This window comes from Corvus kubaryi, unplaced genomic scaffold (genome assembly GCF_017639235.1).
Source record: "Corvus kubaryi isolate FWS band 111438036 unplaced genomic scaffold, C.kubaryi_AGA036_p1.0 37398, whole genome shotgun sequence".
Taxonomy (NCBI): Eukaryota; Metazoa; Chordata; class Aves; order Passeriformes; family Corvidae; genus Corvus; species Corvus kubaryi.
In genome coordinates, this window is record NW_024581137.1 from 34,994,425 (window position 1) to 35,137,524 (window position 143,100).

A 143,100-nucleotide genomic window follows, 5' to 3' on the forward strand; every position below is an offset into this window, starting at 1 on the left:
GTAAAAGGGGACTTCTACATCCTGAGGATTTCTTCAGTATGACTAAGATTTCACCCTTCCAGCAACTCACTTTTTCATAACTGAAATCTGCTGTCTTCATAATGATCACTCACTATTTTTTATTATGACTTATTAAGTCATAATACCAAAAATGATACCTATACTCCATGAGCAAAAACTTTGTCAATATCAACAAGAATTGCTAAGAAAAAATGGGGAAGAAGGAATCTTTTTGTGAGCCTAAATATTAGCTAAAATTTTCAAACTACTGAAGAAGCAATGATATTTTACTAAAAAAATCACACTTATTGGGAAACATCTCCAGAAATCACTCCAAGGATAAAAACACACAAAGGAGGGGAAAAAAAGTAATTAAATTAGATTCACTTTAAAAAGTATGAGTGGTAATATGAGATTAAGTATTCCATACAGCAATCAAAAGAAATAGCCACGTCAGGGTATTGGCTGCTAGTCACCAAAACTCTTACATATCTGATATCTAAATTGAAAAATCCTGAGGAGGTCATCCTTGTCCAAGCAGAAATGTGTCTGGGTCTGAGTAGAAGGACTTTAGAGTCTAGAGGACTGAGGGGATTAGGAGTTTAAGTGTGTGTATTATGAGGCAGAAAATGTGGAGAGGTTCTTCAAATTCCAGTTTGGGATTTGAAGCTAAATGCTGCCTAAAGCCCTCTTTCAGAGACCCATATACTTAATTTTTTAATATCCCAAATTAAACTTTCAGGTTTTTACTTTCCACCACAATGCAGAAATACCAGGGTTTCTTGCATTATTCACGCACTGTGAATGCAAATATTAGGACTGCAAGATGATCCAGACACAGCTGCAACCTGCCCTGTGTAAGAACTGAAGATGAACCAATTCACCCTGTAGCAACTCCAGCCTTCCAAGCATCTGAAGACTTAGACACTCACTTTTATGTGTGATAATGCAAAAGCAATCCTGTGTGCAGTAAACTTGATGGTCACTCTGAGCAGACATTTAACACTCTACAAAATATTTGAAATAGGCTCCAAGAGTGGTGAACCCTAGAGAAATGAGGCATAATTTACATTTACAGTTGAGAAAAGCAGTGGTCTTTCTGCCAAAATAATTCCTAAACACTTACCTAGATACTCATATATGAAATACGTATGTTCTTCTACATCCTTCATATGTTCTGAGGTTGTTTCAGTACAGATTAATTGAATGTGGAAGCCTGACACCAAGAAGCATCCTGCAGCAGTTCTGTAAACCACAGGAGAGAGATTTACAGCCTGGGCCCTAAGCAGATACAAATAATAAATCAGCTACAATTCCTGAATTTACTGGACACTGAACAGACGCTGAAAAGGCACACAATGTAAATGAACATAAACCCCCAATATTTAGTGGACTCTAACAACACATCTATGCATATCTCTGACATGTAAAATAGCGAGATATTAAATATGAACAGAGGAAACAATATATTTCCTTTTTGGCCTTTCCATTTTTATTCAGTATAGATGAAAAGATTACCTTTTTCACTCCTCTCCCTAGGGTACTACCGTCTAGGTTTATAATTACTTCTGTCTTAGTTTTTTAGGACTCTGTAGTACACTTGTAGTTCCTCATCTTTCAGCTGTCCATAGTCCAATATATCACCTTTGAGTTGCTCATTTATGTAAACAAAATTATTGTCACCTTTTCCTTATGGAATACTAACCAGAGAGAGATTTTTCATGGTTTTTGTTAGTTCTCTCTTAATCATTCAGAAAATGACTTCAGAATATTATTAATAAAATCCAATTATTACTTACGCGAGTACCAGTTTGGGGGTTTTTCCTTAATTTTAAATGTATTTGCCAAACTAAATTGTATCCAATGGTTTGTTTGGAAGTGACGTGGCAACAGCCCCAGAAATACTTTTCATTTGTTGGACATACAGCCATGCATATGTTGGTTTGCAGACTGCTTGAATATATAGGTCACAGCTCTGGGAATACAAGCAAACCTTTCTTTCTGAGCACAGAAATTGCTCCCAGAGCCTTCTTTGTGGTTCCTGTGCAGTCATTGTTGCACCCTCACTGCTGCTGCTGGGTCCAGTATTGCCATCTCCTACTTTGTGTGAGCCGTTCTGCAGCACTTAGCTATCACTTTCTAATTGTGTGTGGTAGCTCAAGAGATCACACTTGTGCAAATTCAAAGACCAGTATACTCATAACTAACTGAGAACATCACCCTTAATGAGTGTAATTAGATGGTCAGTGCTGACACAAACACAGGATACTTCACCTCATCCCTAGATTTTTGGACTGGGGTACCGCACCAGGTCTGTCAGCTTATTTCATAGGAGGCATGTGAAAAAATGTGATTGTAAGTTTACAGGAAGTTTTTCACTTCTAACACTTCCAGTGACCATGTAGATCTTTGTGGTCCATGGATTTTTGTGAGTTAGCAGATGGAAATTAAACAATTGTTTGTGGGAAATGTAACAGACGTGTCAGGGACTGAAATGATTCATGCCTTAAACATTGTTATGAAGTTTTGTCCATTATAGCAAAAACCGTATAAAGAAGCTTCAACCAGAGAAACCTCCTTAAAAAACTGGATGGTAAGTAAAACTGCTGAGATCAGATAAAGACAAAGCCATTCTTCAGTCACCTCAAACAAACAAAGCTGAGGGAAAAGAATGCATCCACAAGGAAGCCAAATGCAGCAGAAACTCTTCCCTATCTAGGTTTGGGGTGGGGGAGACCACAGTCCACAGAAGCCAGGCTTACACAGTCTCTCCCCTAAGTGAGGGGGGCAGGAGGTTTCGGGTGTAACCTCTGGTTAAAATAGTGAGCACTCATCCTCTCCTATACACAAACTGGCCCAGCTGTGGAACCCCCAACCCCACAGGCCACATCCACGGGGCATTCACATGAGAGGCAACTGAGGGGAAGTCACAATCCATCAAAGACCACCCCCCCCCCGAAGTGCCCCCCAGAGTCATTCCTGAAGCCTTGCACCACAGGACTGCCTGTGATACAACAAACCTGGAGTCTGTTGTAAGAGACAATGCCAAACTTTCCCCCCACCCCTCCCAGGGAAGTGCCTGGATTTTCCTACCTAGCCTGAGCAAACCCATCAGATTCTATGCTTTTTGGGGGGGACCACCAAGAAGACCAGCTGGAGAGAATTAACAGAACATTGCTGGGATCCACAGAGTGGTGATATTTTCTTTATTTTGTCTCTGTCACTCTCTTTCTGTCCCTCCCCACTTATTTTCCATTTCTTTCTCTTCTTTCTCCTTTTTTTCCCCCCTCTTTCTTTCTATTTACTATCAAATAAAAATTATACTATTGTCACTGGCATATGGTCTTGTTTGCGCATTAATTTGGGCAAAGGCATTTCTAAGAACTTCAATAACCAGATCATGTTATTTAATTGGCACTGTGAGCAGGATAATGTTCTCTGACCCAAAGTGTCTTTGGCAATAGTATGGTCTCCTCCAAGGGGATTATTTCCTGTGGTTTCCTTCTGTAGGGACCCAGCAACTCCTAGGAATTCTGACATGGCCTTCTCTGAGGGGGTTGTGGAAGTTGAGGTCTCTTCTGCTGTGGGGGCCCAAAGTCTTGCAAATTCTGATGCAACTTCCTCTGAGGAAATTGTGGAGATTATGGTCAACTCCTAGGAATTTCGATCCAGCCTTTTCTGAAGGGGTTGTAGAGGTTGAGGTCTCTTCTGTAAGGAACCCAAACTCCTGGAAATTCTGGTGCAACTTTCTCTGAGAAAGTTGGGGAGATGGGTTAAACTGATTTGGAGGTTGATTTGGGAGTTTATTTAGGGGTTAAAGAGCCAGAATTGGCAGGTTCAAGTCCTGGAGCCTATTCTGCTGCTCGTATCTTGTGAAGATTCCCCTCCCCCCACCCCCCCACCAGTCTGTGGTTTGTTGTGGAGAACTAAAATTGGCAGGTTCTAATCCTGAGGCCAATTCTGCAGCTGCTGCCTTGTGGGGATGGTTTTGTCACTATGAAGGTTTAACTTTAGGGGGAAATGCCTGTCCTGGGGGGCCAGTACAAAGAAAATGTTTTGTTGTCCTTCCTTGGCTAATTTGTTAATCGCCTCTCTACCCCTGGGGTGGACTTGGTATAAAAAATTGGGATAGAAAGCAATTGCTTACTAAAAAGATGATTGATTACTGAAAGCCTTTTTTGATGAAAAAAGGCTTTAGACAGTGACATTGCTTGCTGCCAAACTTGATCATATCCAAATGGAAAATCACTCGAAGAAAAGGAGCAAACTGATAAGGTGATATCTATTTTTTCTAAAAAATAGATAAAGCATCCAGCAGAAACCAGGTGATAAGTGGAGCATTTGACATGAAGCAGTGAATGCTATCAGCAAACTGTTGTGTGTTTGATAAAATGTCTGGACTAGAAGTATAATTGAAAACGCAAATAAAAAAATATAACTGCTCATGAAAATCCTCAGCAGATTTGTCCCAATGAAACATATGAAACAGTAGGAAGCGAATATAAAAATTAAGACATAACTGAACCATTCCAGTGTGCTGTGGAATCTCAACCCAGACTCTCAGGTAAGGCCTCTGTACAGAGAACAATGTAACCACTGTGTATTTCACAGCTCTGAAGTAGTCAGAAGTGTCCTTGAAGCTTTCTCAAAAATGCTAAGCCTGCTTCAGTGTTTGTAAGAGTCATTAAGAGACACAAGGTAATCGATACATAATCCCCATCCTTGGAGATATTCAAAAGCCTTCTGGACATTGTCCTGGCAGCCTCTGGCTGTGACTCTGCTTGAGCACAGGGTTGGACCAGTTGATCTCCAGAGGTCCCTTCCAATTTTTGATACTTAGGGAAATTTAGCATCACAAATAATTTGTACTACTTGATGCAATATCTCAGCTTATCTGAGAACTTTTCATATTGAAGGTAAGGAATGCATCAACATGACATATTTTAACAGTGAGCTGACAACTTCTTTAAAATGTTAACAAAAAAGTTAGAAGACAAACATATTTTATGAAATAATAATTATTAAGCAGCAGTAGCCTAATGTGACCACTGTAATTGTCAACTTCTAAAATAGCTGTGGTTTGCTATTTTTCTGTATCTTGAAAGAAACTATAATTCATTTAACAAAAATTATCAGCTTTTATGAATCAATAGTTTAAAAGAATGAGTAAATCTCTCAAGAAAGCATCTAGGACAGAGTCACTATTCCTCACAGAAGAAAAACGTGTCTGTTAGAATTGAGGAAGGTGTATCTTTTTATCTATACTACTACATTTGTACAAACTAAAACCTAACACCTGAATATGCTTCACATCAGACATCTTTCTGGTCCTCTTTTGGATCTTCTTTCATCAATCAGTTTTCATTTCAGGATCAAAATTCTATGCTCTTTAAGGTGAATAATACATCTCAATACCTTTTGGGTCAGAAATTCCACCCAAGTTGTATGAAATAAAAATAAAAAGGAGCAGCAATTGCATATTTTACTGAGTTAAACCTACTGAAAGACATTGAGTAATAATGTCTCACATGACAGTATGTGAGACATTAATAATCAATGACTAAAGCAAATTCACAGCAGACACTCACAATAAGTCTTTAATATAACAGATAAAATTGCAAATATTAGCAATTATTCAGGACTTTCGAAGGAAGGAAAAAGATTTATATTTCTTTTTGTCAGTCTATGAGCTTTCAAATAATTCAAAGTGAAAGGTTTAAAAGATTTTTATATTTCTTTCCAAATCTTTGTAAGAGTCAGGTACCACCAAGGAGCATGAAATATTAATGTCTAAATTTTAAATCTATTTCCATTTGTAGTATGTTTATATAATATACCCAGCTGGTGAGGATATATTTAAAATTACAGTTCTTTTTACATGAGCGGAAACACTCTGAGAATGAAAAAAATACAAGGAAAGAGGGTGAGCATGAGAGATGTCCTTCTCCAACACTGGCACTCCTGAAAATGTTAGCAAGGTCTCCTTTCCTGCCTCTGGTGGAACTCAGCTGATTCTCTAAGTCATGATTTTCAATGCTTCCCAACATCACCGAGTTATTTCCTATACTTCCAATCTTGCATGCTGTGGTTCAGGTTAATTTGCATAAACCATTTCCATTTTTAGGACATATTTATAAAGTCATTTACATAGCTGACAACTGCATTTCAGTGAAAGATTCAGAGCGTGGCTTCTGATCTCCTGCTAATTGAGGTTAGAAAGGCATTACTGACGTAAAAATAATAATGATACCCTGCAACTCAGTACAAACTTACTATTAATTCAGCTGTGGAAAGAAAACAATCTTTTCAAACTCATTAAGTGTCATTTAAAATCCTTGTTAGCATTCCATTAAATAAAATCTTAACTGTCAGTGCACTGTGGTCTCCCAGAAAGAGGTTTAATTGTTTTGCTGATCGTTCAGAGTACGTGTAAACAGTTTTATTTGACTTCAAGGTAATATTCTCCAGAGTTTTAGAAAAAATAAGCTCTTAAATGATTGAAGGCAGAGAGTTGAATTATTTTAAGAGCTTTGGCTAAATTGATTACTATCAAAGTTCATATAAGAGATTCCTGAAAACCAGTTTTGTACAACATAGTTCACCTATAAACATCAAAGTTAAGATGTAACAACTTATCTAATTAACCTCTCAGCAAAAGTCACCCACAAAGGAACATACTCTCATTTTCAGCTGCTTACAATATTCACATCCCTTATGTCCAGCAAGGATTCAACATCTTTTGAGAATTCTACTGGGTAGGGATGGTTGAATATCTCAGCTCCCTTAAGACATCTCCTACACAGCATAACCTCCTTGCTTTTGTAATTGCACTGACCACGCACAAGGCTTTAAGCAATTTCTACCCCTCCACATATTTTCTTCCAGTCTAAGGAGGTCTCTCTCCCTTCTTCTCCATTGCTTCTCCAGCAGAGGAGTTTTATCCCAGGAGGATAGCCAGCTCCCAGTGACACTGCATTCAGTCCCTGAATCCATTTGAACACAAGCCCTAGCTAATTGCTGTCGAATTTGAAAAAGCTTCTGCCCTTATTGGTGTTAAATTCCCACAAGTGTCCTGAAAACACTCAACTAGTGAAAAAACCCTAATAAAACACCAGTAGAAGGAAAGGTGTTTTGCAAGTTCTTAAGCTTTTTAGGCTACACAGAAAAACCAGAATAGAAAGATTTTATTGCCTTCATTGCTCACAGGGAAGCTTGGAGTTGACTACATGTCAGGATGGTCCCTCTCTTGCCCCTTCCTTCTCCCTCTGCTCCTTGTTTCTCTTGGGATCAGCACCAGGGCTGCTGCCTGACTTGGCCAAAAGCAGAGACAACAGGTGTGCTCATCCCAGCACCCTCACCATGGGCACCTGAGCAGCTGCAACACCCAGGTACCAATCCTCCGGGCTGATGCTAGAGAAGTTCGACCTGAGACAGCAGAGAAGCACGCAGCTCTTCTGTCTTCAGTTCTCCACCTGTAGAAACCCCTGCACCTGTGAGCACATCATGGTGCAGGGATCCTTCTGAATGCTGCTGGCTGCTTCCCTCCCTGCTGGCAGTGCCATAAGGGAGAGATGAATTTCCTCTTTGTGACAATCACTGGGTGGGGGATGCAGGGAAGGTCAGGAGAAAGCTTTGAAAAAATCCGTTCATAGTATACAATAGAAAAAATCTGCTTATTTTTACCTGTCTTCCTCTAAATTTTCAAAAATTCTTATGAATCTGTTAAAAGGTGATTGATATCAAATATTTCTTTATAATTCCTAAAATGAGCCTTTGCTCCACAAATGATGCAATTCCTCTATTAGATTCTCATTACCACTAAGTGCACACACAGAATTTGTATCTATTCCATAATAAAACATGACCATGAACAGCCTCTCATGAAAGCTCTTTGTATATAGCTGTTTGGTGATATGTGTGAACAGGATATTGCTAACTTGTCTGCACATTCTCTACTTTTTTCATCAAACTGGAAATTCCAGTGCAGCAGCATCAAAACAAAGCATATAGCTTCTTTTATCAAATTTATATTATTTCTAGCAAGAAGAAATTTCTACTTTATTATAAAGACTTACACATAAAAATATATTTTATATATTAGGTTATATTAATGTATTTTTATTAAGTTTGCACTTCTATATATTTTTCCTTCAAATGGCTTCCTTGTAGCTAAAATGTGGCATAAATGTAATGCTCACAGTAACATAACACACTACAGGAGTCATAAGAGTTATAAGGCATCTAGGAGAGCTGTTGTGCCTTTCTATAAAGCATACAAGATGAACCATATCATCTGACTCTATTGTAATGCAAAGAAGGATCATTCCTCTCCCACTGACTCTGAGGAAGGAATCATATCTCCCTATATAATCTACATGATAGATCAGGTCATTTGTTCCTACTGTAACAAATAGTGGACATTATCCTTTCACTGGCTATGAATAATACTTTTCTTTCCTAAGCCACATTTCAAGGCATTAGAGCATATTAGTAAAAATTATTAAATAAACCTCTTAACACCCTTGGCAAGAAATTAACATTTTAGTGATAGGTAAAAAAAGGAACAAGGATGTTTTTGGCTCCATCCCAGAATCTATTTTCCAAATTTAGAATCCAATCATCCTCCCACTCCATCCTGCATATCACTTTCTAGGAATACTTTCTGTGCCGTCATTTGCACTTTGTGCTGCAGAGAAATGAGGAAATACTACCCCTTCTCCAGGGAGCAGCATGTGAGCACACACTGAGTCTCACTTCTCATCTACCACCACGGTAGGAGGCACAAATCCAGAATTACAGCCAGACCTCCTCTCCTGGCAGGTCACCAAGGTTTTCTCTGAGGCTTGGCCCAGGATATTTTGTGTTTCCTATGGTTAAAAAAGACCATGAGTCATATCCGAGAGTGGCGTACTCAGTGCCACGTGCACACGCATGTTGCACTTGCACACACATGGCACATGTTGGATATGTTACACTTAGATCAAATCAACAGCACGCCAGCAGTGGCTCCAGTGCCTCCAGTCCAGTCTGACACTTGGCACAGGATGAGCTGACCTGTATGTGCCAAGCAAATGCCACGCACAAGAGCCAGGTGCCTCAGACCTGCCTTTTTTGCTATATGGTTTTGCTGCTTTTTCTAGGCTTCTTTCTGTTACTAATTTCTTAAGAGCTGTAGTCTCTGGAAAAAGCCTGAAGCAATTTGGAGAATGCATTTGAACAACGCATTTCTCAGGAAAATGGTGTAATTCTTGGAGCTGTCTTGTGCAAGAATGAGAATTGGAATTGATCCTTGTGGGACCCTTGTAACTTGGGTTACCTTGTGGTCTATGATCTATGCTGACCTATGAAGGAGGAATCTGGTCTAAAGTTTATACTGCTGACACCACTGAGCAGGAAGTCATCAGAGGAACTTTTGAAGCCAGATCCATGACCATATATCCTGTCAGGAAATAGGGATTCTGATTGGGGCACTAGTACACTTCATTTAGTAATTCCTAAAGCATAGCTTTTATGTATATATGGAATACATAACTTAAAAGACAGTCATATGGAATAACAACTTTTATTTTTAATGAATGAGGTTATCCTAGCAATCTCGTTTAAAGAAAAATTATCTTTATAAATGAAGATTTGTGAATATGAACTTCAGATATGCTGATTTTCTTTTACATCAGTGGAGTATATGGGCGTTCAGCATTACTCTAGTAAACTAACATTTGTATTTTAACTCTGTGAATTTCCAACAGGATTACAAGTAATTACCATATGGATTCAAGTCAGAAACATCACTCTGAGTAGAGTTTGTTGTGTTTAGTGCTCTCTCCATCCTTCCTGACCCCTTCCAGGAAAAGATATTCTCTAGAAACCACCAGGCTGATCCTTTTCCCTCATTCAGGATTTCAGGGAAGAGATTTGGATAAGAGGGTTCAATTAAGCAGTTGGATTCTAGATAAAGGGATTCAAAAACACCAGCCCATATTTACTCAGCTATGTACAACTACAGATTATTCAAGGATAATCTGAGCAGCAGGTATATAAAATGGTGTTGACTAGGATGGACAAACTGAATAAGGTCTCCTTAGCAAAGCATAAAAGGGAAGGAAAAAATGTCCAAGAGACCTGCTTAATTTGTCACAAGTCAAACAGCAGGGAATGGAGCTCCAGCAGGCCAAGGCCAGCACAGAGTGTAAAAGAAGAGCAGTCCAGCAGACTTTGCACTGTAAGCCAGGACCCAACAAAGCACCAGCTGGTGGACCTTGAACCAAGGAGCAACCCACTGCTGGATATGGGCTGGTGGACCTCAAGCCATCCACAACAGGACGCAGGTTTGGTGCACTACAACTGGGGTTAAATGGGGTAGAAACCTTTAATCCTGTATCCGGACCTTTTGCCTAACATGATCCCTAAAGTGACAGAGGATTGTAGTATTGTCCAAGTATGGCTTTCCAAGTGCAGTTTGTGTCCATGAAGTAGATGGTTTGTGTGTGGTGGCATAGATGTGTAGAATATAATTTAATTCTAACTCATAAATCATGTTCTTTTTGACTATAAAACTGCAATGATTTTTCATGTTATTTTCAAGAAATGATTACTTCTGTTGATGAATGGGCTGCAGGAGATGGAATCTTTCTTCATAGCATAGCATAAAATATAACCTAAGTTTGATTTTAGCTATATTTACAGAAAACCATGAAGAGAACCTATGACTTTTAATTCTGAAACATGATTCTATCTACATTTTAATTACTTCAGTCTTTGATCCCATGCCATAAAAATGGATGTAATTTGGTTATTGATTTCATTCAAAGTTAGATAATGCACTCAGATTTTCAGTAGGTTAAAATAGCTTTTTCTTAGAAGTGCATTGAGGCATCTTTGTGGTGAACAATGTTACACTTTCTTCCCGTTTGCTACACTGCATCAAGCAAACAATACAAATACAGAAATTAAGTAAGTATCCTTGTGGCCCAGTGTAGTGCTATGCAGAAACACACAAGTAAGCTCTGAATGAACCACCACAGAACAGGAAGTCACACTGTCCCATTAGCACTGTGCTCTGTCCAGCACAGGTAATTAACCCCACTGCTGCAGTCCGTGCAGCAGCCTAAGAAAATGATCTTTATAAAGGTGCTTTGGATGGACAATTTGCTTGTAATGGTCTTTCTGGAAAACAGGTGGCTTGCAAGAGCTTTTGCAGATTTATGTTCAGGCATTAGCTTCTCTAACTAGTCATCAAATAAACTGGTTTGCACATGATCTGTTGATTCGTGAGAAAACTGAAGAGAGTTCTCTTAGGAAGGAAGTACGTGATGGCTTGTTTTTTTCCTTTTAAGTAATTCTTCAGTGGCCAAGCACAAAGGTAGAACAAAGGTACCTCCAACATCCAGGAATCTTGATTCACATTCTCAGTTCTGCCTTGCTGGACAAAGAAAGCACCATGATGTCTGCTCCATTTGTCTTGAAAATGTCCTGTAGGAAAATGCTCTGCAAGTCTTCAAAATAGCACTACCTTCACTGAAAGTCATTGTGCTCAAAGTCTCTGTTTTTATTGAATTCTCTGCTTGACTGGTGAAAGCCTTTCCCACATATCTGAAAGGTCAAAATAAACACAACACAAATCATGAAGTTACTATTTAATTGCATCTTATGAAGCATTGGGACTGTGTGCTCCATTCATCCCATACATTTGTTCTACTGAAATGAAAAATTACTTTGACTTCCACTTTTTATTTTAAATGTATTATTCCTCCTCTTTAGACATTACAGTTATTAATGCTCAGGCTGCTACCATGGATCTGAATTCTTATCACTCACTCAGCTGATATTATTACCCAGTCAAAGCTGACATCAGAAATGGTACCTTAATATTAGAAAAAGAAATCATGACTGGAATTATTCATAAATTACACAGCATACACTACTTGGGAGACAAAGAATCAGCAGAGGCAGTTTTTTAATAAAAATTTATGGCCTGATCCAAAGACAATACAAAAATTCTCCATGGCTTCAGTAAATTTTGATTCTAGCCCCTATGTAATGAAATTTAGGAGGGAGACCAGCAGTTGTGTCCATAACCTCTCTTCTCTCTTTTGATGTAATTTAACAGCACTGACAAGAAATTTATAAAAATACAGCAGAGATTTCTGGGTGTGTTCCCTGCAGAATTAAACAGGAGCCAAAGCAGTTTATGATACTAAAAAGCAACTGAAGGAGGCAATACAAATAATCACAGTATTTAGCAATTAGGCATATAATAATTATAATTCAATTACATTGTGCATGAGCTAATAATAAAGCTCAATACTTCCCTAATGTAACTTATGTCAAAGTGAGAAGAAAGATGCCTTCACTGTTAACAGTGTTGTAAAGAGTGAAAAGTGTTTACAGTTTAAAAAGTGTTGTAAAGGTGAAAAAGACCATACTTTCTTACTAGATACTTTCTGCTGATGCAACTACAGATATTCTTTCTCTTTCACCCAGGTGGTTCTTCACTGCTGATGTGTGTCTGACAATCCAAGCTTCCTGAGGGACCTCTCCTGTGACTGTAAAATGGAGATGATACTGAAATCAGGAACAAGAAAATAGTGTGGAATGTGTTACGCCACAACTTTTTACAAACACACACTGTAAATTTTGCTCTAAGCATATTTACTGAGTTGAAAAATCTGAAGATAGGTTTATGTGGTTTTTCAACCTGTAATAATACACATATGCAAAGCTATGAGATAGGAAGTCTTTATAGCTACAAAGTGTTAATTGTTGGGGTCTCCTCCCCTGCCATGGAGCCCTGGGAGAGGGGCCCTGGGGGGGAGACACGGGGTTTCCCTGCCCCTGCTCAGATTCATTCCCCATTGGTTGGTTTGGGTTCCCCGGGGTGGCCAAGGACCCTCGGGTCCCGTGACTGCGGAGTTCCTGAGCAGAGCCCCGGCCATGCGGCTGGAGAAATAAACATCTCTGAAACATCTACCACGAATCTGTCCATATATACTTCGTTTCCACGGGACTCCTGGTTTGAAATATGCTTGTTGCAGTAATCCCCTCTGCAACAGTTAATGATCCTTTGAAACTGTGTATGGAAAGGCTTAGGATGACCAGGCAGGGATAAATACGATTACATACATTCAAAGAAGCTCCTCTGATTCCCAGCAACATGGTTTTATAAAAGATTACAGGAGTTCTCAGAATCTTGTCCAGGTAGATATCTTCTTGGTTATCTTCTAAAAACACTAAAAGGCTACTTTGGCAGATATTTTATAACTGTCCTATTAAAATAACACCATTTAAAAAAGAAGTATTTGGAATACAAAATGAGATGAAATGAGTCGAAACTTTATTCCAGAAGGAAGGTGCCATCTATGATGGAAATGCTTTAAGACCAGAAACAGCCATGGTTCTCTTTGGCAGTATTTAATAAAGTTTTGAATCATCATGATGGGTGACACCAACAAGTTTGTTGGTACTTGCAGTGATCTACATATGGTCTCATAACTAAAGAATTTGAATGATGACTGCACATACTATTCCTCTGGTGACTTGGATGGTTAATTCTTTGCTTGACAAACTGGGTGGCAACGAGCAGCAGCCTCCTTCAGCCATTTAAAGTCTTACAGAAGGTGTGGTTTTACACAGCATCTGGTTTTCTTGAGGGCATTATTTGGAGAACACAACCAGGAAGAACAAGGCTGGTGACATCCCAAGCCCACTATCAGTTTTTTCAGCTTAACAACATGGGAGAAAATTCCTAGATGATCTTACTGGATTTGTTGGAACAGAAGCATTTTGAGAGCTCTCATTCACTAAATAGTCTTAGAACAAACCAAGATATTAAGTGACAAGGATACTGATGAAAGATGCTGACATTTCTCCTTTTTGAAGGCTGATTTTGAGGCTAATTAGAATAGTTTGTTGTCTAGTGCTGTTTCTATGTCATTAATGTTTTAGTTTTATTTAGAAATGCCAGCTGTTACTGAATTGTACAAATGGATGAAGACTTAATTAGCAAGTGGTATTTTATAATAATTGAAGTCTAATGCTTAACAAAACATTGATTGAAATATTTGATACTAAACACTATACCATGCTATATCAGCTTTTCAACTTGCTAATGATGCCTGTGACTAAGTCAGGCTGTTTTCACAGTCTATTATTGTTGAAAGTAGCAAGTTAATAATGAAGACTGTAAACCCCTTTTTTTTAAACATGCAAAAACACTGAAATTGTTTTTACTTATTTAATAATTTGATGAAAATCATGTCGTTATTATATCATGTTAGTAAGAGTCATGGATTTTCAGTTGTGTGTTGGAAGATTGATTTTACAGGATTCTTTGAATCATCTTCCCTGTGAGTTGTTTTTTTTTACCTTTTTATTGCTTTTGCAGTGGAGTCATGGAGTAATCCACTAATGAAATCTATGGACTGTTTGTTATGTAAATGTGTTCATCAAGTTTAATTTGAGTCAGTAATGAGAACCAAAAAAATGGTAGCAATGATAGGACAGTTGGTAGGGCATGTGGAATGCTCCTCTTTTATAAAAGACATCTTTCGTGTTTTTTTAAACAGTAGTAATTGTTCATTAATATTTTGGGGAAAGGAGTCTGACATGCACATTGTCTCAGCAGGGTCCCTGACAATGACACACCTGTAGCAGGCTACTATTAAAAGACTGTAAAAGCATTGACAAGACAGGTAAGCTTGCTGGCTTTTTTTTTTTTTTTAACATGCTTTTTCTTCCTGTATGTTGTCACTGATAAACAAAACATTGATGAGTCAGTCACTTGCTGACTACTCATTTAGGCTTCCTGGCAGGAAGAACTGCAGATGCTATGGAACAGCTGCAGCCACGCCTGCTAGCCAACCATGCACAGCCGGTTTGCAAGGCAGAGGAGTTCAGGGCTCCGTGTAGGGAGCTGCCAGGGAATGGGCCAGGAAGCCAACAGGAGTGCAGTTAATCACCTCAACAGAAAAAACTGTATTTATTTCACAGACCTGTTCTGAGAAATCATCAGCATGAATACAAGCTGTTCCATGGAAATGTAATGTAAATATAGTGAATATTAATGACACCCAGTTGACCTCTGTGTCCAGCCTCTGCTGTGAGATGTAATCACAATTGCCTTATTGTAATGCCAGGAGATCTATAGAATTAAATCTCCTATGAGGTACTTCCAGTGTATTAAAAAAACATAAATTCAGTACGACTGAAATGGATTTGAAACATTATTCACGTCAGTACCATTTTCATGCTTTGCTGTAAGAAACTATAGAATTAAATGTGCTATTTATAAATTGCACAGAGACTCAAGATGTTATTTCACATCATCATAAGGAGATTATATATCTGAGCACTATGAGTTGTGAACACCTTACATGCGGTTAAATGGGATTTTATTTTACAGAAAATGTAAGCAAAAATGAAAAATGAGCCCCTTAACATGAATCATAACTACAATCCTTGTAGAGAGATATACATTTTACCTAGTTATGTATAAATCCATATTTACTGAAAAATGGAATGTGAGTCATGTGGGAAATAAAAAGATGACATATAATATGCAAATACCATAAAGACAAGTATTTTCATATAGCAATGCCACCAAATGCGATAATTTACTCGAATGGTGTATGAAGACAAAAACGTAAATAAAATTGCACCTAACAGTGAGAGAGAGTCAGGCCAGCTGTTAGGAAAAGACATTTCCTACTGCATCCCAAAACTTCAGTTTTAACTCTCTGATTACTTAGTTGTTGTATAGACTGTCACACTAGCCCCTCTTCAAAAATTGTGATGATGAGGACATTGCTCCTAACAGAGCCCTAGTTCAAATCTGAAGCACTCAGGAAGAAGGTTTTCTCAGAATCCATTCATTTCCTGTGAATTTTGCAACATCTAAATTTTGGTGCTTTAAGCATGTAATCCTTTAAGAGACATCTTTGCCCTGGCAAGGTAAGAAATGGGCACCTGTGAACTTCAGATGGTTTTACCTCAAAGGGCTAAATCTTTGAGCTTTAATCTGGTGATAGCACTTTTCCCTTCTTTGAAACAACTGATGCATTTCCCTGAACTGCTGTAAATCAAGTGTCAGGTTATCAATAATGGCAGCTTGCAAATTCCTGCAAGAATTGCTGAGTTCCAGACAGAATCCTGTGGAGATTACCTCTGCAGTGAGCACTAAAGGGCACAGCTCTGCAGCTCATTTCATCTCCTTGGCTTTCTCTTCTGTTTTGGATGTGCAAATAATGCTGTACTTGAAATTTTGGATGAACTCCTTAAATTATCAAAAATTAAATAAAGAGCCATTTTCTACACTAAGTTACTTTACTCTTTGTAATGTTGTTTGAGACAGAGGCATCCAGAGGCGACAGAGAAGTAAATAAATGAGCAGCTTCTCAGTGTCTGTCCTGAAGTTGGACAGATACAAGACTAAGGTCTCAAATGCACTTTGACAAATGGAGAGAAAAGAAATGCTGCAATTATTTGTGGGTTTATGCACTGCAAAAAAGAGACTTGGGGTGTCATACAGCAGTTACACAGCAGGTCAGCAGGATGCCAGCAGGATGCCAGCAGGATCCCATGGGCCTTCTTATTGACCAGAACTATTTTATTCTTCCTTCTACAGCTCTGCCTGCCTAGGTGAAGATTCCTGCTGTACCGCAAGCTCACTGAAGAAGGAGGTGTGGTCTGTGTTTCTATACCTTGTACAGTGCAAGTGGGTGCTGGCCCAATACTGAAGGTCCTGGTTCCTACAAGAACATACATACCAAAGCAATTCATGATAAGGCAGTTTGTTGGAATTGGAAAAAACAGTGAAGTTTCTTTAGTCCAGTGGACTAAACCACACCTGAAATAGCAAACTCTGTATGGACTCCATGGTGATTCCTCTTCAGTGGAGTGCTGATAAATCCTTCTGGCATCATCCTGGCAAATAAATTCAATTCAGTGGTATAGAATGAGTCACATCTTTCATATAAGCAGACAAAACTAATTTGTGCTAAAGCATTGCAAGGGGTTAAAGAATGAAGGAGAAACTATCATTGCAAACAAAATTTAAATCATTCAATAAGAATGTAATCTTCAAGTTTCCAATCCAAGTTGCTGTATGCTGAAGTGGCATGCCTGTTATTTCTAAATAAACGGTGGAGGAAAAAAGAAGTGAAAATCTCCACTCGGCACTGAATTTTAATTTTTTTGGTAGTCCGTTACGGCTCTCGGCCAGGACTACAGCCCCCAGCAGCCCCCGCGCGGTCCCGTCGCGCCCCAGGCGCGCACCCAGCGGGCCGCGCGCGCAGCGCTGTCGTGGCGCTCGCGGGTGAAGGGTCCGCGGCCGCCGCGCCGAGCCCCGCCGTGTTCCTGCGGCGCTCCCGGCCTCCTCCTCATCCTCCTCGTCTTCTTCCTCCTTCTCCTTGTCCCGCTCCTCCCGCGGCAGCTCAGGGCAGAGCCATGAGGCGCGCGGGGCTGGGTAAGCGCGGCGGCGGGGCCGGGCCGGGCCGCGACACGGGCAGACCCGGCCGCAGTCAGGGCTCGGGGCGGGGAGGCGTGAGAGGGGCTGTGCCCGTGGGTGCAGGGTTGCGGCAGAGCTCGGGAGCTTTGGCGGGGAAGGGCCATCACCTCTGCCTCTCCTTCTGGCCCAGCTGGATTTACGGAGCAGCACTAGGGTTTGTGGTTTATCATAGAATCATACGATTTGGTTTGGAAGTGACTTCAAAGACCATCTAGGTCCACCCCCCATGCCGTGATACCTTTCTCTAGACCAGGTTGCTCACAGCCCCATCCAACCTGGCCTTGAACACTTCCGGGGATGAGGCACCCACAGCTTCTGTGGGTGTTCCAGCGCCTCACCACCCTCGCAGTAAAGCATTCTTTCCTAATACTGCATTTAAACCTATTGTCTTTCAATTTGAACACATTTCCCTTGTCCTGTCACTACATGCTCTTGTAAATAGTTTTGCCCTATTTAGTTGTGCTGTTGTTTAGTTGTTCTAACACCATGTTAGTTTTAGATGTGTTCCCATGGATGGGCAGATTTGTTGCTCTTCAGTCAAGTCCTCTCCAAATTCAGAAATTGTTGGGTTTTTTTTGTTTTTCGGTTTTTCTTTTTTTTAGTACTTCTGTATGTTTTCCTGCCATGTTTGGGGAGTAAAAAGCCAATAATCCCAACTATTATAAATTTATTACAGATATAATCTGGTGCAAATTGAGAAATCCTTGCAGAGTTCCTGCTGAGTGTCTTGAGCAGCTCAGGCTGCATTTTTCAGCCAGCAGTCATGCTGATGACTATAAGGAAACTTTGAACTCCCACATCATGTTCTACAACCATGTGGGTGCTGTGACGGCACTGTATAGCTTAGGAGATGTGTGCGCTTCGGAAGTGTATGACTGAGTTCTGGGGCTTCCTCCTACAAAATATTTAGGGCTAAACCAGGTGTGTCTGACACTACCCTAGACTTACTCCTACACTTCAGATTTGTATTGTGCAGTAGTATTTTCATGAAATCAAACAAGTCTTGGGAAAGCTTCTTAGTTGATCAAGAGAGGTTGTAGGATGTTTATCATTAAAAAGTGGGCATTTGATAGTGCTTAGGTCTTCAGTCCTTTCCTTTGTCAGACTGACAGCTTGCTCTTGGGTGTGAGCTGAGAGAGGCTGGAGTGGAGGCCACCCAGCTCAGTGTGGTGTTTCTGAAGAGGTAATGGATGTTTATGCAGGAGTTCTGAAGAAAGAGCATGCTTGCTTCTAGGCTGTCTCTGGCAAACAATGCCTTAAGGATCATCCTGAAACTGCTTTTTAAAAAAATTTTCTGGAAGGCTAAGCAGAAAGCTCAAACGTCTGTTACCAGCTGCAGTAAAATATTCTGCTTTACCTTCGCATTTCAGCCGTCACTTCAGAACTATTTTTTATTTGGTAAGTTGGAAATAGAAACTGGGTACCAGCACCTCTGCAGTTGTCACCAGCTACCTGGTACCTCTCTCTTAGCCTGCAATTATGTTTGGTCATGTCCCTGTTACATGGCAATGAGCAGTGTTGCAGGAGAGCCCGTAGAACTGCCACACTGAAGTTTCTGTGTTTCCCATGAATAGTTGTAGCCAGGCTTCTTCCTTGTGCTTCCTATGACGTGAAAAGAAGCAGCTGTGCTGTTGAAAAGCTTTGGGGCACTTGTTCATGTCTGCATTGTCACAGTCCATTTAAGAGACCCAGTTTCAGTGTTTTGGCATGAAGCTGTATGGTATATTAACTTACAAACATAATCAAAATCATGGGTCACTTGGTAGGAAGCACTGTAGTTAGATGCACTTGTAAAATCAGACACAGTGAGAACAACCCTGACTCTCTAAATTACAACATTTTAGTCACATTTCTGTGTTAGGCATTGGTACTTTTAATTTAGGTCAGGGTAGAAAAGGCTTCTTGACTCACTGGGATGAAATAAAAACATACATTTCATTGCAGTCTACAACTTCCTTGTGAGGGGAAGAGGAGGGGCAGGCACTGATCTCTTCTCTGTGGTGACCAGTGACAGAACCCAAGGGAGTGGCCTGAAGTTGTAGCAGGGGAGGTTTAGGTTGGATATCAGTAAAAGGTTCATCACCCACAGGGTGGTTGGGCTCTGGAACAGGCTCCCCAGGGAGGTGGTCACAGCACCAAGCCTGGCAGAGTTCAAGAAGCAAACACTGTCAGCCACATGGTGTGACTCTTGGAAATGGTCCTGTGCAGAGCCAGGAACTGGACTTGGATGATCCTTGTGGGTCCCTTCTAACTCAGAAGATTCTGTAATTCGGTCTTGTTGAAGATCTGTCATTAGCTTAACATACAAATGAAAAAATCTTCATTATTAGATCTAAAGAATGGTTTAATGGGTAAATACAAAATTATATCATCAAAATAGCATTGTAATGCTCTATTTTAAAATATTAATATTATGTATGCCAAGCACACAATGAAGCTTTCTGAGATGGAGCTCCCAACGTGAATATGGTTGGTGTCTCTTCTCTCCTTTTACCTCAAAAAGAAAAAATTTACCTAAACACAAAAATCCTTAAAGTGTATTTAAAAGGCATTCAATTTAAGTGTGCCATTGTGACTAGGCAAAAAAATATTTATATATATTTGAAAAATATTTTTTAATGTTATAACTGCATTATTAGTTGAATTAATCTAGTGGGGTCTTTATCATAAAGCTTATAGTAGTTCTTTTCTGGTTGCCTTTCTAAGTCTTGATCTCTGCATTGTTTTCAGTTCTCAGATTTGAGGTCTATGACTGATTTTTGTCTCAACTGGACATGACTTTAATTCTCCTCTACCCATGCTGCTGTCCAGCTGCTGTCTGTAGGAGATGTTTATTAGAAGTTGGAGGAAGTGAAGGTGTGGGGCTGAGCAGCTTTCATTCGCTTCTGCCTTGCATACTGTGCTGACTCAGTTGTCTGGATGACAGTCCTGAAGCTCCATCACCCAAAAAACACAGGCAGGAGTGAGAACTGTGGAATGGTGACTGAAACAGCAGTGCTCTGCTCAGAGGCCTGACTTCTGCTCTAAGGTCTTGTTTGTAAAGAAACTCATGGGAGGATCATGGTATAGTTTCTCCTTTAAATGTGTGATCGAGTGATATTTGTCTTTGTTAGAGAATGGTCTTTCCTATTTTCAGTTTGGTTTACCATGTGTAATGGCCTCAGTGCTTCATTCCCATCTCCATGTAATGCCTGGATTGATTTCCATAGCACTCATCTGAAAACATTATCAAGGGAAAAAAATTACAGCCATTCCTCAGTTTCTCTTCTTTTATTTGCATATTGAAGGGTAACTTCTGCATTTGGAAAAAGATTGAGTCCCTGTTCCAGGAACATGCAGAACACTTGCTCCAGTGTGTTTTCTGTCTCTGACTACTGATTGTTGTGTTTACAGGTGATGCAGCAGCTGCAGGGAGCTATGGCTATACCAACAGTGGTTACAGTGTTTATGAAGAAGAGAATGACAGGTTAACAGAGAGTCTGCGTACGAAAGTCAGTGCCATTAAATCGGTACGTATTTAACTACAGTGGTATCGTCACATTCATTGAATCCAATTACCTGAATAAGGGAAGCAGTAGAATAGTTTAAAACAGAAATTTAGAACTGCGATGTGTTAACCTGTTTGGATGCCAAGTGACCACCAAAACTGCTTTATCACTCCTCAGGTGGAAGGATGAGGGAGGAACAAGTATGATTAAAGGTTCATGTATCAAGGGCAGGGAGAGATCGCTCACCAATTACCATTGTGGGCAAAACAGACTTGACTTATGGAAATTAATTTATTGACAGTCAAATCCGTGGGGTAATGAGAAATAAAGTCTTAAAACACCTTGCCACTACCCTTCCCTTTCTACTGGGCTCAACTTCACTCCCAATTTTCTCTACTTCCTACCCCTCAGTGGTGCACAGGAACAGGAAATGGGAATTGCGGTCAAAAAAAAAAATGTAATGTGAAAACAGCTCTTAGAAATAGCATGCTAATGTCCTCTGAAGGAGAAGTTTGGTGTTCTGATGATACCAATTCCTTTCAGAGATTTAGGACTTCTTTCAAACAAGTCTGACTGAAAGACAGCTCTGAGATTAAAGTTGTGTGTGTTTCTTGTTCTTAAAAGCTTAAAGTTTTATAAAGTACATTCCAGTGAATTTTTAGGCCTGAACTGACTTGAAGTCTTACTGCTAATACTGTTGATTAAAATTGGTTTAGTCTCAAAGAGGAATTAAACAAGTTTAGAATAAGAATATAAAACAAGGGAGTAAAAAAAAAGCTTTGACCTTTGTTATCAAATTTCATTTCTTGTCTCCTCCAGTGGTATGTTATGTTTCAAAATCTGTATATGTCAACAGTGCAGTTCATGGTGCCCCAAAGGAGCTCTTTCTGTAGTTGCATCTTTTAGTGCAATGTGATAATCTTTGTATATGGAATAGCCTTCCCCTAACCTTCCAAGAAGCCTCATGTAAAATCAGTTTCGCTCTTGATTGAAATGCACCAGTATGAGATAATGAGATTCAAGTTGTGACGTGTAAACAAATGGGTTTTGGCTAATCCAAAGTATGGGGGCATGGAGTGCATTTCCCTCCATCCTAGGAGTTGAGCAGGTTGTTCAAGGCCAGTGTGCTGATGTCAGAGGAAAAGCTGCTAAGAGTCAGGCTCAGTGCCAGTTCTCCCGTTTACCTCCAGAGCTGCTTTAAGCCAAGGCTCTTCTGGCTGGCTCCCACCTTTGCGGTGCTGCAGCTGTGTTGCAGCTCCAGCTGTGTCTGGTCTCATACCTCCCTGGTTCCAACCCTAACCTGACTTCACTTTCTGGCTTCACCTGAGACCTGTCTCAGGCTGCTGCCCGGGCTGTTGCTGGCCCTGGTCACTGTCTCAGGACTGCCTGTCCCTGGCCTGTGCAGCTTTCCTCCTTGTCCTGCAGCACCCTTCTGTTCTGGGACACAAAGTAGAGAAGGGCTACACAAGTTCGCTGAAGAAAGTCCCATTTATAGCACAGCAGCAGCTTGTCAAAAGAGACGTGTTTGCTGGTTACAAGTGTCAACTCCAGCAACACTGAGTCAAACCAATGCTTGTGGTTCTTTCTGCTGTGTGCCAGCAATTTTCACAGTTGTTCCAGGAAATGGGTAATTGATACTCCAGACTTGACTAGATCTTGAGTTTTTAAAAGTCCATGCAATAATTCAAGTAAGAGATTATCTGGAAAAGGGGAAGAGGAGCACTGAGTACTTTCTCTGACTCTTGAGATTCATCTAGTCAGATGAAAAATCTTTATTTCCTTAAGGGTTATTGATAGAACACTGTGCATGTTATTTTGTTTCTTGAAAATATCAGGTATTGCTTTCACTGGGGAAATGCTAGTCATGTCATGTATTTTCAGCTGGGTTCTCTAATCTATGTATAACTGATTACTCATATTTAATACTTCTTGTTTTATTTTGTTTGGGGTTTTTTTTCATAGCTTTCCATTGAAATTGGAACAGAAGTTAAAAACCAGAATAAAATGTTATCAGAAATGGTAAGTGTTGAATATCTAGCTTCCTTTAAATATGAGTCAGAATTAAGAAGTTAATAATGTAAAGCATCCTGTCTTTTAGTGTGAACATTTGTATTAAAATGTTGACAGCTTATTGTTGACTGTAATATGTGACTAATTTGTCAACAGTATCAGTATTTCTGTTCAAAAAGATAAGGTGTGCAAATACATTACTTTTAAGACACAACCAAGATCTTCATGCTTCAGATATGAGTATTGGTTTTCAATTAGCAAATGTATAGTATCATTAAAAAGGCAAATGCCTTTTTTGCTTACACTTTGCTTTGGCTTGGGGTAAAAATAGCACTGGATAAACTGTGAAAAAAACTGTGGAAAAAAAATATGGAAAAAAAACTGTGAAAGTTTTTCTTGGATAATTTTTGCCTCTAAAATAATTTTAGTTTTGGAAATTTTGAAAAAACAGGGAAAACTACACTTAGTAAGCTGTAAGGGTATTTCTTTTCTCAGAGTGACATTTTTTTGTTGTTTTGTTTGCTTGTTTGTTTTTTTTAAAATGTAGGAGAATGATTTTGACTCTACGGGTGGACTTCTAGGTGCAACTATGGGCAGACTAAGAACACTCTCCAGAGGAAGCCAGACAAAGCTATTATGCTACATGATGCTCTTTTCATTATTTGTTTTTTTTGTAATATACTGGATTATTAAACTGAGGTGATGCATGTTACCTCTGGTTTACATTGTGTAATTTCAGCTGTAGCCTTAGTTGATGAAGACATTGATCTAAAGTGGCACATTCTGTTGGTAAAACACAGTGAAATTGTTGTAAATTGCATTAACAATTAATGCGAAATTATATATCGTTTTCTTAATGTATCAGAATTTTTCCATCATCCCCTGTTTTGGGGGGATAATTTATAAATATGCAGAAACTGCTAGCATAGCATGATAGATTTTTTTTTAGGGGGAAAATAGTTTTTAGAATTGATTGAAAAAATTCAAAGAACAATGGTTATTTGAATATAAAGTAATTGCAAAATTTCGAGGCTTTATTTTTCATTCTGCTTTTCATTCTGGACCATGCTCTAAATTAGAGCTCCAGTTTCAGGCATATAGTAATTTCCTAGGTTGCAAAGACATGAAGAATATGTGGATCTTTCTAACTAGGTCTTGCCTGTGGATTTTTAAAAGGCTGGCCTGAAGCTAACAAGTGTAATAGTGGTACCCCCAAAAATTACTTTTGTGGTTAGATCTGATACTGTTTAAGTAGCTTAAACTACATGTTCTGGGGAGAAGTTACTTAAAACTGATTTTTATTTTTTAATTTAAATGTGACAGATCATGTTTACACATCTGCTCTTTTAAGCAAATGCCTTTCATCATTGGGACCAACCAATATGGACACAGTACAAATGTTTTCTTTATATTTAAAGTATTTAAAACTTAATGATTCCATTGAATCACTTGGACTTTTACCATTAGTATGTTTGCTTTTCAGTTAGTGATAGTCTCTAAATCTACAGTGCATGATGTCTGAAATACAATGGCAGATATTTTGAATTTTATATTAAAGTATATTATGATGCATTTGTTGGAAGTGCAGTCACAGTAAGGTACTTTATTTTGAAGACTTAGTTTTGGCTCACCAAGTAGTTTCTAATCATTGAGGCTATTACGTTGCTGAGTTTAACATTCAAAAAAAATTAAGTTTCCTAGATATTGAAATTGTATCTACAATTTTGGAAAACTTTTCTAGAAATACTGTATAATGTGTTGCCATTAATAACCAATTATGCACTTACAAATAAAGTGTCCTGTAGTATTATCCTAGTTAGTGTTGTTTATATACATTTTTTTCTACTGTAGAATAGCAGCGTATTTGTTTGGAAACGGTGCTGTATTTAAGGGGCAATTTTTATTTTTATAGTCAATAATACAGGCTGCCTCTTCCAGCTTAAATGGCTGTTTTAGGAAGAGTTTACCACACAGTTTTCATATTAACATGTTTATTTTTAATATTTTTCTTTAACAGTTATGCACAAAACATGGTACACTGCTGTTGAAGTTCAGGCCTCTGAAAGCTTCAGATACATTTAAACAGCTGTTTGTAGAATTCTGCAAATAAAAATCTAACACCACTACAATCACCAAAAATCCATGACAGAGTGTAGTACAAATTGATATGGATTTGGCAAAGATGACAGAGCTTATTTTGATGATTGCTTGCTAAGAGGGAAAGATAGGGAAGGTACCTGTAATTGAGAGGAAAGGTACTGTTCTAGGGTTTGATTCTGGCAGAGAATCATTTGTGCCATAATTGTTGATCTTGAAAGCAAAGCTATACTGAAATTAGATTAAGCTACATAGCTTTGTTCATATGGAAGTTCTGTTTCTTAATTGTCAGTTTAGATGCTCTAAAGTGTAGATAAAGCTTGATAAAGAACACATTTTTTTTCTGTGTGCTTAGCATGGGTCATTAGAAAACTTAAGTAACCTACTGAAAAAATGGGATGCAGGAGGCTGCAAGGTTTCAGAGTGCTTCATATCAACAAAAATTTGACACTGGAGAACACAGAATGTTAATGGTGAAAGACCTTGATGTGCATTTTGATGGCAAAATTACTGATCGATTTTCCACTTGAAGCGTACTGGCTGCTTGTCACCTTCAGTGTGCAGCACCAGTCATGCTCTTGCTTTCTTAATTTTCAAGGAAGAGTGGAGATGCATCACTATCTTGGAAGTATTTCCATGTATTTGCATATGATGGAAAGCATGGTTTCGTCTGTGCCACCTCCTATTGACACCAATCTTAAGTCTCTGCAGAAATATAAAGGATAGATTTAAACATTTGCATGTTGTTCTGATGGTGGACAGCTTGCTCAGAATTGCTTACACATTGCATGCAAATGCCAGATGCCTGCAGAACACCTCATCCACTGGTTCCTGGGCAGGTGCTCTGTGATGCTTCCCACAACACCCCCGCTGGTCCTGTTCCAAACCTGTAGGTGCCTAAGCCTGCAGCTGACCTGTAAGAGGGGAGGGAGCTTTTCCAGGGCCAGCAGCAAAAAGCGTTGCGGCACTTAAATTTGCTTAACTGTGGTAGAAGAGTCAACCAGCACGTGAATTACTGGAGAATTGTACAGAAAGGGTACAATTTCCATTCAGGTTTTCTAACCAATCCTGGTTTCCCTAATGGCTATGTAAGATCTGGTAAAAGCCTTATTAGTATTAGATAGTAGTGTTGTATAGTATTCTGGTATAGTTTTATATAGTCTATAAAGCTTCTGTGCTTTAAAAATGAATGGCTGCTTCAAGAATATTTACTCTTGATTTGATATTTCTGATCACACTCGTTTAAAACCTGCCATTACCATCACTAAGTCATCCCAAACATACTGCCTAAGTTCCCTGTGCTAGCCAGAGTGCAAACTACTGCAGCCTTGAGCAGTTTTACTCACAAATTTCTTCCCTCCTTTGGGGAGAAGAAAAAGCCACCACCAATAAAACTACCAGAACAATTCTTCTAAACTATCTCTACTTAGTAGCTGAAGATTCCCCACCTTCCTATGGGCCTTGCTGAAGGCAGCAGACCTGGAACAGTGGTAGGTTGCTTCTTACTGCTGCAGTGCTGTCTGCTTTATCAAGCTGCAGAAAGTCCCTGCCAATGCTCAGCATTTGGCATCTTCACTGTAGCAACAGCAAGTAACTAATCCTCAGAACTCCTCTGTGATGTCAATAGAAATCCTCTGCAGCAGGAATCCTGGACACGTGGGGCTTGTTTATATGAAGTTTTAAATAGGCAGTGGGGAGATCTGGCTTTGGTGGTGTGTGTGACAGACAAGTCAGGCTGTCACATACAAAGACACATCTCAAAAAACCAGAACACCTTTCATATGTTTTGTGCTTGTGTGTATCTTTATGAATTTGCTGACAATTATATTTTGGTCTCTATGGGTGAGATAAGGAATATTTCTTACAGAATCTACAGCCAGGTGACTAATGCTGATCTCTCCTCTGGGGACACAGGACAGAAGGTTTCCCCTAATTTAAGCGGATTAAGATGACAAAAGACTCAAATGATTTTAATCTAGCCAGCCCTATTCTGGGAAAGAAACTTGCTTTCATCCTAAGAAAACAGAACCATGGGATTAACTATCCTGCCAGAAACTCTGTAAGGAAGCTGGGGAAGAGGACATAGTAAAGTAAACTTGCATATCAGTTTTTTAATGTATGCGTATGGTTTGATAATTTATATCATTTTATTATGATAATTGATAAATTATTATTTATTTGATGATTTATTATCCAGAATGCATTATTAATACAGCACATAAATGTTTCTATGTATATAAATACTGTAATTTAATTGCTTTTGTAAGGGACATTGTTAGGCTACTGCTGTAAAGGCTTTTGATCTGGCATAGTAACATTTTGCTTTTAATCTCTGCATCACCTTTTTCCTGCCTCATGACAGAGCAGCACATTCTGAACTACCTGCAGCCTTGCTGAGGTGAGCACCAACCAGTGGTGGTTTCACCATGACCAAAGACCATGAGGAACTAGCCTGCAACACACCAGGCAGTTTGTAAAGGTGTCATTTTGAGGGACCAAACCTTTAGCTACTTGTTGAGTGTTGTTGAATGCTGTTTTCTGTAGAGAGGGGGAGTTAAACTGAGGAAGGAGAGAAATCCAACTATTGTGTTCTGTCCTTCTAAAACCCTCCTTGCAAAGAGTTCCCTTACATTTGGGAAATTCCATGTGTCTGAAATATTGACTGTAAATTATAAGACTACTCAACCAAATCAAAAGGTGTAAAGGGTAAAAATTAATCCACTTTTTGATGAATAAAAGCAAAAATTCCTTCAATAGCAAGTTAAAAAACTTCACGTAGGAGGGAGGGTGAGGAGCCAATTCCCACCAACCAAACTCAACCCAGGTTATCAATAACTTCTAGTTACATAGCAACAGGAACAAAAAAAGTCCATGTTGTCAAATCATGTTTCCCATCTCCATAGGAACCATGTCATACAGCTTTCAGAAATGTGTCAAGCACTGCTTGAAGGAGAAAAAACAAGCTCCCTTTAATCTTGGACTACCCTAATTTGAAGGCTATCAGACAACAAAGTTGTTCTAATGATTAAGAGACCTCTAATTTACAGCCTGAATGTGTTTCTGAGTAGTGTAATCCAAAATAGTCTGCATCTTAGCATTCCTCTCTTGGCTGGTGTTGACACCTCTGCACCCTGAGCACCATTTGGACCTTGTTTTGCACAAGCTAAGCCATGTCTCTTACCCTGCCCCTAAAACTTTTGGTGCTAGTTTTCCTGAAAATCAGGGCTGGTCCTTATTGCTGCCTGAGCTCTCCCATGTGTGCAATTTCCCTAGCCATAAAGCAGGGACAGGTACCTGTTCACAGCACAAGGAAACTTTCAGATCTTGTAGTGTGCTATGTAGGTGTTGAGGTTGCAGCTCATGGCACACTAAATCTGTCTGTAGCTTCAAGCTGGTAAAATGTGATTGTGTTTGCAGTTGTGCCTTCCAGTACCATTTATTACGTGCAGCTGAGAAGCTGGGCCTGCTCTGGGAGCTGCTCTACAGTACATTTTCCTCTGGAAAACCATATGGCATTGAACTGAACAAGCCCTTTCTGTTCCCAAACACCCTGAGTGGAGCCTGCTACACGATCTTTGATGCAGGTGTCATCACCAAACTTCAAACTCCTGCAAAAATAAGTAATTTTCTTTCCCTTTTCTAGCAGTGATCAGTGCTGGTCAGACATGGGGAAGAAAGTGAGTTTTGGTGACTTAAGCCCTGGTTTCCCCTAACAGCCTGGCTTCATGGCAGTGGTCCCTCAGAGATGCTGCTCTCTGCTTCCCTGGTTAGAAGGCCATTGGTAAATTCTTACCAAAGTTTGTGTGGCTCAGAGTAGCACTGCTTCCCAAGCCAGAACTGCTTCTTTTCAGCAAAAATTGCACTTGATTACAAAACCTTTGCCCTTTTTTCCTTGACTAATGATTTTTAGATTTTAACTATTTTAAGGTTTCATTCCTGGCAGGAATTTTCTCCAAAAAATGTACTGATGAACACTCAAGCCTAATATTTTGTGACTTCTTCCATCTTCAGACTCAGCTAGATTGCCTATAGGCTGCCCAAATTAAGCAGAATCTGAAGGAGGCTTTGTTCTAGGAGAGGAGTTTGAGCTGGTGCCACTCAGTGCAGCAGGCCTCTGACCAGGCTGGCACAGCCCACAGCTGTGCCTGCCAGTTCCCATGACCCTGTCCCTTTCTCCTCAGGGACATTCTGAAGGTCGAGGTGAGGCCGTGGACATCACCTCTGCTGCTCTGGGGCATAGCTCTACATTAAAATCGCCACTATACAGTTACCTGCTTTGATTTGCTGTCTTAAAGGTAGATGTCATGTGCTTCACCTCCTAAACTCCTTCTCAAGATACTCATGAAAGTCAAACAAACTGGTAGACAGGCATCTGTCTCAAAGCCTCTGCAGAAAAATGAGGAAACTGCAGATTTCGTTTCACAGATGACAGGAATTAATATTAAGTGTTGTCTCAGCAGTTAGCTACAGACCTCAAAACAAATTGTTTTTTGTCAGCAGAAATGGATAGGTTTCATTTTGTTTGGTACAACCATAAATTTCTATAATAGAAAAAACTGATTAAAATCCCCCAATTGTCTAGACTCACTCAAGTTTAGACATGCTTTGTAAAGAATGAAAGACTATAAACAATGAAATAAAGAATGAAACAGAATAAAGTATTTGAACTGACTTTTAAAATACGTGAAGGAAAAAAATCTAGATGGGAATACATTACTTGTAAAAATAATCCACTTAAAACTATACAGAAGTTTGCTCTTTAACTATCTTAAATTACAGATAGACCTTCATATTGCAATAACTACACAACGGTTGAGGAGAAAAATGAAAATGTGTTTCTTCTGCAGCTGTGCATTTGCAATGCTACTTACACTTCTATTTCACATGAGTAGTCAGTATTATTCACTACTGCTTTCTGGAGTCTTTCACAATGCAGTGAGTAAAGAAGTGATAGCATTCTCCCCATCACAGCCCACAAGAGTAAAATTTGTAAGAACTGGAAGCAGTTAGATGTGGTGTTTAGCAGTTAGTAACAATCAATTAAAAAACCCAAACTCTTTTAAGAAGACCACGTAAGTTCTTCCTATAACAATTGAAGTGTACATAATTACTATTAAAATATATGGACCACTACCTGAAATTTTTTAGAACTCATGAAATCTGAAAAATTGCAGTAAACTTGATACTAAAAGGTTTCTTTCCCCTGATCTCTTATAAACAGGGTTTTTCATATAGCTTATGGGTTTGTTCAATAATTCATTTTTGCCAACTCATGATGTCTTTAAAACCTTTCAGACAGAGAAAAATAAACAAGCATGACTCCAGGTTAGTGCTCTCCTTCTCCAGAATGCTGCTTTTAGGGTACAGACTGGAAAGTCCATTCTTTATGGGTTTTATATTGGCTTGTATTTTTCTATGAAACCTTTTGATATTTGGGCTCTAAACTTTTTTTTTAAAACCTATTTTCCTTATTAGAATCTGTACAACTGAAAATGAGACATTTACATATATAAAATCAACCCAGTCTAGGCACCTACATGGTGAAGCAGCTCTCTTCATGCCTTCTAGAGATTAGGCACTTAAGAAATGCCAGTTGTTCTACAAAGTTTAAAATGTTAATGATTCAGTGACAGATATGAATAAAGTAACTTGGCAAACAGTTTTGTGCTGTTTCTGTTTACTTCTGACACTAATAACTAAAATTCAGAGACTTCATGCACTAAGCATACATTGTGCTGCATGTTCTTTGAGGAGTAAGTAACAGCCTGATCTGTCGAAGACTAAGCAACATTTCTTTGGGAACTTCGTAAAGATTATGCTACAAAAATGTTTGTACACTAGGACTAGATGTCCTGCTGTGCAATTACACTGCTGCTACTGGACAAACATCACAGTGACGTGAATGGTTACTCAGACTGCTGTACTAAAAAGAACGGCTTTAGGGAAGTTACTGCTTTGCTTGTTACAGATTAACAAGATTCTGACTTGAACGTGTAGGTGTTTTACTAGGTAAAACTCTCCTTGTCCCTTCCTGGACCTTTGGTTACTCAATGATGGAATTTTACTGATTCATAGAAAATTTCCGAGTATAAATATCACACTGCCTTTAGCCTCATTTAGAACGATGTTTGTTTTAGAGATGGAAAGATACATTTCTTTAGCCAGCTGACTTTGTACGCCAAGAGGAAACACTCTGGATGTCTTCTCAGGAAAAATGTCACTGTGCTGGTATACTTGGAAACTGCTCTGGAATCCACACAGAAAAGCCCTGCTCACAGTTAACATCACTATACTGGGCTAGGAAATCTTAAAGCTATGTAAAAGCAGGTACACATTAATCTGTACAGACTACGACATTTACAGTAAGTGCTTCAAGACAGGGATTGATTTTATTCAGATTGCCTACTGTGCTCTTAATGTCTCCATCATCCGTGACCATTAGTTGTTAAAATAAGGCTGTGAAAAAAGTAACTAAGAAAAACCATCATATTGACAGCTGGCTTAAAACCACCATCATAAAGCAGTCTGTACCTTTGTAAGAAAATTTAGAAATCCACTTGTCAGAAAACACTGAGGATCTCTCTGACTTACCACAACAGCATTCTTGTTCATAAAATGCTATTAAAAACAGAAAAAGTAACCTACCTAAGAAGAAACAAGCTTTTTGCAGATTTTCTCAAGTGTTCTGCTCTCAGTTTATACAGACACATTTACCAAAACCTTCAACTAACTGAACCACTTATTTGGCTAACTTTGGATTAGGTATTGTCTATGTAAGGGCTGAACAGAAAGCTGTTACTGGCAAGAGAATGCAAGGTCAATTTTGGTCCTTTTACAGAATATAAGACACTAGAGCCAGATACCAAGAAAGCTGTTTGCTTAGGGAGAACTTTGCTCTAAGTAGATATAGACTAAAACTTGAAGATACTTCAATTAATTTTCAAAAAGGCCTCTGTACCATTTAAATGATCTAACAACTTGCTGGAAACAATTACATCTCTCATATATCTTACATGGTATCTAGTGTGACTAAGTGGGTGGAGACTGCTGTCAGAAAAGACTACTGCAGAAGCCAAGTGAGGAACTCCAGTTTCACACATATCTGGGGAAAAAGATAAAGATGATTTTCATTCATTTTAGAAGAAAGCTTCTGGTTTTAGTTCTGTTATTGTAATCAAGATTACAAGCAAACAAAAAGCAAAGAGAAAAAAAAGTCACTGGTTGGTAGCTCGCCCTTTTTTCCCTCTTTTTTCTACTCTGTGGCAGATACCAGAGGACCCTCAGGGAAAATACTGAGTTTTCTTCTTTCATTTGACATTTAAGCTAACCTGTGGGTAGTTCAAACTTCACAACTGTAATGCAAAGCAAAGACTTGGCAAAAGAATACTAAGTACTGACACATGTCTCCCCAAAGTTAATTGCACTGGGTGTCGTTGTATCCATAACGCACTTCAGTGACACGCCACGAAGCAGAACAAGACCATTCACGCTGGTGAGGAGCTGGTGCTCTTTTCAAGTAGGTGAGCATTTAACAGGACATTTAAGAGGCTAAATTTCCTTTAAAGCCACTTTGTATTTTCATCACTCCCTTACCTGTAAAACCTGCTCACCAGAACTTCACTGGTGAATCCCATTCCTCCCCAAAACTGGAGACAGCTATCAGTCACTTCACGGGTCAGACGACCTGCCTTTAGCTTAGCCATGGAAGCAAATTTTGTCACATCGTTGCCTTCTACATAGAGAGCTAATAAAAAAAAGAAGAGATAAAAAAGCAGTCAACCCCTTCCCCATGTTCCTTTAGCCTGACAAGGTTCTTTGCATGAAGAGAAGCACATCTGGGAAGCAGATGTGGGCGCTCACCCACGGCACGGTGCAGCAGTGAGCGCAGGAGCTCCACCTCGGTTGCCAGCTCGGCCAGGCGGAAGTGCACGGTTTGGTTGTGCAGGACAGGCTGGCCAAACACCTCCCGCTGGCGGGTGTAGTCAATAGTTTCTTGTATTATAGTTTCCAGTGGTGTCAGGGCTTGAAGAAACAAAGCACAGAACAAGACATCATTTTAGCCAGATCTGTTGTTTCGCTTGTTGAAAAAATAAGGTTTTTTCACATTGTACAACCAACACATTAGGTTTTTTAAAGCAAATTGTTCTGTATACTCTGTTTGGGGTACAGCTTCAATTCTGAGAAAAGTCTGATACCTCCTTGTACCTTGATGACATCTACCTTACCTGAGCCCCAAACTGCCAAAACCTGGAGGAGAGGGAAGGGAGGTGGGTTGGAAGGAGGGAGAGTCATAGAAAGCAGCACCAACATGATGAGGTAAACTTTATGCTTAGTGTCCCATTTGGGGCCTTAGCAAAAGCTTGTGGCAACTCCTACTTTCCACGCTACCTGTGTCCTGAAGGTTTGTTAAAATCCTGGGAAAAAAATCTGAAGGCAGACAGTGTAGTGTGCTCAGTGAGGAATGCTGTAGAAATGTAAATTGAAGGAAGCCTTCAGGGAGAAGGCAGAAACCTATGCTGAGATCAAGAAACACAGACAGACTGCTTATTACATCTACATTCTGTGATCAGGTCCCAGCAAAGAGAGGAAAAGATTCACATCCACTTTAAAAAACATTAAAGAATTCTCCTAATGGAAATAGAATGAAAATAGGATACTGCTGAAAAACAGGTGAGAGAGGCAGCAGACGATGCTTTAAAGCAGAAGTAGTAGTTTGCTACCTTCTTTTTGTGCAAACTGACAAACATATCCCATTTTAAACAAGAAAAAAAGGGAAAAGTTTATTTTCCAAGGCAAACCAGCCTTGAAGTGAATGACTAAGCTATCAGTCTCTTGCAGTGTAGCTGGGGTAACAGCAGGTGCAGAATATGTGGAGAATTTTGTTTGGCAAATGTGGACCCATGTTACTATGATGAGCAGCAGGGAATGATTTTACAAATCTATCTGATGAGAAGGGTCACAGTTTCTCTTTCAAAATATGCATATCCACATCCATTTGCATTTAGAGTCTAAACCACAAAACTGAGTCTGAAATGCAAAATAAAACCAAGCCTTGGACTACTATGGTATCTGTTTTCCTACCTGCCAGTTACTCACATGACAATTCCTTGCAGGAGCCTGGTGTGGTCCCATGTACCTTTTTCCTTTGTTTTCAAGATCACTGCTATCTAGATTTCATCTCTGTACTGCTCTCCTGTGTAGACTCTGCTCCCACCAATTGCCCCCTGCCAAGATCATTTACCATCACTTCCAAAGAGCAGCAGTTTTCACATGATGTCTCCACATTCCATAAGGTGATCAGCTTTTCTTTCCCTAAATATTTTCCCCTCCTTTCTAATACAACTAACCTCAATGCTTATTTTTCAGAAAAGCATATACAGTAATGTCCTCATTTCTTCTGTATTGACATGCTGTGCTGTCACCCAAATGCTAGTCTTCTGGACAGGAAAATAAATTTCTGTTTTCAGGAACATCTCTTGAATGGAAATACTGTTCTTCCAAAGGACAATGTCACACAACACTGTAGCATGTCTAACACCAACAGCATTTTCACTTGTATGTCTATGGTCTCCAGCTTGAGAAATGTAAAGAAAGAGCAAGGAGTATACAGGCACCACTTGTTCCTTGCCCTTAGACTGAAATCTGGGAAGAATACAGCGAAGTCTGAGTTGCTGGGTGGGAAACTAAACAGTACCTGCCAGTGCTAGGAGAGCAGAAGGGAGGTGGAAGGGATAAGGACAAGAGATTAATCTTGTGTTGGTCTGTCAGACCACACAGCATGGCTTGTGTGGTTCCCAGCATCCAGCACCAGGGAAAGAGATCGGAAACAGCAAAGAGGAGGCAGGAGCAAGATCCGGTGGGAACAAACAGGACAGAAACTGCTTAGATCCTGCTTGCAAAAGGTCTAAAGACCATGAAGGGGCTTTGGCCAATCTCTGCTCAGGCTGTCACCACACATCATGGCTCAGACTGGAGTTCTGGGAAAACTGCTCTTAGAGGGTCCATCTCTCCAATTCACTGCTCCCTTTCTGCCGCTGCTGATCCATCCTCCTGTTTCCTTAGCTGCCATCACTGCCCTCTTATTTCAGGAACTGTCATTTGAGGATATCTAAGGACAGTCCTGGGCTGCTTCAAAAGAGGCCATCAGGTCAAGGGCCGTAATTCTCTCCCTCTACTCTGTTCTCCCGAGACCCCATCTGGAATACTACATCCAGCTCTGCAGCCCACAGTACAAAACAGACATTGATCTGTTGGAGCAGGTCCAGAGGAGAGTCCTGAAGATTAAAGGGCTGGAACACCTCTCCCGTGAGGACAGGCGGAGAGTGTTGGGGTTGTTCAGGCTGGAGCAGTGCAGGCTCTGGGGACACCTTATTGCAGCCTTTTGATATATAAAGGGAGCTTATAAGAAAGATAGGGACAGAGTTTTTACCAGAGCCTGTAGTATCAGGACAAGGGGGACTGGTTTTAAATTGAAAGAAGGTAGATTTAGATTGAACATAAGGAAGAATGTTTTGGAATTGGAACTAGATGATCTTTAGGGTCCCTTCCAACCCAAACCATTCTATCATTCTGTGGTTCTAAGGAATTCCTTATGATGACAGTGGTGAGACACTGGAACATGTTGCCCAGAGAAGTTGTGGATGCCCCATGACATGTCCATTCCCTGAACATGTTCAAGGCCAGGACGGATGGGGCTTTGAGCAACGTGGTTTAGTGAAAGGTGTCTCTGCCCACGGTGGAGGGGTTGGATGTGATGAACTTTAAAGCTCCCTTCCCAAACCATTCTGTGATGTGACGACAGGTATTCAGAGCTCTGAGCACAGCTCTAATATAGCAAAGCTTGGCTGTGTAACAAACAGCACCAAAATGCAGCACATCATGAACACCATGACAGCCAACAGTTGTGTTCAACAAGATAACAGCACACAACACTTTGCCAGTCATACAAGTACAATGAAATGCCATTCATAGCAGGGAAACCCTTTTATTTTCTGTATATTTGTTTCCTTTCTTTATATAATGTTCCCCACATCCTCAGACAAACTTAGCCTCATGGGTTTCAACTGACAGCACATGCAGGAAATGTCACTCTAAGGCAACCTAAGGAACACGTCTACCACACAGCTGAGAATTGTGAAAGCACTTGAAGTTGCCAAATGCAGAATAATCTTTCCTTGTATCTCCATCCAACTTATATTTTTCCACTTGAAACTTCTGATCACTGTAAAGACACTTTGCCTTGTTGCTATGTTTCCTCTGAAAAGAAAAGGAAATTAATATATTTTTCTTCAGTGGTGGCTGATTACTCTCTAATGAGACGTACAGTGAGCTCTAAGCTGAGCAATCTGACTCTTAAGGATGTGTGTTGCCCATGCAAAATGATCTGTCATCCTGCTTACTGGCTGTGACTCAATGGTGCTCATAAAACTGAGGTTTCAGGAGCAGATAGAAGTCATTAGAAAAGTGCCATTCTGCTCTCTCATGCACACTGAACTCCCTCTTTGCCTCCAAGTTAAGCAATTCACAAAACAACTGTTTGCTTTTTTTGCCATAGCAACATTCTTTTCCTGTGATCAGTGCAACAGGTCCTCAAATGGACAGTGTTTACCGAGTGTCACAACATGGCACACATGTGGCACCTCTTTTCTTTCAGCGAAGCAAGAAACACAGTGACTTTGACCAATGCCTTTGAAAATGTGTCACTCAGAAGGAAAGACCACACCTGGGACCAGATTTTGCAGTTCCAGGAAGTTAGTTTTCCATTTGTATTTTAAATATTTAAATATTTAAAAACTGAAAATAGATTTTAAAGGAAAAAAAAAAAAAAGGTGAAGGAAGAAACTGGCCACAAAGAAGGAAATTAATAAACAAAAAGTAATCTAGAGTATGTGATACTTGAAACTAAAGATACATAAACCACCCCCCCTGCTCCCAGACAAAGAGAAAAACAACAAAAACCACAAACACCAGAAAACAACACCCAGAAAGGAAAAACAGACAAGAATGGCAGTCAACTGCCTCTTCCAAGTTAAAGGAAGCAGTGAAAGTGAGGATGCCAAGACTGGTTCCTAAAGCATTTAAAAGCAGATTGACGATTTTAAATGTCACAGTCATGAAATGGGAAGGAACAGAAATGTCCTGCTGAGGGGCAGAAGTGAGGACCAGGATTAAACATGCAGACCTAATCATGAAACTACTGAAGGCACTTAGATCATTTCCCACATCTGAGCCTTCAGCAAAGCAGTCATGGTTGAACATATGTGAAACCATTTGCAGCACTGGAAGTTAACATCTCTAGATGCTGTGGTGTAACAAACTGCACCCATCAACTACCGGGCTTCCTTTTGAACAGTGGTTACTCTTTTTCTTGTTTACCACAATTGGTGACCTCTGAAGTTTGCAGCTTGGCCCAAACCATGAGTCTTGTCCCCGCTGCCAGTGCTTTCATGCATTTTGTATTAGATAGTGGGAAAAAAGCAAGCCCAAGGGGTCCAGCAAGGTTTACACAGTAGCCACTGCAGAAGGCAGCTCCCTCTCCTTGGTGAGCTCCAAGACTTTCTGATGGCCCCTGCCTGGCCATAGCAGGCGAGCAGAGATGCCCTTCCTAGGCTGCTCATCCAGGGCAAGAGTTCACCTGCTCCTGCTGCGTTGTTTTGGACAAAAAAATGAATTGAAACCTGGTGTTCCAGTTCCTGGCAGAGCACAGCGACAGCCAGGCAGTTGTGCAAGACTGGACAGTACCAAGCTGCCCGTGGTTTTAGCAGGAGTGATCTAACCTGCCAGGCTTTGTGTATTGATGCTGTCAGTGCGCGTCACTTTCGCCTAGGGCATGACTAAAGCTGCTGGCTACTCTGCTGCCTGGGGAGTCTCACTGCAACCCAGAGCTTCTGATGGTTAGTTTAATTTAGACTTCAAACTGAGCATAAAAATGCACAATGTACACCCTTGCAGCCTGTGTACACCTCAATTAAAGCAGAAGCAGTGGTAGGATCACATCTCCTGCTTGCCTGTGTCTGCAGTGATATCCTTGGCAAGTGTAACCTCCTGTCCTTTGCTAAAACTACTCTCACATGTACTGTTTATCTCAGGCTGAACTAAAAACTTTGTCTCAAAAAAGGATTTTTTTTTTAAAGGCATTTGAACTCTAAAATATTTGGTCTGGGATAAACGCAAAACAGTGAGTGCTTTTTTATTTGTTCACTGAATCAAAACACCACTTCTTAGGAATTCTCAATTCCCACACACAGACAGTGGCAGACAGGGAATGCACAAGAGCATGAATACAGTGACATTATTTAGACAACCCTGGAATCGAAGGAGGACCAATCTTCTTACAGTGAACCACATTATATTTAACTTGAAGAAGCAAACACTGGGGAATAGGGAGAAAGTTTGCAGGTTGAAAATAGACAATCCAGACTTGGATCTGGTTTCCTGGAATATCCAGAATCCATATAACCCAAATACATGGATTTGAGTAAGCTTGAGTTCTGAGTAACAAACTCTGTGACAACATAACTGCAGGGAAATGAATGTCGTACTGTACCACTTATGTCCAAAGTGTACAGAGGTAAAACAGATCTGCAAAACAAAGCTCTGACATCCTGAAAGAGCCACTTCTTTACACAGCCAACAAGTTAATTTTCTAAAGTCCATGATAAACATCATAACTCACTGTACTACAGGAAAAGTCACCATCCTTCTATTTCATGCTGGTATTTTGATAGCCTTTGCACTATACTTGTAGTAGACATAACATGATACCATACTTTCTTATCTGCAGAGAATCACCAAGAAAAAAAAACAGGGCAAAATCAGCCTCTGCAATGGCTCACAAAATATTTTCTGCTTCAGGTTTTCCTACAGAAAGGGAATGTCTTCTGTATCCAGGCTATGACAGATTTCAAAAACAGATCCTAAAAGGTCATTGTAACTTACAAGAAAAGAAAAGTGCTGTTAGTCATGCAAAGAGTGACCCCTGTGTCCCTGCCCAGCTGCAGAAGCGCAAATGATGACTTACCAGTGGCTACTCCCCACAGCCGTTCTTCTTGGAATTGCAACATCTGGTATGTAAAACCCTTTCCTTCCTCACCGATGAGGTTTTTGCAGGGGACCCTTACATCTTCAAAAAATATCTGAGCTGTGTCTGATGACCTCATACCCAGTTTGTCTATCTTTCTAGCAACATGAATGCCTGAAGAGAAAGGAGGATGAGAAAGACCACAAAAAATAGAATCACTATGAACAAGTACAATGTTTTCAGAGAGAAAATTTTGCAGATGTATGTTCCAGGACAACAATGAAACCTACCTGTAGGAAAAACATAACAGTATTCTGGAGTAAAATGGCCCAAATCCTATTTTAAAAGGTTTTTTCACTTTATTTAACTAGCAAATCAGAAACTTTAAATGTAAAAGTCCCACTTTCCATTATTCCCCAAATAATAAGTATTTACTGGTCCTAATAATTGTACTCCACACAGGTCTTCAAACAATGCAATATTTATGTGTTTATGTTTGATTTTTATCTAGCATTATAATAAAATGCTGGAATTCAATTCAGTAATATTTTCCAAGTGCCTGCACTGCTATGAAACAGTAGACAATTATTCAATAAGGACAAAAACAGAGCTACATTTTACGTATTTCTCCTCCTGGAAATCCTCTTCCTTCCCTCTCTTCTTCATTTATCTTCCCCTTTCTAGCCTACCCTGATTTTTTTCTGGTACAGGGATCACTCTGGGTTTTCATGTGTGTATGTTTGTGAGGAGCGTTTGCTTCCCCACAGACCTCTCTCTACACAGCACTGACTCTGACCCCACGTGCAATGGTCTGTTGAAGATGAACCTGGTTCATTCAGGTCTGGCCACATGAGGGTTCAGTAACCTCATCACAATGGGCAGGACTCCGTCCCATTGTTTGTTTCTCATAGCTACAAGTTCCTTCTTGCTGTAGTTCAGATGCAAGCATGGCTTACCACTGTGCCGTGGGAGTTTAACAGGCACCCACTGTTTTCCTGTGGCAATTCTCCTGTCTTCAGCTTTTATCTCCCTTTTAATCTGGAGCTAATTCAAATATTCAGGGTGAAAGTCAAGAATGCTTCAAAAGTGAGAGGACAACAACCAGGCAGAAGGATTTTTGCAAAACATGTTAATTACATCTGACAACTCTATATATGTAGCAAAACAGTCCTCCGTATCAGCATATGTATCTTTGCTGGAAAACAAAACCTTTTTACTACTCACGTACATGTTACTCCACCCAGTTCTGAGATGAGGAGGTATTCTGTCAATGTTTTCCTCTTTATTCTATTTTTTTTTCAATCTCTACTACTCTCTGACATGGCTCACTAGAAGCTGGTTGGTCACCACACAGATTGTTGTGGTCCCTCTGTACTCGTTTGTATCTTGCTATACTTTGTGGCTTTCAGAGAACACAATTTTCTGAACTAATACAGACATCTCAACTTTTACTCAGAGGAGGCCTTCAGCCATGTGAAAATTACTTTGGTTTTGCAGGCAGAAGGAGTTGGCAGTCATTTCCTTCAAATTCACTCTCTCTGGCTGCACTAAATAAGGTTATGGAAATTTTCATCTCTTCACAGAGAAGAAATACTGACAGCATTTACAAATGCCAAGACTGCTCTAAGAATAAGGTCCACACAGACTTCCACAAGTTCCACTCAAGATTTTTTCTCCACCAACCAATCTGTAATTAGATTTTGTGTTAGGAAGACTTGCTTTGATACGCGGTCAATGCAGGAATAAAATCAGGACAGCTGTATAAAAATTCTTGATTCTTGAATTGAAAATTATCTAGCAATTTGTACTCAGCCAAAAAAGCATTTGTGGTTTGTTTCCATTTTATAAACAGAGCTAAATAACCACACACTGAGCAATTTACAAGCCCAGATGAAATCTGGAACATTGTTTCCCATTGGAATACTTCTATTTGGTTTCTTTGAGAGTCACAGAGATCATGTGTGGCCTAAAGCCAACTGGCTTTATGCAATCACTGCTCTTCACCCATATGAAGATGCACTTACTGCTCTTGTTAGTGGGTGGTTTAAAAGGACTCTCCTCGAGAAAGCACAACTGCTGTCAGTTCATTATATTGCTAAATCAATCCTGTTGTTAACTTCCCAGATCCACATACAGCAACAACTATTGAAGAAAGCTCTTACAGGCTTGGTTAGAGGAGATAAATGTGCTAATGATTTCTATCTGTAATTCTTCCAGATTGGGTTGTGTGCTCAATTTTCCAGCATTCCCCTTTGTCATGCCATACCAGTCTCACTTGTCCTTATCATGTTTCTCACCCACAAGGAGACCAAGCTGCATCAGTCTCATGTAATGCCCCTTCCATGGCTAGTACATGCTTTATGTTGTGGAAGACAGTGATACATAATCATCTCTTTGGCCACCATGGGGGCATCAAAATCTCCCTTTCCTTCATTTGTCTTCCTTCCCTTCCTAAGGGGTACTACAAATGTAAAACTATCAGCAGCAGTAGAAATCAAAATAAATCACATGCAATAACACACAAATCTCAATTTAACAAGGCCAAGCACCTGACTTACTAAAATCACTCTACCAGAGCCATTTGAGCTACTTGCACCAGTATCACTGAGATGGATTGGTATCTCTCTGCCTGGGCAGTTCTTCCCAAGTGTCTTTGACTTTTCATTTTCTCCCATTCCTCCAGCCTTCTGAAAATCTCTTTTATTTCCTATATTCTATCTTGAGAGAAAGGCAGTTGCTCTCTCCTGACACCATTTAGTGCCATTACAAATGGAAACAGACACATTTTAAATTTCAATTTGAGAAACATGCTCTTTCTCTTTTCCTGGTTGCTCTTCTCTTTATTAACTCCCCCTTACAATCTCCCCTAGTTCTATCTGAGGACTCAGAGGACAAATAGTTACCAGATCAGGGCTGCAAGCAATTTGTCTATATACCTTACACACAGACATTATGTAATTTGTTAGATCCTCTTTCATCATATGAAAAATTCAGCTGCTTTTTTCAGACACTGTTATTGTATGAGAAGTATTCACCTAATTTGGATATGTATTATGGATCCATAGTGCTGTTATCCAAATTCTCTTTAGGAGAAATGTAGCCAGCAGTGTCTGTCAAATCTAGACCATGATTTGCTTCACCCCAGATTAGAGAGTACACATACCCAAAATTAGAAGAAGCAAATCCTACTTTGTATCTTCAATAAATTACCAATTGTTGAAGTTAATAATTCACTTTCAGACTTGTAATCTTTTTCCCTCTTTGTTTGTTCACCATGCTATATAAGTACAAAACAATTTAGATTTTTAGAAAAAATGCACCACGGATCCTTCTTTACCCAGTCATATAGGCTGGTGCCTGCAGAGGTGAGTCAGACATAACACATTTGCTCTCCATTGCAGCTGTTTTTGAGCTTTGACACACATACATCCACAGACGTTTGAGAGTGCATCATTCGGTGATGTCCTCCAGACGCTTCCTGTACAGCCTTGGTCTGCTGCCCTCCATGGAGCACAATCTTTAGCAGACAGACATCCTTAGGATGTATCAAACCAGATAGAGCTTCCTGAAAAATCTCGCTTCTGATATGACTCACCCACTGAGCACAATCAACAGTCTTAATACTTCATTTCAAAAGGTCACCAATCTTGGTACTGTGACCCCTTTGGAGGTAAATATGTGTATCATCACAGAAGAATTAAAACACGTGCACTTTGAGGAGTGCAAATTTTGTTCCTAGGAAGACTTCTACACTTCTGCAGATCAGCTTAAGGTGTCTCAGGCAATTTTTCGACTCCAAATCTATTTAATACAGGTAAAGAAGGTCTGTGTTTAGGCTACGTGATCTAACATCTCCCCTCTCCTAGAGCTATGACAATTCACGTCTTTTTGTAGGAAGCAAAGTAGCTGAAAACCTCTAAGAAAACTTCTGTATATTTGATCTGCCACCAGCCATGGGTCAGCTGCTTTGTTGTTTTAGGAAGACTGATCTCAAAGAAGTAGTACTGCATTTGCATTCTGACCCTTTCATGAAAAATCACAAGAAGGACTTCATTCATTTTTCAGCAGATGGCTGATAAGTGAATTTACCTGAAAATTCAGAGAGATTCTGGCTCTGAGTTACATGTTCACTCATCACTTCTCAATAAGGATGAAGTCCACAACTAGTGAAGCAGCTCAGGTCTGTCTTCTGTGAGCTCCCATTCAAAGACTGTCTTGCATGAGCAGAGGTTGTAGAAGCTCACAACTCACTCAGAATCTGCTTGATTCTCAAGGCAGCTCACTTGCTTGACTTACCCCATACTGAAATTCACTTAAAAGACATTCCCTTAAGAATCTCTCATCATCCTCTTTTGCAACACTGAAGACCTGGGTTTTGTTCTCAGTCTAATCCATTAAGTGAACACAGAGACATCCACTTCACTGCCACGGTGGTGTTCCTACATGTGAAATGCCAACAATGGCATATATTTCATGTGTAAAATACTCTGAATGGAATGAAAAAAACAGCCCTGACTATAAATATTTTATATAATAAATGCATTGATATACATTATTCTAGATTTAATAAATATTAAATAGTATTAAAACAAGTGTTTCATCCCATTAAATAAACATTGATTTTTAAAATTGCACATTAAAATACACTATATATTATATAGTGCATAAATTAATATACTGCATATTTTAAAATATTAAAATGAGTGAAAACTTAAAAGATTAGAAACTTTTGCACAAGTGTCAAAACTGCAAAGGATCCCACCAGCACAATCTTAACTGCATCCTCTCTGAATGATGTTCTTTATGCATATAGCACTCCTGCATTCTTCAAGGTCTGCAGACTACTCAGAACAGACACTGTGTGGACTGTACCACTGAAACTTGTACCCTTAGACCAGGCTGTATTTCTTCCATGTCTTCACCTGAATTGCTAGTCTTATTCAAAACCAAATCCCTACTTCCAAGAATCTTTCACTCCAGCCCACATTTAACTCTCAGACCATTTTTATAATTCAAATTGGTAGTAGTGCTCTCATGAAAAGATTCCTTTGCACAGCACAGCCATGAAACACTCTGAGAATGCATGCAATTCTCTTCAGCAAGCCCACCAGGCTTGTTTTGAGAGGTATTTCCCAAGTTTGAAATCTCTAAACTCTTTATCCTTTTACTTTTATATGGTTATGAATCATTGTCATGAAAATGTGTGTGAACAACTTCTCTAAATATATTTTCATTAAGCACCTTTCCTTCTTGTATTAGGCATACAAAAAACATCAATAAAATCAAATTAGAAGACAAAGAGTCCTGTGTTATTACCAGGTAGATTCATTGGCAGACATATGAGAGATTTATTTCGATGGGGAGGTCCTTCACTGGTGTTTGCCAGAAGGCACATCCAGTCTGCCTGGGTCCCGGATGTAATCCACATCTTCCCTCCATTTATGACATATTCATCGCCCTTTCTCACAGCCGTTGTCTTGATATCTATTTCAAAACACAGGAAATGAAGGGTTATTCTTGGGAAGGAGAGGTATGTTGGTCCAGGTATGAGTGGCAGGGTCAGTCCCTTGCTCTCAGACACAAAACTCGTATTTGGTTCTCCCTCATAACCCCATGTCCTATAATCCTTCCAGGCATGAGGCAAACTAGTCTGGACAACTCTTGGAAGGCAAGTCAGGGAAACAGGATCACTTCTCCACTTCTCTCACCTTCCTTTAGATGGAATCTTCATCCCACTGGATAAAAGCAGAAAACTTCCTAAGTGTGGTGGTCAAAAACTTGGGACAGAAGCATTTCACTCTGAGGTGACCTACTAGAGTTTCTCTCACTGTGCACTGGTTCTGAGGAAGCCATTAATTCCAGAGTCATGACTTAAACAAACATAAACCTTGGTATCTATGAATGTATAAAGACAAACCGACATCCACTTCCTGCATGCTCTTGGTCACGGGGTGCAATACAAAGCTGGTAAACTATCAAAGGCCAAGTCTGAATGCAATGAACGTCTTTACATGAAGGAGATCTGAACACCTGCTGTTTATGCACCCTGGCAAAAAGCAATATTATTTTCCTCTGCGACTGTTCACATTACGCTGCAAGCAGCCCTAGTTGCTTTCAAGAGACAACCAGAGAGAATCACTCGTTGTTATTTACCCCCCAGCAGACTTTCCAAAGGGCTGGCTTCTTTTCCCTGCAATTGAACCTCTTTGACAAGAACCCCAGTTGACAAAGACTCTCCAACAGATATCCAGCTATAAGTAGGTGATGGTATAAGAGAACCCTGCCACACTCCCAATAGCACCTGTAAATCTAACAAGACTATGAAGTCTATAAGAGGCCACCCACTGAGAGGGACCGTAGACTGGGAGGGTAGGAGTCAGACACCAGGTGGAGTGGGCAGGCACATGTAAGACATCTGGTTACACTTTCATACACAACCACCTCAATCTGCACGTGCACGTTCTTCCCTAGGGCCCTAAACATAAGCCAAAAGCAAACCCAAGTATCTGACCTTCATTTAGGAGATAAACTGGGACTGAGGTCAGCATGGCTGAAAACTAGTCTTGTTAATGAAGGAACAGGGGAAAAATGATGGGAGAAAATTGTATAAGGTATAAAACAGGGGAGTATGGGATATAGCTATGGCTAAAGGAATGTACTAGCTGGTAATGATCAAGAGCAAGGGAAGGAGATAGTAATCATGTGGATAAAACCAGCAGACACAGAGGAATTCACCCAGTGAAAGGGCTGTGGCAAATCTGTCCAAGGGACTCGATATGAAATCTGTGTAAGAATGAAGGCCAAGAAATTGAAGGAATCTGAAGTACTGGCACTCATAATACATGGACACAGACACTGGACACTCATATACATGGAGACCAAATAATAAATGAAGGACACACAAGAGCTGGAATAAGAAATATGACTGCTGAAATGGTGTGACAAGGATGGGAGCATACACAGTGATTTACATCACTCATCCCTTTGTTATGAAACAGCTACTGACGAGATTAGATAGAAGTCTCATAGAAGGTCTGCAAAGGAACAATGAGCACTGTGATGTTACCACAAATGTAAATAGTTCTTGCAAGCATGGCATCACAGGGGCCTAACCACCCAAATACAGATTAAAGAACAAATGCCTTACTAATGAGAATGTTTAAGTACTCCCAGATTCAATGGTTCGAAGTTTGCTTCAAACACTTGAGAAGCAACTATTTAAAATGATCTTATGAAGAGTTGATTATCTTTAATTAAAAGAAAGATGATCAAATCAATATGTAAGTTTTATGTTTAAAATACAGCAGGCTTTGAAAATGTACTTAAGAATTTACTAAGGTCAAGTGGACTCAGGAATGTGGCTGTACAGAAAATTTGGAATATTTGACTGATTATTTCCCTGACAGAGCATAGCTCTGGGAAAAGGCTACTTCAGTGGGTGCTCCATGACTAATTTTTGCAGGCCCACACCACTGACCCTGTATTTTTTATGTCTCAACACAGCATGCTCTGAGGAGCCCTTCTGGGGAAGAGCACAAGGCATCACCAGAGGCGTATGATACAGCTGGTGCCATATAAGCAATCAGGGTTGGTCACATCACCATTCAAATCATGTGTACTCGAGCCTCAATTTTCTTCTCCACTGCACTCTTGAGTCCAGTCATGCATCTAAATAGATTTGACTAAAGGTAAGGTTGGCTTCAACTTTTAAGGTCAATATTACAGTCAAAGATAGGCAACACATATCATTCAAGTAAAATATGAAGAACATGTATCTGAAATTTACATCATCAGAACAGGAAAAGAAGCCCCAAAACTTTAAAGAAATACCTTCAAGTCTAACTGAATGAATAATCACTTCAAAAACCAGGAGATGACTTGCAGGAAATGAACAAGATTAATCATGAAAGCAAGCTACAGTTTGGAGGTCAGAAGATTAGTACTGCAACAGGTTGAACTAAGTTAAATCTTGCAGATGAAACCCAACAAAATCAAAGAAGGTTAGGGTGGCAAATAAAAATGTTTCATCCACAGAAATGAAAAGAGGATGGGAAAAAAATGAGGCATATAGAGGACACTTCAAAAAAAGAAACTTTTTACAGGAGATTACAGAGGGATTACAATATAGTTGACAAAGCAAAATGCCTACAAGAAGGACTGTATAGAAACTGAAATTAGTGAAAACAGAGGTTGCTGGTTTTGGCAATCTCCACAGCCTCAAAATACATTTGGAAAGAAAAGAGAATTCAATTTACCCATGGTATCTTATTGAAACCCAACCTGATTTGTTTATTATGAAATTGGATTTTCTGGAGAAAAAATCCTATTGGACCCAAGCAAGTGAAATTGACACTACTAGGTAATTATGAGTTAAAATTTGAAAAGATAATTAGGACAAAAGTGGAAATGTGCATAAGAAACTTGGCAAAGGGGAAATTGCATCAGGTTGCATTAAAAGAGGAAGTTCTGATGTGCAGGGAGAGGTACTAGTTAAGCCCCTCCTTGGATATCAGCCTCTGGACAAAACCTACTGAATATTTGCATTAATGATCTTTTAAAGGGTAGGAATACACTAATTAAATTTATTTGTGACACAAACTTGGGAGACATCACCAACACAGACAACTGAAGTGTGGCCCAGTGAGAAAGGAATGATCTTGAGTTTTCAAATTCAACATGGCAAGTACAAGTACTCAGACACAAAGTAGTAAAAGTGATTGCTAAATCCTGCAATGTTTCCATAGCAAACTGGTAATGAAGATGATCCACAGTTAATCACAGGATTCGCAAGTTTGCAAGCTGTTGTGTAACATCACATATTGGAGAGTAATACTTCTACTAGGGTTGTAAAAGTATTTGTGCCATTATAGACACCATGTGAAATTCTGGGGTTTTTTGCTCAAAAAAGACAACCTCAATTCAGAAAAGCAGAAAGGCTGGATTCCACTGAGACAAAACAGGGAAAGATATCTATGTTGAAGAGGTATACATGAACAGTGTTATCAGCTGTAGATGCCTGGACATAACTCGAAGACAAGAGGAAGTGTTTTCCATGATGTGTTCTTAAATATCCCCACAAACTGTCAGCAAAACATTCTATAAATTGTGGAATTGGAGTGAGATAGAATGAGACAATATAATTCAAACTGACACAAATGTTTATGCTTTGTAGTACCAGAATCCTGAAATTAAAGAATTTTCTGTACCAACTGTACTGTTCTCTTTTTCTTTTCAAGCCAACTCTGCACTAGTTTTGGTGCACTCGGTCACTACTATGGACAATATAGAACAACTGCACTTGAAAGCAGACAGGTGCTCCTTCAAACTGACATGAATTTTCTGTTAGACTAATAGACACAGTCCTTTTTGTTCTGTTGAATTCTGAATAAATTGGTTTGAGGCACATTTCAGTTCTCATGTAAACACTTTTTTTGTCTTCCCAGCTCATATCACCTTAATTAATTTTGGAACTGCAGGAAAAAATGTTAGAGCTACCTCAGTCTCTGTCATTTTTCAGTTTAAAATATACTGGCTCACATGGCAGAAGCATGTCCCCAACCCTCACATGTGAAGAGTTGCTATGTCCCTTCACTTGTCTTAGGGGAACAAACATCCCCAATAGCATGAGAAACAAAAGGAAGCACCAAGTGCAGTTTCACACAGCTCAGTCTACTTTACAGCTGGGCCACCTGGAGATGGTGCAAAATGGTGCAACTCAGAACACAACCTATTGTTGCCCACACCTAAGTTGTCCATTTAATTACCTTTTAAAAGCACTGTAAGCTGGATTTGGCATCTATATCAGGGATCAAATTTTCCAGAACAGGGGGAAAATGTATTGTCATTTCATCCTACAGTGTGTCTCCAAGCTGCAGCATAGGTTCATTAGATACTCCTCTTTGATTCCAAATTTGTTTTTAACTGCATTAATCTAAGTACATCATACTGCTTTAACTAGATTATAAACAACATGCTGCTGAAGCATTATTTGTGTTACTTATTATCTGGAACACTGCATCAAAAAATTCATATTTGGAAATTTCTGATAATCATCTAATTAAACTAGAGAGGCATTTATTAAAATAAATGATGTATTTCTTACATTAGCAAAATTCAAATTTATAATTACTTTAACAAGTAAATTACTAAGTACTATTATAAGATTAATTATTTACATCTTAATATTTGAATTATGACAAGTAATAATGTTAATTTAAACAATATTGAAATTTAATATTTATATATTTATTTTTTCTAATTATTAAGTATTATTAAGAGTTTCTCTTTAATAAACAAGTTACTACAATAATGAAATTTTTCTTATGAACAAATTCAATTAACCCAGAAAGGAAAACAGCAATGGATCATGCAGGAAGATTTAGTCCCATGATTTCATTATCCACGTTAACGTTCTTGAAATCTACCTACTGCACCCTTGCAGCTGGATGTTTATCTATTTGCCTTGAAAAAACCAACAGGAGTTTGGTCACAGAGATGGATATAGGACTCCTACGATAAAAAATATCTCATACTTGGCAAGTTTGTCTGCAGGAAAATGTCTCAGTAATTTGTAAGAACACAATGTGTTCAACTTAGCCATGCTCTGTCCAACTAAACCTCTAAAAGTGGTCACTTACCATTCTCTTTTCCATGGAGCCCATGATTCAGCATCAGAGGAGACATCTTTTCTTTTTCCACAGTATCTGTTTTGGTTTAATTGTTCAAATTTTCTACTGCCTCAGGCACTTTAGAGTAATAGTTTCATTTGTTCAGGTTTTTAAACATATTTTTGCATTAAACCAAGAAAAACAGTTGCATGCGAAGTAACTAAATTACAAAGGCAACAGATTTGACATCACAAATTCTTCATTACCTCTAAATAAAGCAATCAGCAGTTGAGATATATTTTTGCTTCACCAGAATGACAGAAGGGGCTGAGGTGTGGTAAGGATGAGCAAGAGGAAATCATTGTGAAAGTGATGCCATCATTTTACGAACATAGTGGCTCTGTAGTTTGCCCCCATTCAGAGGAGAGGTTGTGTTAAGGCAGTGCAAGTTCCAGTACAGCTGAACAGGTTATGTTCCCCGTCACGTACATCTAGAGTTGCATGACTGATGCTGGCTGTGCAACTAATGAGGTGCTGGAGCGCTCCTGCCAGCGGTGAGCCTGGACAGAGCAGGGAGGCAGCAGCAGGACAACAGTAGAAGAAAACTGGGGCCAGTATAAAAGAAAAAAATCTCTTGCATTCAGCCTATACAAGGTTACTCCATTGATTCACCTGACAAATATGTTAAAACTGATTGCTTTTGGATGCATGAGAAACATGTGTTATGTTCCTGGAGTGTTACTTTTTGCCCTCACCACACCAGACTTTCCTTCCTTTTGTTTATTACAAAGGATGGGGGCAAAGTGAAGTGTCAGGAAAAACAGATTCTTTCCATTAAAACATCAAGCTGTCTAAAACTGGCAGTTTGCTAGATTAACTTACTTGCAACATCTGACCCAGCTCCAGCTTCACTGATTCCCAAGCAAGCCACAAAATCACCAGCTATAGTTGGTATGAGGAACTGTTTTTTCAACTCATGGGAACCAAACCTGCAACAAAATAATGAAAAAGATAGGCTATTAAAAGCTTATGAAGGTCAGTTTTATTTAGGCGTTAGTTACAAATCTTGTTCTACCCACACAGTGATCAGTTTTCCTATGACCAGGTTAAAGCTGTCCCAGAGCCAAAAGATAGAACAGATACCTTCCAAAGCTGTGATTCAGTCTTGACCAGAAGTGCAGCCACAATCATTTCATACAAGTAAAAAGTATTCAGGCATCTTATTCCCACAGAAATGTGTGGCCTAGATGCCCAAAATCTATCTTTATGATTGTTGCTTTAAAAGTTCCAGATCTAAATAAACATAACCCCTGAGGATTCCCCTTTATGTTCCTGAAGTCAGCCAAGATGGAGGACCTGCTCTCTGTTTATCTTCTGACTTCTGCACCAGCTCTTTGCCAGGTTTTAGTGATGACTGAAAAGTTATGACATGTCATGGCCACCATCTGCAAATATATGTATTTAAATTATTTATATCTTAATATATTTAAATCACATAGTAAAATCCATTAATGCTTCTTCTCAGCTGCTCTTTTATCTCTACAAAAATAAAAAGGGAAACAGCAAGCTGTTGATGGTATTTTAACACAAAAATTTCACTTGGCTGTATTTCAGTTAAGAGGTACACACTATTTTCCCATTGTTTAGAAGCTCATATCCATTCAAAATATGGTCCATCTCATTTTATGCTTGATTTTATCCTAATTAACATTCACTGATTTCTTCTCCAGTGTGAATGGTGAGTTCAAGGTCCAGTTCTTGAACCTCTCTTGTGTGACTGAAAAATTCCTTGGGTCATGAAATGTCTTCTGTGTGCAGGAATCCATAAATTCAAGTTCCTCCTCAGCCTCCTCTTTGGTATGAGGCTTCTCAGGTCATCATCATCACTCGCCTCCTTAGGCTCTCTGGGGCCTCCTTCTAAAACATAGTTCCAGTACTTCCAAAGGAGTGGGGCCATTCAAGCTAAGACTAAGCCATCCCCTCCAACCAGCCCTGGCACAAAGGACATGGGACAGCCAGAGAACAGACTGGGATCTGGCAGACACTTCCACTTGGTGCACACAAGGAGCTCAATTCCTAGTCCTGTCTCTGCTGAAAATCACAGCAGCAATCCCAAATAAATACAAGAAGCAAGTTTGGAGTGCTTACTGCTCACTCTAGCATACTGGAACAAAGTTCCCATGTCTGTTAGGCAGTATACTTTTTTTTTAACTTTCCATGGGTATGATCAAGTATGGCTACTTGCACATTCATTAGTCAAAAAAACCCCCAAACAACCCAACCAACAACATGGAAAACTAGATAATGAGAGCAGATAGTGGTGATTTTTGGCAATGCTTTCTGATGCTTGAAACTTTGCTAACCTTTAGCATTTCAACAGAGAATTTTCACAGCAAGAACTTTTCTTAGGATGATATTTTTGGTTTGATGTCTTTGTTTTGAGTTCCAGAAAACAGTTCAGCTCTTTCCAAAAATGTGGCTGTAGAAGATATTATTTTGCAATCAAAAAAAAGTCACGCAACTCTATCTTCAGAAGATGTGCCTTGCAGGAGACAGCTAGCTTCTTGCTCAACTGCTAGCTTTCTGCTAGAAATATGTCATTTCTGTAAAATTCTACCCATCTTAAATGCATCCCAGAAAAACCTCAGGCTTGCACAAATGTGATACCCACTTCTTCCCAGTTTAACAGCTACAGAATTAGAAAACTCTACTTTCAAGGAGATCGTGCTCTGGCTCAAGACAGACCTGACCATGTCTGCTTTCTGGTTGGGGTCATATCCCAGAACACAGTTTCCCATGTGATTAACTGTGCAGCCTTAGCATCACTATAAAATACATTTCTATGCATTTGGGTATCCATACACACACACACAAGTCTACAGTCAATGAATCTTGTTGATCCTGTGTAACACAGAAGTCCCAAGTGTGAGATTCTGACACACCGAGTTGCACGAAAGTGGTTCATCCTTTCTTGCTCCATACTTCGTAACTAACATTGGTGGAATGTCATGAAAACAAAGACAAAAATTCCGGTGGTATACAATACCATAATTAGAAGGCAAAAGGAAAGAAAAGAAACCATGGCAAAATACAGATATAACACTTCTGTGATCCACACAGTTCTGTTTATATGTTCTGATTGTCAGCTGCAGTTTCTCTCCTTTACAGCAAACAATAAATCACATAGTAAAACTAACTTTTTTTGATATTCATTCCCAGGTATGCTGTTGACAAGGGTGGCACCTCATCTTCCAGAATTTTGGGTGTATCCACATTCCAGGGGCAAACTGCTGGATCAGTCAGTTGCCCCAGTCTAGTTTTAAAAACTGTTGCTATGACACAGAATGTCTGCGAAACTACCACATGAAGAAGTTGGTAACTGTCAGTTTTATTGAGGGAGGAAAAAACCCAACAAAACAGATTGAGCAAGTGCAGGAGCCTGAATGATAGCAAGTGACTAAAATGGGAACACTGACATAGCTGCCGAGAAAAAGAAAAATGATTAATTATCCAGAATGGGCATATTTAGGAAGCATGATATATGTGCTACAACTTTAGGATTGACACCTTGCAAAGCTGGAAAAGGAACAAGTAAATTATAAAACAGAATTAGACTGATCCTAATCACTGCAACTAAACGCATCCTTAATATTACTGCACTGGCATATCTGGCTAAGAAAAAAGACAAACACCAATAACTTGGATTCTGGAATTAAATTTTTTAATTGGTTGTGGCACCAAAATTCTGTGTTTGTAAACATATAATCTACTACTAAACAAGGCTTATGTTTTAACATATAATACTCTAGTGTTAAAAATATATTAAAAAAAGAGTATTTTCTCCCCTAAACCAAACTGTCTGAGAGAAGCAGAGAGGAAGGAGGTTCTTTCCTCAGGCTGGACAGGAAATATACACTGTTGTTTTTCTCTACTCATGACACTTTGGGTTTTAGGCTAAACTAAACTTTCTGAAAATTACCTTGTAAGAGCAGGAGTAGCCATGCCAGCTTGCACTCCAATAGCCATAGTAATACCTCCACAGCGGATATTTCCCAGCTCTTCTGCCACTGCAATATTATAGGAGAAGTCCAAGCCCATGCCACCATATTCTGAGGAAAAAACAGATCTATGATTCTCATGTTCTAGACTGGCATAAGCAGCAAGAAAAACAACAACACAAAAAGATGTTGCTACTGCAAGCACTTGCCAACTGCAATTTAACTGCTAATTTTTAAGTATTTGACAATTACCAGCTTTCCTTTCACAAAAGCAATACTACACTATTCTTTACAGTGTCTGAATTGAGAATTACACCCACTCTAATTATCCATGTGCACATCAGGTCACTTCTGAGTATCCTAAGTAGCCTCATTACTTTTACTGTAAGCAGCAGGAAGAAGTGACATGCTGTTGAAAATTATATCAGAAGGCAAAATTATTCTTTCCAACAGCAAGGTCATATGAACAGATCACAACACAAGGTAAGAAGTGCTTTTATTTCCCCATGATAACACCTGACACCCGCTCTCATCCAACAATGGAATCATCTTGCTCAGACACAGCAATCAAGTCGGCATGGAGTGAGACCACATGCAGGTTGTGTTTCTATGCTAAATTACTGCCATCGCTCAAAATTCACGTTAGGCACAACTACAGTACTGAACACGTGTATTTCATACCCTGGCACCTGGTCTGTGCAGTGATTAAAGCATTCTTTGTTCATAGGGGACTGACAACCTGGGATGCTGGCCTGGTGCCAGCACAGCCCATTGCTCCCCTTCTCCCCTCCATATTCCAATCTGCAAATTCAATTAAAGAAAAAAATTATTCTTCACCTCATTCCCATGCCCAGTGCTGATAAACCCACTACAAAGTGAAGCACAGAAAAGGGCTACATTGCTATGGTGGATGAGATAATTTTTAGCTGTATTAAATAGCTTACAGTTCAAAGGAAATATGGTGAGAAAGCAAAGGTTACTGCTTGACGTCATTAGTTGGATGAGCAGCTGTGATTAGATAACGTTACCTCCTCTTTTTTTAGCTGCCTTGAAGACCGGCTAAGAAAATTTCAAATAAATAGAAACAAACCCTCACCCCTCACACACACAATAAGGGGCAGATGACCCTCTTTTGTTTTCACTTGCTGACCTCAAACACTGAGTACACCGCTCTACTGACCTGCTCTGAAGTTTTCAAAAAACACCATTAAATAAAAGTCAAAACACCACAGTGCGTATGAACATGGGGCTTTGCATGCTATCATCTGTTTCCTAAACCCACAGGAACTATCTTTGTGCATCCTTTCCCTGCTGAAAGGAAAACGCAGTAGGAAAGGCAAAGCATAAAATTTGGTTTGCAAAGAACACTTCTCCTTAGGTCATACTGAATAGTCTAGACTGTCAGAATTAAAAAATGGCTACTTTTCCAAACTTTTGCTTGAAAAGAATGTTTCTTAAAAATATACGCAATCTTAAAGTTCCTACTGTGAGCTTAAGCAGTACAATGAAACAATAACAATATGGAAATGTGTTTAACATAACAATCTAATTTTCTTGCCTTTACACAGCCCCCATCAGCAAATGAATGCTCTGAGGAGCAGTTAGGAAAGCATGTGCAGGTAAAGACAGGACTGTGGAAAGATATCTGGCATGAGAGAGATTTTGCTAATTTTGTATGGATCTATAGCAGAATTATAAAAGATAACCTCAGGTTTGGCACCTCACAAATACTTTTCATTAGATTTTATTTTTTTTTTAAATCAGTCAATACTTTTATTGCCAAACTACTGTTATTACTGATTTTATCTTTAGTTTTGTCTACAACGCAGTTATATTCCCATCTTTCACTTAAATTTCACAGATCAAAACCTTAGTTTCTAGATTTACCCGAAGTAACTTCCCAGGAGGAATGTTATGCACAAAACTGACCCAAAGAAGGGCTACTTTATCCAAGTATACAGCTTACAGACATTCTTTGTCCATACCACAGTCCATTGTATATTACCACATAACAGACTCTTATTGCTCTCATTTGAGATTAATTACTAAGCAGTAAATTTTAAAAACAAAGTGCTGCAAAAGGCCAACTTTTAAAGGAATGACAATGAAAGGATTTCTGACCAAAGGACAGAATGAAGCTTTGGGAGCTGGGGGTGGAGAGGGAAGTCCTGCCAGGCAAAGAGATGATAAAATCCAAAGATTTTATGATCTGGGGATAGAAAATGCAAGAGACAACCACAGATGCAGGCAGGAAGGGCAGAAGCAAATGGAAAAACATTAATCAGACCACACCTAAGCTTTCATCAGTTCTGTTCCAGGAGCCAAGAAGCTAAATTTTCATGGAGAAATGTGAGTGATTTGATGGACAATGATAGAGAATGTCTTTTTGAGCCCTGAATACTTGATCAAGGTGGCGATTGACTTGTCAGTGCAGTCTGTGATGTTATTTCCCCAGTAATTTGGGTAACCTAGGGCACGGCAAAGCACAGTTGTGTCCCATCTCTTTGGAGAATTGGGCCTCCACACCGAGCCAGGCTGCCAGGGGTGTCACACACAGCAATAGCTGGCAGTGCTGGCTACAAGCACCAAAGCAACTTCCTTTTTCCCTCAGCTCCTGGTGGCAGCCTGGTGTTCACAGCCCCACTGCTGGAACTCCGGCCAGATATTGTGGGGCTGGTCCAAGCGCATTCTCCTGCATGACGTGGGTTTCAGCTCTTAATCGGAGACAAAACCACCAGGCCATTCTTTTTTCTATCTGTTTCAGTGATGATGGTGAATGTTTTACGGACTTAATGTTTAATTTTTATTTGGAGTAGGACTTACTCTTTTTGGAATAACACTTATTTACGAAAAAGGGAATATGCTGGTGGTAGTAGGTTTGTATTCGCCAGTCTCATCAATGAAAAAAACTTCTTGGAAATACCTGTACCATGATATTATGCTAATAGGTCAATTAAACTTTAATTCAGAAGAGCAAACACCATGCCTAACAGAGGAGTGAACACTTTGGTGAAATTTTTGGTGAAAAATCCATAATGAAAGAAACCAAATAAATTCTAGATTTGAGTGCTTTACAAAACAAACAACCAACCAACCCCTCTGCCCGCCCCCAAAAAAACCCCCAAAAAACCCCCCACATCAAGAATAACAAACTATATTTAAATATTCACATTTCTGGGGTAAATATTTCATTTTACTTTAAAATGAGATGAGGGACCTTCAGAGAATTGCTTGGCTACATTACCATTTTTAATTTGCAAGAAATTTAAAAGAACAAAACACGAACTAGATTAAACTAGGCAGAAAGTCTAATGAACTATTGCTTTTATAATTGAAAACAGGTAGAAAAAGGCAACTCAGTTATATTCAAATTATTTCTGTTTTGATGATAATAGCACAACTTTCAGCTATTAAATGGCCTAATACGATATCTTATCCATTGTCAGATTTCAGATTCTTTTACAAAGCAATTAAAACGTAAGGCCCAGAGCAGAGAGCACAGGAACATACAAATAAATAAAGATTCTGCACTGCAGCCCATGGGCAGGACCCAAGGTGCAGGAAGGAAAAAGTGTGAGGAGGGAAGAATAGCAGAGAGGATGTGCTATGGACTGACTACAACCTCCCCTCCCCATCCTGCCGTGCCACTTGGGGTGGGGAGTGAGGTAGATGACTCAGGAATGAAGAACTGAAGCTGAACTTGGGAATAAGGGGAAGAGGATGGTGGAACATCTTGTTTTAATTTACCTTTGCTTCCCACTACACAAATCTACTTTAACTGGCAGGAAATTAAAATAATTTTCCCCCAGCCAAGTCTGCTTTTTACCATGACAGTAAATGGTGACCAGTCTCCCTGACTTTTCTCGACAGCCAGGCCTTGGTACTGTATTTTCTTCCCTGTTCTGTTGAAGAGGGGCAGTGAGCTAGCAGCTGGCCAAGGTGAACCCACCACACCATAGTCAGTATATTAACCTATTCCTTTAAATTGGCTCTCTGCTTTTCTACTAATCACCACCATCGCATTATTTTAACACTCCCACTCTGCAAAAGCTCCTTATTTTATATAGATCAGCAAATTTTTACATGTAATGTCTGTGACCCTGGCAGTGGAATAGGAATCCAAAAGAACACAGTGAATCTTAAAAAAACATTCTTCTTAAAAGATGCAAAAAGATGTACATTCTATTAGATTTGATAATTTAGGGTATCAGGACTTTTATATATGAATATGGGGCACACAGCACAGATGATGCCCAAAACTACAAATAAAAGAGCAAGACATGATCTCCAGTTGCAACATGTCAAAATAGAAACACTGCTGAGAAGATCAATTGGAAAAACAAAGGCAGAGAAAGTCTATGAAAAAGGACTCATAAAGGCAAATGGGAAACTGAAGTCTTTCATATAATCATTTCACTTTTGTGAAGACCAGAGCATTTCTTGCCACTTGTTCAGGATCCCTGTTCAAATATGACTCTGTTCAATGATGAGACAGGCTTGAAGTCTCTAGTCCAAAATTTGTAAGAGTTTACAAGTGTCTCTCTGTGGAATTTGTTCCTGAATCCCTTCTAGTAGCTGTCAGTGGGAATGACATCTGTGGTGAAAGGGGTCTGTAAGTAAGTGAAAGCAAGGTGAAACAGGTGGTCCTCAATGTTTTAAGAATGTAAGTGAGCCTGGAAAATGGAATGGTGATAACACAATACAGCCATATCCAGAACTCCATTTTAAATGCATATATAATTTGTTTGTTTACATGGTTTCCAAAGTTTCAATAAAGTGAAAGTGAAATAAAGTAAATCTACACCTAAGAAAATCACTCAGTATTATTTCTACTATTGGCACCTAACTCAGTGCAAGAAAAAAACAAATATGTGCTCTCACTTCTAGTGACTAGAAAGACAAATAAAGCATGAATCAAGTCCCATTTTGTAGATAGGTCTGAGAGACTCCTATATTTGACACTACGAAGACAGAGCTAAATGCCAGTTTTCACCACAGCCTACAATTTTAAATCAACAGTAGTAAAATTTAAGTGTTCAAACCTTATTCACCTGTCATAAATACGGTTCAAGAATTTCAGCTCCAGAGAACTGCAAAGAGCCTTGAAGCTACATAGCTGCAAATGTCATCAGGTAGGACAGTACAGAAATCCATATCATAATTCCTTTCCTCTGCTTTATATAGAAGGAATTTAAAGAATCACCATGGGTGTACTCTTGTGTCTTCTGCAATTTCCCATAACCCATTCTGAAACGCTGAGACTAATGAAGTTCAGAAAACACCTCCTGCCTTCTTGGTTATTTGCTTCTGGCTGGGTGTAGAGGAAAAAACCTCTCATTTAGTGTAATAGAAACACTGCGAGTGCACTTTACTCTTGTTGTGATTAAGACATATGCATTTTTTGGCTATTCCTCCCCTCCCCCAATCAATTTACAAAAAACGACAAACCAAAAAAACCAACCAAGAACAAAAACTCTTGACACAAACCAACCCTTGTACCAGATGCAAAGTTCCTTATAACAGATTACCATAGTCAGATAGACCAAACTCTTATCGTTTGAATGAAAGTTTGTCCCAAACCAGGAAAAATTATAGTGTTTCAAGATTTTGTTTGGTTGATCCTAGAAAGACTGCAGTCACATTCAGTACTTGCTCTCTCACAGATACTACTTCAACCAAAATTTCCAAGACAGATAAGGACTTACTCTGCTAACCAAACTTTAACTATTACTCTTTTGATCCAGTAACCCTTGCAAAGGAAAAATATGGATTGGCTTCTCATTACTTTTCAAACACTCATGGTTAGCAGACCAAGTACAATCCCAAGAGCAATTAACAATGCAAAATACGTGTTTCTACAATACTCCTATCTTCTGTATTCTCTATTCTGTTCCCTCTTGCTACAGAAGTCATCACAGTTGTCACCACAGAAACTAAATTTACTGAGATGACTAAGGTGGTTGGGTCTGTCTAGCACTGTTTTAGGTTAAGACAGAGCCACACTGTAAAAATAAAGGAGAAACTTCTCCCCCAGTGTAAGGATAAAAACCCTTCTATAACACCACCACAAAATACTACAGAGGAACTTGGCAGTGCCTACCATTGAGCAGATAAATACTGCCGCTACGCAGATAAATGCACCACACAGACCTGGCCCCAGCTAGGGGCAGCATGGACACGTTTGAAAAGGGTTCAAAGCTGTATAAGACACTTTTAAAAGCCAGAGCAGTATATTCTAAATCACTAAGTTGTCAACAGCTGAACTTGCTACCCTCTGCTTTCTAAATCATCCCTCACAAATTTGTAAGTTTTCTTAATTTTCTACGTGGTTATGCAGTATATCCCCAGTGACATTGAGTCACCAGTCACATCGGCATAAAACTTCCAACCCAGAAGGTTATCAGAGCTCTTAAAAACAATGTAACGCAACCCCCCCAAATTGTGTACAAACAATGTTATGGGGAAGAAAAAGCTAAGTTGCCTGGTACAATAGAATAAAATGTGCACATGGCAACATAAGACACATTAACAATGTAAAAGATGCAGTAGCCAAAACACAAAAGAGGAAAAAGAAGATCCAAAGTGCACAGAGCCCCAGGCACCAGCTATCGCATCAGCTCCAAGTCAGAGAAAAACTTTAAGCAATCCCTGATCACAGACTCCTCAGTCATCTTCTGCCTGGAGTTTTAAATGGAGTTTATTTTTCCCTACTCAGGTCTGATCCAACATCTATTCCAAAGAAACTAGAATTTACCTGAAGTAGTTAGACCACCCTACAATTTTTTCTTTGCAATTAAAGAGTACAGATCTCAATTATGGTACATTTGAAAATGTCAGTCAAACTAAATGCCGCAGCATAAAGAAAATGAAAAAAACCCCAAACACATAGAAAAATGAAGTCAAGAAGTATATGGGCTGAATATCACCCCTCCTGAGCTTCAGTGGCAAAGCCATGTTGCTTCTCATGGGACTTCTCTTTGGGCAAGCTCATAAACAAATCATAGAATGGGTTTCAAGGATATTTTTGCAACCTTGCCTGCTGCTTGAGATCAGTCAACCAGCAACAACTGCCAAGCTCCTCATGTGCATCGAACACACACATTGCTGCAAGCTCTTGCACATTCGCCTGCTCTAAACATGGCTTGTGGATGCTCAAGTAAATTCTCTGAGTCAGGCGTATCCAGCAGTGAGTGCTGCTTCTCTCCAGCTTGAAGGCAGCCACCCTTCTGACAATCAGGCCACCACTGCCTCAAATCCTTCAACAGCGTGCACGTCCACTGCAGTCCTACTGACACAACCATGAGTCAGCCCTCAGAGGCTCCAAAATCCGTCATCAGCATCTGTCAGCCCCACGTAAAATGCACTCTTCCTCCCAAGAAAATGTCTGCACAGATGCTCAGCTATCTTAAACATGTTTGTTCATTTTGAACAGGTAATTAACCCCACACCTGTACAAGAATGAAGCAGGCACATCATCTATATGTGCTGCTGGTGCTCCTAGTCAGGACTCGTCCTCTCACGTGAACTACCACAAACTCCTACAAAAAGTTCACATTACTCTGCATCGCGGCAGATTTTCTTCCAGTAGGATCTTAAATGTGAATGCACAAATAGATATTATAAGGAATATACAGTAATATACAGACATTCAACCATCCATAGGTGAACAGGGAAAGAAAATGGGGATTGACTAATCAATGGATAACAGAGAGATATCCTAAATAACATTCCCCAGTTTAAGCACAACAGAGAGAAAAGATGAGTAACATGACTGAATACAAGTATGTTAGAAATTTCTAATAGCTGGATGAAAAGAAGTCACTGTACTCGGTTTTGTAACACTCTATGAGCAAAAAGCAGACTTAATGCTTTCATTTCTTTAAGGCATTTAATTTCTTTCATTTCTTTAAGGCATCAGGATATATAATCAATATTAAAAAGATCATTCTGTTTCTTCTGCATTCCAATTAAAAAAAAATGAATCTGAGAAGCAATACTAAGTGATTTAAGGATTACAGAGGTATTACTTTTGCTACTTATTAAAATTTCTAGGCTAAGATTTAATACAAAGGCTAAATATTTATCAGCTGAAAGCTATGTTTCATTTTCTTCCCTACGAGATCTTTTATTCCAGTCCAAGCTTATTGGAAAAACAACAACACGAAAAACTTTAGACACTTAGCTCAACATGTCACACCAAAAGACATAAATTTTACTAGATCACATTTTCCAAAACTTGCAATCTCCTAATGGAATTACAAATTGAGAATTGACATTTTGGGCATGGGGTTAGAAACTTGAAAAATGCTAGTTTTCAATAACTGTAAAAAAAAAAAAAAAGGGATTTCAGCATGTGTGCAGTGAATAATGAAATAAACTTTGGACATGCTCTGGAGCTAGCCTGGCCAGCACAAGGGTTTTAGTTCAGTAGCACCAAACTTGGAACAGAAGTGCACTGCAGGAGGTTTCCACAGGAATTTCTGATCAGCTCAGACTTAAGACTAAACGAATTTCCTCTGGCTGACTTCTTAAGCCCTTGAGATGTTGGGTCAGATACTGAGAAAAACATAACATGCCATCCTAAAATACCTGCTACATTGCAGGTCAACATATTCCCAGCACAGTCACACACAACAAATTATTAAAGAGACATCTATCACGTAATGCTGCAGCTAGAAGCCCACCCCTGTCCTGTTAGGTAATTTCCTTGTTTATAAATTCTCTTCAGCTGGCACCATCTGCATCTCTATGCTGGCACAGCCTTCAGCATGGGCAGGGCTGGGACCACCAGTGCCACAGCTCCTTATCTCTGGCAGCTGCCAGCCACTCACTCTGCGGGACAGCCCATCATGCTGCTGGAGCATCTCCAGAGGTTTCAGTTCCCCAGTACAGCAGGAACCAAAGCAGAGCATCTTCTGTATTTGTGATTGTTAAGAAACGTGACTGGTTTTGAAGCTGCTTTCAGATAGCAAAAGCGAAGCTATGAAAGAATATTTCTAGATCTGAGCAATGCATTGTGGTGAGCTCTTTGAGACAAAACTCAAATTTGCAGTTTTCCAGGAAAGGCAATGGGTTTGATCTCAAACCAGGAACAAAGTCAAATAAAAATGCAAAAATATGAGTATTTTTATAACATTAAATTGTATGTTTACAATTTTTTCAGGTGATTACTGATTACAATTACTTCTGTCAGGTGACCTTATTTTTTTTGAAAGACACACAAAGGAAATGTCAAAATAAAAACCAGTTCTGGGGTAAAAATGAAAGACTATTTGCAATGTCAGAACAATGCCTTTCCCCTTCATTTTCTCCAACAAAGACAGTATTTCAGTAAAACCAGTAAGTTTCCATGCTTTCTCTATTCTTGGTAATTTTCATGGAGAAAACATTTCATTGAAAACTTTTATTTGATTTAACGAGTGTGGATAAACATTTTAAATGCTATTCTAGAGCTGAAAATATCTGGCTCAGTTCTCATTTTTGGCTATGATTCTGTGTGCATCCTTGTCCTTAAGATTTGTCAGCCAGACCATATCATGAAATAAATAATCCCTCTCTGTTTGTAGAAGAGCTGACACAAAAGGATTCAAATCTGAACTGCAATCTCCAGTGTGAAATATGCTACACTGCAATTTTTATTTACACTGACACTGGAGGGTGTGCCTTGTATGTGGTACTGGCCAAAAATGAAATGTTTTTCAGTATAGTGCAAGCATACCACAAATCAAATTTCCCATTCCAGATTGTTTTCTTCAAAAGAACCTTCTACTCAAAGTATTATATTATTTCTATAAGCATTTAATCACCCAGTGTAGTCCACTCCAAGAAATTATTATTGACCAGAATTATCTGTTTCTTCTTACTGATTTGGTTTTAAAATCAGTAACATATCAGCTCTCAATCCCATGAAAAGCAGGTTGTTCCAAGGGGGAATAACAGCACCCTACGACAGACCAGATAAAATTTTAATACAGTTTACAATTAAAATCACATCAAACTGCCTAATACACAATTACCTGTGTGACACACTGAGGTCTGTAACATACCAAGAGAATAACCGAGTGCAAAATGGAACAATGACACGGCTAAAGGTACCTGTAGAAGACTGAGATAAGAAAAATAACAAAACATCCTCCCCACAACATCCCTGTCTGTCATCTTCCTCAACTCCCAATCCTACCTGAATTATAATTAATGATCCCAAGAATTCATGCCCCCAGTAGTATAACTACCCTTTTACTATACAGCTTAGCTGTAATTTTTTCCAACAGAAATAGAAAATAGATTTGGTCATAGTCTACAGTAAGGATGCATTTGCACCACTCACTATATAAACACTTGAGGTTAAAGTCAGACCTCCCACAGTTATGAATATTACCTCTGTTATTTACAGACCATTCAGGAATCCAAGCAGGGTTCACTACACATCTCAGTAATTTACTTTTTCATAAGTAGCTATACAACAAATTTTATCTCAAATTCTTGTTCTCAAAATATACCTCTAGAGTTACATAGCAATAAATGTGTTTTTCAGGGCAATAACATATTGAATATGTGGTCACATAGTAAATTTGTAAAGGAATTAAATTTCATTGCATTCTCCAAGTAATTCTGAAAGTCAAATTATATTAAATCAACACATGTATTGTTATGGGATGTCCCTAAAACTGAATTTAAAATACTTATATTTTAAAATAAAAGAAGCAAAACAACTTTTATTGAGGAAAAAAAACCCAAACCATTCTTCATAGAAATTCATAAATTATTCCTGGAGATATTTAAAAATAGTCTTAGAAGTATTGCCAAATACCTGAATTACTATCTTCATGGCTCAATAATCTAGCCAATAACACACCTTCCTTTCAAATTTAAAAAAACCCAAAACAAAACCAACCAAACAACAGCAAAAAAACCAATCAGGGAGTCTGAAGTCCTTCCACCTCCCAAGGACACAGACTGTCCAGAGTCATCATGCTTCCCCCATCTCTCCCACACATCCACATGTAGAGAGAAAGCGGGGGTGACAGGGGAGGGAAAAGTAGCCTTTTCATGCAGGAAAAAGCTCTTGTCAAAACTACGTATTATTACTAATTTTTAAGTTGGTCTTGTATAATGGACTTTCCATTAGATTCATTTAATTGCAAAGAATTTTTAAAGCATTTACAAGCATCCCTCAGATACCAGGTGTTTATTACATTGTTGTGTGCATTGTTTCTAAATGAGTAACTGAAACATCTGAAATAAAAAGTAAAATCCCATTCAATTTACTGGCAAGTAGTGTAAGACTCTCCAGACACAAACCACACAATTAGAAAATTATTTTAATATATTAAGGCTCTTTGTCATGTTTTTGAGTTACATAACTTTCCATCTCATAAGAGGCACTATTTTAGAAGGACACTCAATAGTCACAAACTATTTGCCTAATTTTCACATGTCTATCTATCACCACAGGCTTCTGTAGCCATGAGACCCCACTGGGCAGCAAAGGCCTGCAAGAAAGGGAACTGAAGAGGATTTTATTACAATAGGCACCTTTTATCACAGTTAGACATCTCACTGTGCAGCCACTCTAAGTAAGATTGCTGATGAATCCTTTGTTTGCCTGTGATCTCCTGGACATTTCTGTTCAGAGAGAGAAGTATTTTCCACCACCTCCTTGTTACTCTCAAACCACGTCTCCAAAGAGCCTGCTGATAAGCTTTCCAGTATTTCAGAGACACCGTAAAGAGGTGTTGGGCTAAATTTGTTTCCTCATTTATGGGCAGCACATGACACGGGAGGTGGCTGGGACTGCAGGGACCATCCTGATGAACCACACAGGGAGCCCATTGCTGCTGGACCCTTGGAGTTCACCTGCAGCTGAGGTGCTGTGGGCTTTCCACATTGCACAGCCGGGGCAGCAGTGTGCAGGTGTCTGCCCTGGAATGGTTCTGGCTTAAAATGCATTTCCAAATCTTGTATCTCACAGTTATGTAAAAATCCAGCACAGTCAACATCTCTGAGTGCCCTTAGTCTGGTGGAGACACCAACCCCACACAGACTGTCTTTATAAACTGCCCAAGAGCCAGGTCAGCTGTTCAAAGGCGTGAAGCAGCTTTTTCATCAACATTAGCATGGTCAATATCCAGAGCTAGATGCCGAAGAAACAAAGTGATATATAAGCATCTGTAATTAGTGACCCATTCCGAAGCTTCTGCAATGTCTCAGATGAAATTATAATAAATGTATTACAACTCATAAGCTTCATGATACTGAGCATACTGCACATCCTTTCAGCAGTGCATTATTATAGTCCTTTTCCTCCTTAAGAACTACAACTATTTGCTAACTCATTATGATTAACCCAGTGCATAGCATCACTCAGCATCAGGTAGTCCCAAACTGAGGGATTCTGGCAACAGTAAATTAACAGTGAGCAAAGCAGCAGAGACTGTAACTCCTTTTTCCCAACTACATCATTATATTGAACCATGAAGATTGAGAGAGCCCACACCAAAGACATCAGTTTATGCTCAAATCTCACCCTGTGTTTAAAATAGTTGAGGAAAGGAAAAATACATAGTGCATTGAATACTGAACACTCTAAATTAGCAGTAAGGTTTAAGACCATGCTATACATCATTGAAACAATGAAAACTTACATGAACAATTCCTCACTTGTAAAGCTGGAATTCTCTTTCCAAAATAAACCCAACCCAACAAAAACAACAACAACAAACCTAAACCAAAAAAAAAAGGGAGGGGGAAGTGAGATAAGTTTTTCTGTCTGGAAAAGATCACAGCATCTTCTAGGTTACAGCCTCATCACTTCAAGTCAGGTGACATAAACCAAGTCAAACATGAATTAATGTGTATCTTCTATCACAAAAAAACTCCAACGCAGAAACAAAAGAAAAAAAAGAGCTTATTTATTTTGCTCCCATTTCTGCAAACATGGTAATGACCAAGCTTCTGTTTTTCTTACACCACCATGTGTCAATAAAGAATTTTTTCCTGTTTGAAATCCTTCTCACATTGTGGCTAATGCTGTTTTCTAAATTTTGGAGTAGCATTGATAAAGTATGGACTGAGAGCAAGTAACAAAAGCAAGACATGAAAAATGCAGCAAATACAAATTCACCTAAATAGCATGCTAAAAGACAGACCTTAGCAATTACACTTTCAAACCAAACCATGTCACTATTCTCTTCATTTTAAGGAGGTTTACATGAAAGAATAGATAAATTTTCCTGTTGCACAGATTTTTCATATGTGTTAGAAACATTGCTATGGAAAGAAACAAAAAAAACCCGCAAAAGGAACCCCAACCTTTTACCATTTTAGGGAAATTGCTGTTTGGAAGCTCTGCTGCTGGAGACTGAGGTTACCCACGCTAATGTTTTACCACTGGAAAAAGTCTTCCACTTGCAATTTAATTGCAATTCACTCTTTGAGATTTGGCTTGCTCCTGACTTTGTGTTGGAGTGGTTAATCTTGCCCTGAAGTTGAAAAGTTGTGTGCAGCCTGCCAGTTTCCAGAAAACTTTAGGCTAAAACTTTAAACAAAAGAGAAGAACTACCAAGTTTTACTGTATTGGAATGAAGAGATATAAGAAACTGGTTACATCTTTGAAGATGAATATGCTTGAGTAATCAAACAACAAACTTTGATATGATTTTTGTTTGTTTTCCATCTCTCAGTGTATCCTTCCATGCTGACTTTCCAGAGCTAAGATGCGTCTTCAGACAAATCCTGTTCTCTGATTTGTGTTTTCCATTCTAACCTGGGGTGAAACTGCTCCCTAACTTCTTCCTCAATGAAAGGTCTTTATCATACCAATGAAATCAGCTTTGGGCAGTGCTTCACTCAGTCCTATTCCTTATGCTAATGAAGATTTATCTTCTTTTTCCTACATTCAGGATGTTTTTGGAATGTCTTAGCAAGATGAATGGGCATTACTGATCTGATTGTTTTGTTGATTACAAACACAGAGAAGATGGAAAAATCCAAACCAAATTCATACAGATTTTACAGCTGGATCAGGAGACCTCTCTGTTTAGCCTGCCAGCAATGGATAATGTGCTGCAACAAGGTTATATAAAAACTAATCATATTGGAATTCAATTATCCTTAATGTTTCCCTGTTGACTCACTTTATTTTTTTTTTAATCTGACCTCTAGCTAAGTTTCTCAACTGCCGTCAACAACAGCCACAAGTGCTGTGCTCTGCCAATTGCTAAGCAAAAAACCCTCAGCTCCCACTGCCTTGCTGCCTCCCCATTTCCTGATGGTCAGATTTCACTTAGAGATACAAGGTATTACCTGCCATCAGGTCTTTCCCACTAAGGAAGAGGAATGCCAAACAGTTGTACCTCTTATCCTTCATTTACCCATTCATCTACCTTCATTTTCTTATCTCTTGCACAAACACAGAAGCATTTTATATGTCTTTAAAATAAAAGGCCAGTGAGGCAATAAAGCCTTGGTATTATACTATGAACTTTCTTTTAAAATGCCCTACTACTCACTGAAAAGATGAAAATTTTTTCCCCTTAATGATAACAGCAGGATTTACAGAACCAGTAAAAGGCACAGAGGAGGATCGTGTGGAAGGACAAAGTAATTTAGAAACAGTGCACTGCCTGCAACTTACTATTGTGATGTTTCTGGTCTCTATGACAAAGTAGATGGTGCAAGATAACTAACACAAGTATAACGAGCAAGTCTCTTGATATGCAAGTTATGGGATTTTGCCACAGTCTGGAAGAAGCCAAAGGAGAAAAAAAAGAAACCCTGAAGCTGAGAATAGTATAATTAACAAGGAACACAATAGAGGAGCAATTTCAGGGAAGTGCATGGAAAGGAAGGCAGACAGCTGGGGAGAGTGATGCTCACCTTTGCAAAAAACAAAGGAGAAGGAAGTTTAAGAACAAAAGTATTTTATTTTTAAACCTAATTCAATGAAGCAAGGAGTGGAAGGAAATATGAATCTTCACAACCAACTTGGTATGTGCTTTATCTGGAGATTCCTCCTGGAAAAAGCAAACAGTAAGAAAAAGCTTCTTCAGAGGCAGGTAGAGACCTGGAGAAACAGCCCAGCTCTGCTGCTTAGAGGAACTCAGCTTTAACAGACTAAGATTTTTTTATTGCCATCCCATAATCTTGTCTGGTGTAAGAGTGGCCTCCACAGAAATGGGCATGTACAGGACAAACCTAACAACAGGGTAGGGGGCTCACAGTTCTACAGAGGCTGCAGCCCCAAATGCAGGTTTGGGACTTTTACCAGCTGGGACTCTCATTTTCCTTAACCCACTGTGAGGACTGGTTTGAAGGTAACAGACTATCCCTAAGTATGAACCACTGCCCCATTTGCAAGCAGAAACCAGCAGGAGAAGAATGCTTGACTCCTGGAGCAGCCATGGCCGTCACACTGTGGTTCTGCCAGCAGCTCTGCTGTTATTCCTGCCTAAGCATAATTTGTCTCTGCCTGTTTCTTTCCCTATCCCTCAGCCACACAATCACAACTGCCTGGATCAACAGAGGAGCTGTGAAATAACCAGTACTAAAAAGTGGCAGATTGTTTTAAATTATACTGCAGTGTACTTCACTGGTTATGCTATCTCCCTGCACAACACAGTGGGCCCCCCCTTTTAATTATTAGAAGGATACTTTTTAAAATCAATTTGTAAAATTTACACCAGCTCTTTAAGAACCGTTGTAGCAAGAAAGCATGCTTCCACTTTAAATCTCCCTTTTTTCTAATTCTAATGGCCACTCTACACGCTCTTTAATGAGCGTCACCAATCCCAACAGAACTGTCTGAATAATGCAAAGCCAAACTAGATGTATATGAAAAACCTCCTGTCCCATACCCAAACTCTATATAGAAGTTTCAGATTTGTCTGTTTAATACTCTGTCTGGGTCTTTTACATGACAGATAGCAAAAGACATGAACAAAATCACACCCATTTCGGTGCTTTGTTCCCCAAAATTTGCTTTAGAAGTCTTTCCATGGCATGCACTCTCTAACTTCAATGTGACTTAACAAGCTGTCTAGACTGAAGACTGATGTTCTTCTTACTTACCTTTTCTGTTTACAGTTGAGAATATTTTCTCATTAGCTTCAGGACATATGATTGAACATTTTTCACTACTTTCAATGATGACATAAGCCAGGTTTCTTTTACACAGAAACAGAGCAAGACTTTTTTATAAAATAAATATGTATGTGATTGAAATAAATATGTACACGATTGAAATGTATATAGCAAATAATTTGCAGTCAGAGATGGTCTTTATGCCTGGTTTCTAATAGACAACAAACTTAGAAATGTGCTTGAAATTGTTTAATAAACACTTTTTCTGAACAAATTTACAGAGTTTCTGAAGACAAACTGCCTATTAGCTATACCAACATGATTTTTTTTTCATTATTCATACTCTCCCACTGTTCACTGAAAAGAGACTTATTTTTATCTGTCTTATTTGTAAAGATGCTCTTAATGGTAGTTAAAGACTTGAGGACATGAGAAACAAAGCCAAGAACCTCTACAGAAGGTCCCAGAAGACTGAGTCCCAGCTGCGTATCTTCTCCATTAATACAACTGGTATGTCTTCACCAGTAAGGTTTCCAACTTTTGGTGAAAAGCGATAATCTCAGCATTTCATTTGCTGGCAGTTTTTCAGCCTATATTTCTCATTTTCTTCCACTGTCCTAAACAGGTCCCCATTTCCTTGTTTATGCCAGACGCTTATATTATAATCACACTACTCTGATCACTCCATAGCTCAACTAAAGAGCTCTTAAATTGTTCCTACAAATCAATCCCCTGAGCTTTCGTAATTTCTTCCTTGACCTCATTAGTTTTCCAAAAACTTTCAGGCCAAGACATGCCCATCTAATAGCTTCCATTCCAAATCTGTCCTCAGTGTTAGTAAAATACGCAGTTAATTTAGTTTTTGTCCTAAGAGTTGTAGATGAAAATTCCCTGAAACACAGAAAAGATTGATTCCCTCTTTTTTGAGCTTTCACTGGTAATTACAGTGACGACCTCTGCAACAAACGTGATAAACAGACGCAGAAAGCAGCCTTGCAGCAAAGAGAAAAAAGAAAACAACTTTTTAAATAAAGAATGGGATCAAATTCTGCTCAAACATAAAGGATAAACATTCTGACAGCAGAACATGGTTCAATGCTACTTACTGAACTTAGGTCTTTTACTGGCAGAAGCAGTCTGGCACCACAGCAAAGTTATTTCAACATTCAAGCATGAAGACCTCTCAAAATGTCTCTCTAGCTGATGAACAGATGGTTAAAAAAAAAAAATTCAAGATCACAGACCAAATTAAACTAGATAAAATATGTTACTTGTCTCTAGCAGCATATAAAATGGTAATTTTTCAGTATTTTGTATTTGGGAAAAAGAAAAGAATCATAGGAAACTAAGGTGAATTAAAAAAATTAAAAACAGATCTAAGTTTATTTTTTTTATTATCGCCACTAGACACAGCATGTGCCAGGAAAAGGGTTCTGTTGTTTCTACAGTTTTAAACAAATTAACCACAGCCTTCCTAGCCAATAATGTATACTGCATTAACTACAGATAGCAGACTAAAAGACACCTTACTTAAGAATATCCTCAATTGCTACTTGGGGTTTGGAGCAACCAGTGCATGGAGATTTAATTTCACCCCAAGTAAAACCCTCATCTTACTGTCATCTATGAAGGGTTACAGAAACTGCAGTCACCCTTACTACTACAGACTCAAGTCATTCCGTCTGCAGCTCCTCATGAGTATTCTCGTGAAAATAGATACACTTCATCTCCTGTGTGTTTCAGGATACAGCACTGCTTTCTTCATTCCCTCCTGCAGTGGGAGGTTGGGAGACAAGCATGAAGGCAGGCACAGTTTTGATATCAGTGTGAAGAACAAACACTGAAAGTCACAGAGCATGACTGCGATTTACAGCAGCTGAGGGTGTCTGAAAATGCAGGGCACCTGCAGTAACTCACTTGGAAGACCTATTGCCACCGCATCAGGAACAGTTGTAAACACACAGAAATAAATCTCACTAGTACTTTCCCATCAGTTACTGTTGTACTGATTTAATCAGGCAGAAGCTGGGTTCATGCTGCTGTTTGAAGAAATGATGGACAGAAAAGTCTAATTCCCACTTTGGTGCATGACCAGACCCCACAGCTGCACGGTGGTTTCTCAGACAGCCTCTCTGCTTTGCCATCCACACCTCTTGCTGCCTGGCAGGGCTGCAGGTCTGTGGGAAAACAACTAGCTGGGCAGGATTTGCACAGCACATCTCAGCAATGCTTCCATGCCTGCAATTCCACTGCTAACAAGTCACATCCAGCCACTCAGCAAGATGCAAGACCAAAGTATCAGGTAAGAACCAAGGTACCAGCAGGAAAAATGGACAGCATTGTTTTGGAAAATGTAAAAAAAATAGAAGCATAATTTTACTTTTTATTCCTCTAAGAGTGAGATCTGAGCCTGTGTGTTTTTACTGAAGTAATGAAGAGACTCAGGTGTATGTTCCTTACAGCAACTTGAGAATGCTTAAGAAATGTTTACACAAAACCACAGGAGTTACGAAGCATGAGCAAGCTTCCTCACTTCAGTCAAATTGGCAAGTTTACAAATTTCAGTATGACACATTTATTGCAAACTTACAGTAATGTCCATATGCCCAGAAGCAGGAATGGAAAACTTAAAGAGTTTGTAATGCTTGACTGAAACTTCACTTGCTGATTAACAAATTACCATCTCCAACTAGCAGTATGTCTACTAGCCAAAAAAAGCACATTGAACCTCTGAGAAACAAGGTCTCCTGCACAGACTCCCACATCTGTAAATCCAGCCAGGAAAGAGCCTCAGAAAAAAGACGATGTTCCACAAGCAGTGCAATTATTTCACCCCTTAAAATTATGGCAAAATAAAAATGGTTCATTAATTTAAAGACTGGAAAATACATATGTCTGGATGATGCTCTTAGTCACATGGTTTAGTCTTAGGTAGTCCTGAGAGGAGCAGAGAGCTGAACCCTATGATACTTGTGGGTCCCTTCTGACTTGAGACATTCTGTGACTCTGTGATGTGTCACAACATGCACACACAAACACATATGTACCATAAGACACACATGTGGTGTGCACATATGTACACCAGCAACATGCCCTGCCACTCTGACTCATGTTTCAGATGACATGACTGAGCAGCACTGCTTGGGGCTGACCTGGTTCTCCTTGTAGGACAAACGCCAAGCACAACGTTGAGGCTGTTACCCCACTCCCCTCTTCCCAATGACAAAAGGGGCACAGCAAAAGCTGGAGAGATTTGCCTAAGCCTGCTCAGCCACACCTGAGATTTGGTCTTGATATAAAACTGCACCTAGCGTCTTCACATGAACGGATCTCCTACCATTCCTACATCTGCAGGTGTGGGTAATTAATAGTCAGGGAATTGGTCTAATTAGTTTCAAATTAAATCTTTAAAAAACTCACTAAGAATTACAGTGAGTAAGCCATGCTAATTAAATATTGAAGAATAAGTGAAAATAAGCATCAGGAGAAGTGTCTCTGTGCCCCACTCCCAGTGCACAAAGGATTTAAGAGCGTTTACTAGAACTCATTAATTGGATCTATGAGCTTCTGTTTGACCCCTGATTTTTCTTTAACATATTAAGGCTGTGTAAAATATATATGAATACATTAATATGTAAAGCACAGCTAACTGAAAATGGATTTATAAAGATTTTCTTAGAAAAACCAAACCAGTGAAGGCTTTGATGAAACATCCAAAAGAAAAAAAAAATACACTCAACAACTGTAATGTACCATCTCAAAGCAATACAGAAACACTCTATTACCAACATGCAAAATATATAGTAAAAAAGCACTCCTGCAAAAACAGTGCAGTAATTCTTCTCACAAAAATCTGAATATTTGCAACATTACAGTAGCCCCACAAGTGTAGAGTGATGAAAAATTAATCAGGTGGGTAACCTGACAACAAACAGAGAAACAGTGAGGATAAAAAAACCTCAGTGAAAGTGGAAAATGGAATGGAATTTTTTTCTATAAATATTTATGGCATCAGTGATGATCATTACTCTGCTTGGTGAACAAGCAAACAAAAAATAATTAGACTGTGGTATTTTTTGCCATCATGTAGAGGGAAATCCTTTTCGAGCTCCAGGTGCTCTGCTCCCCCTGTTCTGTGCTCAGGCTTTGCACCACCAGCTCCCCACTCCAGGCCCTCAGGCTGCAGCCAGGAAAAAGGCTGGCGTATATGGGATAGGCGGCTCCAAATGCAGCTGCTCCAGCTGGTGCTGAGGGAGCAGCTAAGACAGGTACTGGCCCAAGGGAGTAGACAGCTTCAACTCACACCACATTTCTTTTCTTGGTAGCACACATTCTTGTCTCTCTCCTCTTGCCCATTAAGGACTTTCTCAGACACTCAGGAACTGGTTATCTTTGGGACCTCAAATTAATCTGGCTAAGCTTGATAATATCCAAAAGTATTAAAGGAAACTGAGCACTTAATGACATAAGAGATTTTTAGGAAACTGACTCAAACCACATCACGGTTTCATAAAAACAGCTTTCGGTGCCCCCCCTTGCTTCCAAAGACCACTGCTGCAGACCACGTAGCATTGGTTTTATTTCATCACAGGTATCCCTCTGCCCAAACTTTAAACACTCTTCTGTTCTGTTCTGGACAAGAAAAGGGGCATGGTGACACCTGCCCATCCCCTGGGTGACATATCCATGAGTGGCTCAGGGAGCTTCCCTTGGTTACACAGATGTTGCATTAGACATCTCCTGCCCTTTAATCTAGGGCTTACTAAAGTCAGTGAGGATGCTGCCTTTAAAATCACTGCACACAGTACTTGACACCTGTCTCATCATTCCCTTGCTCTGCCTTGCACTGGTGTAATCATTCTGGGAGACAGGGGAGGTCTGCAGCAGAGAAACACCTAGGACAGACTGACTGATCTGGTTACCTGGTTCCAGGCAGCTTGAAGGCTTTATTAGAAACCAACAAGGAAAGATGTCCTACGGAAGCAGAGGAAGCATATTTACCACATAATTTCCTTTCTCTCATTACAATCTCAGTTTTCAAAAAACTAAAATTGCAAATATGTCCCCAGTTCTCATTGGTGTGCAGTAGAGCCAAAACCCAATAACTAGCACTCAGGCCTTTCATTGCACAGAGGTTATTTAAAGAAATGTGATATTTGCCCCACAGCAGCTAAAAAGATACAGGCAAGCAGCAGGGACACTATATTCAATTATCCAAGTCTCAGCCAGCAGCCCGAGTGCTGAAAGTACTGTTGCAAGAGCCAGATCCATGTGGACATACGGTCTTAACAGAGTATCATCTTGAAAATAAGCTTGACTATAATCCCTCCAGTTTCGTCCTTTGCAGGTCTGTTATGACACACATCTCACACACAGAAAAGAAGAGCCATGTTTTGGTTGTGCTTTTTATTGATCAGCTTCACAAACATGAGTTCAAAGCCTATGTTGAACATGGATATTTTCATCTGGCCCTGTGCTTTAGAATGACTACATATCATTGAGCCATTTTTCATCCCAAATTACGCCCTGATTGGTTGCAATTTGTTACTTATGAGTAAAATTGCAGCTGACCATTAAAAATGCATTTGTGGCATTCTTCAGGTTCTCCAGAGTCAGCTGAAATAAAACCATCCCTGCTGAAATAAAACCTCCCCTGCCAAGTGATTTCACAGCCTGATGCCTGAACAGCAAGAACATTTTCTAATATGTTTTTAAAACATCCCCCTTTTTTTCTGAAATTTACCAGTCTCACAAAAAAAAGCCCAAAGTACCTCGACTCACGAACATCACAGACAAGAGTGGGAAGGGCAGTTGAAAGCTGAGCAGGAATGCTGGGAGAAGGCAGAAGGTAAACACTTCTCCGCAAGGTTCATCTGTTGGGATCTTTCAAGTTTTGGACTACAGTAACTCCCTCAAGATTTTCTGAAAGCAAGCACAAAGCACATTGATCAGGAATCTCCTGTCTCCCACATTCATCACAGCCACCCAGACTCCCAAATTTAGGGTTCATTTTCCAGCTCTGCTACAGACTTTGCCATCCCTGCACTTCAGCAGACAGCTATGAAGCCTCCTGGAAGCTGGCTCCCAGTGGGCACCCACCATCCACCTAGCATCATGGCCCTGGTTACACTGGCGGCCTCCAGATATAAGCAAAAAGAACTATGACCATGTGAGGGTTTTCATCTCACTGGAATAACCCTGTTAAGTGTAGCTCTTGGGGTAGATTAGTTTTTTGGGGTTTTTTTCCTTTTAAAATAAGATGACATAATTAGAGATAAAAAGGAAACATGTAAGGGCTTGTGCAGCTCCAAAGCCAGGGATAATTGCAAAACACAAGTCTTACATCATCACTGTCTACTTTCACATTTGGCAACTTCAGCCACAAGACAAATCGGTGCCTATGTTATGTTTTGATTTTTCCTCTTATTTACCACCTAATTTTCTTGTTTATTTTTAAACAATACATCAACTAAATGACAATACTTTTCTTTGCAAGCTTTTGTTTACATTTGTATGTCCATTAAATTAACTATGTAGACTCATTGAATGGTTTGGCTTGACCTTTAAATGTCATCTAGTCCAACTCCTGCACTGAGCATGGACTCCTCCAACTAAACCAGACCTCTGTCTAACCTGACCTTGAATGTTTCCACAGATGGGACATCTACCACCTCTCTGAGTAACCTGTTCCAGAGCTTCAGCATCTTAAATGTGAAAAATGTTTTCCTTGCTTGTAATCTGGATCTACCTCTGGATCAATCCTCTTTTAATTTAAAACTATTACTCCCTGCACTATCACTACAGGCCTTGCTAAAGAGCTTGTCCCCACCTTTCTTATAAGCTCCTTTCCCTCTGAACGACTGCAACGAGGTCTCTCTGGAGTCTTCTCCAGGCTGAACAACACCATCCCTCTCAGCCTTTGCTCATAGGAGAGGTGCTCTATCCCTCTAATCATCTTTATGACCCTCCTCTGGACTCACTTCAACAGGCTCACATCTTTCGTGTGCTGGGACCCCAGAGCTGGATGCAGCACTGCAGATGGTTTCTCACAAGGGCAAAGGAGAGGGGGACAATCCCCCTCCCTTGACCTGCTGGTCACACTGCTTTCTATGCAGCCCAGGATGCTTTTGGCTTTCTGGGTTATGAGTGCACATTTGCCAGGTCATGTCCAGCTTTTCATCCACCAGTATACCCAACCGCAGTGTTGTTCCCTGTAAGGCTGCTCTCATATTTTAAAGCTAGTGGATATTTGGGACTCAGACTTGGTATTGTTCCATTTCACCTTTTCTCAGCAAGCTCTGTTATGACCAGAAATTAATCATTTCAATTAAGTCCTTTACTATTATTCAGAAGAACTTACATTTAAATTCCTCTTTCCTCCCAAACTTACTTAGTACGCTTCAGTAACTACCTTTAAGGATACTCCCTTACAAGAAATTAAACTGCAAAGCTTTGTGATTATTTTTGAGTGTTGTCAGATTAAACTTCATATTAAATTAAAAGCTGTTTCATAATGTTAAAGTGAATGTTCTGTATAATAATCTGCCTTCTGATGGTAATTTTTTATAATTAATTCCACCTTTCCATGCAATCTTTTGTGTTCTAAAGTTTATTCTGTACTCCCACATGGAAAATTAGATCATTCAGCATGTGGAGGCATTTACAGAATACAGCTCACAACTACCCAATGAATAAATAAAATAGTGAAATGAAGGGACAATTCTGTTAAAATATCTTTTTTTTTTTTTATTTTAAGCACTACCAGTGTCTTCATTCAAATGACAGGAAAGAAGATGATGGTAGCCAGTGTTAGAGATCACCACCCTTCACATGTGTGGCTTCATCTCTCATCAGGACATGGAAAGTTTCTGCTGAAGGTTTTTTCCATCTTTCATCAAAGACAAGCTAATTACAATGCTCACTGGAGTGGTAGGAGAGGAAGCAGGTTCAACCCCCAGATCTACCAGCCATGTCCACATACCCACTCTCTATTCAGTTTCTCCTGACTAAATCCATCAGTGGAAGACTGTGCACACCACAAACACAGACCTATCCAAACCCAGGCAAAACATTTTAAAGCCATGCAGGGCAGCCCATCCACAAAACTCTGCATGAATCCCAGACAGCTTGAAACTATGACAGAAGACCTGATGCTCCCTCCTGACTGCCCATCATGCAGGCACAAGGTGCAACATAGAATGTGTCCCCCCTCTCCACCCTCACCACTTTGCTGTGCATTTTTCCTTGCGGAAATCACACTATGGTATAGATCTAGGTAGTGGTTGCTGCAATGGTAAAAATATTCTACATTAATAATCTCATCATTTTAGTTTTTGGATTTAAGATTGTTTCAAAGTCTGTTGTCTATGGAAAGAGAGCTTTGGTGGATCGATGCTGCGTTTATTCCACAGGGTCCCACGTGGAGACGCTCAGGCGGCGCTCTGCCAGCGCCTACGCGGGCACCCGATCTCACCTTCGCAGGTGGTCACAAACACCCACTCACACACAGTCTGTGCACGAACCGGAGACAGAGAGGCGAGAGGGGTTCTCTGCATGCAATTCCGAGGTGTTTAATGGCAACACCCCGAAGAGAACAGAGACAAGAAGAACCCCGAACTGAAAGCCCATGCCAGTTTTATCCTGAGAGCTCCCAAAACCAAGAGTCTGAGGGCTAGGGGGCAGAGGCAAGGTTGAATGGCATAACAGGGGCCAATGGGAAAAGGGATGGGAGGGGGGAGAGGGACAGTGACCAGCAGAATCTAGGCAAAGAGAGAACTTTCTAGCACAGTGTTGTAGGGAGAGACCACTTTTAGGGCAACCTGGGAGGTGTAAAGTGGACTTAGCCACCGCAACAGTTGTCTGAAACCTGCGAGCAATTAAAACCTGTTAAACCTTTAGCAAGATCAAAGTTGGAAGATTTTTCTAATTCTCTGCATTTACGTATTTTATGTTTCAGACACGTAACTAAACTGCTTGAAGAATATCTTTAGAGAAAGTCCAATTCATTATCTTCCACTGCTTTTCCAGTTTCCTAACAGAAAATGGGTGTTTTCCTTTCTTTCCCTAATTTAGCTGGCAGCACCACAGAATCCATGCAGCGGCCAGATTCTGATGTGTCTCAAGGAGGTGCTACTCTGAAATCGTTGGAGCTGCTTATGCATTGCACAATGCAGTGACTTTACAGGACAGCCCAGTTCCTGTGCAGTTTACACAGAAGAATGTTTAGTGGTCACCTCCAAAACTGAGGGTTCCTTCAGTTTTAAATGTACCATCCAGCAGAACTCACAGCATCTTTCATGTGCATTAAAGATCTGCTGGTGACTGTAAGTTGATGATGAAGAAAACTTTTCAAAGATCAAAATATTCATCTATCTTCCAGGAGAGAAGAAACTGGATTCTCAGTGGCAAGAAATAAATGCAAAACCAGAATAAAGTGAAATTGGTATCTCGAAAATAGTTACAAAGTTCTGCCGGAAGAAGCAGAACATTTCCTGTCAGAATGAGTTGTATGTAAAGAATTTTCGTCCTGGTGTTTGTTTCCTCTTGTATCGTCCTCTTTCCACATCCTCCTCTGAGGCTATGGGACCTGATGGCATCCAGTTTCAACCTGGGCAGAGACAGAGGATGGGATTCCCAACACTGTGTTGTAAGGAAAGAGGGAGAAAATGTAGGAAGCTGCCTTTGTTCTTGCGAGAATCGAGTTCAGCTGGGCATCTCATTAGTGTGGTGCCTGGGAGTCCAGGTGCGACCTGTCCAAAGGTAGCAGGTTCATAATTGCTTCCTTTACAGGTCCAGCAGCCCACAGGTTTTACAGGAACAACAAGAAACACCCAGCTTACACAACTTTTCCCATGCAAAAGCATGTAAAAAAATAATACAATCCACGAAGAGGTCAGAGGATGAATCGTGATCAGCTCAAATACCCCCCAGAATGCAAGGATGCCAACATCTCCTCCTCTGAAATGCAGCACTGCTACAAGTATCAACTGCCATAAATATTTTTTTTTAACAATGCAGAATCTGTCACGCGCAGAATATGAATTAGTTTAAGGTTATAAAAATTAAAAAAAAAAAAAAATTTGCATGGTTCCTTTTTGTTCTCCCAAACAACCCCAAGCACAGTGCCACTGTCCAGACAGCAGAACTGTCCTCCCTCCATGGTGCCAAAGGACCTGGTTAAAAGCAAAATAAGAAGCAGCCCCAGTGCGAATTTTTTTTTTAATCATGTGCCAAGTATGACAGCAGCCTTGTGCACAGGAAGCATCTGGACACACTGGAAAGAATTTCCTGACTAGCTTTGAGTGACAAACTCAACTAACAGCTTCTTTACACCAGCTACAGAAGAGCAAATTGCTCCCATGCTATCTCTCTTGGGAAAAAAAAGGGGGGGGAAGCCCCCCTCATTATTCTACCTAAAACAAGCAAACAATCAAGCCCAAAAAGCCAGTAAAATGGATTCAGAGGCTTTTTGATTTGGTCTGTAAACACAGAATTCCATGATACCAGGATTTAACCTGAACTGCTCAGCTATGAGAAGAGAAACTTGGAAAGCAAAACCCTTTTAGAATGCTGAATGAGTAAGATAATCTCTTTATCTTCCAAAATATAACTCACAAAAATGTTATTGAGCAAAAACAAACAAAAGGCCAGGTAAAGGAAACACAGCATGTTACTAGCTTGAGGAAAAAAAAGTGCAATTTAATCTTTAATAAGCTTTACACACAGTGCAAAGCCTATCTCTCTAAATTTCTCTTAAATGGCACTGACTTTGAAGAATAAATCCACAGCTGGTGATTTATGTTGATTAAAAAAGCCTCAGTATTCTCATTCTTCAGGACTTTGAGGTCGTTAGTAATACCAAAAGTATCTAATCATAAAAGATTATTTCCCCCCCTCCTTAAACCCAGATGTTCATTAGTTTTTAACAAAATATTTTTATTACCCTCAGTCCTTCCAAAGTCAGTTAAAATAGAAGAAGCAGCAAATAGAAGTTGTTAGGGAAGTTACACAAAGACCCACCAGAATCCTCTCAAGAGGGAAAAAAAGCAAGAAGAAAGAGATGAGGCTCAGTGGGAAACACAAGTAGATAAAGGTGGCTGAAAACAACTGGTAAGATTTAGAAAAGAAATATGGATAATAATGACCTAAAAAAAACCATGATCACAACCATTCCAACATACAAAGACGGAGGGAAGTGCAAAAATTAACCTGGCAGTGCTGGGCTAATGATTGGACCTGATGATCTAAGAGGTCTTTTCCAAACTTTATGATTCTGTGACTAATTAAAGGCTTCCATTCTTGGGCTGGGGAAGGACCCTGAACAAGCTGAAATATGTATTGTGATTGTTTTTGCCAGGCTTACACTCCAGCACACGGAGCAGTGCTGGATGTGCTATTCAGGGGGGAGTTGGTGAGGCCACTGAGAACAAGAAGCTGTGAAATGGTGTATTTACCTGCTAAGTGAGCAGCTGATGATCAGAAATACAATCACTTTCCCTGTAGTAACTGATGGTGCCACCATCTATACATTTATTTAACAGACTCTGGATTCCTATTAAAGTTTGCTCCTTGTGATTTCTGCGGAATGAGTTTCACAGGTTATACATATTGTAAAAAGAAAAAAAAAAAGAATTCCTGTTCTTAAATAATAATTCAAGGGTGAGAAAAAGTCTTATTCATTTCCTCTGACACACAGTATAGGAAACAGAAGAAATGCTGACTCAAGTCACTCTCAAAGAATTTTAAAGCATTTAATGATACCACAGAAAACTCAAAATACCTTCCCCTGTGATATACCTTCAAGGAAATTTTTCATAAATTCCATCTTTGTTTCCCCTTTCAGCTGTACACGTGAAGCTGATTTGTAAGTGGTTGAGGTTCTGGGCAAGTGCCCGTTTTCTGCCAGTTCACAGGCTCAAGGGAAGTGCATATACACAGGTCATGGTGTTTCAAAGGTCCTACACAAAAAATTTCTGCCCTCCTCCAGAGTCATGCCATGTTCCTGGCTCCTGCTACCCAGCACTGAGGGCATCTCCCAGAGCAGGCAAGACCACAGAGCGGGTTTGTAGTCTTATGGAAAACTATAGCTACTGCCCTAGAGATAACAGAGAAATCAGCTATTCTAGGCCACCCCAGAAAGGCACAAAGAGAACAAACAGGCACATTCTTCAGGAAATACACTGTCCTGCAAGAAGTACTTTATCACAAATGGTCTCCCATGCCTCTGCTTAAGAAACAAAACAAAGAAAAAAAAAAAGCCACAAAAAAACCTGACACTGAGGTCTTACTTCAAAACTTGGTCTGTAAAACAGAAAAATTATATTAAATTTCAGTGTATGTACAGTTCTGGTGATTGGAAGAACACTTTCCTTATGACTTTGTTTCTCACAGTTAGTCCTCACTTCAAATACTTAAACAGATACTTTTCACAAGTCTCTGCTTTCAGAAAAGTCTCCAGCCTCTTTACGTTACTGAAAAAACCTTAAAAGATTAAGATATTTAAAGGGTTTCGTCAGTGGACTGAAGGAAAATAATTTTAAAAAATAAAGTTGTATTTCAAGTTTTTTTCACAATTTTTTTTTTTTAACTGACACACACTTCTATTTTTCTTTCTTCTTTGCAAACAGGGTGAAGCTGTATTTCCTGCAGATGATCATTACTTTGAAATGACAGCACACAACCAAACACACCTGGAATAATAGTGTTAAACAAATCTTCACCCTGTCTTGCAGTTTCTTTCACATTTCCTCCCAAACCCTGTGCCAGGTCCCCAACCTCTGGCCCAATAAACTTTTCACACATCTCCTCCAAATGTTTCTGTCAACGAGGTCAGCTGCAAAATAACCAAAACAACTACTCCGATTTCACTGGCACCACACTGCAGAAGCAAGACTGCCACTAACTCTGCCCAGCACATCCAACCCACCAGTCCTGCTCAGTGCTCCTTCCACCCCTAAAGACTGATACTGTTTCACAGAGCCTTAGGGTTTTGCTATTTTCCCATCCTCTGTTTTCACATTGAATTGTGCACCCATTCCCTGTGGATATCAATCCAGTTTGCCCTGAATGCTGTTCGTGTCTTCACTTAAAAGGTGTTTTCTGCACCATTCTTTTAAAACATGTAGGAGACCAGAAAAACAAAGCCCATTAAGACTATCACACTGAACTTCCAGCATGTTGATGCAATTCTGCAGAGAGAACATCTTACCTAAGCAGGATAAGATGGCTTCACCTGACTGGGGAACAGCTCTGTGGAAAGAGTCCTGGGGGTCCTGGTGGACAAGTTCAGTATCAGTAAGCAGTGTTCTGCTGCAGCACAGAAAATCAGCAGGATGCTGGGCTGCATCAGCATGACCAACACCATCAGAGATAACGAAGTCATTATCCCAATTTACTCAGCCCTCGTCAGGCCATGCCTGGAATACTGTGTTCAGTTTTGGTGCCTGCTACACAAAACAGACGTGGACAGGCTGGAGAGGGTTCAAGCCACAAAGATGATAAAATATGGAGACTCTCTTTTTACAGGAAATCACATAAAGGAGATGGCGGTAATGGTTACAAGGTACTCCTGGGGGGATTCTGATTATACACAAAAGGAGACGTTTTCACATGAGAACAGTCAGCTATTAGGACAGTCTCACCAAAGAAGTGGTGAATAATTCCCCAATGTTGGACACTTTTAAGATTGAGACAGACAGACTGCTGGGCTATCTTGTCTAGCCCATGTTTTTGCCAAGAAAGATTGGAACAGATGATCCTTGAGGCCCCTTCCAACTGGAATTCTATGATTTTATGACTTCATAGAACAAAAATAATGAAAAATTCCGTCTCTCTCTATATATACAAATTATGTATAAAATAAGATATACTTTACTGCAATATATGTAAAAATTTAAAATGTATATACAATCATGCTTATCTCTACAAAATACTAAGCAGAAGAGAACTTTTCCATATGGAGTATATATATTCTGGAAAGAATGGCTGCATCCACCTGAGCCTCCAGTTCAGGGAACTTGGGAATTTATACATCCCTCAGAGCTGCAAGGCACACGGTAAATAAAGCAATGATGGCCCCAAATACCCATTTGCCTCGCCATAAATGAGCCAAGGAGCTGTCTTGCACTGGTCAGATCATCCAGACTAAAGATCAAGTTTTGAAGTTTTAAAGCATCCTTCATTCCCATCTCTAATGTATCATCACTTCAAAAACAGTTCACATTTTTTAAAAATTTAATAATCAGCTGAGAAACTGAGGGTACATGGATTGTTTAGATCTCAAATCTACTATACAGTGCATTATTAAGACAAACTCTATAAAAGACTTTCAACAGGGTTGTGCCATCAGACCAGAGTGTAGGATATTCCAAATACTTCTCAGATCAGTTTAATAGATTTTAGAAGTATTTTGGAATAAAACGGATTTTCTCACTTCCTACTTCACTTAGTCAAAGATACCATGCACTCTCTGATGTGCATATCAGTATTATATGACACTAAAACATTAATTCAAAGTAGACCTAAAAGCAGTATAAACGTAAGACCCATGACAAATAACGAGGTTTAGATAACTTTCAGGTTTGTTGTGAAATGATGGTATCTATTCCCCAGAACACAGCATGATTAAAAACACATTTCAGTTCTCTGCACCTCTGCCTACAAACTCAATGGTTCCAGTCCGTCAAATAAGAAAACCATAAATGGCCAGCTCTAGCCCTATTTAAATATTAAGCTCTAAGGAGCTAAATTCCTTATATTACTATCCTTCCCTGACATCTTTTTATTACAGTGCAGCATATGAAGCTATTAAGTCTTGTGTGCACTGCTTATCCTGTAGGCAAGTTGCCTGTCACACACAGAGCCACAAATACTGGGTCCATGCCTTTGCCTGTCCTCCTTTCTACAGAATTATAGAACGGTTTGGGCTGGAAGAGACCATAAAGATCATCTAGTTCCAAACCTCCTGCCATGAGTAGGTACATGACCTGTTTTCCAGTTGTATAAAAAGGCACTTTATTGTATGGGGACCTCTGAACTTCCCTACAGATGCTGGAGTGACTCATGCAAGATCCCCAGGGAATAGATTATTAATGATGCTTATGATTTTGCATGAACTGGGTCACCAGGAATTAGAAATGTTAGATTAGGAGAATCAAAACTAAATACATTTCTTGTCTGAATATTTTTCCTTTCCTTTCTTCTTACTTGGCTACACATGGTCAGGTTTGCACAGCCTGGACTCCATTTTCTCATGCTCAAATGCTGGGGATAGAAACACAACTAGGAACAGCAAACTTTTACTGCAATCTTGTAGAATCCCTTCTTCAAGACAGATGTCATTCAAAATTTGTAAAATGGGATCTGCAAGTGTTGACAAGTCAATAACTATTCACAGATTTTCCATGCCAACATCAAAATGACTGTTTAACAATATTTTTCCACATTTCAACCCCATGGAAGAAATCAACCTTCACATTCAGCATAATGCAAAAGCGAGTAAAACTGAATCAAGCCTATACTTCACAAAAATAATTTTCTAAAACTCACCATACAGTGTACTGACATGTAAATGTAAGAGGTGCATTTATATTTTCAGAAAGCTTTTAAATTACGCCATTTAGGTATATGACAGATGTCAAGCATCTCGAGACTGGGAAAAGACAGTTATGTGTTGGTGAGCTTGGATGGGATACCCTTCCTTCTCGGACCAGGGTAAGAGAGCACAGGAGGCTGCTGTTCTGCTAAGTTCTTTATTTCATAGTCTCATAGCTTTCTTGAAGGCAGAGTTCAAGGGGGTTACATGATAAAGGCAAGCAGCAACAGCAACAGCAGGCAAAACCGGCTTCTTCTTCTAATTCTAGTTTCTTCTATATGCTCTATATTTTTTCTTCCAGAAGCGTGGATTATATTTGTTAATTGACAGTAAGATTAACACACGATTCTAGTTTTCCTTTTCTTAACCTATCCTGGTCTAATTCTAACAGTCGTAAGTTTTACACAAGTGTTACACAGGTATTACACAGATTTGCATATATAGTTTCTATCAGCTCTCATTGTTTATGTGAACACTCTATCTAAAAAACTTGAACAGTATAGTTCTATCTATATTTTGTCTAAAGTAAAACAATTCTGTGAAAAGGTACCACTGCTGCAGTAAGAACTGTGTTTAAGGTCTCTGCTGCAGCTTTTCAATGTTTAAGGCACTTAGCATATATTTCTACTAAAAGTGAAAAAACCTATACTTCTATTTCACTTTGGTGTGACTTCATGTATCTCAGTTTATCCAAAGATTTTAATTCAACCCCTGTGCTTTGGTTTTCCTCTGGGCCTGAGTCCAGAGATGCTTTCACTCCAACAATGTATAAATTACAGAGATTTGTAATGCCCAAGTTATTTTAGTATAAGCTCATTCATTGGCCAAGCTTTGTCAAGAGACAGTCTTGCCATTTCATCCACAGAAGTAAAGAATAAACAAGACTCCTCTATGGAAACTTCCTGAACAGTGTGTCTTACTTGATAATGTCTCAATCCCTATATTCTTTTCAGGTGTTATATTATTTAATATTTCTTTAATATATTCAACTGTTCTCTTTAGTGTGCATTCTTCTCTTTCTCACAATTATAAAACCACGGACACCATATTTTTAGCAGATACATCTCTTTGAAAATCCCCAAGACTGACAATTTCCTGCAAAACTGGAGGAAAGTCAAGTATAATGGAGGACAGACTCTCCTGCACAACCCAGAGTAGAACAGGTGCAGAACAGGGACAGAACAGCAACAGCTGCTTGCAACGCTCTCATCTCTGCTAACAGATTCTAGGTGCTCCTAGTCACCTTCAAGACACCACATGGGTCTTGTGTTTGTGCAAAGCCTGTGATACACAGAAGTGAATTTGGCATGGCAGCTCTGCTGTGAGAAAACTGTGTGTCAAGAGCTCAAGCAGTAATTGCACATACACAGGTGAGCATTTGCTCCCAGTTAGATGCTTCTAACTTTCTCCAGGAAAGAGGCATTTTAAATTGCCTTCTCAGTATCATTTTGACATCACCTGTAACTACCTGTACATGTACCACATTTCAGAAATTCCTAAGTCTGCCCCCTAAGGTATTGGTATGAGCACACCTGAACTGCATGAGGTACTGCTGTGTTCTGCATTGTAAGCCACAACTGTGAGGATTTGCCTTATCTCAAGTACAAAAGCAGAATCCCAGGAACTAATCTGATCCCTCTATCAACAACACACTTAAAGGAAGATTATCTCTTCCACAAAGACTGGCTGTCCTTCAGTAAGTCAGTTCTCTGCTGGCTGCTACTGATAGCTGAACAAGCTATTCCCAGAGGTACGGCTGCATTTCCCAACCAGCCATGAAGAAAAGAAGCACAACCGTTCCCCAAGTCATGTGCACAGTTGAGGAAAAAACCAAAGATGAACTCAAGTGCTCATTTCCTTGTCTGATCAGAAATATCTGATGATCTGTGAAATATAGCAAACTGTCCCCCCCTTACAATTTTCAACTGAATTTCATCATGCACTTGCAAGACACTAGATGGGAGTTGAATAGTCAGCATTTCACAACAGTGGAGGAGTGAAAAAAGAGTCTCAACTACACAGAACTTATATGTACACATACAAAACCCTGTTTTCCTGAGATTTCAATCCAATCCACCAAATTAGAAGGTCCAATAAGGACCTGAAATTTCTTACACTTATCTGATCAAGGTCTCCAAACCCTGCCAACACATCACAAATTTTGTCATCAAATAGATTCAAATAAAGCAGCGATTGATTTGGTCTACTGGATTTTGGAGGTCTATCAAAATTATGTCCTGATTGCAAAACAGGTATAAATGTGTCTGGGGGTGACTTTATGATGTGTATCCCATATCGCTGCCCTATGCCCAGAAATTAATTCTTGTGCCTTTCTGTGCCTTTAAACTGAGCCTGAGAGGGGGAAGGAAAACTGAGCAAAACTTTTTCAAAGCAGTCTGCAGCTTGTTCAAGGTCACACAGAGACAGCAACTTTTTTTTTCCAGCCAGCTTTACCAGTTTTTCAGTTTCTTTTTCTCTGCAGAGAGACTGAGAGTTGAACTTTTTTTCCTTCCCTGGAATTCCGGATTTTTTCCCTTTTTCTGTGGATTGCTTCAATATCAGAGCACATCGGGAGGACTTTCCACCGGGCACAGAGGGCCTGGCCCTGGGCCAAGCCCCAGCTCCGAGGAGACCAAAGGGAGGACTCGAACACTTTCCCAGGTTTTTTCTTCACAGCGAAAGATTTTATTATTTAGCATTATTATCCTTTTCCCATGTGTTTGTTAAATAAATAGTTTTTATCTCTTTCACTTTCCTTAGAGGAAAATTTATTTTTCCCGAACCTGGTGGGGGAGGGGTGGTTGTGCCTCCTCTCAGAGGATATATCTCTAAATTTGACCAAACTGGAACAAAATGATAGCTGGTAAACACTTGAGAGTGCTGCTTTACCTTTTCATTGGTGTCTGAAAACGTGGCCCAAAGGTTTCTCTTGCAAACCATTAGAGTGCAACTATTATTTATTAACTACTGTTGCACTCTGTTATAAGTGAGAAAAAGATCAAGCAGTTCAGCTGACTATACTTAAGTCTACTAAACCAAGCACAAGCATTGCAGCTGGTCCACTACTGCCATACAGAAATGGTTTGGGACAAATGAATTCACTTCTGACAAATATATCCCTTCTAGTTCTATCCACAGAAATACCTGAGCATCTTCCATTCACTTTCTTAGATACCATCAAACCCCGTGTCACCTTAACTACTAAATCCCTTTCTAGTGACTGCTCCTCCCAGGTCCTTCTATGCTCATTCTCAATAATAACAAGGCTTAGTACTACAGAAAGGGTTAAAAATAACTCCATACACTCTTTCCAAGTGACTCTCCACGCCCAAACTCTCACAAGGTCTCATTTTAACAGAGAAATTTATACTTGTGAAGAAAACAACAAAATTAACCTTAGAGGATAGTCTAGATCTATCTATATTCCCTTCCCACATTCAACACACAGACACTTGTAATAAACAGGCAAATAATCCTTTTCCACAGGAAAGGTATTGTATCATTTTCCAATTGCAGTGCAGTCAATCACTTGAAAGATTCTTTTTGTTTCATTAGATGCTTATCTGTCTAAAAGTGACAAGAAGGTGTTTATTATTACCTTCTCCAGTCGCAAATCTGGCATTTTCCCCAGCAGTAGGGGAAGGGGCAGGTAGTATAGAACTGTACTTTCCCATCCATGTGCAAATGTGCTGTGTAACCACAGTTACCTAATTTTCCTGAAATATGTAAGAAAATATTTTCTAAGTTCACTGCTAAGTGTCTGACAGGGATAAATGAAGGCTACTATTTGGACAAACTTGTCATAATTATTTCTAGATGCTAACGCATTCCATTAAATATTCCTACAGTACTGCCAGTATAAACACTAATGAAATACCCAGAGCAGGCATCGTTATCACTCATGTTTCACAGTGATGCCATGTGAACATGCAGGAGAGCAGACACTGCCCTCTTCCAGACCTTTCTCTCCCATCCTTTACAGGATTCCTGTGCTTTTACATCAGCTGATAAAACAACTTTTAATCATCTGTGTTGGCATATGCAGGCACACAGTACATTTTGAGGCTGCATTTTTGGCAACACATCCTAAAATTTAGCAACAGTCAAGGCTTTGATTCATAAATCGTAAGATCACAAATAACCACATAGATACTTTCAGCTTTTAATCCAGAATGTCATCTAATCTGCACATAAAACAGTTCAAAGAATATGTCTTGCCTACTTCCCTTAGCAAAACAGACAATGGCAAAATACCAAAACTGCTTAAATATTTCTGCTGCCTACCCTAGTATTTTTTGCCCTTAATTTTGGCACTGGCAGTAGCTCAATAACTCAGAATTTTATAATTTATGGAGAAATACACGACATTAAACATTAATGAAGAATAGTAAGTATATAGGGATGTTGTTTTTTTCTTCTAAATCCTGAACTAAGTAATTCTGTAAGACACATTTTGCATAGGGCAGAAAGACACTTTTTATGCCTAAGTGTGTTTATGCATAAGATAAGTATGCATAAGTGTACATGTTTTCATCATGTATTCTACTAGTAGGCAGAATCTTGCAATGTAACAGAACAACACAAAGTTTTTCCTAAGGAAAGCCAACATAGGCACTAATTTTGAGTCATGTAAAGGACAACAGAGCAGAGAAATGGTTCAAAGAGAAGAATTTCTCTGGCAGAGAACTGACCAGACAGTAAATTAAATCTACTGATGATCTCAAAAATTCTCCAGTTATGGGTGCATGTCTGAGCTTTGCCCACAGTGTTTACAGGACCTCCAATGAGCATCCTGAACTACAGCCAATATTCACTAGAAGCAACTACTGTGTAAACAGCTGTGAAAAAAATGTACAGGAAAAGCTTTGTCAAGTTTGTAGCCCACAATTGCATATAGCGGGAATCGATGGAGCCTTTGCAATACAAACTGTGCCCCAAATCTGTTCTCCACACAGAGAAAGTTTCCAGAGATAAGGGACACATGTAAGGCACGTTCTTTTAAAAACCTGACTCCCATTAAGCAACTCATTGTTCATAAAGGGAATGGTGTTTACACAGGAAAAAGTCCACTTTCAACAAATCTGAAATCCAACAGATGTTTCCTTCTATCTAAGCAAAACAAGTTTGTGAGCCATTTCTGCCCAATCAGAAAGCTTCAAAATTATTTCTGCAGGGAAAAAACCCCTCCATACTTGAAAGAATGATCATGGAAAACAAATTCAATAAAACTTTTATTTCAAAATTGCAACTATTACTAAAGTGAATTAACTTTTAAAAAATCAGTGTTCTTTAAAGAGAATGTTTTATGATCTGGATTTGAAGAGATACAACATGACAGTTTTGGTTTGTGAAAGAGAAAGTAGGGCAGACTGTTAACTCACAAGTGCTCTGCATTGCAATTGCTCTCTTCAAATCAATTTATCCTCTCTTCTTCAGTCCTCCTGCAATACCCCTCTAGAACTCCTGGCTGCTCTTGGCTTCCTCAAATCTCATAAGACTTCTCTTCCTCTGCAAACAGCAAATAAATAACAGAAGCGGCTGACCAGAGTATAAAAGGTGTATCTTTTAATTTTGTTTTGCAGTACACACTAATCATACAGTAAGCCTAAGCACTTTGTAGAAGCGTGTAAGACAAAGAATTTCAGGCTTTGCCAAAGTTGTGCAGTTGAGACTGTGCTGTTACACACCTGACTTTGACTTACTGTCAGGAGAAAGTTTCAGGACTTTCAGGATGTACCTGGCAGCATTGCACCACTAAGGAGCAAAGCTGCATCTGGTGACATTCTGTCGCACAACTGAATACTGCAAAGACAACATCTTCCAAGGAGTTGGTGAATTTTCTGTACCAAACAATACCTTGCTTCAGAAGATGAACTGAGATGGACCACAGGTTGCTGAGGATTTTATCAAATTCTAAACCTTTTATAAAATGTAGCTGCAGAGGTCAAATAAATTACCTTAACAGCTAGATACAAACATCAAAGCCAAAGTTAAAAAAGTCTTAAACATAAGTATGACAAGTGTAATCAGCAGATCCAACCTTCTGTGCCTCCTTTACCTCCGTGAGTCCCTTCTTCACTAGATTTCACTCTGATTATTTCTTGTCCATTTTGTGAGTATTATACAAAGTTCCCACCTCTGTAATGTTTTATGTGCAGCACGCTCAGCAATGATGTTTCTTACCCCAGCTGAACCTCTGCATGCCCTGAGAGGAATTTAAGAAGGCAGGACTGAAATCTATCAGCAATGCAATGTGCCATTATTACAACCAACACGAGTACCAGCAATGTGAAGGAGATCCACTGAGATGCAATTCAAATCTGCCTATCAGACAATTATAGCAGAAATTCGAAGTGGTCTTCTCTCTCCCCCAGTAATCCCATTTGTCCTTTAAATAGATCTTAAGCACAGTCTCAAACTGTCAGCATTTCTGTAAAGAAATACCAGCTCAGACCTAATTGGATTGGTCAGACAATCACAGCTAAGCAGTTCTCTGAGATCTAACAGCTGAACAGCTATGGGACAACCTTCCACATTGTAATATGATTATATGAGGGAATATTTCCTCGGAAAGTAAGTGGTAAAAAGACATAATTTGTTGCACAGAACCCTGGGCCTTAGCAACACCATGATGTGGTGTGGCATAGCTAAGGCTGTGTGAGCTGCTGCATATGGGCTATTATCTGCAGTTAACTGTTCAAACACGTCACTTCAGGCTGCTCTGGATATAGGAAAATGGGGGTAAAAAGAATCACAGAGAATTCTGACTTGAACATTTGAAAAGAAAGCAAGTACATATTATATCACATATAAACAGAAAAGATAGCAGAATAAGTATTTTAGCTGAAAAGCAGAAATACTTCCTATTCCCCTGGACTTTTATGTCACCTATATATATATATGTACACACAAAACTTGCTCTCTGTGTCATCAGCTTTTGTTCTGTTCAGGCTTCTACGGGCTGGAATAGTGCATTTTAAAGACAATCTAGGGGATAATGGCCTAAAGGTCGCACCATCCACATCCTTTGAAATGATGTAGAGGTTACATGTTCAGGAAGTATAATAAGCCAAATCTTAAAACACTTCCAGTGCCTTCAAATTATGGTTTCTTTAATGGAGATCTGGATTATTTCATATGTGTCTGGGTCCAGAAGAAAAGTTATTACACAGATTTTATGCTGAAAACTGAAGTGATGTTAATTTCCCTAATTTTAAAATAACAGTCATACATTTTACATTTGTATTTAGAAGAGTATCAACTTAAGCACTCAGCAATGTTATTTTATGTATTTGCAGAGTTGCCAGCCAGCATGACTGAGGAATACAGGTAAACTTTGCACTGAATTCCAGCCCATGCTTTGACCTGGGGCAAAAGCTAATTGAGATAATGTATTGAATCTATCACTATTAGGAGTTATATATTCTCCCACCTGTTGGCTTATCCACACCAAGGAATCCAGCCTGTCCCAGGATTTTAAACACTTTATGTGCTGGGAACTGTCCTTCTTCTTCCCACTTGTCCACAAATGGATTAATCTCCTTGTCAATGATCTAGATTTGGAAAATAAATTGTATTAGTTATTAACACAGAAATTCCACACAAAAACTTTTGACTACTTTCACCTCAAAATTGTAATTTAAGAAGTAATAGAAAAAACAACATACAGGGAAAAATTTGAAAGCCCACCAATTTTCTTACTTCCTGTTGGGAGACCCTTATTCTCCACTCACCCACAACTATTACAACAACTGTAATGAGGCAAATGTAAATCATTCTTTTAGCAATTACTACTAAAACAGGTCTTCAGAACTGCTTTGAGCCTCTCCAAAGTCTATGAAAATGGCTGTTTCCCCCCACCATTTGTTACGTTTTTGTGTACAGTTTGTACAGAGGGCATGATCTGTAACTGCCTCCAGGAAACAGGCAACAAAGACCCTCTGTGAATCCAAACTACCGAAGAGTTAACTCTGGGCTTTCACAGGAATACAGGCAGAGTATTTTTCTACATAGCAATAGAGGCTAGAAACAGGATCAGATACCTGAAGAGAAGATAGGAAATGGCACGTGGAAATCATTTCTCTGTGGAAATAATCTACATCCTCTTTTAAACACATAATCTACATCCTCTTTTAAGACCCAGACAAGATCTTTTTGCTAATTTTGCCTCTTCTGAGAGCTATTCCCTTTTCTGTAGAGGTAGCAGCCTGTAGAGAAGCACCTGGATATACATATGAGACATGTGCCTGACACAGAGCTGTGTGCTCACCCTGTACACAAAAATGGCTGTTTCCCCCCACCATTTGTTACCTTTTTGCGTGCAGTTTGTAGAAAGTGACAGGAAGGGAAGTCTGGATTATCCTCAGAGGAACCTTGGCATAAAAGGTTGATGATCTGTCCTCAATGACCACATACAGTACCAAGAAAGGCAAGTAGAAGAGATTCATTTCCTCTCCCTTTGCCTTAAACACTCTCAAGGAAGTCAGTGCTGTTCAGGGCATTTATGTCTAGTCTGTATTTAGACTTCCCCACAAGTCTGACAAAACATGTACTGGAAAAGTTTGGTCTTCTCCCAGAATTCATAATATTCCCAAATCTAGTCCCTGCACAACTCTTGACTGTGCTACTGCTGCACACCTTCCAAAAGCCAAAGTCCTAAGCTGCCTGACTGCAGTCCTTACACTATTCAGGCTGCTGCATTCCCTTCCAGCCTTTGCAAGCAAAACACATCTGGAGTACAGCCACTACATTCAGCAACACTTTCAGGGCACAAGAGCTGGATGTTTTGCTCCACAAAGTCCCAGATTTCCATGGCCATGGGAAAGGAGCAAAGTGGGAGCCTGCAGGTGTGTTCCTGCTGCCTACCAGCTCATCATGAGGCAATGGTATGGTGCCCACCTCTGCAGCCCAAATCAGGCCTTGGAAAAGGCTGCTTCTGCCACGCAGCCAAGAGCACCACACACCTCTGTCAGCCACACAAGGCGGTCCTAACGGGAAACATCCTTCCCCCAAACTAAACCCTACCAAAACAAACACCAGTTCCCAATAGAAAGGTAATGCCTTTAACCTGTGACCATGATTTTACTACTACGCTGTTTCATGAAGAGAGAATTTGTTATTTCAAGAACTTGCTCCTCTTAGTCTTCTCTTCCTGCTAAATAAACAAGTCCTGTGGTGCTAACTATGTCTTGAGCTGGAAACAGAATCCTCTCCCTCCTAGACTGCTGTGTTCTCGAGACCCTGCGGAACCTTCTTCCAAACTATCTATTTATTGCACATTCTTTGGAGAATTTCAGCCCATATATGGCTGCTTTCTGCCTTCCAGTTGGTCACAGAAATAAGCATACTTGATTGCTGGTAACAGAAAAATCACTTTTTCACTCCTCTCACCAAATTCTGAGAAATTCACATACTGAGCGTTCAACTCATTCAGTAATTATTGTCTCTCTCCCTCTCTTATATTGATTAACATAAGGCCTAAGGATCAATAGCAAAAAAATACTCAGCAGAACCCTATCTAGTAGAGCTCACGTTTCTCTTCTATATTGCCATATCCTATGTGCTCAGATCCTAAGATGCTGACCCTGAGTGTTGAAGGTGGTGAAACACCTTTTTGGCTGTAACAGCTTCTGGCAATGCTCATTGGATAACACCCAGGGGAATGCCTGGAAGAGCACACAAAAAGTTATTCCAGTGTTTTGATGGATCTTGGCAAAAACGTGGTGAATATACTAACAGAGTTTTGTGGTTTTGTGTTTGTTGTAGCTTGTACTGGGCCAAGTGTTTCGTAGCCTACATACAAAGCTACCTTTGAAGTTAAGCAGATTCTGAATGACTAAGCCATGATTTCTGCAGAACCTGTTTTCTCCTGTGCCTTTGAGTAAAACTCAAATTGCTTAACAGATTGGACTTATTACCAGGTGAGGTTTGCCATGTTGAGTGAAAAAAGATCTGCCTTGCATGACACAACAAAAAAACCCCAAAGACAATCTGACTGCACAAACCATAAATTTTGTATGGCTCTAAACTCAATTAAAAAAAATTATACTGCAGTCCAGATACTGATAGCCACAGTTTCTTCTTAGCTATTGGACCATTCACTGTGTTTTTGCAAAGATTTAAGTCCTGTCAAAAGCTTTTACGCTTCAGTCACAAATTGCTTGCAAAAAATCACACGTGATTTTATAATCATAAGGGGATTGGGGGAACACCTTCCCTTGTACTGACACAAACTTAAGCCAAATTGCTGGATAACTGCATTACTGCTCAACTGGCTGGCGCTTCAGCACTGATTACTGGGTATTTTCATCCCTTCCTAGAAAAGCTAACTGAAACAAGGAGAGGTAATTTTAAAGGTCAAGCCAGCAATGACTGAATGATCACAAAATTTAACATTTGCTTAAAACCTTGCTGAAGACAGGTCCAATAATGCTTTGTACCTAATCATTTGATTTATCCCTTCCCTTGGTTTTAGCAACTTCCTCACATCTGTGCCACCAGTGAACTATTTTACACTTGAACTGCAGACACGTATTATATAGCCACCTTAACTTAAACCCTAAGGTTTCCATGCAGTGCTTGGTAAGTATACAGAAGCAAGCTTTCAGCAGTATGTGAGCAGCTGGTCTGCTTATTTATATATGCTTTATCGTGAGAAACATGGAAGTCATGGGTGCCAGCATTTAGACTTGCACCACTAGGATACCAACGATCACAAGATGTAAAACTTCTATGAGTAGAAGTATTTAGCACTGCCTATTACAGATACCATCTGATAGATATTCCCAGCCACAAAGGAAATCTTTCCACCTGATCTAGCTTGCCAAATCTCAGTGGCATTTGGGATGTAAAGTTGATCAAGGAGCCATATAACTTTCCCACCTGCTGAAGTACCAGTAAACCACAACAGAAACTGTTATTTTCCTGACAGCAAGGGCACAGTAACTCTCATGTATGGGACTGGTTTTTATGTCAGGCTACTTCATCTGAACACTGAAGATGCAAATATGAAGGACTAGGCTCTGGAGGCAGCCTTGGTTTAGCCTGCATCCCAGCAAGAGTTCAGGCTGCTCTCTGGGGAGCCTCCAAAAGAATGGCCTCAGGGCTGTTATCAGCTGGGAATTATAAAAACCACTGTGGACACTTGCCCAGTCGGAAATGGATCAAGCCAACAAACTCACTTCATGCTGAATGATGGTAAGAAAAATAAGTGTTTTCATTAGAAATTATCTGGGCAAAGTTTTGTGAAAACAGCACCTGTAGCTCCCTGCCCAGGACTGGGGAAATACTATGGCAGGGTTGGAGAGGGGACAGAGACACAAATTCAGATTTTTTAAAAATAGATAATTCTAATTTCTCTTCAGAAAAGAGCAATGAAAATACCCCCCCAAATCATTGCCACAGTTCTGACTATTTTCCACTGAAACTTAGTATGTCATTTAAATGAGAAAAGTAAAAAAAATATATGATGCTGATGTTCAGTATTTTGTGCTGATACTGTACTAGCAACTACCCAGAAATATTAGCAATTGCCATTTAATTCTGCATTCTAAAACAAATGCATTCTACAACAGTAGAAACTGTAATTGAATTAATTTGGGTACTGAGAGTATGTACAGATGTCCCTTACAGCAATTAAAGATTAGTTTTCATTATCCACCAGCATGTTTACCTTCTATCCTGCAATTCAGAAACTAAAGGCCATACTACTTCTATACACACCTCTTCTAAGCACCCCTTGTAAGACTGTACAGTGGTAGGATATTTCAGCACACTATTAGCAAGATGATGAATTTTGAAACAATAAACTGAATTCTTAAAAAAATGACAAGTCTTTACTAAAGCTTCCTGTGAGTTATACCTCAGCTGAGATTAGACTAATTTACTAGAGAAGCAAGAGAAAATGTCTGAGAAAAAGGTATTTTGTATTAAGAAGATTAAAGGCAGTCTGTGGGGCCAGGGTTAGGTTAGATGTTAGGAAGAAATTCTTTACTCAGACGGTGGTAAAACACTGGAACAGGCTGCCCAGGGAAGTTGTGGATGCCTCATCCCTGGAAGTGTTCAAGGTCGGGTTGGATGGGGCCTTGAGCAACCTGATCTAGTGACCAGCATCCCTGCCCATGGCAGAGGGGCTGGAAACACATGATCTTTAAGGGCCTATCCAACCCAAACCATTCTATGATTGTATGATTTTATGACATAACTGTTCCATATTATATTAGGACCAGCATGTTTTTTCCCTTTAAATCAAGTTACAGCAATTGAACTTAACTCTATTAATATAATAACCAGAGATGACAGTTAATAGGATCTTTAATGTAAAAAGCAAATAAATAAACAACAAACCACTAATGACAGTTCTTGAGTGGTTACACCTAGACATTAGCACAACAATGACTTGAATAGGAGGTAACAGACCAGAGATTCCTTTGCTTTCCGTATCAGCGATAAAGAAAGCAAATTATTAACAGCCTTCAAAACAACATTTCTCCTTTAGTTTTAATCAAAACCACAAGCAGCAATGACTGCACATGAGACAACTCAGCATTGGAGCAACACTGTGCTGAGGTCAAGGTAGCACTTTACAAAGATGCAAGGCAAAGCTGAGGTGTTCAAACCCGTGGGCCACACATGGACGCTACCGAACTTGGACACCAAAACCCACCTCAGGGGTGCAAGGCAGCCAGGACCCCACTGGCAAGCTCCTGACTGGCCACACATGCAGCCTGTGCAGGTCTTCTCAGCTGCTCCCCAAGAGGGCCTGGGGAATGTTTTCCATGAGCATATGGGGTTGAACTGAAAAAGTTCAATTTAAAAGCAGACATCCATTTCATGACCCTGTGAAAAACATGTGGCAGAAAAAAAGTCCTAAGTCCAAAGAGCAGCAGCCCACTTCCCACATGTTGATCTCCACCTGGGTCCCCCCAAGGCATGCATCCCAAGCACACCTGAATGAGTTTCTCAGAGTATATTACTCATTTCTTCTCACTCCTGGGCTTGGAGGTCATGGCCCTCCTTGACTCCCTCAAGACTCTTCCAAAGCCATCATAAAGCTTGATGAACAATCCTTTCCCAGTAATACTCTTTGGAAAGGTAGGGAAAGGGCACAGGGAAGGAGACTGAAGTGTGGAAACACACTCGGGACAGAACTAGGGAGAATACAGTTGCATGAGAGAAGCAGGTCAGCTCCTTGTAGCTGCTACCTAACCTACTAGAGAGTCTCTGGAGAGACTGAGCTTCTGCCACGGCAGCTCACTGATGAGAATGTCTATGACACATAGTAGGCAAAACCATGTCCTGCTGTCCCCTCCGACACCTGTGGAGTCCCTCTAGCACTGGCAGGAGGGATGGCAGTTAGTTGCTTCTGTGCTTCCAGTCCCCACAACACATGCTAGGAGCAGAAGCCAGGAGCTGATCGTGTGCCTGGATCACCCAGCATGGTGGTGGCGAGCCTGGACCTGACACAGTCAGTGCCCCAACAGAAGAGACAATCATTCAGTCTGAGATGACATTGGGTGCAGAAGCAGAGGGAGTATGTGACTTAAAAGACCACAACAGGCTAAAAATAACACCATTAAACAAATATGATTTAACCACACAGCAGCCAGAAAATGTTCCCTGCAGTGTTAACGTTGCCTGCTCATACAAAGTTATTTAGTGCACTTTCTACTGGCAAGCAAAATCCAGTATTATGAGTTTGCCTGTGGTCTGCAGTAATCCAGAGAGCAAAGTTACAGCCTAGTGCTTCCTCTTTCAGGATGCATCACCAGCACAGGGCAAAGGTCTTCAGGAAGTTTTGCAGGACTGTTTTCTGGGGATTGTTTTTTTGTGGGTGGGTTTTTTGGGGTTGTTTGCATTTTTTGGGGGTTGGTTTGGGTTTTTTTTTTTTAATACTAATTGAAACAAGTGGGATAGTCCTCACTCCTCTCATTAAAATATACATTATTATTAGTTAGGAGCTCACCTAGGAGATCTATGTAAAATATGACTCACTTCTATGCAAGTGGTCCTGTCAAGGTGGTGAATGTCCCAGATGCCGCCAGAACACTTCCGTGCTTTACAGACAAGTCTCCTCTTTCCCACAACATAGAAGATTTGGCATTTGGATACAATATGCACCTCTTACTCAATATTGCCAGTTGGCTACCCAGCCAAATATATGATGTGACACACCTGGGCAAAAGATTGTCTACAAGAGTTGTCAATGAAGAATTTGCCCTGTTTGCATATGGGATTTGAGGCTGGGCCTCAATGAAGATATGGAAACTTCCATACTCTGAGCTGTCGTTAGACTGTGTCTGGAAACAAGCCAAGATAACATTTTCCACAATGATATGGGATTGAACTGAAAAAGTTCAGTTTAAAAGTAGACCTTCATTTCATGACCCTGTGAAAAATATGCGGCAGAAAAAAAGTCCTAGAAGCAGAATATCCTGATAATTAAAATAAAGAACAAAAATGAAGTAATTGTGACTTAAGATTTTTAAACATTTGATCTCCCCAACCACCACACACGCATTTCATATGCAGAAGTCAACTACTCTACACGGTGCTTGCAGGACAAGATGTAGCCCACACAGAGAAAAAAACCTACTGGATGAAAAGAACACTTCAAGCCAGCCGGAATTTATCACTGAGAAGAAAAAAGAAAGTGGGTTTCTGCAATACTATTGCACATAGCTGTGGCCAGAGCTGAGCTTCCAGAGAAGCTTCCAATGGATTTTAAACCTATATTCAGGAGGCTTATATAAGGAAAAACCCCAGAAAATTTTCCTAATAGCTGGAAAATATAAGGCTGCAATGGGAAGTATATGTAATTAAAACTGACTAATTAGAGCACCACAATTCCTTTTTGTACCTTCAATTAAGCTGTGACATAGGCAACAAAATAATCTGCAATCTGCTACTGCACTGGGTACCAAAGACTGCAGTGATCACCAAATACGAGAACAAACTGCTACTAAATGAAATTTTCCCCCTCTCAGAGGACAAAAATAGTGGAGGAACCCCTCTCTAATGTAAGAGTTGGCAGCTTCTCATTGTGTAATAAAACATACCTGTACTCATCTATTTTTACAAGACCTGATTTTCCACAGAAAAAAGCATGCACTTACTTCATAAGTATTCTGCCATTTTGCCTGGTCTATTCATTTGTCAGTATCTAGACACACTTCTGTTTCAATCATCGTGTTTCTTCCTTTTCACTGCAACACAATTCCTTGCAACACACCTAATAGATAAAGCAAAGCTGATTACTGGTTCAGAAATTTGAATACTGATTATCTTTTGGTCCCATACATCTCGCTACAGTTGTTACTTCAGGAAACCAAAAAATCCAAACCCTGAATGAACCACAAAGTTTTTGCCAACATTTACTGAAAGCTTCAAATATTACAAGTCTGCCAGTGAGTGTAGAAGCATGTTCTGCCCTCCACCCCATGCAGCTGCCAGCACATCTGGGAGCCCCATTGCTGAAGCAGAGAGGGCACACATCATCACCATATTAAGAAAATGAAAGGTTCAGGCCACCACCCTGGAGTTGAGCCCTGCTCAACCATTTCCTGAGGAATGAGATGGCTAGAAGGCAGCTCCAGCTGGGGAGGAACACACATGATCCCAGCCAACACCTTCTCCCTCCCTATGTCATTTTTCCAAAGACAGTTGCAAAGACGAATCCTTCCTGTGCAGACCTGAGTGTCTTGGCAGTCCCTGCACACTCACAACTGGAACCCCTTCAACTGCCCTATCCAAGAGTATGGCAGAAAAGGGAGGATCCTAAAATCTGTGAAAAAGCGAGTGCTGAGGGCACAGCTATTCCTAGGATCTGAGGGCAGATGCTTTTAAACCAGGGTAGTCCTACAAGATCAAAAATGGGTGCTGTGCCAATCTAGGCACTAACCTTGGACAAGCCTTTTGGATGACTGGGAGATCTGGCTACTGGCATTGAGTTATGAACGTTATCCAGACTACTTGTATTGAGTTATGAAAGAGATACAGAACTGAGCAAGTGACCATCTTTTTTTGCTCCTTTGAGTCATACTTTCCAAAACAGAGATGCTGAGTTGAGATATAGTGTAATGTCCACTAGAGGCTGGGATGTTGGGGTTTGGGTCCTCCTTCTGACTCTGGGTTGCATCCCTGCAGGAACAAAACAATTTATCTCACTGCAGCCTACACCATCACATCTGAACAGCCATGCAAAACCAGTATCAACCTCAGTGTTTACTCAGTCATAAACTGCTTATTAAGACACAATTTTAGTTGTCAGAAGTGCGTAATTGTATTACCTAATCAAACGTGGCAATGATAAAGCAATATAATAGCTAGACCTGAGATGCAAAAATATCCACTAGGCACAGTTCTACTAAAAACTGTTCACTGAAAAGTCTAACTAGATACAGCGGAAATTTGTTCTAATGTTAATATGGGGCAGGCAAAAAATCCAGTGTTAGGACACAAGAAGTGCAATCTCAGATGTATGCACTACTCTGACACCAAATAACAAATATGAGCACTGATTACAAAATTGCCTTTATTGCACTTTTGCTACACAATTGAGCATTTGTACAGAAAGTGACTTTTTTTCCTATTATGAGAAAAAGCTTTTTAGAGAGGTTGGTTGAATAAGCTAAAGCTCTTTTTTTTTTTTTTTCTCTCCTGTTCACCTACACTGATTCAAAAGCACTTCTTGGTAGGGCACTAGTAGGTGTACTGAATGGTCTCTCATATTACAGTGGTATATCCCAGCTGCCTCTTCCAATAACAACAAAATTCAGTCATGAAGATATCCTCTCTGATAAATTGCTACCAAAAATTCTTGGCACCAGCAAGGGAGTTAGACCCTAAAGGTTTGTGTGATGTTTCTGTAAGACACACGATGACAAAGGCTACTGCAATACCCCAGAACCTGGGAATACACTTTGCTTCCCTTAGACAGAAGGGCAGCCAGTACAGAATCTGTGAGCCTTACCAGTGCCACATCTGTTTTCTTCCTGAAGCTTTTAACTCAGGTGCATGATAAATTAGGTTTTTAAATGACAGGTGCAAGTCATGTATTTTTTAGATTCAGCTGTGTGTTTTCTCTCTTCCAACTTAGTGAGAAACTAACGTTTAAGTGATTTTTTTGTAACACCAGCAAGTTACTACTTTGCTGTTCTATAAGAGGGCTTTATGTTTTCTTACAAAGATAAATAAACCAACTCCATCCAAGGTGCTCCAATGCTAATAGTGGTCACCCTTCAGTATTTTGCAGGTAGTCAGAAAGAGTTTTTTTGATGGAAAATTTATAGAAATTTTACCAGAAAGTTAAAGAAAGTGTCAAGATTAAATTCAGATCCTGCGTGCTCTAATATGAAGAGACATTAACGCTCGCAAAAATACATATATTATTAAACAGAAACTCATGACATACAAGCCAAGAGTAGCAAATAAAGTAGCATTGTCTTTTGGGGAGTCTCATTGTCACAGGGGAAATTTTCATCCTACAGACACACAACACAGTGTAACTACACCCAGTCACCACTGGGCATAAAATTAAATGTCATGGATGTTACAGGTAACTCTAGCAGAATATATGTCAAATTTCCCCATTTCCCAAAGTTTCTTACTACTAACGCCAGAGAAAAAAATAGCAGATATACGTTCTGTACGTATATGAATACTGTTAACATACCCACACAGAATAAATTTAATCTCTTTCCTTCAAATCAGTTATACTAATTACTGAAGCAAGCTGTAGGATATCAGTGTACTGCAAGCATTGTTCAACAAGTTAAGCAAAAGCTACGTTTTCAATCTCCAAGAGGAAGGGTGGTGACCTATAAAGTTGTAAAGGAAACCACTCACAGGATTATTTCAATACCTGTGCTAAAAACAGCCCCCTAGAATTATAAGAGTCTCTTCCTCATCCTGCTCAGAACAATTGGGAAATTATAGATCATTTAAAGAACAATAACTTAACATACTAAAAAATAAAAATTATGGAAACAAACAAAAAAACCAACCAACCAGTTCTCACTCATGGAATTGCACTGCTCATTTCTCTGATTTCTCTGGTACTTGCGTCTGGATTTAGCTACTGGAAAGGGTGCCCCAGAATACATAACATGTATACTTAAAATGTGTTGCAGGTACTGAATGGTCATTCTCTCCCAACGACTTTGGGATTTATCCTAAAGTCATTGTCACAGGCTTAACTTAAGCCAACACAAACACTGATTGCTAGAAGCTTTGTGTGAACAACATCAGACTGGATTTGACATAAATAGTGATTTTTCTTTTTTTCCAGTATGAAATCAGATCAAATCTAAAATAAGTGCTACATAAGCATTTTTTTAAAATACAGGACAACGAAGAAGCAGCTTTATACTGTCTACTGTGATTTATTCTAAAATATATTCATCACAGGGCTGCAAAAAATGTAGCATCACATTCCCTCTTAGCCCGTGATGTAATTATCTGCACTGAATCCAGCAAGGTAGAGCATATTGTTATCTGCACTTCAGTAGGCATGGGGGGCATAAAAACAAGGGAGGGGAAAGTTTTTGAACAAAAAAGCATTGTGTCACAGAGCTGAGCAGCAAACACTGCACTAGCAGACACTAATACAGCTACTTCCCCTGGCATCAATAAATACACAGCTGCAAATACTCGAGATACAAAACAATGTGAAGCTTAATCTATACATGACAAAGAAGCGGAACTTACAAAATCTTCCAGATCACTGCCTTCACAAGGTCTGGCCTTTTCCTCTGTATTTCAGGACACCAATTTTTTTATTATTATTTTTATTTTTTATTGATTTTATTAATACAGCTGTTGTCCCTGGGCAGGTAATGAAAAGCAGTGTGCCAGGGAACAAGTTCATTGGGCAGATATCTCTGTAGATACACAGAAATATGAAGGCTCTCTCTAGACAGAATCAGCACAAATTTGATGCAATGGTATTAGCTATGAAATTCTACACTATTAGTCCAGGTGAGAGAGGAGGCTTCATTTCCAGCTTTTTCTACTGGTTCTTTCTGTAGCATCTTATTTCTGCTTCGCAAAGAGTCCAGGAATTTAGACTAATGAAACTAATTTACTAAGAAAGTGACAGGTCATGCATCTCTTTCCATTCTTGCTCAGGTTTCTTTTTTGTAAGACAGAAGATGCATGCACTTCTCCCAAAGCTCAGTGATACCAGATCTCAGTGATAGAAAACCTGACTAATTACACTGGTGTTGGGGAAGATGGAACAGGAAAACCTTGGAAATATGATTGCCTGACAAAAGATTTTGGGAATATGAAAACTACAGGCAACATCGAAATGAAAGCCACTTTTGAAATACCAGGTCTTAGTTACTGAACAACTAGAAAACAATGGTATGGCCACTGAAGTAATCCCCTCTTGATGAAACAATACCCTCTGCTTGCAAACAGGTCCAAGGGTCAGAGCAGACCCTACTAGCTCAGCAGAAGGGGTCCAAAGAGTAGTTTTTAGAAGTTAAGATGTAACACTCTATGGTAATATAAGAACTCTTATAGGCTGTATGTAAATGCTATAGGATTTGTATCTTGTATTAGATTGGTTAGTGACAATTAGAATATTCAGTACAGAAGATGATTTATTGTATTGTAACCAGGACTTCAGACATTCTGATTCTGATTCTCACTTCTCTATTCCTCTCTTCCACTTCTACTCTTACTTCCACTCTTGCTCTTACACCCTCTCTCTCTCTCTCACCTGCTTACTCTCTTGGGCCTGCTCAGAGCTGAGTCTAGCAGCTCTGAGCAGTGCCCCAATACCCACGCCCTTTACAATAAACCGACTGTGTCCCAAGACCTGCCTATAGAGATCTCCATCCGTCTCCGTCCCGACCGAACCCGCCCGTAACTTACACACTGGGTTTGGGATATTTTAACACTGGTAGTGTGACAGTTAATGCTTGAAAAAACAAACCTGAGGTAAACATCACATGACTCAGAAGTAACTCCACTATCTTTTGTCCACAGTGAACTGGAGAAGAGGTGAAATTTGGAAAAAAATAAGTTTTTCCAGGGAAATATAAGATTCTGCAAGTAATTTTTAAAAGCATCCACGAAAGATAGGACAGCATTACTCCAAACTCACGTAAAAAAGTCAGTATCTGGCAATGCAGAGCATACTGTTTAAAAAAAAAAACTACAGCAGAGCACTGCATGACCAGCTAGAACTTGGACACTTGCCTACAGGTCAATCTGAGATGTCCTTACATTCCCTATCGCCTTCTTCTGAACCCATTGTATGTTTGTTCTTACTTGGTGGCTACAATAATCCTGTTTGGCCCTTACAGCAGGTACTGAACTCCAGCGCTTTTCTCAGTGGTTCATAGGTTAAAGGTGGACGTCTCTTTCCCACCGCTGCTCGGCCCCGCAGCGGGCACCACACCAGGGCTCCCTACAGCCAAACCGGCTGATTCTCTGGCTTTGGCAGGTGCTCTTAACAGTACAGGTGACATTGACCTCGCTGACGGGAATACACAGAGTTCGCCGGCCCTACTGTCACTTACAGGTTGCCATTTGGCATTCAATTTACACGCTACGTTAGCAGAAGCGTTTCCTTTTGATTGATGATTTAGTCTCGCAGGAGCTTCCCATTATGTGTCCATCCGTGCGCCTGGAGAACGGGCGCAGTGCCCCAGGGCTCTGCTCTGCAGGACTGAGCCCCCGCTCCGCCCGGGGCAGCACACGCAGGGCAGGGCTCTGCCACCCCGCGCGTCACAGGCAGGGAACACACGGTTCCATTTCTGGCCTTGGCAGAGGGAAGTTTACCTATTTAAGCACACCCCGAGCCGTTCCGTCGGCTCGCTGCCCTTGCCCTGGCTCGCTCCCCGCACGGGGCGGCACGGCCGGGTGTCCCACGGTCCCGCCGCTCCCTGTTCCCTCTCGGTACCTTCCTGAGGGACTCCCGCAGGTCGCGGTGCTGCGGAGTGCCCCCGCCGTCCCGCGGCCCTGAGCTGCGGCCGCGCAGCGCCGAGCCCAGGCGCGCCCAGCGCCCGCCGCCCCGCAGCGCCATGGTCGCCGCTGGTCCTGCTCCCGAGCAAAGGCCGGGGCAGGCCCTGCCCCGCCCCGTCCCGTCTCGTCCCTCCTCCCGCTACTCTCGCCCCTGCAGCAAGTCACGGCAGCTCTCGGGTTACGGGCAGGTTTTCTTTAATGCCAACGAACAGCCATGAAGCGACCGACAAGCGGGTGGCGAGAGGGCCCCGCGCAGCGACAGGGGCCGGCCACGCCGGGGAGCGGGACACAGCCGGCCCTGCCCAGCGGCCGGCGCGGGGCTCGGCAGCTTTCGCGCGGGTTTCTGTATTTTTGTAAGGAGAAATAGAAAATAAAAAGAAATCCGCTCCTGTGCTCGTTCGACACGGACCGGCGGCGGTAGGGACACGCTAGTGACGCCCTAGGGGTACAGGAGGAATGTCTGCTCCGGGGGCAGGCGCGGGGTCCCTTCTCCTAAGCGATGACACAGCCTCCCTTCTCCTTGAAGGGGTTCTTGTCCTCGGGAACCCCCTTCACCAGCGGGTCCTCGCCCGACCGCTCCTCGATGTAGTTCTTGATCTCTTCGGAGCACTTGGACACCTCGAGGGAAAGGACAGAGAAGTGGTTGCGTTACGGCCGTGGGGAATGTACATCAGAGGAGGAAACCCGTGAATTTACATTCTCTCTCATTCGCCTCTCCGCCAAGCATAAAATATCTGGCCACAGCACTAAGCACATGCAGACTCAGCTTCCTTCCTCTCTTTTCACATCCCGATACGCACAGAACATGTTCGTATCTCTGAGAATGTAAACGCCACTCCGAACAGCAGTTCCTGCATAGTTAAACGTATGTTCTTCATAATTACCAATCTAGTTTAATTAAGCTGTGGATCACGCTCTCCCTCAGCAGCAGCGTGACTTATGGTGAATAGTTTCAAGGTCAGTAACTTTGAATTCAAAGTGTTTATGACTTTATGTGTTTTTCACAAACAAAACATTCAACAATGATTTTTCAGTGGTAATGCAAATTCTTACTTTGCAGTTCTGGTATAGCAATGATGCACCTTGAATAAGAGCCTAACTAGGAAAGACAATTTGTTTGCTTGTTACCAGGGGTTATTTCAAGCTATGGTTAATGAAAGAGCCTATTGTGTTATGAGAGACCATAACACTTCCCATGGCACTCAAAGGAAACTAGCACTGATGTAGGCAAGCCTGCACAGAACCCACCTATGGAGAATAGGTGTGTTTAGTTTCTGTTCACTGACACAGGAGCACATGCAGCGCACGCGGTAAAGGGTGTCTGTGGAGTCTGAGAGTGCACAAGGGAATGTCTGGGGCTCCTGAGGCTCCTTGTGCACACACATCTCTTGCTCCGTGTCAGCAGAAACTGTCCTTTGATGCTCGAATACCTGACATACTGGAAGATACCCTCCTGCTCTGTTCCTACCTCCTCCCTTCTTACCCGCAGTCCCTGCAGCAGCACAGCTGTGCAGAGTCAGCAGCAGGAACCAGCTGTTGGCCAGGCCACTAGATGATTAGTATATCTAATTTAAGGCCCCTTGCCTCCTCTGTTAATTATACTTTATTTCAAAGGTAAAACTACAACAAAAGAACCAACAAATACCTGTTGTATCACAGACAACAGAGCATGGCCTGTGCAAAACTAGGCTTTAAGCCATCAGAAAGAACAGAGTTAATTTCCAGTTAAACAGTGCATAAAATAAGATCTAGCTGCCTTAGAGCAAATAAGAAGCTGGGCCTACAAATCCCCTTACACGTCTTGTTCTTCCGTGCATTGCAAACTTTGTTCATTCAAATTGGAGCAGCTTACACCATAGCAAAGTTGCATGCCAAAGTATATGCAGGATCAGGGGTTGTTTTCCTTCAGCCAGCACTGCCAGGATAATTTTCACTTATAAGAAAAAAAGCTTGCTTAAATACACATTTAGAAATTTTTATTCATTCCAAAGGACACTTCCTTTTTATTCTGTAAAGGTGCAAGTGGGGGTCAAGAAAACTTTGGCTGAAGTTTTTACTTTTGGTACCAACAGTAATATGGTTTCTGCATTTTCCTGTTTCTGTAACACCCATACAGGTCCCAGGGGACTGTGGCAATTACAACACAGATTTCATTCTCACAGTGAAGCTTCTGTTACAATGCACTGGTGAAATTGAGCATGCTGTGTGTGCTTTACTACAGGAAAATTGAAAAATATCCATTTTCCTAAAGTGATCAGGGTTTTGGTTTATTCCAAAGATGTAGACAAGTATTTAAAATTATTATTATTTTGAAAACTTTACATCTTGCAGAGTGTATTTCAGTCGTCTGAGAACTCTCTGAGAGATTATATAGATATCTAGACTAGTCGGATGTTGAGCCCTCAGTACTGATGGAGCTTTAGACTATACCACAACATCTACAACCACTGATACCTAACTCACACCTAAAACGTAACTCTGCCATTCTTATTTTCTGGGCTGAACACCTAGACTGCAGCATAATCAACATGACTAATGCTACTGATTCCCACATATAAATGTATTTTTTGTCCTAACTAGAAGCGTTTATTTACGTGCAGTTTGCTTCTGCTTGCATGCAGAATTAAAGAAAAAAAAAGAAAAAAACTGAGAAAAAAGAATATTAGTTTCATCGTGGAGCAAGATCAGTTCTTCACATCTTTCATCTATAGAAAACGTACAAAACCATAAACCTTTAACGGGAAAGTACTCGTGGAAAGGAACAATCAGTGCAAATGTCTAAATGTTTCTATGGCTCAAGGCTGGGTGGATCACGGCTCGGCACGGGCGGTCCTTTGGGTCCTGCCCTCCGCCCGGGCACTGCACAGCACGGGAAGCGGGGCGGGGGCGCGGGCGGCCGAGACCCAGCTACGGGCCAGGGCAGGGTGTAGAGCCGTGACAGGGCTCCCCTGGCTTCCCAGGGTAGGACCACCCCTCCCCTAGCACCAGCACGTCCCAGTGCGTTCTGCCTACAGAAGAGGGGGACAGAACGCGACGTGCTCCTCCCTCGCCTGGCAAGGCTGCCTTGTGCCGGCCTTGGGCGCCAGGGACACACAGGGAGGGGAAGTTAAGGGATGCCAAATCCACCGGGAACAGCCGCGGCGGGCAGGGCCCTGCCAGCCCCTTGGGGCGCTTTATCCCAGGGGTGATGCGCTCCTTCCCCCCGGCTCCACAGTCACCCCCGAGAAGGACCGGCGCTCCTATGGGGTGTTAGCGGTGCGGTGCCAACAGCGCCGTCCCGGGACCCTGACCCAAAGTGGCGGCAGGAGCCGTCGGTGCAAACCGCGGGCGTCCCAAAACAGCCGGGGCTCTACGGACGAGCGGCTCCCCCCCGACGTGCCCGGGGCCGCCTCCCGAGCCCCCGCACCGCCGCCCGGGGAGGAACGGGCTGCTCCCCGCTCCGCACCCGGCCCCGCCGCCCGCCGGGCAGCTTCAGGCCCCTTCTCCGCGCCCGCTCACCGGCTGCCTTTCCAGCTTGACTTCTTTCCGGAGCTGCTCCACTTCCATTTTCAGTTTGTCCTTCTCGCTCAGGTCCTCGATGTTGATGGCTGGCATCGTCTACACTATCGAAGCGCGCACGGAGTAAGGACAAAAGGTTACGTCTGGGCAGCGAGGGCGCCGGGGCCGGAGCCCCCGGGCGGTGGCGGGGCTGTGGGACGGCCGCCCCCGGCCCGCCCCCGGGCTCACTCACACGCTGCCGGCCGAGTTGCCCCGCTGCTCGGTGGCGGCCGCTTCCTTTCCGGCGCGCCTGCACCCCTGCCCCGCGCCGCTCCGGCCTTTAAACCTGCACGCTAATCCCCCCTAACCGGATTAGAGCCCGCCGCTCGGGCCGGCCCCGCTGCCGGGGCGTTGACACGGGTCCTGCCTGCACAGGGAGGTCCGGCCGTCCCAGCAGGAGCTGGGAGCGGGAAAACCCTCCTGTGCTGACCTCCCCGGCCTCATCCTCTACAACACCAGTGCGGGGCAAGAGCAGCGAGCTCGGCTGGAGCTTCTGGCCCAGCAGAGAGATCTTTCCCCCCAGCACCTCCTCCTCACGCAACTCTCGGCCATAGAAATGACTCATGCTCTGTGCCACCAGCATCCTTGGGCTCTGTGTTCTTCTGCCCAGCGGCTAAGGCAGAAGCAGGTGGTGTGCATGGGTACAGTCCTGAATACTTGTGCATTACAACTACTTGTGCATAACAACTGTGTGGACCAAGTAGAGAGGGGAAGGAACCACTCCCATGTCAAGTGCCCCAGCAGGCAGCCAGCCCAACAATGCCACACATAGCAACTTTTTGGTAGGTATGTCTGCAAAGCAGAATTGCAACTCTGTGTAAGAGGGTTATTGTGCCTGGTTAGCACAAAGGGTCTCTGGACACATGGAGTTATGACAGGTGTTGAGGTGGAGTACTCAATGTAAGGGAAGTGATGCATTCAGAAGATGCAAGGAGTTAGGAAATTCTTCTCCTGTGGTTGCATAGTTTTGACATCTAGATCCCAAAAAGGATTCTATGCTTTTAGGAACAGAGTGGCACCTCCATGCATGTTCGTACAGCACCTAGCATCTCTCATCCTAGCAGCTGCTTTCGTACAATAGCAATGGAAGCAGAATTCAGGACCCCTGAGACTGAACATAGCTCCTTTCTCCTCCTCTCCCTACTCACCAGATGTAAGCAGCTGTCAGCAGCATGTAAGATTTACATCTTCTCCAGCACTGCTCCTGTAGTGCTCTTGGGGTTTGTATTCATTTTACTTTAGCCAGTTCACTAAAATCAGTTTCTCTTCCTCTCCCTCTGGCTACTATCTCCCCCTCCCCAGCTGTTGGTATGCACTTTCTACATCCTCATAACCTACACTGACAGCTGCATTCCCAAACCCTACCAGCTGCTGGTCCTGGGCCAGTCAAAACAGATGGAAGGAACTGGCTGGCCAGAGACTCAGAGGAGCCCCGGCTGTTGGTGGGAGCAGAAACACTGTGGTGTGGAGAGGCAGAGAGCATGTGATGTGGTGGTGGCAGGTGCAGGAGTGAGCTGAAAGTGGGCTCTGGCACACCACTGATACGGTTAGGGTGGGAAGAACTTGGTATCCATAGCTCTGTAATGGAAAGCCTTCACTGACCTGTCTGCTGACATGACTAGCTCTGCAGATGGCAGTCACAAATGGGCTTTCTATCACTTGCTGTGTAAACTTTTATTGTGGTTCATATATTTTTACAGATATTTACCTGATCTAAGTTATAGCAAAGGAGAAGCTGAATAGCAGCATTGATGGATAGGTGGCTTTAACTCAGACTTTGATTTATAAGTGTCTGTGCACAGAGGAAATGGAAAATACTGAAAATGGTGTTTGCATTATACCATTCACTTTGCTGCTATTGTTTAAAGCAGTATTTCAATTACTTTCTTTGCAATTCCAAAAAATGTGATGAAAACTAAAGGACATCAGTCGAGGACATCATATTAAAGAACAACATAATAAAATCACTTTTGTTTCCCAATATTAGAAAGATGACCTTTTGCTTTCTTTTGGAAATAGAAAAAGTATGTGGTTGTTTTGTTTGTTCTTTCCTTCTGGAGGGACATAAGATTTAATATAGCTGCTCTGCCTAATAAGCTGAACAAAAGCCCTAAAAATGAGGACACCTGTTAGTTGTAGCTATAAGATTCTAAAGCACGGCAGATATATCCCATCATGATGACTCAAGCTGCACCAGGGTTTATTTTCTTGTCACTAAAGCACCCACTTATCCTTTAGCTACTGGAGATTCTGAAAAAAGGCACAGTTCTGAAAAACAATGGAAAGAGGTACCATTCATATCCTTTCAGAAGTCACATAGGTGGGGTAGGGATTAGATTTGCTCCTTTCTTGCCTTTATGAAAAATAAAATGATGTCAGAAAACTAGGTTGTAATCCTCCACAACATAAGGAAAGCGGAGAACCCGTGGAGAGAAAGTCAGTTCAAATAATCAGGATGCTCCTCCTTACAGCCCGTATAGACTGTGGCTTCTTTCCTGCAGGCCACAGATTTCCAGGGCCCTGTATTGTACCCCATCGAGGGCAGTGCCTGCCCGCAGGACTGCGGCCCAATGTCACTGTAAAGGGAGCAGAGAACAACAATAGGAGATCAGATTAGTTTGTCGTTGTCTATGGAGAACACGCCTAATTTGCAGCCACTCTTATCTCTCACTATATTCAGTCTGAGGAAAACACTAATTAATGTAATGTCTCTAATAGATTAGAGAGGGAAAGTGTGCTGCTGCTGCTCACCCCCTCCTCCCACAGACCACATCCCATTGCCTGGTGGGGTTAAAATCTGCAGAATAAGACAGGTCATTACATTTCCTGAAATCCATCTCTCTTTGCACTGGCCAGAGGTGTTATCCATTCGGCCCCTCGGGTTTCCCCAGAGTCCAAGTCCTCTGACGATGCCTCGATTTTCTCAAGTTCACCAGCGTTTTACACAACGGTAGTAAACTACTGCCGCGCGTTTGTCTCAGCGGCACTCGCTACGCAACCTGTAGTCGATCCAGCTGGATCAGGACCTGCAGCAGGCTCAGCGTTTGATTTTCGGTGCCCCACCGCCCTCTACCCGGAGCCTCTGAACAGGGAGCGGCCTCGGGGGGTGGGGGGTAGGGCACAGCGACGACGTGGGGAGAGAGAGGGGGCTTTCGCTAAGTGACCTGTCCGGATTTCGCCGTGATTTACAGGAAATGCTCTTTGAGCATCATCCCGTAATGTGAGTAGGGCGGGGGGTGGACCCTAGCCAGCTGCTCGCAGCCCCGGGAAGGAGGCCCCTGGGCTATGGGCGGCGCAGCCCTGCGGGGAGCCAGCCCCGGCGGCGCCCCCCGCCCGGCCCCCGCTGCTCCCCCCGACGGCGGCGGGGCGGGGCGGGGGCTGCGGGCGCTCCCCGGAGTCCCGCATCGCGCAGCCTGGCGCGCCCCGGTGACGGCCGGGTCAACGGAGAGCTCCTGACCCGCTGAATCACCCTTCCCTCCCACCACCTGCGCAAGGAGGCGGCCCGGGGAAGCCGCCTCGGTGCATATAAAGTGCTGCCGTCGGAGCGTGAAGCGCTGCTCGCTGCCGGGTCCTCGTTGTCGCCCGCCCGCCGCGCCATGGCCTCCGGCCGCCGCCTGCCGCTGCCCGCGTTGCTGCTGCCGCTGGCCTGCGCCGCGCTGGCCCAGCGCCCCCTCACAGGTAGGAGAGGGCCCTCAGTGGGACCCCGCGGGGCCGGGGCCGCTTCCGCCGGCGCGGTGGCCTTAGCCCCGGTGGCTGGTGTCTCCGCAGAGAAGCAGCGCGCCTGCCTGCTGCCCCCCGACGACGGACCCTGCCGCGCCTTGGTGCCGCGCTGGTACTACGACCGGCACACGCAGAGCTGCCAGGAGTTCACCTACGGGGGCTGCTACGGCAACGCCAACAACTTCCTCACCTTCGACGACTGTGAGAAGAGCTGCTGGACCATCAAGAGTGAGTCCAGGGACCGGCAGTGTCCCAGAGGGCCCCGGGGTGGCAGGGGGCTGGAGGGGACACCGGGGAGGCTGCGTGGCTTGCGGGACGCTTTGCACCTACTCGATGTATCATAGAATCTTAGAAACAGAGAATTGTTTAGGTTGGAAAAGACCTTTAAGATGATCGAGTCTAACTGATGTCCCTCCTGCTTGTTGCAGCTTCTTGCTGATGTCAAATTTCAGGCAGAAAATCCAGAGTGAGATGGCCCAGAGATGATGTGTGGAATTGATCTATTAGTACTTTAAATGTAGTTTAATATTGCACCTACTTGCTAATCAATGCATTGGATTCCTCCAGTAAAATGCAGGTGGGACAAACTGGGACTTGCTTGCAACTGAAGTAATAGTGTATTGTCTGCAGTAACATGCGAACCATGAAGAGGTGAATTTACAGAGGATGAAATTATTTTTTCTGCAGAAGTGCCCAAATTATGCCGGCTGGAGGCTGATGGAGGACCTTGCAGGAGTTATCTAAGAAGATATGCCTTTAACTTGAGCTCGATGCGGTGTGAGGAATTCATCTACGGTGGCTGTTATGGAAATGGCAATAACTTCAGAGATTTGCAGTCTTGTATGGACCACTGTCTGCCAGAAAAAAGTAATGGTTGTTCCAAATTTTTAATAAAATAGATGGTTTGAAAGTGATATGAAGATGATACTTTATTTGATGTTTTTCTCTGAATACCCATACAGTGGTATATTTGAAGACTTGTGTGAAGCAGATGTTTATATTGTCCACTTTAATTTTAATATGTTGTCTTAGTTGTTACTGAAAGAACAAAAATGCTGTGATCTTAAATATACCCACAACTATACCCAAATAATTTCTTTACTTCTAGAGAGGTGTATCTGAAGGGAAATTATAAGGTTGAAGATCTGTGTTGAGGCAGACGTGTCAGAGATTGTGTCAGTCACATTCAGAGAAGTGGTATTGTAATATAAAGCAGAATCACCTTTCTAAAATTCAGGCCTGAGAGATGGTGTTAGGTGGCTCAGGTTTTTGGCACTCAACAGCTCTGCTTCTGATAAAAGTGTTTTGCCTGACGTGACTCTTCACTGTCTCTCTATTTGAGCTTTAAATAAGAATGGTGGTAATTATGAGCAGGTGACTATAACTGAGTTTTGGTATGAACACCAGGTTCATCATTTGGTATGAACATCCAGTTCAAGATAGGATCTTTGAAAATCTACCAGAATGTATGAAAGCTGTTACTGCCTAAGCTTTATTAGTGCTTGATGACATTTATTTGTGGCCGATGACAGATTGTCAGCATTTTCTTAGGTGAAAGCTGAATTATTTCTCTTGCACTTCTAATGAGTTGATAAGGGGTCTACAGCAGGAAAAGTAAAATTTTGTTGAGGCAAAAAGAAACATGCTCTTGAGGAAAGTTGTTGGGTTTGTACATTTTGCTGCAAGCAGAATTTGCTGGCAAAATCATAGCAAAGTTGTGCCTTTTTTTTTTTTCTACAGAGGTTGTTCCACTGAAATTATTGCTATATTCCTATATATATGGAATAAGATTATATAAAAATCTTAGCTATCATATGTGTAGCACCACAAATGGGGAAAGCAGATGAATTTCACTTATGGGATAATAATCCTGTTTTCTGGGATGGTTTGTTGCTTTCTCAAATGCACAACTCACCGGAATAAGACGCAGAAAGTCTCTGAAGTCATTGGTAATAGTGTCAATTCAAGGGGAAAAAGAGCTGTTTAGACACAAAATTTATAGCAGGGTCAATTTTAAGAAGCCATTTACAGAGATTATGTAATTTTTTTTCTCTCTCTCTTTTTTTCCTTTGTCCATTTTTCCTTTGCCCTTTTTTTCCCCAAGCTGGCCCCTTGCTATGCTATAGCCCAAAGGATGAAGGACTGTGTTCTTCTTCTGTGCCTCGCTATTACTATGACTCCAAGACTAAATCATGTAAAGAGTTCAGATATACTGGCTGTGGTGGAAATGCCAACAACTTTGTCACTGAAATGGACTGCTACAATGTCTGTGGAAAAGGTAAGGGTGGTTTTTTTATATTTTGTCAGTCACAAGCAGGTAAAGCAATCCACATACCAGAAACAAGTGTTCACAGTGTTCTTTTATTCACCTTGGCTTGCTACAGGGGTATGCTTTTTGTGTTTTGGACTCAATGTTTTCGAAGGCAGGGAAAATTGAAATACAATGCTAAATCCTTCTGGCAAGATCAGTGTGATGTGAGGTGGTTACACCATATTTGAATGAAGTATTGAGAAGGGCACACAAAAAGACTAAGCCTGCTTTCTAGAGCCCACAGGGAATCAGTCTTCAAACTGTTCAGTACCTCCATGACCACTAATTAAAATATCATTTTATTCTGGATAGTTTTAAATAGGATTAAAGTCAGTTGTGAAATCAATTTACTTTTTTCCTTTTCATTTTCAGAAGTTACCATCCTACCTCAATTCCCTGTTGCCTACTCATATTTCCTATTCCCATTACTAAAGACTTTTGCCTCATCAGTTTTGCTGTGTCAGCTGTATCTGTGGCTGTGGGGGCAAAGCTTGGAATGATAATTGATTTTTTCCTAATGGTTTTACTCAAACCAGCTAATGGCTGTGTTTGTAAATCAAAACAGTTGTGCTTTTACTTGCAGTCATATGTTCGTACCAGCTATTGCAAGTTTTAATACTCTAGTTTAATTCATTTGATATGAAAATAAATGAGAGAAATAGAGAAATGCATAATTGTATGTTGTTCCCCAGAACACTTAGGAAACAGACATAGCTAGTATTTTAAAAATTGATACTAATGGGAAAAAAATTTAAGGCCATATCAGGCATGTACATTGCCTTTGGGGAAAAAAAAGGAAAAACTAAAAAGTAGTTCTGTTTTAAACATAATATGCACAAGGTCTGAGTACTCAGTATTGAAGTTGTGTAGTCAGAAGCCTTATGTCGGGAGATGATTCTTCAGTTCTGGGCTGGAAATCCAGGACTGGGGCAAGGATTGCACCCTGAGTACGGTCCTCAGAAATAAAAGTACTGCCTGCCAGTTAGTCATGACAGCAGTATTTCTGTGGATGACAAGTCTGAGTGTGTCTCTGCCATTGTATTATGAGAGAGTCTCTAATAGTATGTTAAGTTTATCGGAGATGCTTGTGATTATCTAATTCGCATTCATTACTACCTGTGAAGTGGTAGGGCCAGGCTCCAGACTGGAGTGTGTGGGGAGAGGAGGAAGGAAACTGCCTCTTCAGCGTCTCACCTCCACACTGCCCCTGCCAGATTCACCTGGGGCTTCTCTCTTCCTCACCTTTTTGTTGTTGTTGTTGTTGTGGAAGAAAGAAGTAAGGAAATGCTGTCTGTCTTATAACTAGAGCACCAGATAGCCACATGTAAAGTATCAGTTACAAGCTTTTTCATCAGCTTGTGGATTTCACAATTCAATAAGGCTTGGTACAGCCAAAGACCAAAGTTAAGGGCATAATTAGTGCTAATTAATGTTGTGCTATGCATATTCATTTCTGTGGCTTGGCACTGCAACATTAGGCAAATAATTCAGGCAACTTAAGCCACTCCTCCTCTTCTGCTTCCATTATTTCCTCCCCAGCATCTTTTCTGTTACCTTTTGGAGTCTCGAATTCAGTTGACCTTCCCTGTGCAAGTATGCAACTGCTTGTTAAATTGATGTATAGTGTTTTGAGTGAAAAGGTTTGTGATGAATTTCATTTTTAAAAATTTATATTAGAAAAGAAAGCAAACACATTGGAGTGACAGCAAAAGAATTGGCAACTGGCCACAGTGGCTCTGCATGCTGGTAAATAGGTAGCAGAAAGACAAAGATTTTCAGTCAAGACTGCAGAGTACTTGTTTTCTGAACGGCACTCACACAGTTCTTGCAGCCTTTGAAAGCATGTCTGGAGTTAACTCGGACTGTCTTAGGCCACTCTGCAGCTTCTGTGAGTTTTGTGCAGAAACTCAAATTTTCTTTTCATCTCTCAGAAACACTGGGTATTTTTTAACCTTTACCCCACTGTTCAGACAAATGTAAGAATAGTTTGGGATTTTTTGTTTGGGGGGGGGTGGTGTTTTTTGTTTGTTTTGGGTTTTTTTAATAGATGGCAGTGTATTTAGTTCCATTCTGCTGTCACTGCAGGACAGCTAGATAAGGCTTTGATGCCTGCTCAGGAAAAGAGCAACAAAGTAGGATTCCAGTGCCAAAGGTAAACACTCTGGAGACCTTAGAGTGTGAGAATAGGGAATGCAGAACACATTTTACAGTTTCTGATATGTTTGTTATTATTGGACAACTGCTTGAACAGCATAACATGAAAAAAAACCAAACAATAAAGAGTAGTAACAGTTTTGTCATGCTGTTTCCCTAACTGCTTCCTTTGTTTTTTTAGCAGGAAATCAGAAACCAAGGATCAACAGGCCAACAAATGGGTTCCGCAGAAAAATAGTGAGAAAACTGATTAAAAAATCTCAGATGTATAACCCAAAGTCTTAAAGCTGATGTGCACTTGGATGTTTGAAACACTTTTTGTTGATTCCACTTTCTTCTTTTGTAAGATATTTTTCACTAAGTTTTATACTGACATAGTTCTGTCTTTCAGGACTGCTTTTTGTGCAATTTACTTTTTTATAAGGAACTGCATTTAATAGAAGAATGAACCTAAGTTTGGTTTTTCTCTCTGTTGTCTTTGCAATAATACTTTGGAAAGACAGGTGTTTAGAGTTCCATGTTTTTATGGGGGGAATATTACTACTGCCTTGGGAGAGTATTTCAGCTGTTGCAAATCAATTAAAATTTGAAAAATCAATTGTCTGTTAGTATAACTAAGGAGACTACAACACTGAAAAGCTACCATGGATTTTTAAAATTTTTTTTGCATCCTCTGCTTACTAAAGAAAATGAACTTTTCACAAGTGTGTTCAGAGGTTTATTGCTCTGCCATTTACGTACTTTGGCCCTATCATTTAAATAGATTGTCACTTACAGTCAACATTCTTAGTCAAGGCTTTCAGAAGCTGTCATAACAGTAAAAGAAGTACAAATTTAAATGCAGCTCATCCCACAGGAAAGAATTTGGAATAGGGGTGCCTTGATAAACACTCTGACAAAGGCAATGAATAAGCTAGTTGAGTATTAAAATAAAAACATGGCCATTACTTTTCATGACATCTGAAATTTTTGCTGTTACTCCAGATCCTCATATGGCATTAATCAGCATAGTTTTACTGATTTTAATGGAGCTATGCTGATTACATCTGCAGAGGATCTTGATATTTGTGATAATGCAGTAGCTGTTAGAGCAGTAGAAGTTTCTGCAAATTTCATCTACAAAAGAGTAATCCCTCTTTTGAGGCACTTTTATATTTCTTATGGTAGGTTATGCCTATGGTGATACTTTTGCACATCCTTTTATGTTTTGTATTTTAATCATGCCTGAATTTCAGTTAATTTCACCTACAATGTTTTCTAAATATAAATTGGTAAGTAATGTTAATAAAATGTTTTTTGTGGAAAAAAAAAAAAAGATTGTTCTGTCATTTTCCTGAATGAGTTGTATAGACCAATATGTGTAATGGAACCTATAATTTGCTGATTATGACTCTAACAGAGTTATCTCTTCAATCATTTCCTTACACTGAGGTCTTTATTTGAAGAAAGCCAATAAATTGCATTGAGGTTATTCATCCCCAGAAGTTTTGTAGCTCAGCTGGCTCTCTCGAAAGACCTGCTCTCAAAGGGGTGCTTAGTTAAGCTGATTGTCTGCTGCTGGGTCTCCTGTTTGATGTTGCACTATATGAATAGCTTTTGTGTGGGTAACAAACTAGTTGTTTGAAATGACATTGGCTTTCAGTTAGAAAAATTCAGGCGTGTGCTTTAAGCCTATTTTGGAGAGGGAGCATGATGGGCAAACTAGTCAAGATTTTCTTACTAATGTTTCTATCACTGCCAAATTTCCAATTAAAGCAGCTCTCTGTGCTTGCCATTGTCTTTCTACCACTCTGTTTCTGTTTCTTGGTCTCAAAACCCCTTTTTATTTTAATCATCTCTTGTTTAGTGCAGATGAATGAGAACACTGTAGCAGACAATTGCAGGTAACTAGTGACAGAGCTTTGAGTGCTTGTCCCATGCCAAACCTCTTCTCTTGGTAACCAGCCTTCAAATAAAGGGGACAGTATAAACTCCCTGGGGGAGCCAGGGTACGATATCTATGGACATTGCCCGTATTCCTTCCTGTGGGTTATGAATTTTGGCTGTCCTGTTTACAGCAGCAGCCCAAGGCATCCTCTGAATATTTTTTCATACCTAATGCTAATGTTTAGGGCTGTGTTTATTTCATGTTCTGACCATGGCTTATAAAAACACAAGCTTGTTTAGGAAGTCAGAGTTCAATTTAAACATGGTGTTTAACTGTAGAGGATGGCTGTCTTTTAACAGCAACACCATGGGGTATAATTTTTGGGATCATGTTTGAGAAATTTCTATTACTTCTTATGTCTCTGGGTCTTTGACTTTCATAGGAGTATCTCTAGAATGGGGTACAAAAGTGGACCTAGGATTTAAAGGGAGTCCCAAGTCTTAGAGCAGCTCCACTCTACTTTCTGATGTCAGAATTGGGTGCCTTGTCACACATCATAACATGCCCTGAGCAACGCAATACCCTGCTCATGTCCTGGAAAGGATCCAAGAGTTTGGTACTCTTCTGTTCATGCCAGCTCAGGGTCTCAGCAAGAGCTGTCTTGATGTACCAGGGTGCTGCAGTGGCTACTGCAGCCCTTTATAATGCAGTTGTTCCACAGGCACTTTCTTTTCTTGCATAAAAATACAATTTAAAGTCTAAGGGCTTACTGCTAAAGTATGCAGTGAAATATCATAGGTTTGGGTTTTAATCCCTTATCTACCTGGTATCACATAGAAATTTAATGTAAACCATAATTTTCACAGGGTTTCCTAGTGAGCAGGCTGTAGAGTATTCTGGAGGAGGTGGGGCAGGGAAAGGAGGTGCTCATGGAAGTTTTTTCAGTTCCTTATTGAAGCTATTACATAAATTGTACCATATTTCCAGGTAAATGCCTTCATCTCTTGTTTTTTGGTTGGTTTTTTTTTTTTTTTTAGCTACAAAGAATTTCAGCTGTCACTGTGCTGCTCTGCTTTGTGTTCTTAGTTTAGTATCCCTTCAGACTACTGTGACTTTGACTAATCTAAACACTTGTCATCTACAGCCTTTTATATGATTCATTACTTACTTCCTTTTTCAGTTTGCTGATGAAGCAACACAGGCCCGAGGTTGGGCCAACTGTTAGTGTTTTGCCACGTTGAAAATTGATGCAGCCCATACCATCCTGCAAATTAACTTTTATTATAGTAGCCAGTGTCCAGCATCTACTATTGTGTGTCACAGTGCAAATTTCTACTGTAGAGGAGGGAAGCAGTGATTATAATCAGTCAGGTTTGCATAGGCAAACTGCCACTGAAACTCCTGACTAGTGATTTGCACAGGACAGTCATACCTGCCCCTGAAAAGTAGTTGCTGGAATAAGCAGATTTGAATAAACTCCATTGCAACATCATTGCTCTTTAACTTTCATTGTGACCCATTATTCCAGATAATTTCTTAGAGATATCTTGCAAAGAACTGTATAAAAATTATAAAAATGAAAATCTGCACTGATTCTTCATCGTAGGTCTTCATCTTTATATTTCAATGGAATTTTAAATGTCAAAAAGAGAAAAGAATTAATGTGGAACCACATAATATTTTTATTGATAAGCTACATGATGGCAAGCAGAATTTCACCACATATAATTTTAACAGCGATTTGCCCCAATAAATGGCTTTCTCACAATTCCATACTGTAGTAGCAAACTGACAATGAATTCAGCTTGTATGCCTGGAGTCAGATTTCTGATTACCAGAAGCATTCCTGTTTCTCTGTCACTTCTCATCAGTTGAGGAGGTAGAAAACATGGAACTTTTTTTAGAAAGAAGCATTTATTAGAAACAATGGGCCATGTTAAAAAAAAAAAATTAAAAATCCCTAAACTTGTGTCTCAGATCAGAGGTGAGAGATTTTATCCCAAAGCTTGAAGTCAGCCATATGGCTGAGGGCAGCTGTTCTAACCCAGACAGGGAAAAGAAATCTGTTCTGCTAGAGAAACACTATTCAGCTATGACTATGTGAATCTGGAAGAACTGCACTGTGGCTCTGCCAGAATTATTATGCATTTACATCAGTGTTATTGAAAGCAAAATCTGCCTCATTGTCTTTCTAGAAAGGAAGACTATCACTGGCAATAATTAGAAAACAGAAAAACTTGCTTCTGTTGAAGTAAGCCTCATTTTTCATAGTATGGTGGTCCAGTACAATAATGTCTGTCATCTGATAAATTACTTAATTGCTGAGGAGAAGGGGTGTTAATCATAGAATATAGAGCCTGATGAACAGCAGTGATATTTAAAAAGTAATATATGTAAACAAGATACATAAAAGCATTAGCCACTGCTGTGATCATGAGCTGTGATTTCCAAATAAATGCTGGAGAAATGAGCGTTCCCAGCTCATGTGTGAACTATTTATAAAAGAGAGATAGTTCAGGCAAGTTAAAGACTAATCTATGAAATGTAGGACATTGTATCTATTATGTGGGAATAAAACAAGTCACTTTTAATGAAGGTCCCCTTTGTACTGGCAGCGCTGACCATAATTTCAGATGAATATGGACAAAACTGGTGCTCTTCCAGACAGATCGGATTAGGCACAAAAGCACACACCTGCTTTTGTGTGAAAAGGTTTTAAATGCAATTGCAACTCAAAGCACATCACATTGTCTGACTTGGTGGGGCTGAACTTCAAGCTGGTGACCACACAGGAATCTTAAGCCTTATTGTTTTCCCAGGCCAGATCCTCATTAAAGGCCTTAATGTATTAACTACAGGTTAAATGCTGTATCTGCCAGCTGAGTTACAATAGTTTTGCTCAGTGAGCTTTCTTGGAGGTAGGGCACTGCTCGGGAAGTTTGCAGCAGCTTTTCTAAGATGGCAATGCTTGTTTACATGTTTTAAAGCTTAGTGTGAAATGCAGTAATAAAGCTCATAGTATCTAATAAATGCATATGAACTATATTGTCTATGAGATTTTTTTCTGTGTATGGGAAGCAAGATAAAGAGAATGGATTATACTAATAAAGCTATTTAAAGAGTCAAAAGAGTAGAGCGTGAAAAATACACCACATTACCAAATCAGAAAGCTTTGCATTGTTACCGTAATTTTCAACAAGGAGAATCTTGATTTTTACTGATGTTGAAACACTTAATAAAAATGCATCTGGTAGAAAGTAGCACAACTGGCAAAGCTCCCCCCCCCCCCCCCTTTCAGAAAAAGGGGGGGGGAAGTCTAATGAGAAAAACAGTGATGACAAATGGTATTTACTGCTCCCTCATGCATCCAGGCTGCTGCACTGGAGCACAGGGAGCCTGTACAATTTCCTCTGTGCCATCCAGAGGGATTCTACCACGATTTCAACGAGAGCTGGAGTGAATCCAAAGACTTAATAACCTCCTTTTAAGTGCAGAAACATGATCTTGCATAGATCAGTGCTCCTCTGCAGCAGCACATGCATCTGCTTTACCTGAGATCTACTTCTCCAGTGTTCATCAGTGAGTGCAAGCCAAAAAACAAAGGCTAAACAAAAAATTTCCAATCTTTGTTTCAGTGCCCACAGAGCTTCTGCATGTGATTGCTTGATCTGGTGGAGCAACTCTCATTGGTTTACTTCAATATGTCTTCAAATAGGATTCGATCTAAAACTGCTATGAAGCCTATTCTACAAAAATATTGGGAAATACCTGTTTTAATATTGAAGGCATTTCCTTGATTCAGTTTTATCAGGGTTTGTTCCTTCCACCTTTGCCAAGACTTCTTTTTAAATCTAAAACAGTATTCAGATAATTAGATAATCAGTTTATATTGAAGGAGGAATTTAGTATGGTTTAAATTCATCATATAGTTTGGATACTCTTCTTTCTGATATAGTATACACTAGTAGGCACCTAAGTGTCCCTTTTGTACTGGCAATTAAAATGAATTCCTTAACTGGTCTCATAAGAGCAATTTTGCATCCTTCTAGTGTGAACTAACCTAAGCAATACTCAAACAAAACTGTACAGTATGAATAATGTAAGCTCTAATTATCATAGAACCTTTTAAAGCCACAAACACTAAAATGTAGTGAAGTAGAGCTCACCTCATTTTGTTTTCCAATTTTCTATTTTCTTATTTAATAGGAGACTGAAAAAAGATTACTGACTGTGCTCTGCAGTAATGCAGATGGAAAGCTTCTCTTGAACTCCAGATATACAGTAAAGAAGCTCTTTACAAACCTATTGCAATAGAGCTGACAGAGAATTATCCAACTCTATTGCCTCATTTTTGTATAGACACCCGCAGTTTTTCTATCCCCAACAGACTGAATTACGCCTTTAAATATGGCAGTGAGCACTCAGTAGCACTTAAGTTTCAGATTTTATTTTTTCTCAGTTTTGAGAAATCTGACTTCGCAAAATAGCTTTCTGATTTCAGCCCCAAAAGTATTAGGGAGGAGCATGCTGAGTCTCAGCTGCAGAGGGCGAGGCTGCAGATCTCAGAGCCTCAAAATGCCCTCAAACTATTTATTGCTGAAACCCTCAGCTCTGTGAAGTACTGACAAACAGCTCAGATGGCTTTGTGGAGAGAAAAGAGGTAGGACTCTCTTAAGCACTTGAGAAGGGTAGATCAGAGGAAAATAAAATAATCCCAGCTCTTGCATGGTCCCTCCTAATCACAAGAGACATTTTTGAAAGTTGTGCAGTGATGATCATTCCTTGGCTAAGGAATCCTGGGCTGGAAGGAGGAGGGGAGAGCCTTTTTTGACTCATCGCACTTCCTTCTGTTTTGCCCTCTTGAACAGCCTCTGCCTGCACCATGTTCTTGAAAAAGCCAAGAGCCACTGGACCTGACCATGTTCTCTGTGCTTATTAGCCAGATGGTCTGAGCTTTCAGTCCAAATTTTCCAATAAGTATGAGTGACTGTCTCAAGTGAAGAGTAACATAAGGCTGGGAATGGAAGTAAGTTTTCTGAGGACATCACAGAAAAACTAAGGATACAAGTGAGTCCATCCATCTGGGCACTCAGAGCACTTAGGATTGCGATTACACGGGGAAATCCCTATTGCCAGTGCACGTCACAGCCTATGCTAGAAGCACCACTTTGATTTGGGGAGGACATCTGTCCCAGTGCTGTGCAGGGCCAGGGGCAGCTCACTGCCAGGGACATGAGCTGAGAGGTACAGAGCAAGAGGAGCAGGGCCTGAAGAGGGACACAGCACTGGGTGCATCACTCTGGATGGGGGTGGGGAAGTGGCCATGGGAGGGGGAGAGCAGGAGTGAACAGGGGGCTTCCACCACGCGACCTGGCCTGCTGGGATGCTGAGGTTGGTGACAGAGCCCTCCTTCCCTGCCCCTTCTAGCAAACCCATCCCACTGTCTATTCTGTACAGTATGCTCTGTGATAAAAGCTGCATATTTTATTCCAAGGAACAATGTTGATTTATGTTCTTGAGCGCTACATGGCAAACTTGTTGGTCATATGTTCATATTGCAGCACTATCATACACTAGCTAATGTACAAGAAGCAAAAGAAATTAAAAATCAGCTATCTGGACTCTCAGGTGGCAGCATAGGGGATTAATAGAGTTTTGAAATGTATCTCTGTAGTCAGCAACAGCCTAAAAGGTAGCGTTTTTTACCATCAGACAACAGAAAACATAAAATATGATAATTTTGTTTTCCAGCTTATGCAATAGATCTCAGCTGCAGTGAGAGCTCCATAAAACACACTAAAGCATGATTTTTGAGCTTTTTGAACTGGTGGATAACTGTGACAGCTTTCTCTATTTTATTGCTTTCAAACAAAGCAGATGTGAAGAGAAATTGCAATGCATAACTAAATCCATACCTAGCAGTGGATTAGTGGGGCATTCACTCACTATGGTTTGATAATGTCTCTTTCAGACGCTTGGATAGTCACACTCTGAAACATAATTAGGACTCAGTCTTCCTGTGTGTTACTTCTGCTAAATTTCCATTTAACAGTCAATGTTCAAGAAAAATGCTTATTTTCTGAATCAGGTGTGGGATTGCTGCCTTGGCTCAGTGCACAACCTTATGGGATATGTTAGGGCTGTACAATGTCCCCTTTACTAGTAATGCAGATTTTGCAGTCTGTACTTTGGTCTCTGACATTTCTTCAGTTTTAGTAATGAAGAAGAATGAAAAGGAGGTTGTTGGTGAATGAACTGCACAATCTTTTATTTGCACAGAGAGTGTCTGTATAGCTGAAGGTGAAAACAGACGGGATCAGGAAACAAAGATTGCATTTGCAAAGGTTTGATTTGTGGGATTTTAATAACTGCATAGCTTTCTAACCTCTATTTATTGAGTTCCCAAGAATTTCCCAGGAGCTTTTAAAAAAGTGTCTAGGGCTCCTTATCTCTGTCCTTGGACATTTATATCTATATTTATTAAGGTAAATACCTTTGAAAATCTGGCTCCACCTCTCATTTTCAAAGTGGTTGAAGACCAGGTGGTTCACAGTTCATGCTAAATGTCCTGCTCAGAATCACACAACTTAGCACTGCTGAACATAAGACTCTTTCTTTTCTTGAGTACCAGGATCTCACCGTGCAGGTTAGATCACCATGAAAAGGGTGTGCATAATTCTGCCCATTAGGTGGGCAGTTGTGTAGAATGGGAAAGCTGAAAAACAGGAAAATAAGTGAAAAGTGCATGTATAAATGGCTGACTTGGTGAATTGGCCAGAAATGAGTGGCCAGAAATGGTCGGAGGCTGAGCCAGATCCCAGTCTCTGCTGCCTTCTGCTTTTGAATGTAAATTTGAGGCTGTGAATTTTGCAATATTAGGAGTTGCCCAAAATGTAATTGATTTGAATAAAGAAGAAAAAAAATTCCATAAATGCTGCAGTATGAGAAAGCATCAAGATGTGAACCATCCCTGTTTTCAGATTTGCAAATCAGAAACCTGTCGGGCATTTTGTGCAATCAAAACTGCACCCTTTTCCATTCAGCTTTGATTTATTAATGAGAAAGCTCCCATATCATTCCCTCTTTCCATGGTTGCTGGTACTATCTGCAGTTTCAGATAACAGAAAAGAAAACTTGCTGTGCCAAAGATGGCAGTGATTATAATTTTCATTTTTTAACACAGTTATCATTTTCACATTTCTATTTTATGTGTTTTTGAGTTCTGAAATGAATCATACATGGAAAAAAATAGAACACTTTATATTAAATCAGTCTCAGAATGACACGAAAAAACATCTACCGCACCCTGTGATTAATTCATTAATCCATCTTTCAAAACAAGCGGTCTAATTAGCTTGCAAACAAGAACATGACGCACATGTGGCTCTTCAAACAGTGTTGACATACTGAATAGTTTGGATTCCTGCAATACACAGCCTTTCACTTGCTACTTCCAGTTCCAGTAAGACCTAAGACCAGAATATTTTTGATCTCAAAGTTTACTTGATGCACAGTAGGGAATGAGCTTGTGGTCTGTGGCTGGGGCACAAAGAACAGATTATTTGAAGAAAGTTGATACTTCAAGTGCATCTGAGTGGCAGTCCTGAACTGAACACAGTTGACTAAAAAAATATGCAGATGGTAAAAAAATCTGAGTGCTATTGTTTGGCCTCTTCATGAGAACCAAAACCCAACTGATGGCTCATGCCATATATATGTATTTGCATACATGAAAGAGAAGGAGAATTGATGGGAGCAGACTGTGAAGATTGCAAAGACAGATAGGTCTGTCAGCTCAGTTAAGGGAGCTGTACCACATCAAGAGGCTTTACAGTGCTGTATAAAGTAAGGGTGATGGTTTCAGGGTAGAAGGTGGGGCTGAAGCTGAATTTCATATGTACCTCTCATTCAATTAAAAGGCAATCCAGAAAACCTATTGAATAAAACCATTACTATTCTATTCATAATGATTCAATTACCTTTAAATATTTGTGAAAGATTGGCCAGGATAAGCAGACTGGTTTTAATTTCTTATTTTTTGTCCTTAGGTAGTGGTTATTTTCACTTTCCCTGCTTATATCTGACTCTGCTACTATGTCACTAGATCTCAGAAATGGGACTGAGGTGAGCATGTGGTAACCCTCAAGGTCTCTGCCATGGCACCCACATTAACAGTCCTTTTGACTAATGGAGGTACTGCTGCACTGAATTTGTCCCTGTCATCATCCAACCCAACTTCTCGTACTGACTTCTTGACCTTTTACTAACTTTTTTGGCATAGACTGTGATATAACTGGATTTTTTTTTTTTTTAATGTTCAACACAAAAGAGACAATTAAGATGCCAGCTGCATTGCTCGAGATTTTGTTTATTTTGGAAATCTGTAAGGAACACAATCAGTTTCTAAGACATAAATTCTCCCATTGACTGCAGAAAAAAGAGGAAAGCTATAATGCCACAGCAAAGACAAAGAAGATGAATGATCTATCACATTTACCCATGTCTGACAAGATGTCTTCTGTCACATCTAATGTTTGGTTAGTGACTGGGATGGGTGAGGAGCAATGTGTGAAAATACACATACACCTTATGTGTTGTGTAATGTTCTTGCATTGGTTGCCTGCACCAGCTGAATCAGAAAGCTGTGATGGGGTGGCCTTGCAGCAGACGAAAGGCCAGAGCTTTGGGTTCATGTGGATCCAGTCATGCTAGTAAAACAGCAGGGAGGTTCACAAATGCATTGATGGTTGAGAATGACAAACATATGAGTAAACCATGAACTGAGGGAATTTCTCCTATAGAAGGCATACAGAAAGGAACTGGTTTGGAAGCAATCAGAACACTCAATACAATCACTCACAATATGTGTGAAATGCAGGCCTGGTAAGCAGTGCTGCCTGTTGTAACCCCAAATTGCTGTCCGTTGGGTAATCTCCAAGCTCCAAATATTTTCTTTCACTGCTGGGCTGCAACAAAAATGAAAGTATAAATATCAGGTTTTAAGTAAAGAATGTTTTTATAAGATTGAATTGCCTCTCAAATAAATAATTTTTAGTAAAAGGAGTACAAGAGCAATCAAGTCTAACCAAAAAGTCCTGAAAATAAAGATGCAAAATGCTTTGTTCTTTTCTGCCCTATAAAATGTGTGAAGTAGGTTCTCACTAAACAGTCTCACACAGACTGATATTCCTTAACACAAAGTTTGTTTCTTTTGTAATGCTTCGACAAAGCCAAGTCAGAGATTTCATATATACCCAGTGCATATATAATTTTCATATCAATGAGAAATTTTGGAAGCTGTTGGGGTTTTAGTTTAGTCCTAGTTTTTTTCCTGTTAAAGGAATTTTTTCCCATATGCATGTTGCTAGGGGACAAATGGCTGTACTTAAGAAAGACAAAAGAGCTGCCCATTGGGGGTGGGGTGGGCCTGGCTACTCCTTTGTTTCACCTGGGTGTGGGGTCAGTTCGCTCTCAGCGTTCAGAGAGAGGAGCTGCAGAGAAAAGAGCTGCTTTTTCTTTCTGCTGGAAACAACGCCGGGATCCCAAAGCCGCTTTCCCTGCCCTGCTGGAGGCCGGGCTGTGACTGCCCTGCCCCGCTGCCGCTTCCAGCCTTCACTACGTGTTAGCCGTGCTCGCCCTGCCTGCCCGACCTCCGGGGGGTTCCCCATTTGGATACATCTCGTCTGGCCTCCGGGATTTGTGCTCATCCCTGCCGCTCCAGCCTGCCGCTCCAGCCCGCCGTTCCAGCCCGCCGCTCCAGCCTGCTGTTCCCGAGGGTCCGGCCGGACACCGGGATCAGCTGCCCAGGGGTTTGTGAAGCCTTTGTTCCATCCTTCCCGGGATCCCAGGGCACCGGTGCCGCGTGCTCCCCGAGCTCGCTCCGGAGCGCCCCCTGCAGCCGCGGGGGAACCATCGCACCTGCCCTGCTCACCGGGAGCCGCCAGCGCCCCTGCCGGCTGCGAGCGGAACTGCACCCGAGGGGAAAGGGCCCGACAGCCGAGAAGGCTGGCACTGGGTTTGTGATTGTTCGCTGTTACTGCCATGGTTATTGTTGTTTGTTTGACTGGTTATACACATATAGCTATATAATAGTAAAGAACTGTTATTCCTATTTCCCACATCTTTGCCTAAAGGCCCTTGATTTCAAAATTATAATAACTTGGAGGGAAGGGGGTTATATCTGCCACTTCAAGGGAGGCTTCTGCCTTCCTTAGCAGACACCTGTCTTTCAAAACCAAGACAGAAGCCTGGTAGATGAAAATTTGGTATGTTCATTTGACTGAGAAGTCACAAAGAAATAGAGGAAAACCCCAGTGTTACATCATCTGAAGAACTGCAAGGCCTAGGAGTCTTTTCAGGGTGCTTGTACATCCACCGTGAACAGTTATCAGAGATGCTTAATCTACAGACAGGGTCCCTTTATCTGAGGCATTGGGGCTAAAGATGAGCAGATAAGTGAACATAAAGAAAGTGTTTCTGCTTCTGCAGCTGCACAGATCCCTGCAGAGTCATATCATCCATCTCGGTGTTGTACCCCCAGGGCTTTCAGCCTGGAAATACCAACCCAGTCTCAGCCTAGCATGAAAGCACCAGGGCTGCTGCTGGCCTGCATGACTTTAAAAACATTGTGAAGTTGCATTTTCTTGGCACTGCACATGAGCTAGGAAACCAACGCAAAAACTGGGGACCCAGCACATGGCTAAGCCTCAAGGCACAGTCTCTCAGGTTATACATTGTCAGTTCCACTCATGCTGTCCTGTGAACGAGGGAGGTCCTTTCATGATCATTGTACAGAGCAGGAAAGAGAAAGTGTAGAAGTCATGTCCTGTAGTACAGTTAGACATTTCACAAAGTTAGTGAAAATTACTTATAAGTTGGATCATAAAGGACCTAACTTACTTGCCTAAAACAGAACGGAAAGGCTTGGATAGCAGGCAAACTTCAGTTTGGGTAATTCTGGTACCTAATGCCAAGAAAACCAGCTCTCAAATGGGCAGCTGGTTTTAGCACTAGTGCAGTCATGTCCAGCCAGACCACAGTACAAGCAAGGCAAGGCTGGTCCATCATCAAAAAGAAAGATGGTCATACTCTTAGTTTATTTAGCCAAATGTTTTATATGTCAATGCAAATATATTTATATTTATTTACTTTATATTTTATATAAAAATATAAAATAATTTAAAATATAAATACTTCTTACATACTATTTTCTGTTCCACATAAAATATTTGAATTCTTTCTCTTTAAGCACAAAGGTTTGAAATCTAGTATAATGGAAAGCAAAGGTGCTGGAGCAATATCTGACATAGGCAGACACCCATGGGATTCTTCTCACACATCATTGACCCATTTCTGTGTCTCAAAATTGTTTCAAAAAATAAAGTCTCAGCAACTTTTTACAAGCTGAATGAACAGCCATGCTATTTTCTAAAGTTAAATCTGATCAGCAGTTTCTCTTGTTGCACAAGTCTGTTCTTTTTTACTTAGATGAACAGCTTATTTTATGTTTTTTAAAAGACCTGGTCCCTAAAATTTGTCATCTAAAAGACAGATGTATAGAACACAAATTATACTGAGAAATGTAGGAGCATATACATGAGTTCCCTTGTATTCATTTTTCTTATCACATAAAGTGGGTCTAGAAAGTTAAATGTGGGTAATAGACTATTCCTGCTAAGTCATCTTAGGAGTAAGAATTTATTTTTTCAAACTAAGGTTTATTAGTATACCGTAGAGTGAAAGAAGCTATTGTCTCCCATTTAGTTTACTATATAAAATATATATAGTTAGAGGTACATATCTAGTTAGAGTTATTTGGAAGAAACATGGATGGTTCCTTCACTTCTGAAATCACATTTTCCTCTAAAGTTAAAATAGAAAGATTGGTTTACAGAGTGTTTGCAGTTAGTTTTTATTACGCACTGCTGGTTTTATAGCCCAGCATTTTATGATGTTCTGTGAAACTAACCTAGAAGCATCCCACATGTTCTTATCATCCAAAAGTCTAACCCTCCAGTCTTTTTCTAGGTAATACTCTTAATGCAATTCTTGGTAATACCATAGAATTTGGCTTTAAAACATTCTTAGCTAATTTGATGTTTCTGTTTGCTTCATCAGTTTTAATTTCAGGTATGCCCTACTGCAACCAAATATGATGACAGCATCTTTCAGAAAATCATACTAGCTTTGCTCCACTAGTTTCCTTCCCTAAAATTTTGTTTTGCGCTCTTGTACCCCTTGTAACTCAGCTCTTTTTTACTGCTTTTTCTACTGATAGAGAGAACTTTACAATTCTTCCCACGTGTGTGGTAAATAAATGAAAGCCAGTTAGCAACAACAATTAAACCAGGAAATGCTTTTGAAAAAATAAAAACCAGGAAAAATACTAAAGTAACTCTTTTGATACTGTAACAAGGACTTCTTTCCAGGTTCAAAAAATACCTTGAATTGCCCTGTGGACTGTTTTCTTTTTTCCTTTTTTTTTTTTTCACAAAAAAATGCATAATGTACGGTCTCAAAAATTACAACATTTCTGTCTATAAAATCATTAGTGCCTGGAATTGTTTTTGAGAAAACATTTTCATGGCTCAGAAGGGGGATAAACTCACTTGAAAAAATTGATGTCCATCAGATTTCCCAGCTGCTGCTCTCACAGCCCTTGTGGTACCGTTTCTGTTTTGCTGGGGAATAGCAGCAGACTGGGCTGAGTAAGTGATCACCTTATGTATTATTAGAAACAAGGTTTGGGTAATGCTGGGCTGGATTTGGACAGAGAAGTCATGTGGCATTGCGACACAACTACACAATCTGAATTTCCAATATGGAGCAGACATTACCCTGTCCCCCATATAATTTGTCTTTTTATTCCATTTTGGTTCCAGGACACACAGAGCTGACATACCCCACAAGGAAGTGAGATTCATTTCACTAACTACTGGAAAACAGAATGGGAAATTATACTCAATAAGGCTGACTGAGAAGTTTTAAAAAATATAAAATATAACTCAATTTGAAAATCAATAAAAAAGCAGATTTATATCATTTCTCATTACAATCAGAGATAATTCTTCATAAATGCTGAACAGCTTCAAAGTATGTATTGCCTCATCTTCCAGGAAAGCCAGTTTTCTGTGAGACCCAACCGGCATATTATAATAAAGCAAGAACCTTAGAAGTATTTAGCTGTCCTGTTCCTGATCTAGACACACACTTTATGTGTTGTGCCTCCCTATCAGCCTGCAAGCACTCAGAAACCTTCCAGAGTGCTGGGTTGGGCTGTAGTCTTCCTTTCCAGAGCAGAAACTCTGAGATGCACTGTTTCCCACCTGGATGGGATCGCTGGCCCCAGCTGCTGCAGTATCCCTCCCTCCCAACCCTAATTTGCACACTCCAAAACCTGATGAGGACATCCCTTCCCTACATGCCCCACAGACTCCCTGCTTGCACACAGGCATGTGTGTCATGAGGCCAAAATATTCACTGAGTCCTGAAGCACAGCAGCTTGAAAATGAGGATCAAAAAGACAAGATCCTAATTATACCAAGGCAGAAACTTTTCCTCTTCTTCTTCTAGCCCATTAGAAATACCAAGGAGTTTATCTTCAGAGTTCTCAGAGCCTTTGAGGTTATTTTTGTCCAGACAAATTAAATTCCTCTTTGCAAGTGACGGATATTTGTCTCACATGCAGGTAATCTGAAGAAATATATATTTCTTAACCATGAAAATTTATCAAGAGTCTGTTAATACCACATAGTGAGTGACTAATTTTGCCTAACATTTAGCAAGGTTCAGCATGGTTAGGCTGTAATGGATGCACCCAACAAGGCTTAGTTGCTTAGAAATCACAGCTCAGTGTCCAAGACAGCTCACATTGACTGCTGTCACAATATTGTTGTGAAAAGATCTGATGCCTTAGGATTTTAGCTTCTGTATTTTTCATATATCTGTAACCCTGTAATTCTTTAGTTATAATTCTTTATAACTCTAAACTCCATATATAAAGTTAGCTACTGTTCTCCCATTTTGGTCAGACAAAACAATTCCTCTCTAGGCCTGGAAACCAAGGACACCTTACTGTCTCAGACCCTGAGAAATGTAAAAAAAAGTGATTTGGGGGGAGCAAACTTGGGATAAATTACTTTATTACCTGAAGCTGTAATTGGAGGATTAACCCCTGATATGCAAATGAGCCAAACTTATAAAAATATGAAAACCCATGACCTGTCATCCATTTTTTGATTGTAGCCCCTGGGGGCTTTGACTGTCCTAAATGTACCTGAAGGACCTTCAATAAATATAACTGCTTTTTATTCTCTTAATTTTGTCTAGCCTCTGTTTTTAGGTAGTCCTACAAGGCATCAGATCCTTACCAGCTACAAATTAGCACTGGTCAGCTGGATGGGCCACCGAAAACCTGTACCATACCCTTAGTGAAACAATAGTAATGATCTGTCTTTTAGCACATTTTCTGATTTCATTGCCATCTTTTACACAGGAGCTGCTTTTCTGCTGAAGAGGAAATTAGTGACTCAGTGGCTTAATAATGCAAGGAACTGTTTTGAGCCATTTTGATTTCTTTTGAATAGGATAGATGAAATACCTGCAATATCACTATCACTTGAGTTTCTGCCTGAGTCTTTTCCCCGATGTAAGATACATTTTCTTTGTTTCATGAGCTGTTGACTGTAACTGCATTGAGTATCTCAAGAAATCCCACAAAGATGTACAGGTAACATGATGTTTCCTTGCTCCCTCTTCAACCTCTTGAACGCTTGTTTTGGATGAAGTAAAAGGAAAGGGAGGGAAATGTTTTAGATTAAGTTAAAATTTTTTTATCTAGTTTTGTCTGTAAATATCCCACCTGAAGACATTCTGCCAAGCGTGTGCCTGTTCAGTGAAAAGTGTCTGCCTAGGTACAGTCACTAAGAGAGAGAATGAAAGAATAGGAAGAATATCAGGTTAGAAAGGAAGAGTGAATGATTGGGAAGACATGAGAGAAAAGACACTGCTCTGGCTAATGCCATTTCACCATGAGTACTATGAACATGACACTTACTTAGAGGTATTAGCTGCATCTCTGTGCATGTTACTTCGATCTCCTTTTTATCTGTAGCATTTAGCCCTAGATCTCATTGTTGTACTGAAGAGATAAATAAACATTTATAAGGATATTCTACCTGAACTGATAGAAAACATTATTTCAAGCTCTAAAAAGGCCACATAAAAGCTTAAGACAAAAAAGAAATATTTCCAACTGAAGAGCCTTGTGACAGGCTGACATACAGCATCCTGTGGGAGTCTTGCCTTTCAGTGTCACCATCAGATTTCTGCTCACCAGGAAAAAGAATTTGGGAACATTTAGAAGCTGATTTAGATAGTTTCTAGAGAGACGACAAAAACATATTACAGCCACGGGCTGAGCAAGTGTTGGAGCACTCTTGGTTTTTGCTGTTGTGGGAGTCTACATGTCCCAGCCTCCTGCCAGGAGCGGGGTGCCAATACCATGAGGTATGCTTGTCTAGGTGCCAGTAGAAGCTTAAATGTGTACAGGAAAGATTCAGCTATGTGCAAAATCCTCATTATTAGCTGAAGATGATTCACCAAAAGAAAAAAATAAATTCAAGCATACTTATTCAGCCTAACCACAGTTAAAATGCAGAAACTCATAACCTCCAACAACATTCTTAAGGCCCCTAAATTGTACATGGGGAAGTTTAACTGACAAGAAGTATCTATCATAGCCAACACTTAAGGTAGACAGTAAAAAGCAGTTTTTGAGTGCGCCAGTGGGACACAATTCAATCTTAGCAGACTACTGGCCTGTCATTCTGGGGAGGAATTCCCCACTAGGCTCTTCCTTGCAGGGAAGTTTGTGCTAAATAATAATTTTCCTACTGTTTCAGCCATCAGCTCAATGGTTACAGCTCATGCATAGATATGAAGACCCATAGTCAGTTCTTTCCTCTGCCAAAATATTATAAACCTACACATTCGTCTTAAACGCTCTAGCCTCACCATACAGCCTCTTCCAATCTTTCTCGTTGAAATTATTCAATAATTCAGTATTCATTGAAAGAGAAAGATGTTATTAAACATAACTATAGTCCAACGGAATATAAAAAAATGAGAGAGCTGGATTCCAGAAAGCTGCATCAGGGAACATTTTGTATGAAAAATTTAAGTAGCTGCCATCTGAATTTCTGCCTCTTCAAAAGAAAAGAAACCAACTTTACAGTCAGATTCCAGCGTCTGATTCATCTCTCATCTCTCCCATAGCCTCTGTGTGTGCAAGGCTTTCTCATGTATGTGCTCTGAGAATCCCAATGTCTAGATGGTTATGAGACACAAAAGAATGACGACTCAGTAAGTCTCACCAGGGTGGTTATGAGAGAAATGTTTGTTTACTTACAACCACGTTTGAAAGATCTTTAGTCACTAAGGTCTTTGGAGGAAAAAATGTAGGTATCTACAGAATTTAAAATCTCCTAGGTTAGCAAAATTTTGAGGGCCGAAATTTTGAATGCAGGAAGTTGTGGGGCACAAATGAACAAAATATTTAATTTAATTTTGCTCTTCATAACAGTTTTCTGGGCTGTTTCTCCAGTGTTACTCCTCTGGAGCTAGTACTGTTACACCAGCATGCTCAGCTGGTGGGGCAGGTCGCAGTTGTTTCAGTTGTGCTTCAGCACCAGACTCTTTCCGGCACCAGCCTGTTTTCAACATTTTCAGGATTTTATTCCATACTGCTAGTCAAATAAAATAATCCCTAAAATTGCCTGTGAAACAAAGTGCAGCTACAGATCAAGGACTAAATTACAGAAATGAAATGTTCCCCATTCCAGATAAATTACTTCACCCTATATATTTCGCATGTATTTCTAAGTAACTGCATGTTCCCTCCAGAGAACTGACTTCATTTTTCAGATGCAATAAATCCCATAGGTTAAATAATTTCAGCTCTTAAGCAATCCTATTTTATCTATTCTAACTGAGCATTGCACAAGGCAGAGAAATAGCCAAAGAAGTAATTCAGCTAATCATTTCCCTGTGGTAAGGACACCTATGCTAATTTAGGGACTCCTCATCATGCTCTAAAGATCTCTTTTTATGGAAGTATGTCCAGACCAATTGCTAGATCGATTCCCTGTTCCATGGAAAAAAAAGGTGTCGTCTTGTGTTGTGATTTTAATTACCTTATGCTGCCACAGCACCTTTAGGCTGCGTCTCTGTCAGCTGTGAGAAGTGGGGAAGGTTTAAATGAATCAGTTTAGAAGACTAGGCTACACGAGTCCAGATCCCTTTGTGGAGATAATTATTTTAACTCTTGAACACAAATCTGTGTAAAAAAATGTCTTGATTTCATGGGCTAAAACAATCTGATTGCATTTAAAATTCTGCTTTCTCAGTGATTTCTTAAATTACACTAAAGTCTGAGCTGTATTCCCTGAACAACTAGGCAGAAAAAATAGAAAATACCTAAGAAAAGAATTCTGGCAAATGAAATACTGCCATGATAAGTTAATTCCCAAGTAACTCCATAAAGATAGCACAAATAATATTCTCCTTATCTTTCTTTTTTCAAATGAATTTTTAAAATAAAACTTATTAAAACAGTGAATGTATTGCTACAGAAATCAGGCCATGGATGAAATTATGTTCCTTCTGAAGTCAGTGGATGAATAAAATCTACCCAAACTGATTCTAGCATTTTACTTCATTTCTCCCTGCTTCTAGAAAAGTTGATTACCTCACCTATTCAAGTAGGCTTCAGGTATCTTTTTCTAAACTTAATCAATTTTCATGTTAAAATTATTAACTGAACACATATGAATAAAATCCCCAGTGATGATTGATCTACACTAAAATACTGATTGATTCCTACATTTAGTCTCAAAAGCAGATGATAATGTCTGTGTGTAAAATGGTCAGCATTTGATACACAAAAAGTGATTCAGTGCTTCTCTCAGAAGATGAGGAATGTCAGAAACTGAAATATCTTGCTAGAGGCTTTTTTGGACCTCCAAATCCTTCTCTGTTTTGCTCCATGCCTCGAGCCCCACAAGCTGCCTGAAATAGAGTGTGTGCAGGACCCTCAATAGTACCCTGTCATTGCTCTGGACTGCCCTGGATGTGTGAAGAAAATAATTTTCTATACCCTTTCCTCCTAGTTTTATACACATTTATGCTATTATGTTTTTACTTCAGTTGGGTCATCTGTTAAAGGTTGAGGACAAAGAAATACAACACGAAATGGCTTAAAGTCTCGATGTGTTTCTGCCAGCTGGACAGTCTTAAATAAATAATGAGAGTTAACCTGTGCATGCAAAGCTTTTGTGAAGTTTTCTCATTCAAGAAAGATTGCACTCAGCTACTAATAAACTTTTGTATGTAGAAAACTTTTCTCATCTCTTCTTTTTTGCAGGAAAAAGCTAGTTAGAGTAGAGTGTCCTCACACAAAGAAGGCAGAAAAAAAAAGAGGAAAAAATGCTGAGAAAGATTCTGTTTCTACCAAAAACTTCCTTTAATGAAGAAGAACTTCTCGTTTGCTGGACAAGAAAGGTCTAAGCACCCACTTCTAGCTCTGGGTCTCAAGGAAATAACCAGACCAGACCAAGCTGTTTAAATACTCAGCATTGTACCTCTACTAGTGTTTGCCAAATATAAGTGGCATTCATTTCCCATCGTTATTACTGCTGGATAGGTAGGAAACCACAGCCTCCAGGGTAGCACGTTTGTCCTGTAAGGAGTCTGGTCTCATGACTAAGCACAGCTACCTTTTGATGTCACTCTTACATTTGTTTCCACAGCAGTGCTGCCCTTCTATCCCACTTAATTTTCTTGCAGAGTTCTTTTATAATGTCTTCTTGATAGCCACTGCAAGAATGCAAACATAAATTGTTGGATTTCACAGTTCAGGCTGGACTATGAGGAGCTAGATATTTTGTCTAACAAGTTCATGCCCGGCACTTTGAGACATTTCTTTTCTTGAAGAAAGGCATTCCTCTGTACCAGCTGGCATTTTATTTTGATAAAATCAGACAGAACAATGAGTGGTTTTACTTCAGCAATTACATCTATGCAGATTCCAAGTGGTTTATTGTTTGACTTAGTTTTTCAAGTGTCTTTTTTTTCCCCTTTGCTTGCACAGCACTTCCCACAGCAGTGCCATGCTCTGGTGAGAGCGCCAAGGCACTCCAGAGTCTTGACTTACAAATCCAATCATAGAAATGTTGAATATCAAATTAATTCCTGTTTGGTAGCAAACAGCAATGCATTCTTGGGCAATTCTTTCTTATACTTACTAGGTCTGGGATCATTTTTCTACTTCATTTTCATAGGTTTCCTGAAAAAAGGCTTCTAGCAAACATGTGGAGGAGGTTCAATGTGTTGTGGTAATATCCTAGCAGTTAGGAAAGAATTAGAGGAAAACAGTAATATGAAATTGAAGCCCTTTGCAAAAGCAGAGAAAGAGCAGGTTAAAATACTTGTTTCCTTCTATAAAACCAAATAAACTTCATGGCCACTATTGAAATAATAGAGAATAACTTAACATTTTACAGACTGCTTTTTACATCAACACAGGGCATAGGAAAGAGAATGTAGGAAAGTGCTTTGGTATAAGCCTGGTTGCTCTGCAGCCAGTTTTGCTCTGGAGAGTACTCAAAGGAGCCAGAAGAGTGACATGGCTTGCTAAGATCAGCAAGAATTATTACTTGGAGAGTACATGCACTCCCAGGAGCTGGTGACTGGGGGAGTTAGGGGAGGAAATTATGTGTTTAGATGTGGGAAAAGCTAGCAGAGATAAGAGAAATACCAGCTCTGCTGTGGAATCCAGGAAAGGAAGGGAGGCAGTTGGTGGAGGAGGAGTGTGGGGGTCACTACTGCAAAGCTGACCCAGAGCTGACATTATTCACAGCAAGGTTAAAAGTGAAGATGATGAGATTTTAATGTATTTTCTCAGAGAAAATTTCAGAAGTTCATTTCTATCTTTTTCCTTTTATTCTGTAAATATCGAAATGTTTTCTAATATGCAAACCTTGTTGCTTAGTTTCCTTTTAACTTTTGTTCTATGCTTATTTCAGTATCACATTTACATTGGATGACATGTGTGAGTTATGTAGGATGTCTGAAAGTTGAAAAAAGGGTAGTTTATCTTTCAAAAATGACATTTTATCTTTCACAAGGGCATTTTGGTGGAAATTTCCTTCAGATTCCTTAAAAAGATTTGAACTGATAAAAGTTAAATAAAACCTAAACTGGGAATTTTATATGAAGATTAGCCAGGTGAGTGTCTATTACCACTGTCAAGTTAAAGAGACTGTGAAATATGCTAAATAGAGAGAAATGATTTTCAGCATTAAATGAGATTAAATGAGGCAGAAGTAAGCCATCAGGCAACCTCTGAAAATTAGCAGGACACCTGCAAATTTCAGACAGAAGCTCTTGGTGTAACTGCACCTGTCAGCAAAGCCTTGGCAGCAAACTCTCTTCTGGGCACCACTTACCTTTCAGATCCATCATCTATTTCCATAACCCAGGAGGAGGGAAAGCTGCTCCCCTGCTTTAACACCTGAAAACTGGAGAATTTCACCAGTGATCCGAGAAAGATGACACAAGTCCATGCTTAGCTTTATCTTTAAAAGGAAAAAAAGAAAGCAACAAAAAGCTCTGAACTCTTTAACTGGCAGCTGTTGTCACTGGTTCTGATCACTGTGTCATCCTTTTGGGACACTGATGCAGTGCCCATGCCATATGCTCTCAGTTTGTAGGGTAAGTGGTGACCTACTGGTTTCTTTGCCCCAAACTGCTGGAAAGGTTGGCCCATGGGGTTGAGTTCTGTGGCTTTTGCCTTCTGGAGCAGAGGGTGCTGTGTTACTGACCTCGGAAGAGCCCAAGCTCCCATTTGTGTGAGCAGAACCTACAACATCTCTCCTGAACTCATTTACAGGGATTTGTTGGAGTGCAGGATCAATGCTGTTTCCTTGGTTTGCAAGTGGAGGACTGTGAGCAAGCACTAGTGGTGCAGACAAACAGGATTTAAAGGGCAAGAACCACCAAAGGAGCAATTTCACATATTATTCTTGACATAGGAAAGGGATTGTATCCCAGAAGGCACTTACAGATGCACAGGAAGCATGAAAAAACCACTGCAAATAAAATCATAAGCGATGCAAGGAAAATCTGTGAAGAAATGCACTTCCAGACTTTTGAATAAGAAAAAGTAGGACATTGTAAAAGCACTCAAACTTCATGAAAGTTCTGAATTCCAACCTTTTTGTAAATAAGGCTATTTATTGTGCAGCATATTTCAAAATCAGATAAAATTGTTCTTTAGATTGTTTGGATGTTGCAGCAAACTGGGCAAAAGCAGAATTTATTAAGCAAACAATTTTACTGCCTAGTTATGGGTGAAATACATATCTACCCATATCCCTAAATGTTTCATCAAGATAGGATGGGGCTTATCAGCAGTAATTTTAATTTGTTCTTGAAAGGACAGATTAGAGATTAAAAGATTGCTTCCTGTTGCATAAATTCAACCCTTAACAGCCTCCTGCTGGGAAATGGTAGGTCAATAACCTGTCAAGAAGCCTTAGTAGTTTCAAAGTAAATTTTAAAAAAATTAATTAAGAGGGTGATATATCGCAGTTGGCTGGAATAGCTGGGATCCAGACCATGGGTTATATTCTTCCCTTGAGTTTTGACTGTCACATGTAGTGGTGTCATTGCTGCTCCCCTCATGGGAGGAAAATATTTTAGGTTTTCAGAAAAGGGATCAGAGTTGGAAGAGAATCATCATTTAAACCAGCAATAAGTGGGGTGCCACTTTCCAGAATAAAAACTTCAGTGTTGGAGGGAAATCTTGCTGCTACAAAATGCAGCTGTATTGGGGGCTGCGAGTGCTGAACTTGCTCCTTTTGTGTTGGAAAGAAACAAGGAGAGAAAGAATTGGCAGTGTTGTTATGATGACTCATTATTTCTCCTCTGGCATCTCCTGGTCATTCTTCTCCCTCATGTGGTTCTTCCCACAAAAAAAACCTTCTAAATACATGTCAGAGGATCTATTGATGCCTTAGGTTTTAACTTCCATATTTTTCAAATCCTGTACTGCCTAGTGTGTAACTCTGAAGTTTCTTGTAGCCTGTTAACTTCTGCTCTCTCGTGCTAGGCAGACATAACAAAGCCTCTCCAGGGCTGCTCTCCAAGGACACTCAGACTGTCCTAGGCCCAAAATGTAAAACAAAGCCTCTGAAAGGGGGGGTTGGGGGGGGGGGGGGGGGTGGAGCAAGCTTGGGGAAATTACATCATTAACCGAAGCTTTAATTGGAGAATTAACCCTGATATGCAAATGAACCAAACTTACAAAAGTGTGAAGAACTTGTGACCTGCTGTCCAGCTTGGGGTCTATCTTGGCAGTAATAGCCTCTGGCTCCCCAGGGGGTACCTTTGAAGGCCTTTCAAATAAATACCTACCTTTATTCCCTTATTCTTGTCTATTCTCTGTTTTTAGGTGGCCTCTTCAGGCATTACTACAGCCACACTGTCAGCACAGCTTTTGTTTGGCAGCTGCTAGGAGTCTTCTCTGTTAACTGGGGACTGTAAGGAACCACCAGTTCATGCAGTCCAGTTCATGCTAGCTTAGGTGTGAGAGACCTGGACTGCATGAGCACTTTACACCAGCATTTTATAGCGTGAACTACCTCCTCAGTCCCACTAGGTATTTGGAAAAGATTCTTCCGGTGACCTAAGATGTCTAGGTTTGTTTTGGTTGTTGAAATTCTCTCATAGGTACAGAACAAAAGATTTGTGAGCAGAGAGCAACAGGTTCCTTGGCAAAAGCACTCTGAAAAGAAAAACAGCCTTTTGACCTTGAAGAAAATGTAAAGCTGGAGTAATTATTGTCATCTAAAAAACCCACAGCCAGGAAGTTTCATGCACCTCCTTGGAGGCAGTTACACCAGCTAGTGGTATTACAGATCTGTATTACAGATCTGTTGAAGGACAAGCCTGGATGATACATAGAGGACACAGAATAACATAATGCAATTCTTCTACATTATGTTGCAAGTGCCAATTAAAATTTAAAAAAATCTTTCAAGACTGTTGGGAAAGATGGAACAGGAAAACCTTGGAAATATGATTGCCT

At 40.4% G+C, this 143,100-nt stretch overlaps 4 protein-coding genes across 8 annotated transcripts; 2 read left to right on the forward strand and 2 right to left on the reverse strand.

The window, feature by feature from the left end:
- Positions 1 to 17,267: 17,267 nt before the first annotated feature.
- BET1 (Bet1 golgi vesicular membrane trafficking protein) lies at positions 17,268 to 24,813 on the forward strand. Its single transcript, XM_042043705.1, has 4 exons — positions 17,268 to 17,458; positions 20,894 to 21,009; positions 22,951 to 23,007; positions 23,546 to 24,813. The coding sequence occupies exons 1-4, from the start codon at positions 17,440 to 17,442 to the stop codon at positions 23,699 to 23,701; spliced, it is 348 nt and encodes a 115-aa protein (XP_041899639.1). The 5' UTR covers positions 17,268 to 17,439; the 3' UTR covers positions 23,702 to 24,813.
- A 159-nt stretch (positions 24,814 to 24,972) lies between these two features.
- LOC121671667 (probable acyl-CoA dehydrogenase 6) lies at positions 24,973 to 106,445 on the reverse strand. 3 transcript variants are annotated; one of them, XM_042043699.1, is made up of 9 exons: positions 106,304 to 106,445; positions 92,825 to 92,945; positions 53,702 to 53,831; positions 50,605 to 50,711; positions 44,432 to 44,599; positions 39,116 to 39,289; positions 32,956 to 33,117; positions 32,689 to 32,839; positions 24,973 to 25,800 (listed from the first exon to the last, which is right to left on the reverse strand). In XM_042043699.1, the coding sequence occupies exons 1-9, from the start codon at positions 106,424 to 106,426 to the stop codon at positions 25,713 to 25,715; spliced, it is 1,224 nt and encodes a 407-aa protein (XP_041899633.1). In that variant the 5' UTR covers positions 106,427 to 106,445; the 3' UTR covers positions 24,973 to 25,712. The 3 variants fall into 3 exon arrangements, with proteins under 3 accessions (XP_041899633.1, XP_041899636.1, XP_041899634.1); XM_042043700.1 differs by lacking the exon at positions 24,973 to 25,800 and adding an exon at positions 31,081 to 32,197; XM_042043702.1 differs by lacking the exons at positions 92,825 to 92,945; positions 106,304 to 106,445 and adding an exon at positions 75,572 to 75,700.
- Positions 106,446 to 106,543: 98 nt separating this feature from the next.
- LOC121671670 (guanine nucleotide-binding protein G(I)/G(S)/G(O) subunit gamma-11) lies at positions 106,544 to 110,206 on the reverse strand. 2 transcript variants are annotated; one of them, XM_042043706.1, is made up of 3 exons: positions 110,096 to 110,206; positions 109,864 to 109,967; positions 106,544 to 106,983 (listed from the first exon to the last, which is right to left on the reverse strand). In XM_042043706.1, exons 2-3 carry the CDS (start codon positions 109,957 to 109,959, stop codon positions 106,858 to 106,860), a joined length of 222 nt encoding a protein of 73 aa, XP_041899640.1. In that variant the 5' UTR covers positions 109,960 to 109,967; positions 110,096 to 110,206; the 3' UTR covers positions 106,544 to 106,857. The 2 variants fall into 2 exon arrangements, with proteins under 2 accessions (XP_041899640.1, XP_041899641.1); XM_042043707.1 differs by having other exon boundaries at positions 109,864 to 110,188.
- A 3,071-nt stretch (positions 110,207 to 113,277) lies between these two features.
- Positions 113,278 to 121,612, forward strand: TFPI2 (tissue factor pathway inhibitor 2). 2 transcript variants are annotated; one of them, XM_042043704.1, is made up of 5 exons: positions 113,278 to 113,580; positions 113,671 to 113,850; positions 114,310 to 114,489; positions 115,727 to 115,900; positions 118,272 to 121,612. In XM_042043704.1, the coding sequence occupies exons 1-5, from the start codon at positions 113,499 to 113,501 to the stop codon at positions 118,370 to 118,372; spliced, it is 717 nt and encodes a 238-aa protein (XP_041899638.1). In that variant the 5' UTR covers positions 113,278 to 113,498; the 3' UTR covers positions 118,373 to 121,612. The 2 variants fall into 2 exon arrangements, with proteins under 2 accessions (XP_041899638.1, XP_041899637.1); XM_042043703.1 differs by having other exon boundaries at positions 113,283 to 113,580; positions 118,269 to 121,612.
- The last annotated feature ends 21,488 nt before the right edge of the window (positions 121,613 to 143,100 follow it).

Excerpts from the sequence above, each read along its gene's own strand:
- BET1 (XM_042043705.1), top strand. Across the intron at positions 21,010-22,950 it reads AAGTCAGTGCCATTAAATCG|CTTTCCATTGAAATTGGAAC; the intron begins GTACGTATTTAA and ends TTTTTTTCATAG. Across the intron at positions 23,008-23,545 it reads ATAAAATGTTATCAGAAATG|GAGAATGATTTTGACTCTAC; the intron begins GTAAGTGTTGAA and ends TTTAAAATGTAG.
- LOC121671667 (XM_042043699.1), bottom strand. The coding sequence starts at position 106,426 with ATGGCGCTGCGGGGCGGCGGGCGCTGGGCGCGCCTGGGCTCGGCGCTG. Across the intron at positions 92,946-106,303 it reads TGCGGGAGTCCCTCAGGAAG|ATCATTGACAAGGAGATTAA; the intron begins GTACCGAGAGGG and ends TTCCAAATCTAG. Across the intron at positions 44,600-50,604 it reads AGCTGGGTCAGATGTTGCAA|ATATCAAGACAACGGCTGTG; the intron begins GTAAGTTAATCT and ends GTTTTGAAATAG.
- LOC121671670 (XM_042043706.1), bottom strand. The coding sequence starts at position 109,959 with ATGCCAGCCATCAACATCGAGGACCTGAGCGAGAAGGACAAACTGAAA. Across the intron at positions 106,984-109,863 it reads TCAAGCTGGAAAGGCAGCCG|GTGTCCAAGTGCTCCGAAGA; the intron begins GTGAGCGGGCGC and ends CTTTCCCTCGAG.
- TFPI2 (XM_042043703.1), top strand. The coding sequence starts at position 113,499 with ATGGCCTCCGGCCGCCGCCTGCCGCTGCCCGCGTTGCTGCTGCCGCTG. Across the intron at positions 114,490-115,726 it reads CCACTGTCTGCCAGAAAAAA|CTGGCCCCTTGCTATGCTAT; the intron begins GTAATGGTTGTT and ends TTTTTCCCCAAG. Across the intron at positions 115,901-118,268 it reads CTACAATGTCTGTGGAAAAG|CAGGAAATCAGAAACCAAGG; the intron begins GTAAGGGTGGTT and ends TTGTTTTTTTAG.